Raw genomic sequence first — 105,806 nt, 5'->3', positions numbered from 1 at the left:
CCCACTTAAGGCTGAAAGGAAAACTGTGATGTTCAGAGATGTTCGTGATCATCATAAACTGGATATGGATAAACTGTTGAAGTTTCATAACTGGGACAATGTTTATCAATGCGGAGATGTGAATGGAAAACTTAATCTTTTTTGTACCAAGATTAAGACCATGTTTGATGAGTGTTTTCCGGGTATATCAGTACGTGTGTCTAATAGGGACCCCCCGTTCTTTTCTCCTCTAATCAAACATCTACTGGACCAACGGCGAAAATTGATTCGGCGAAGTAACATGTCAGGAAATTCTGTTTCGATTGAGATCCAAACTCTTCAAGAGAAAATCAACAAGTTGATCAGAGATAATCAAGTTCGAGCAGTTAAAGGGAATTTTGAGAAACATAGTGCAGGATCCAAATCTTGGTGGTCAACAGTCAATTCCCTGACAGGAAGGAAGTCTACCAACTCGCAAGTAAGCTCAATTATCTCCCCGAGCGAGATCAATAATTTTTTTCTGTTCCATTAACACTGATCCCCTTTATAAACCCATTGACACTGTCACTATCCCGGAATCAAGCGAGATGCCTGTTTTAACGGTCTCCAGTGTTACCAGGAGTCTACTGAAATTAAAAAGAACTGCCTCTGGTCCAGATGGAATCCCGTACTGGTTTTGGAAAGAGTTTGCGTACGACCTCGCTCCTGTTGTTACCCATATTTTCAACTGTTCTTTGGAAAATCACATTGTGCCTGATCTTTGGAAATTGGCCGACATAACTCCCTTGCCTAAAGAGCCCAACTTTAAAAATTGCACACAGTTGCGGCCTATTTCGCTGACTAATGTAATAATGAGGGTTTTTGAACGTCTTGTATACAGACAAGAATTATCTCAATATATGAAGAACTTCATTAGCTTCGACCAGTTTGCATACCGCAAAGGCCACAATACGACAATGGCCTTAATTAAGTGTCAATATGCTTGGCTGAAATGGCTTGAGTCGGGTTTTGATTGTGTTAGAATCTTCTCTTTTGATTTCAGCAAAGCTTTTGATTCGGTCCCTCATGATATCCTCTGCTCTAAGTTGAAAACACTTGATATAAATCCATACGTGACCAATTGGATTATTAGTTTTTTACAGAACAGGAAACAAAGAGTTGTTGTTGATGCCATTGTCACGGACTATGTAAATATCAATAGAGGTGTCCCTCAGGGGACAGTTTTAGGCCCTATACTATTTTCTATTATGGTCAATGATATTAAGGCCATTCTACCAAATCAGAATTTACTTGTGAAATATGCTGATGATTTAACATTAAGTATTCCAGTAAAATCGCTGGCTAATAACGGCAATTTAGCAGCTGAGGAGGTCCGATCGATCGTCGCATGGACATCTGCTAATCGTATGCAACTAAACTTCAAGAAAACGTGGGAGATGCTTCTTAGAGGCAAATCCACTAAGGCCTTACCTGCTCCTCTGGTTTCTATAGAGCGTAAACCATGTCTGAAGTTGTTGGGTGTAACTTTTCAATCTGATCCGTGTAACTGGGACTTACATTTTGATAATATTATATCGAAAGCCAGTAGTCGTCTGTACATCTTACGTGTTTGTAAATTCTATGGACTGCCGCTGGATCATCTTCATCTTCTCTTTATCAGTCTTATTCTACCTATATTTACATATGCTGTAGAAGTATGGGGCTGCGCGTATTATCATAAGTATCTGAGTCGCATAGACAGGCTGTTCAAGAGAGCTTTTAAGCTTGGCTACTGTAAAGAGCTTTTTTCGATTGAAAATATTATTATTCTAAAAGATAAGAAGTTGTGGGCCAAGATCACCGACAGCGATCTTCCAACAGCTTTAGATGACCTTTTGCCACCAGAGCGAACAATGGATACGCTACGTAAGAGGCGCCATAATTATATTCTCCCGCTTGTCAGAACTGAACGTTTCAAAAGGACCTTTATTAATAGATGTTTGTTCTCTTATTAGTTATTCAGTTAGTAATTTAGTTAGTTTATTAGTTTTATACTTGCTGATTTCATATCATTGTAACTAAACACGTTTGTTGTTTAGAGTGCTTAATAAAGACTTATTATTATTATTATTATTAAGACTGAACAAATCAACCTTGAAAAAAAACACATCGCAAAAAGCCTTGAAACATAAAATCAATATCATTCTCCTTACTTCATTCATCTTGATGAAAAGGAATCGCTCGAAAAAGTAACCGTTTAAGGCCGCTTTAGTCCGCTATTGTTCTCAAGAACTCTCATTTCGTCACCTTAACCAAACCGAACGAAACCAAATTCAAACTACACGCGTTCGGTGGCCGCCGAAGCGAATTTCCTAAAGAGACTACTGAGCCCACAAGCCAAAATATATAGCCGGATTACCCATTTTGGAAGTGGAAAGGCATGCTGGCTTTTTCGGGGTATGCAGTTTCTTTATCTTAATAGACTTTGGACATTTCTTTGCATGACCGAGCTATAATGCCGTCTTAATCTGACGTAAGTCTTGGATCTGTCAGGCAATCTTACCTTATCGAAGTCGAGCGGGACACGCCCCGTGAAGAAAAAAGTTTCCATTACCTTAATACGAGTCAAAATGGTTGTTTTCAACGCCATAGTGACAAAACTGTTACCCACGTCCGGATTACTCTGTGAAGAACATGATTCTAAACAGGGTGCTTTTTATTATGTCTAGTAAAATATTGTACCTTTCTGTCTCTTTTGGATTTGACCGAGACTCGCTGTTACCGAGAAAAAATGATAAAACACTATTTTCTATTGCTATTACTTAATATTTCGCCTCACCCTCATGCACTCACTAGGGCGAGTCTCTCAAACGATTTAATTGGTCAGGATTTTTCCAGACGGAACGTTTCCACGGAAACGGTCATAAATCGTGTATTTTTGTTTTCTAAAGCCGGCAAATTCAAATTATTCAAGTTTGGTCCGAGTGCCATATGATAAATTACTTAGTCACCTCGCTTGCTCTACTGGGTCTTATTGGGGATGATTAGCCCTCCGTCGTTTTTGCACGGACCCCGCTGCACTCGGTCCCGACTGCCACGAACTTGGGCCAACATTCTCCACTGCGGCCCTTGCGCTCGTTTAGTAAGAAGTAAATTTGGTACAAAAAGATGTATAAAGAAAGGTTGATTAAACTGTAACAGACAGGTTAGCCGGTCACGAGTACCCTCTTCCAGTAGTTTTGTTCGGTTGTATCAGAAGTCCAGTTGTATGTTGTTATGTAACCGAATTTGTACTTTCAGACTGCCGACAATCTACCCGGTATAAACGGCGCTAAATAATCTTTTAGCCGGACTAAATTTTGTGTTCATTAAACAGAACGGAAAATTTCAGGCAGCGTTCGTTGGACGCACTATGGTAGGTTATGTGCCTATGGGCAAAAATATGTTTACGTAATATTTGAGAAATTCACTGGTCCATGACAAACTGACAGTTGGAAAACATCAGTTCAATTTATGAAATCTCCTGAATGGCAATATTGAAGTATATCTAATATGAATGCATCATTTTTTCTGGCCTTTTTATTTACATATCTATCAATATCAGGAAAGTCTGACGCTGATTTCCGTAAAGGTATGTTTTGATCATTAACGAAAGAGAAGGTTTGTGCTTTCTCGCTTTACATGCACTGGACACCCCCTCCCTGAAATGAATAACAGAATGTCTCTGGCTACACTGACACAATAACAATTTCTCTTCTATTAATAATCTGGGGGAAAATGTTTCCATAAGCTTGGTTTCTTCATCTCTATTTATCGTGATTAATGTTCATTCCACTTCAAGCTAACATTGTTGATTTCGATGGACTTATATATAGATTCATTTCTATTGTCCCTCTGGAAAATATTGTTTTGAAATCATGCAAAGTAAGAGTTAAAAGAGTCACTATTGAAGTTCATAAATGGGGAATAACTATAATTTATCATCTCGCTCACTCTGTTTTAGATTGCGTGTGGAAGATAATTTGATATTCTTGTCAGCAGAAATGCGTTAACTATTCATAAATTTGATAAAATCTGTCACCATTTTTGAACAAGCGTAGGAGTTGTAAAGAGAAAGAAGAATGAGACGTAATCAAAGAGAGATCTGTAGTAAATTGACAAATCCTGCAAGTCAGTAGGTTCCACAGTTTTTGCAACCCTTTGTCGTTGTCAGACAGCCTTGATACTTGTTTATCGCAGCTCGGTAACTTTAGATTGCAGGTGTTAAGATTGTTGGTTGTCCCTTAATATGCCAAACCGCAGGGCATAAAGATTTAGCTTAATCAATGAGAAGTCATCATTTTAGGCCGTGAAACGTATGGGTTTATATGCAAATACTAGTTACGGTGAACTTTACATGTTTTTTTTTAAAAAAAGGTCTCGAATAACAAAGATAATTCTTCGATTTTTTTTCCTTGATGTAGACTCTCGTCAATAAAACTATTCCACCCCGCTGATTGTGGCCATGACAAATTGCTTTTATGTGACTGGTTCTTCGTAACCTTTTAGTGCGGGTTGACCGACTTTTGCGGGCCGAAAGAGTTTGATTGAACCCTTCTGATTACACAATTATAGACCATATACATTTCACTCGGGAGGACGAGTTGTCTCGCCTTAACTGGTAAAGTAACCCTGTCAGGCGCGCGGGACAACTTGGCAATCAAGGCAATGAGTATTTCTTTTTGGGTAAAAAGTAGCGCCAGGAAAATATTAACAACCATCGATAATACTTCGGTCAGACGTGGAAGCAAAAACTCAACACTGATTGTTAATCCTTTCCTTCGGTCTGCCATTTTGTACAAAATGTAATCTGCCAATCTGTCACGATAGTGACAGATTGGCAGGTTTCATTTTCACCCCACGGCTGGTGAGGGGACAGCTGTTATAACTCACAACCCTATATCAAAGCTCCGTTAAGTTGTCTCGAGGAGGAGCCTGGTTGCCTCGTGCACCTGAGACCATACAGATAGGGCTTAGCCGTCTTCTTCATTCTAAACTATAAACTAAGTTATGTTGTAACAAGCTTCCTGCATGCTGTAAGGATCAGTAGTGTTAAATGTGTCGTTCAGAAAATAAGATAAGAAAGATGGTTGAGTTTGAGCTCGTTCATGAAATGAACTTTCCTTTCCATTTCATGAGCGCACTCAAAATTTACTGTCTTTCATATCACGCATGTTTAATTCTCAACGTTAGTAGAGGCAATGATTCAATCAATGTCAGAAGGGAAGTGAGGATGGAAAATCACTAATATTTATGAATTTTCACCATTACCGAAGCACTAAATCTAATGAGACTTTTCATTTATTTTTTAAAGAAAACCCAGCAAATTCTTCCTCTCTACCCATGTCTGTTTCGTGGTCGGAACCTATGTGGAACCAATTTAATGCATATCAAAAGACTGGTACCAGAATACCTACTCCACCAACGACTCACAGCACTCCTCAAACTTTACCAGCATTGCAACTCAGAGGACAAGGAGCTCCAGTAGCTGAACCAGTATCACTGCCTCGACGATATTCTCTGTGCCCTATGCCTACATGCAGCTTTCCATCTATTTGCGTTAAAGTAGCAGTTTATGCGACTTGTGTTCCTCCTCCTAATCCATCAGCATCCACCAACAATTCATGTTCCACACCTGGCCCATGCCTAACAACAGTTACCAAGACAGCGACTGACACAAAAACTTTAGTATCAACCAGCACTCAAACAGAGACAAGTACAGCGATTGCTACCATAACTAACACGAAGACAACAACAAATACAGCACTGACCACACAGACTCACACACAGACAGATGTTGTCACCGCAACTTCAACCTTGACCACTACAAATACACAAGTAGCCACCAGCACCCATCACACCACAGAAACAAGCACAGCTGTAACAACAAGTCACCTGCCAGTAACCAGCACGAAGACTCTGACAGCTACAAGTACAAGGATAGTAAACACTACTGACACTCATAGTTTAACTACTACAGATGTGATAAGAACAACAGAGACAAGTACAAACATTGTGACGAGAACTGCAAATAAAACTAACACACACACCTTGACAACAACTAAAACAGACACAGTGACTAGCACAGGAATTGCAACAAGCACTTTACTCACCACAGCCACTGCAACAAACACAGTTAATACCACTCATCTTGCGACAAAAACATTAACTGAAACTCTTACCACAGTAGCAACCCAAACTTCAACTTCAACGTATAATGCAACAAATGTTATTACTGCTACAACAACATCTACAGCCACAGCCACCAGTACTGCTGTTTTGACGGCAACAAGCACTGCTAAGACGACGGAAACACTGACGGCAACCAGTACAGCAGTTTTGACCCAAACTTTGACCAATACTCACAACCAAACTTTAACACAAACTAAAACACTTACGGCAACCTCCACGAGTGTGGTGACCACTTGTAGCGCTAGTTGCTTAACTGTGGGTAAGTGTACGTTTTTCCGAGACGGAGTGGTGGAGAGGTTAATATAAATTGGCCATGGGTTGATATTTTCTCTTAAGAAAAGAATGGCGAGGACACCTACGGATTTCGCTGTAGAGCTTTTAATTTTTGCTCAGATAATTTTAGCTGTATGTAATACAATTTACTCTTTCTGGGTATTTTTGGCCCTTACCATTTTTCCCCTCGAAGAGCTCGCGTCATATCGCTCACAAGCTCCAGCCATGTAATATGAATACAACAGTCAAACGTCTGCGCATGCGAACGTTGTCACTACTAGGTGGCGTGCTTTCAGGCTGCCAGAACCAAATTTATCTCACACGAGTTACAAAAACCACACAAGCTAGAAAGTCACGGTTTTAGAACCGCAAGAACTTTATTGATGTAGTCCAAAACGGAAAGGTGAATCAGCAGGATACCCGTGCTTGAATGAGCTTTGTGTTCAAAAAGTTACAGCAGTCTTGACACAAACGAGTTTCCTTTTCCCTAATTTATTTTCCTTTTAATAAATTTCTATAAAAGTCTTTTTGGCTCACAAGGCGAAACAGCAGTTATTTCTATGAAATAGTACTGTTTTCCTACTGTTTTCCTTTGCAATAATTCGCCGGAAACTGGTGCGTTTCCGGCTGTAAGGATCCCCTTGCGCATGCTCGACGTTGGGCCGCTGTGTTTATAATGCGTCACGATAGGATCAGAATTTGACACTGTAGAGATATTGCTTTCTGAGAACCTCACGTTTGAATTTTTTTTCTCCTGCCTTGAAGCCAAAGAGGCATTTTCTTTCCGGTTCGTCCTTTTTGTTTATAAATGGTACTTGAACAAAAAACTTTTCCTTTTTTCATTTGCAGTACCTACTACCACTCCTTTGCCACCTACACCACCTACACCAAAACCACCAGGTAAGTTCAATGCTTAAGTACGAAGAAAAGGAATGTTAGCTAGTTGGCCAAATTTTTTTTGATTCTGAACGAATTGGTGGGAAACCTCAGACTTGGAAGGTTTATTCACGTTTATTCCTGTTTTATTTGTCTACAGTTTGCGAACAAGCGCTGGATATCGGTGTAATCATTGATGCTTCTGAGAGTGTCAAACTACCTAATTACAAGCTCTGTCTACAGTTTGTAGCTAACTTGACAGAACACTTTAAAGTGTCACAGAAGGGAACTCATTTTGGAAGTATAGTTTACAGCAGTGATGCTGAACTGCAATTCAGCTTTAAAGACATTCAATATCACGACGCCGAAAGTCTAAAGAAAAAGATAAAGAGTTTTCCTTACTTGAGAGAGGGAACAAGAACCGATATAGCACTCGAACTTGCGAACACCCTACTGTTTTCTGTGCAAGGAGGGGATCGGTTTGACAAGCCTGATGTCCTCATTGTTATCACAGATGGGTTAACGGATCCTGAAAGGAGTAAACCATACCCAGTGGTCTTAAAACCTCTTGAGGTAAGTATTGGTACATTTTAAGCATTGTAGTACGACGTATCTGCTACGTGGAAGCACACTGAAGTGTGAGGGCTCAGTTCTTGATCGTAAGAGGAGGGGCCCCCATTTTGTATTCTTGAACCATTAAGGAAAAAACTTGACTTCGAACGCAGAGTTGGCCGATAGGCACTGAGTAAAAGGGAGTTGTTACGTTACCTCTACCCTTTGTTATCAAATATAGTGCTGATTAATGATGTGGAACAAAGTACGAAAGAGAAAGGGGAATACTTCCGTTTATGATTGTATCAGCTGTAATTCAACAGTTGTGTATAATCTAAACAAGGGCAAGGTACCCATTACATGGTCATGCTGGTACTTCTCTTTCGAGCGTCCAAGTCTGTTGACATTAACATATCCATCACATAACGTTTAATTACCCTTTGTACAATTGATATGTTTCTTTCTACTTCTTGTTAACCACTGTCCCCATGCAGTTCATTTTTACCACACGCCTGGCCCTTTTTTTTTAGTGGTGTAAATTCCCTTCTTTCGCTTGCATAAGATCACAATGAAAAAAATTTTTGTAACTATTTGTCACCCAAATAGTGTGTTTACTTAGTGTTCTCCTCAGCTAGGGCAAATGTTTAATCTAGGCCAAATTTGTCAAAATGCTAATGCAAAATTTAAGAAATTCAGCTTATCAAAGCCAAATTGATCAATACGATATTTCTTGTCGCATCTGTGGAATAGGCACCTTTTACTAGTTCGTAGTGTGAGTAACGGACCGAGTTATTTACCCATTTGATGTCAGCGCTGAGCGCGAGCGGAAGGACAAAAAGAGATTCTGAGTTAAAACTGCCTCAGGTATTTGTTGGGACGTGCTGGTAAATCTGATTACCGAAATTATCATGAAGTCGTATTTAAAACTAAGATAAAATAGTTACTCAAAGTTTCAACATACAAATTGACTTATAATCCAAATTGTTCGTATTCTTTTGGTATTTTCGTTCATCAAGAACAAATTGGAAGCCATGTATCTCCAGCCAGAACACCATAAATTTGTTCTTTGGCATTTCTTGAAATTGCTGAACAGTAAACAATCACTCACCAGGGTTGGATACACTGCATGTTTCTTGATATGTAATAATATTCTCTCACTGAAGGGAGAAAACCAGCATTGCGTCGCTTCATAGGATTGGGAGTTACAAAGATTACCCTCTCTTTTTCAATGTTTTATTATTCAATCATAAGGTATCTTAAGGACATGTTCAATTTCTGATCATGTGACAGGATAAGAAGGTTGTGGTGATTGCAGTTGGAGTTGGAAAGGAAGTAAATAAACCCGAGTTGACGTCTATAGCTATGGGTGATGTTAATCACGTTTTTATGGTCGATCAATACACAGATCTGGTCAAAATCATAAATGCTCTTCTCGACAAATCGTGCTCTGGTAAGTTTTTTCGGTTAAAAAGAAAAGAACCCATAGATCTTTTAAGAATTTTAAGATCACATAAGGTTAAAACAACCACACAATGTATGTTTAATTCTTCACGAAACTAGAATCTTGCCGAAATATTTATACTGGGTCGAAACAGCTCTAAAAGCTACTTTGGCTAGATTCCACACATCTTGCATAATTCGAGAGAATCCCGTGGAATCAACGTTGGCATCTAATTTGTGGTTATTTATTTTTTAAAAATCTGTGATGATAGAAAGAACTGGTAAACAAAGACATGCCTTGAAAAAAACTGAGAACTGTTGGTTATATTCTTGCAGTCTTCGCCTTCTATATTATCAAAGATTTTTTGGAAATTGTCATTGGGAAAGACCATATCATTTTCTTCCTCTTCTTTTCAAGTCTACTTCATGTTTAATGAGAGGGTGAAGTAATTTTTATTTGATCCACAGCTGCGACACAACCGAAAATGGTACCGTCAAAGGCTGTTGCACTTGTCAAGAATCAAGAACACTATGATGGTAGGCATGCCGACTGTAGTAAAGGTCTTGTTTCACACCTAATTCTAAATAACCGGGTTCGCATGCTTTTGTTCAAAGCAAAGCAATCATCTGGGGGAAAAACCAAAAGGAACCATAATCTTGTTAGTGTTTGATTTTGCATGTCTCACATCAATGTTTAACTCTTGCTCTGAATAGCCGGTTTTTTCCTCTGCCAGCTGAAGAAGTTCAGAATTGAACGAGATCTGTTGGTTAGCTATCCACCGATCAGTTAAGATTGTACTTTCCGTCTCTTTCCATTTTTAGGTGAGTGTCCTGTGCAATTCATCAAAAAAGGTTGTTTCAACGCAATAAAAAGTCAAAAGCCTTTGCCGAGATTGATGTTCACAGACCTCGACGCCAGAGACTCTAAATTCAGTGGTGTTCCAATAGACTGGGGAAGCTGGAACAGTTATCTGCAGAACGTGGTTTGCCGATGTGCTCAGGTTTCAAAAGCGGAAGGATTCTATTACTTCGGGGTTAAAAATTTTGGTAGGTTTAAGTCCAAAAAGACTCTTTTTAGTATCCTCGGCCTTTGTTTTCATCAAGGAAATCTCTATTCGAGTAACTGCCCTGAACAAGACTCTAAGAAAGAACATTATTATAGACGGGAATGAATTATCAGGGCAGGAAAAATATCGAAGAAACAAAGAACGCTGAGCAGCCGCGAATGAAGAGTAAAAAGGACGAACGATCGTAATATGGAACGGCGCACAGACGTGATATGAAACGAACAAAGGGTGAACGAACAGTGACAGATTTGTTGCAATGTAATATGGGACGGCGCACAGATGTGATATGAAACGAACAAAGGGTGAACAAACAGTGAGAGATTTGTTGCAATGCTAGATACTAGACTGAGAAAAATTGCTCGAGGGCGACCAAAAAACTGTCCATATATGAATGATCTTACAGTCCTTACAGTTAATCCTTTGCACCTTGGAATACAGCATGAAAAAGTGTTTTAATAGCAGTGGCTGGCTATTAGACCTACCTGTATCCTTTTTGCTTAATTTCCTCAACAAAGTCGCTGCGTATACAGCTTTTCCGTGGTAATTAGAAGACTCAGTTCTTTTAGTTTCAAAAAGCCCGGCCTGTCGAAAATAAACTTTAACTCTACAACACTTTATTCAATTTGAAATTTCCTTTTATGTGACTGGCTTCATGTTGAGTCCTTATTAAGGTATTGTATGTTTAGCCTTTCTATTTTGTAACGTAAAGTACGTTTCCCAACCTTAGTCTACCAATGGAAAGTCACTTTTAAAGCTAAACTGGCTAACTGTAAATTCTTAGAATTAATCCTCAACTTAATTTCTACAAATTTTTCATTCTGACTGAAAGTTTACCAGAGAATTCTTTTGATACCCAGGTGAATGTTGGTCTGGAGAAAATTTAGACATAACGTATAGTAAAGACGATTCGTCTGAATTCTGCATCTCGAAGGAATTCGCTGAGTGTGATACGAACGACAGGAATGTTTGCGGCGGAAACGCGACTACCACATATATTTACAGGATGCCTAAAGAAAGTGAGGCCAAGCAAGGTAAATGTGCAACACATCGTATTTTTACGACAAACATTAAAGATATTCTGTTTCTTGAACTGAGTTACCTAAGCAAAGTAAACAATATGTAATGCTTGATTCTGAACCAATTGGAAATTGGAGTGGTAAACAAGAGCTGAACAACGATGTGAGACAAAGGTAACATGGGTGATTTTAGACGCCATCGGGTAGATTTGATTGCGAAGGAGTTGGGCAGCTATTGATACGAACACACTCGACAATGTTTTCTACTAATACCGACAGTTTAGCCTTTCAACTTAGTTTTCGGGTCACATTCACTAAAACTTGAATTTCCTGAGAAAAGTTTCGGAAATGGTATAGGAATGGTGCGAAATGAATGAAATGGTGCGGAATGGTGTAAGGGCGTATGCCAATTTATTTGATGGCTTGAAGCATTAATGTGGGGACATTTCACCCCAATAGTAGACTAAAAACAAAAGCCTGAGTGCAATAGGTTGCTCCAATTGTGCACAGATAAATTTCTTTTAGATTCGAGCAGATCCTATAAATTTTTATAAAATTTCGAAAAGCGAATTCTAAAGAATTAAATCTCATGTTCTCAGGGAAACGTTGCTTCACAAAGTTCAAGAATGTCGGCTGTTTTGCTGACATGCAAACCTCTTCCAGGCCTATACCAGAGCTTATTTTTACTGACTTGGATGAGAGCTCAACCAAATACAGCGGCCATAAAGCGCAACTAGGAGAACTCGACACTTACTTGAGTGACCTACTTTGTCGGTGTGCTGAACTTACTCAGGAGCTTGGGTACGAATACTTTGGCTTGCAAAATCACGGTGAGACAAACAACATTAATGTGCACTCAGTTGCAAGCTTAAGTGTTTATTCAAAATATTTTATAATCAATCAAATGAAACATATAACCGGTGGCTTTTTGACGTATTTATTGTATTGTTTAAATACTTTTTAGGTGAGTGTTACTCGGGACCAAGTGTTCAGCATACCTACAGCAAGGATGGTTCATCAAAAAAATGCATCACAAGAAATTTCAAACAATGCCCAGCAGGAAAAAAGTACGAAAATAAAGACGGCCAGGACTACTGCGTGGGCGCGCAAGGCGCTAATTATGTTTATCGTGTCTAGGTCAGATATCTCGGACTACCTAACTGGCAGCTTTGAAGAAGACACAGTTAAGTTATTTCAGTCGACTGATCCAGAATTTGACGAAGATTACGATCCTCGTGTTGTTCGTTAAAGCACAAAATTGAATTTCTTGATCTCATGGATTTACTATGGTTACTTCTTTTAAATCAGAAACCCTTCATCTCATTCTAAAAAACGAACAGCTGCTCGTTTCAGTTATGATGAAGAGAGTTACTTCTGTAAATTATTATCCGACCTGACTAGAATAATATAAGGATAAATAATGCTACGATGAGTATTATCCATCAGTACATATCTAAGGTTGTTTTATGAATTTCAACAGGAAATCATGCACGCTCATTGTCATGAAAAACATAGGTCAGTGTTGCTGCCTGTGCAGCTAGAGTAACTGAGATCGAAGGTGTTCAGTTCAGTTACCAAGTGAATTAGCCGTAAATAGTAAGGCGCTCGGCATTTGGCGGCTGGTTATCAAACTGTCGCCTTCTTTGACGAAAGAGAAATGCCTCAAGTAAGTCGTCTGAAATTAATGAAATTATTTATTCGCCTCCTACCTTCACCGCACACTTGAGCTAATGCTTCAATCCAATAGTTTTTGCTTCTTACATTTCTGTGTTTGTATGTCGAAATTAGTGATCTTCGTCAAGCTTTTGTTGAGGATTTAATAAATCTTCTGACTCTCACCTATATGACCTAGTCCAGCTGAGAACATAGTGAAAATGATAATCTAAAATCAAGTATTATCAACTGAGTTGATAACGTATATTGGCCACCGTAGAGAGTTTGAAAGTTGACGTGTCGAGCGTTAACCCTTTGCCATTCGCTCTGACAGAGGGCTAACGCTCGACACGTCAGCTTCGGAACTCTTTAAGGTGGCCAGTTTACGTTATCAACTCAGTTGACAATACAAAATAACCCTGTTATACTCTCACACCGCCACAGCACCAAAGTTTCTTTAGAGACTTGCCTCCTTTACTCATTTACTATCATTGCGCTTCATTAGCTTTGACGATCTCGATACGGTTAATAATCACCGTCATGAGCAAACCCAGCTTTTTGCAAAGGCTAATACTAACTGTAGAACAGAGAAAACGAACGTTAGGGAAAACCTTTCGACGGAAATCAGTATCAAAAGCTATGAGTTAAAGATCTTTGTAATATATTTAAAAAGTTTTCATACAAAATCTTGCTGGTACCATGACTCCCACACTCATGAAAGCGTTGAAAAGACCAATGCAAACACCTGCTTTCTGGTAGTATATGGTACGACTCATTGACCATGGCAATATCAAACTTGCATCATTTCAAAACATTATTTTTGACTGACTGAAAATAAACCCATAACAGAGCTCATGCTTTAATTCTTATGTTGCACTCGTCGTCTGGTTGAAGCCGAGTTTCAAAGTATAAACCATCTTTAATGCTTGCTCAGCACTGAAGCAAACAGCTCAGTCTTTCATAACGTTCTGAGACGTTTTAACAACTGAGAAAATGTCACGCTCTTTTAATATCAAGATAGTATGAAAAAAAAAAAAAAAAAAAACGCCTCCACATAATACTGGCGTAAAAGGTTGTGGTATTCAGTTGTCTTTCATTACCTCCCATGGACAGACGATGTTGACGTAATATGACAGTTATTTATCAATAGTCTTTCGACATGAACAAACAGTTTTCCAATTTAAATTCTTTTGTGTACATTCACGTTTTCATTAGACATCACTTTCAAAACGCACCATGAATTTTCACTTTTATCTGCTTTCGATAATCGTATTTACGTCGATATCAAGAAAAAGTGACGGACTCTTCATGGAAGGTGAGTTTAAAGCATTTTAGGCAGACGGATACTTAGCACCAGGTAGGCAAAGTTGGTTACCTGTATTAATGTACATGGTTGGTTTGATTTCAAAATTACTCGCACGTCAAAGACTTTTCTACTTTGCAGCGAACTTGCGAGTTTTCTTTTTCCGTGTTGTATTTTGTAGGTTTGATTTGTTTTCGAAGGTACCTTGACTTGAAAGACTCGTAAGCAATAAAATTTTTGGTAACAGTATCGTAATAACATGTACCTCGCGAATGCATTCAAGAAAATTTTAGAGAATCATTAAGTCATGTTTATGATTATGATTGTTATTGTTTGGTATGTTTGTTATTGTAGTGGTTTTACCATATAGCAATGACATAGCCGTATTCTTGAGGGCAAGCCCTTAAAGTCCTATAAGCAAAGCCCTTGACTTATAACGGTTGTAAAAAATTAATTGTATAACTTGGCAAAAAAAAAAACGATAACCGGTTTTATCTTTGAGAATATCATAAGTTTATCTCTTTGATATTCATCTCACCGAAGTTAGTATTCATTGTAATCAGGTGATTTGGTTTTATCAACTGAATTGATAATGTAAACTGGCCACCTTAGAGAGTTTCTAAATCTGACGTTACGAGGGTTAGCCCTTTGTCAGAGCGAAGGAACGTCATCATTCGGTCACCTCAAACGAAGGGAAAACGCTCGAAAAGTCAGCTTTAGAAAGTCTTGATAGTGGCCAATTCAAATCAAATAATATAGTTATATTCTGCTCTCCCCCCCCCCCCCCCCCGTCACAGCACCACAGTTTCTTGAGAAACTTATCCACATTATTAATCATAATCACCGCCAACATTAAAGCACTCGCTGAAAATTGAGAAAAATAAACTTCCACGTTGATTTCTTTAGGATTCCGTCAATATAACAAGCAAGACACCCGTTCTCGATCTTCAATGAAAATTGTCATCAGTGAGAACTGGGGCGTTATCAGGACAACTTGACAATAGCCCTTGCATAAGTTTGGCTCGCGAGATCCAAACTATCATTAGGACTAATTCAAAGAAAAAGAAAAATTTTTTTGCATTGACCCTTCAAGACATCCTGATCTGAAAAACGGATGCGATGTGTGATTGAAAATGGTCTGATTTAAAGCCTATCTGAATTTATGTCGATAGAAAGTATACAGTTTAGATACTGAAAGGAAAGGTATTTGTATTTCATTATTAATGAAAAATAAACTTACTTACAAACCATAGAATGAAAACAAACCCTATAACCGTGACTCTGCTGCGGCGCGTGCAGTATTTTAGTTTCTCGTTCACCCTACAACAGGAGTGCGCGTTTGCTCCTGTTGATGGTTTTCATCCCAAAATGTAAGTCTTTTAATGACAGAGCTATAAGCAAATGCTTGGGGTCTTGGGAATCTTACATAATAAATCCTATCTATCGTCGCAGAGCCTCGGACTGAAATAGAATATCAGCCAATAGGGGAAGTCGAACGGAAGGAGATTAACGAGTCATCTGCATCAGAAGTATCCAACAACCCACTTCCAGCTGAGCCCGAGCATGCTCAAGTTGTCAGTACAGAGCACGTGACAAATATAGATCCATCTAAGACTTCCATGCCTGCATCAGCCTCTATTCAGCTTCCTGGGGTACCACCAGTGAGTGGTAGGCCCCCGGGTAGCGAAAAGGAACCACTTCCCCCTCCTTCCGTTGAGCCAGGTGAGCCGTTTTTCAACGATTAAAATCAAGAGAATATAAAGAGGGATGCTTCCAGGCTCCACCCAAGTTTTTGATAAAATATATGTACACATGTAGTCTCACGAACAAAAGTCTGTTTTCTAAAGGTTTACTTCAATCTGATACGCGAAGGCAAAATAGTGGGGTATTGTGTAGAGATACGTTTTTCTGATGAAAACAACTTTTGAAGGGATTATTGAACAAGATTTCGCAATGAGACACCTTACATTATAGAAGACTGATGACACTACCTTCCACTTCCGTCTAAAACCAAAATTATCTCAAACGGAGACGACGTCTCCCAACCAACACTCTGTTTACCACCGATCATTTTCCCTTGATTAAGTGACTCGTAAATGTAGATTATGAACAAGAGCAGATCTCAACATCCCAGGCGTCAAAGCTCGCCAGTTTTCCAACACCCCATGTCAAAGCACATGATATAATTTGAGTCTGCGTATGTCACTGCTCATATGATTCATTAAATAAGTTTCACTACTCCTAGTTAAAAATCACGATAAATTTCATCTATAACAGGGTGTTTTGATATTATCAACTCAGATGATACTACTAAATTACCCTGTTGTACTCTTCCACCGACGCAATACCGCAGTTTCTTTAGAAACTTGCCTCCTTTATTTTTTTATTTTTTTATTTTATATATACTTTTTCTAGCACTTTAATATGCGAAACTGCTAACACTCAGCAGCTGAAAGCTAGATAAAGACGTTTTACCCATCAAGTAATCTAACAACCAATTTTTTTGGTCGGCTTTCTTACATTCTCACTTATATGATATATTGGTGACACAAAAACAAAAAAAACCTACCGATTATTATTAACTACTGGTCATACATGAAGAAACAGAAGTAACTGTCATGAATTGTGCTGACAAAAATAATATGAACCTAAGACTAAGAGAAATATTCCCATAGAGCCACCTGTGGTACAACAACCGCAACCTCCAGTCCCTTTGACGGCAGCATCGACATCGACCACTGGTAAGACCCCTATAGTGCTCCATTTGTTTACAATCGTTGAGAGCATTTACACTAATAGAATGAGTCTACCTCATAACCCATTACAGACATTGGGTCTTAATTTGTTAGTGAGCACTACGATCGTCAAAGCATATTGAATGTTGCCCTTATTTGTGTCGTTAGATGATATGAAAATTGTAACGTTGTTACAATGTACTAGACAAGATAACAAGAGACATTAAATTAATTGTACATTATTCAAATCATCATCTTAGACTCTTGCTCTTACCTCTTTACCTCTTTTTCATTGCAGCTGGGTGCCATAAAGTGATGGACTTAGGAATCCTTATGGACTCCTCTCATTACATCTCTCCGTCGCTTTGGGAAGAAGAGAAGTCAATTGTTGTGACTCTTATGGATAAACTTGACATAACTCTTCTTGGAACACATATGAGTGTAATGACACTTAGTTCAGAGGTGGAATTTCCGATCCCATTCAATGGATACAGGGACAAGGTTGATCTAAAGAGGAAAATAGCAGAGTTGCCTTATAATTACCACTCTGGATTGTCTCCGGTAGATCTTGGATTGAGTGCAGTCAAGGAGCGAATGTTTGATCCTCGGGTTGGAGTTAGGGCCAAAGTGCCAAGGGCTCTTTTGATGTTTACCAACGGACTAACAGACGGTGCGAAAACACTCATTATTACATTAATTTATTTGAAGTTTAAGAAGGATTGTGTCTTTGTTTGGTTCAATTCTTTTTTGGTGTCGTGGTCAGACAAAAGTAAATAACATGATGGATCAGGTTCAAATACATGCATAAATAACTGGATGTTCAGTTGAGGGGATCACTCATTCAGAGAGAAATTATCTTGCCTTCATAATTATTTTATTTCAACCCTTTGACATATAGTCCCTACCTCCCCCAGCAGATTTGGGAGTGGAATCACTGATCATTCACTATACTTTTGAACACTCTAATTGGAAACTGACCCTGGATACTTTCAAATCATTCCTTTATCCATTTATTTATTTATTATCTATTCAGTTATAGAGTCATTCACCGTTTTCAAGTTCCTTCAGTTTGCACAGAATTTTCTTTGAAGAATTACATTCGGCGATGAAGTACTGGCATAACATCTACTCATATCCACGCTTGTACAGCATAATTGGTGTTAATCAAAGAGGAAAAAAATCATATTTTATTTTTTCCCACAAAAATATGGTCATCAAGGAGGCCGATGAGGTGGACACTAACGGGGACCTTTCCCTACACAAATTTCTGTCCATTATATCCACCAAACCCGATAATTAATCAAAGGGGGTCTTGAGGTTCCTTTAAACTGTTGTAATTGAAAAGAATAAAAATATGATACATGTAACAACTTAATTACGGCTGAGTTAAAACAGGTACTTTAGGGTAAAATGGCTAGTATCGTCATGAGACACCTTGTGCAACAAAAACGGTCCAAAAGAATTACATCACTAACTACATTTAGAAATGTAATATCGCTAACCTATGCGTATACGTATCTCTCCTTGGGAAAATATTTTTAGAAAAACGATCCCTCGACAGACATGACATGTTAAAGAAATCTTTAAGAAACCCATCCTTAAATCATATCGAAAAGAGTAATACCCGTAAGACATATTAATAAAGCCTTTGCCACAAAGCTTAATGCTTTGCCTAAAAATTTTTCTTTGAGTTTGAAACCAAAGTTAGTATTCTTTATAATCCCAGTAACATAACTTTGTCGGGGACAAAACTCTAACATAACTCCATGGGAACTTGTAACTTACTATTGGAAAAACTCTGACCTCATTTCAGGATCACAAAGTGCAAAGATTCTTCAAGCTGTCGATGATCTCAAAGTTGCTCAAATAAAAGTCATATACGTTAAATTGGGAAATGTAACAAATCAAGATTTCTTAACGACTGCAAGAAAGAATTCTTTGGTGTTCAGCGAGAATGACATTGATGGGCTTTCAGGGGCGTTACTGGATACATGTGTTGAAATCTGCAGCAGTGGTATGTAAGGAGATTGTTTGGTTGCTTTAAGCAGTGGTATGTAAGGAGATTGTTTGGTTGCTTTAAGCTATTTTTCTTTTAGCCCAGAAAGTATGAACGAAACTGCCTGACTGACATAAAGCAGGGTTTGTGTTGAGATGAAAAAAATTGTTCATTGTCCATTACACTCAGTGATTTCCCTCGGTTTCAAGGTTAAACGAATATGAATTTTCAAAACTTGTAGGCTAAAAAAAAGTTATGTTTAAACGAAACAGAGCAGAATCGAAAAAGGTAGATTTTCCGCCATTGGAGGTTATTATGCTTCTGCATGCGAGATAAGCCAAAATTCACCTATTTGCAAATTGATATTTCAAGGTTAAGACGTCACTTCTCAATCTCAATCTAGCTTTATGAATACAACTGGGCTGCAACATAGTCTGCTGATGCGCCAAACGTGTATTAAACTTCCCTTAACCGTTCTCCACGGGTGAAAGATGGACAAAATCGAGAGTATTAAATGGCTCTTCCTATAGAATTTCCTCGACAACTTTTTAATTATGATATAGTGAAATGCTGGTGTTTTAACTTTTCTAAGATGCTCTTTAGCTGCGCAAATAAAACAATTCTCAAATTCGATAAATTAAACTAAATTGTAACCTTTTTTCTGACATATTTTTTAAATGTTTGGTGATATTTTCTTCAAGAAAAGAGTACAAAACCAGTTACATTAGCAGCATCAGTACCACCCCTTGCACCTACACCTTCTCCTTGGCCTGCCACTCAACCTGCACCAGCTCCCTATCCTGCACCCATACAGCAGCCTCCTGTCCAATGTCCAATTCCAGGGTGCAGCTTTCCATTGGTTTGTGTCCAAGCTTCGATTTATGCGACTTGTGTTCCTCCTCCTAATCCATCAGCATCCACCAACAATTCATGTTCCACACCTGGCCCATGCCTAACAACAGTTACCAAGACAGCGAAAACTTTAGTATCAACCAGCACTCAAACAGAGACAAGTACAGCGATTGCTACCATAACTAACACGAAGATAACAACAAACACAGCACTGACCACACAGACTCACACACAGACAGATGTTGTCACCGCAACTTCAACCTTGACCACTACAAATACACAAGTAGCCACCAGCACCCATCACACCACAGAAACAAGCACAGCTGTAACAACAAGTCACCTGCCAGTAACCAGCACGAAGACTCTGACAGCTACAAGTACAAGGATAGTAAACACTACTGACACTCATACTCTAACTACTACAGATGTGATAAGAACAACAGCGACAAGTACAAACATTGTGACGAGAACTGCAAACAAAACTAACACACACACCTTGACAACAACTGAAACAGACACAGTGACTAGCACAGGAATTACAACAAGCACTTTACTTACCACAGCCACTGCAACAAACACAGTTAATACCACTCATCTTGCGACAAAAACATTAACTGAAACTCTTACCACAGTAGCAACCCAAACTTCAACTTCAACGTATAATGCAACAAATGTTATTACTGCTACAACAACATCTACAGCCACAGCCACCAGTACTGCTGTTTTGACGGCAACAAGCACTGCTAAGACAACGGAAACACTGACGGCAACTAGTACAGCAATTTTGACCCAAACTTTGACCAATACTCACAACCAAACTTTAACACAAACTAAAACACTTACGGCAACTTCCACCAGAGTAGTAACCACTTGTAGCGCTAACTGCACCAAAATGGGTAAGTCAGTATTACATTTAACTAAGACATTTTTGATGAAAGAATGCTTATTTCACACATTTAAAGAGGGACGCCAACAAGGTCTCAAAAAACAGTTTGTGCCTGTTGCGTGTTTTTTGTGTGAGTAGATTGTATGTTCTTCAATCATGTCCTATGGACTGAATTCTTTGGACTCTAATTTTGTTGTCTATAACGTTTTTCAGAACCAACACCCAGTCTCCCAGGCAGCACACCTACAGTGTCCTCCTCAGTGACACCAAACCCAGCAACTCCAGGTACTGGTTTAACTACTTACTTACTTTTGGAAGCTAAACGTTTTACTCAAGATATAGAATTCAATGTAATTTTGGGAATAAACATATAATTTAAACAATATTACCTGCGTGTAACCGCTGATCCGTCAATTTAAGTAACGCTTATGGCTTTCCAACAGTTACCCACAGCTGAAATTTTTCTCAGTCGCCTTTTATTTAAGTTATCATGGCTCTTAATGCTTTTGATTGTGTAAAATAATCTGTACTTTTATTTTTTTTTCTCAGGCTGCACAGTAAATTACACCAAGTTAGGTTGTTTCAAAGATGACAGAAAGAAACCCCGCCCATTACCAGAGCTGCTTTTCACTGATCGCGACTCACGTAGCAAGGTCTTCAGCGGAAAGACCATAGATTGGAACAATTGGAACACGTATATGACTGATCTGGTTTGCCGATGCGCTGAGGCAGCTAAAGCAAAGAAGTACAACTATTTCAGCCTTCAGTACTTTGGTAACTAACCAATCGTAAAACTCAAGAAGTTTGACTGACCGTTAGCGACTTATCTGTGTCGTTTGTAAACCCAGAACAGTCAGAGTTCTTCATTATGAATTTGTTTTGTAGTTCCATGCATCAGAACCGTAGGCATTTCGCTCTTGGCAATACGTAACAGGTCTCTCAATTTTTCAGGCTACGTAATCCGCCATACCAACTTAAATGTTTTACTCATCAACGAGTAGTGAACTCAGTTAAATGTGATCGAGTCAGTAAACAAGACACCATTTACCTACTTAATTCATGAGAACTGCAACCTGATGACCCATTCGAACATGTGCGTGCATAAATTCCGACTCGGGATGTGGACTCATTGTCATGGTGGGATGAACAATTTGTCCTGAAAAAAAAAGATACTTTCACCCCAAAGATGGGATTCAACAACAAATTCACCTCACACCTGACCACTGGTTCTAGAAACAAACCCGGGCCCTAATAAAGGAAGCCAACTTTGTCATCCCTATAATAGAAATAATTTGAGTAAAACATAGAAGTTATCCATAAAAATTACTTTCCTCATATGATTTAGAATATCTGTCAACATAATGAAAAACACATCGGCTCGCTGTATTTAAATGAACTGCAAGGAATAAAATACGTGAGGCTTACTACTGTTCATCTCCAATCTATCCAGGCGAGTGTTGGTCTGGACCGGAAGCTGGAGAGACATATAACCGGGCTGGAAGTTCTGATCAGTGTGTCACCAAAGGTTACGAAAAGTGTGATCCCAGCGACAAAGAAGAGTGTGTCGGCGATAAGAACGTCAATTTTGTTTATGGAATCGATGTTACAGGTACTTGAGTAAAATTTACAGCTTGTCATATATCGATACGGTGCCGGCATAATAGAATATATCATGTTCCAAAACACTTCTGCTACTCTGTGCTTTGTCTTCTTCAGAAATCACTTTTAGCCTCAGGAATTTCAAATTTGTTTATGCTCGAGCATATGCATGCTTTTTGTTAAAAGCTCGAGCTTTTCTTTATATTTAGTTATTTGTTAAAAAGATCGATTGTGATCAAGTGGATTAAATTCCCTGTTTTTTACATCAAATAAAAATTTCACTTCGTCGACATTTATGCATCTATAATTGTAATGGAACCGAATAGAATCCATTGCGATCTGCAGTCATACGAGTGATTGCAAAATTGAACGAACGCTTGGCGGGAGCCCGATTTGTCAAGTAAGAGTATGATTACATTCTGAATTTGACAATAACACTAATTAACTATGACCATTTCAAGTTCCGAAAGAAACAAATACAGTTATCTGAGAAAATGTCTCCGATATAGACAATGTCTTCCGATATAGGCAATGTCTAAAGTAAAAAATTATTCCATTTTGGAAATTCCCTGGTTTTGTTGGGTAAGTGGTTGTTGCTATGGTTATTGTAATCAATTCTGTGATTGGCGAGTTTAGCTGAGTGGACTTAATATGGGTGGCTGCTTTAACTGCCGATTACAAAAGTCCGATCAAAGCCAACTGTCCGAGTTCATTGTCTGATTAAAACTCGACAGAATAACTGGTGAAAAATATAGCAGCTAGTGCACTAATCATATTTGAGGAAATTGTAATAGATCTATATTGACACGAAATTTGCCCCTCGACCGACCAAAATTCCAAAGTCATTTTAGCACGGGTCTGCTATGAAATAAAGGCTTGTTAAGGTTGATGGAGAATTGAAGCGTCTAACCTTGTCACCTTGTGTTTTAATAAGTTGTCTTAACACTCCTTTGCATTTTATTGCGGCATATGATTTTCTCCACAGTACCCGTGACCACTCCACCTCGGACTGCCTCTCCCGCCCCACCGGTGACATTAGGTACGTATGAATTACATCCTTCAGGCAGTATCCAAACATTTTCATCAAAAGGAAAACAGGAAAAAATGAGCGATAACCAACTGATGACCGATAATCTTCATCTTTTTATTCTCATCAGCGATAACGCAATAAGCATTTGAATATGATTTCAACAAAAATATAATTACAATCGGTGGCCTCCGTTTTCGATTCCATCTCCTTGAGTGCAAAAATGTATTTTAGTTATGAAGAAGCACAGTAGTAGAAGGAGTGGTCACGACAAAAGGGGCATTTCTACCTAATGTGTATCATATATATGCCATTCTTGTTCCACAGTAACTGTGTCCACACCGACACAGCCTCCTTCTCCAACATCAGAAGTCAAACCCGGTAAGTCAAGAGTCACAATTCTATTACTCTACAGCTAACACCAAGCAAGATAGCTACAGTGAAAGCCTTTTAAAGTACAACTTCTGCCTAGATCATGAATAGTAACTGTATCGAATTACTTACAACCGCAAACAACATCTCAACAACAGTTTGTGCTTGCTGTGGGTTTTTTTTTGTGCGAGTAGAATGTGCTTGGCTTTCCAATCATCTTTCCAATCGACTGGCGTATTTGGAATTTAATTTCGTTATCTGCGACATAATGAAAGTGAAAACTCTTACTTCATTTTTTTCCAGAACCAACACCTAGTCGCCCAGCCACACCTACAGTGTCCTCCTCAGTGACCCCAAACCCAGCAACTCCGGGTACTGGTTTAACTTTTGACTTGTCTGTAGGAGCTAAAAGTTTAATTAGACATTTGAAAATCTACTCAGTTTTGCAATAATGGCTCTTCTTTTGAGGAGCATGATTTAAAAAATATTAAGCCTATGTTTTCCTTCGTGTTTGTATCCTGCAGATGACCACTGATCCATTAATTCTATGGTTTCCTGAAGCTGAAATTTTTGCCCAGTTGCCTTTTATTCTAGTTATCATGGCTCTCAATGCTTTTGATTATCTAAACAAACCTGTCCTTGTTCTTCTCTTTGCAGGCTGCACAGTGAATTACACCAAGTTAGGTTGTTTCAAAGATGACAGAAAGAAACCCCGCCCATTACCAGAGCTACTTTCCACTGATCGCGACTCACGTAGCAAGGTCTTCAGCGGAAAGACCATAGACTGGAACAATTGGGACACATATATGATTGGTTTGGTTTGCCGATGCGCTGAGGCAGCCAAAGCAAAGAAGTACAACTATTTCAGCCTTCAACACTTTGGTAACTCTCCAATTATTAAATTATAGGAGGTGAAGTGTGAATACAGTTAAAACCCACATATAAGAACCTAGTTATTTCAATTTGGCCCCCATAGGTTCTTATAGAAATGGTGTTTACTATGAAATTAGGCTACCTAGGTATGAAATATACGAGGTTTCTTACTGTCCATCTCAATTCTATCCAGGCGAGTGTTGGTCTGGACCGGAAGCTGGAGAGACATATAACCGGGCTGGAAGTTCTGATCAGTGTGTCACCAAAGGTTACAAAGAATGCGATCCCAACGACAAAGAAGAGTGTGTCGGAGATAAGAACGTCAATTTTGTTTATGGAATCGATGTTACAGGTATTCGAGTAAAGTTTCATTAGCCAGTGTAAAGTATTGACACGAAGCCGTTATACTTACAGTATTGACTAGTATAAATTACTTCTTATCCTTTATGACGAAGTTTCTCGAGAATTAAACACTTTTATCCTTAGAACTTTCAAATTTGTAAAGAACAATGGTTCTTACGTTCGAGCTTAAAAGTATCATGATAAAACGCGAGCTTTTTTCATATTGCAATGTTGATTTCAACATTTGATTTAATAATCGTTAATGAACAAATGAACCAAATACTCTGTGCGTTACTCAATAATAACTCAACCCGTCGGCAATGTTGCATTTCACAGGAAATTTACCCTTCAGCCACCCAAAATTAAAGGCTTGTTAATATTGGCTGCACAATTATCGCGTCTAACCTTGTTTCTGAGGAAGTTCGTGTTTTCAACCTGTTTCATTGGCACATCTTCAAAGTGGTACAGGTGAACTCAGACTCCCTCTCCTAACCCAGGTGTAACATCACGTGTGACATCTCGTGTGACATTAGGTGTGACATCACGTGTGACATCACGTGTGACATCACGTGTGACATCTCGTGTGACATTAGGTGTATTGAGTCTCTTCCTTTCAGCAGCATCCAACATTTTCATTAAAAGATAAACGGGAGAAACTGATGCGATAACTAACTGATAACTGATCTCAACAATCTCAACTGTTTTTTTCATCAGCAATAATGTAAAAGCATTTGAAATAGGAATTCAACAATAATTATAATTTATCAATTATCTGTGTTCGATTCCAACTTCTTGAACAGTGTTCTCTAGTTATGAAGCCCTACAATACCAGCAGGAGTGGTGAAAGTTAAAAGAACATTTTCGTTTGATGTACATCATAATTATGTTATTTCTTGTTCTACAGGAACAGTGACCACTCCCACAAAGCCTCCTACGCCGACACCACCAGCAGAACCCTGTAAGTCAGGATCACTATTGATATCCTCTCTCTCTCTCTAACTTCATTGTTCCGTAAAAACAAGTGAGGTAACCTCAGTGAAAACTGCATATTGTATAAATGTTGAACCCGTATCATGAATAGTGACTGCATCAAATGACTGATGACTAGACAACACTATGTCAAAGGCTACCAGCTTAATCAAAACCAAAAAACCTACCTGAGAGGCAGCTTTCATTTTGAAAGGTGATCCTTTTCCAATAAAGCAGCTTGGTTTATGTTGTCGCTGGCTCAGCTTAAAATAGCCATTTACTTGGTTTTCTCTCCATCAGCATGTGATCAAGCCTTGGATATCGGGGTCGTCATTGATTCGTCAGATAGCATAACATTGGAGGATTACAACCTTTGTTTGAAGTTTGTCGCCGATTTAGCCAAGCGTTTTAAAGTATCTGAACAGGAGACTCATTTCGGTGCTATAGTATTCAGTACAACACCTCAGCTTCAATTCAGTTTCGCAGACAAAGAATTTTACAAACTTAAACGCCTGAGGAAGAAGATAAGGAGCTTCCCTTATTTAGCAGAAGGAACTAGAACAGACTTGGCCCTTACGCTTGCTGACCTGGAGCTGTTTTCCGAACAGGGAGGGGACCGGCTCGATAAGCCTGATGTTTTGATTGTTATTACTGATGGAAGAACCCACCCTGTGTTAAGCAAACCGTACCCAGAAGTTTTACAACCGCTTCAGGTAAATAATCCAGTCTTCTGCAACACCTTTAAGAGAGTTTTCCTATGATTTTAACGCCATTAGTGTAACGAAAACGTGTGCCATCATATGTTCCGTGGTGTGTCAGTCAGAAGAATACATAAGGAAATTTTAGCTTCAAGAATGTTTCCTTTTACCCGATAGGCTAAGAATGTTAGAGTCATAGCTGTTGGTGTCGGAAAGGATGCGGATAGTAAAGAGTTAACAGCCATAGCCATGAATGATAAGAATCACGTGTTGAAGGTCGATCAGTACAAGGATCTAGTTAAAATTCTTGACATTATTTTAAAAGAATCGTGCCACAAAGGTAAGTTTGGCCCAAACCGATCATGTTGCGTTATGGTGTTTGATATTCTCTCTTTGGGATGAAGGAGATTCACGGGTATCGTGAAGAATGTTAGCAGGAGTGACGAGGAGAAAGCCTACCTTGTGATATATTAGTGAGTCCAAATCTCGCACTCGACATATTTGGTACCAAGCTCTATGGATTTCGCATATTCCATGTTTGCACCTTTTTCCTACCACAGAAAAAAAGCACTTTCTTAATTCCATTTTGATCTTGGATGTACTTTAAACTTGGCTTAAATAAGAATTGATATAATATGAGGATTTTTGTTATTACCCACAGCCACACCTCCTACCGCCATTACAACACCTCCTCCGTCCCCTGCGATGGCTGCTAACCTTCGTAAGTTGTATTAGACGGATAACCATCTGCTTTGTGAGCAAACTTATGCATTACTATGATCTAGAATTTTTCAAATATAATACAATTGACCAAAAAAGTTCCGTGTTTCCTTTTCTTCCAGGTAAATGTAACATCGAGTACCAAAAGCTTGGCTGCTTCGTCGATAAGCAGCCTAAGACTAGCACACTTGCTCTACCTGAAAAGATGTTGAAGGAAGTCGTCAACTGGGATCAGTGGAATGTTTGGCTTCCAGATTTTGTGTGTAGATGCGCCAATTTAGTTTATGAGAACAACTATAATGTGTTTGGGATTCACCTTTTCGGTATGTTCACCCGTTTCCTCTTTAAAACCATTAAATCTGACCAAAATCTCTAGTAATCTAATGGCTTTAGACATTATCACGGCCACAGAAAAAAGTAATTGAAAAAAAAAAAGAAAAGCCATTTGCCTCTCTTAAACCTGTGGTAACTTTCTAGGAGAGTGCTGGTCCGGTGTCAAGGCTGGTGATACTTATAATATGTATGGTACAGCAGAGGAATGTTTAGACACCAACCAACAGCAGTGTGGCGTTCAATCAGTCAGAGAGTGCTCAGGAGACCAGAATTCCAACTTCGTCTATCGCATCATCATCTCCCAAGGTTGGTTTTGGTAAAAATTCTGAATTGTTTCCGGTGGGCTTCGAGTGATTATTTTTTTTAGCACCGTCGTTTGTTATCGTTATAAGAAGAGATTCCTTCTCGGTGCTTCATGATTACCCGACACAATTCTATTGTTCTATTGTCGTTTTGGCGGTTCACGGTATTTTACTCTTTGCAAGCCGGTCTAACATTGCCAACTTCCAAAAGTAGAATGCAAAGACTAAGCTCATCCTTGTTTTCTCAACAGGGGCACAAGTAGAACCCTCTCCTGTTCCTGAAACAGCAAAAAAGAGACATGGATTGAAGGGTAAGATTTTTTGTCCCTTTTATTGATATCAACTCAAATGTGAAAAAAAGAATCTAAAAAATTTCGTTACGGGGTGTAAACCCATAATAAAACCCATAATAAAGAGCTAAAAGGAGATGCAATATTTTTTTGTTACAGAGAACTGTCTGGTGGACTTCATCAAGAGAGGTTGTGTTAACGACTTGCAAAGTCGGAGGCCTTTGCCGCAATTGATGTTCACAGATCTTGACATCAACAACGCTAAGTTCAGCGGTTTCCCAGTGGACTGGGGAAGCTGGAATAGTTATATGGATGATGTTGTTTGTCGGTGTGCCGAGATTTCGCGATCAAAAGGTTTTGATTATTTTGGACTGGGAAATTTTGGTGAGTCTCTGTAATGTAACGACGTGTCCTTGTAGCTGGCCTGACTGAGGCAGAGTTAAGCGTGGACGAGTAATTGTATTAAGGTTCTATTTCTCATTTATCATGATTGTGAGTGGCACAATGTTAAATATCATCAAGTTATTGTCATTTCAAGTCATTACTTGTTCAGATCTTTACTGCCTCATTTGGAGTCAATTCAATTTTCTTTGTCTTTTAAATTCTATTTACATTAATGTGACAGGTGAATGTTGGTCAGGGAAAGGTGCTCAAAAGACATATGACAAAGAAAACACTTCTCCATTCTGCATTACAAAAGAATTTGCTGAATGTAATGCAGAAGATGAACATGTTTGCAGTGGAAACAAAACTACTGCGTTTATCTACAGTGTGAAAGAGAATCACAACCCCAAGAAAGGTATTCATGGAAACATACACGAGATTGAGTGATGAGTCATTAGTCACATTCTGTTTACTAATTTTCTGCATCCTAAAGTACTGATGAAAGAAATGTTATTTTCACCTGCGGATGATATTCAAGAAATACTCCTCGAGGGTAGGCTGCATTTAAAGAAAATTGCAGAAAGAAACCCGTAACAATTTATACTCGGACGGAATTTGACCGCAACTTGCTCTTGCCTCTTCCTCTGCATTAGGTATTACTTTGTGGCTCATGGCCTTAATATAAAAATTTTGAAATAGAGAATATCCTCCTCGATAACGTAACTAAATTTTTAGCAAATGTTCTCTTGTTAACCTTATCTCTAAAATCCGTCCTCAGTGTTTTGGAATTTTTTTGTTTTTTAGAGAAGGATTGCTTCACCCAATTTCAAAATGTCGGGTGTTACGAAGACAAGCAAATCAGTCCTCGTCCAATACCAGAACTTATTTTTACCGATATGGATATTAATTCACCAAAATACAGCGGCAAAAAAGTGCAGCTGGGGGAATTGGACACCTATATTGACGACGTTCTCTGCCGGTGCGCTGAACGTTCCCAGAAGCTTGGTTACGAGTACTTTGGAGTGCAGAATCACGGTGAAGAATTTTATCTTGGTGTTAAATTTATAATGATGATTTTGGTGACGGTAAACGTCGGTCTTACACAGGTTGTTGATTATTCATCTCACTTTCAGCGAATAATCTTTGCGAACCGATAGCATGTTTAAATCTCTTTTGAGCAACTATATTTTCTTCCCGTTAATTCTGATTTAAACAACAAAAGTAATTTCCTTGTAAACTGATTTGTCTCGGTTTTTGATATTTAAGAGGAATCAGAAAGTGGAAGGATTATTATGGAACGTTATATTTTTTGTAGGTGAGTGTTTTTCCGGAAACAATGTTGAGCAAAGCTACAGCAAGGATGGTTCATCAAAGCAATGTATCACAAGAGACTTCCAGCAGTGCCCAGAAATAAAACCTAGCAGTAAAGAGACTCAACAAGACTGTATCGGAGTGCAAGGCTCTAACTATGTTTACCGCATCAGAAATTTGGCGAAAGAAAGCAAAATGGACGCTGAGAAGTTGCATCTAGGAAAGTGACATGACTTTCGACTACGTAGTAGCGGACTCCAAGAATATTGTGATATCTGCTAGAGTTCCAGTTCAATTATTTATCGAATCGTTTGCCGCCGTTCAGAAGAACTCAAATCGATATTTCTGGTCATTTGTAGTCTGCGCAAATTTCCTATTAGCCTTCTGTATATTCAGTGCTTAACGAAACGAAAGTTTCTCGTTTCAATTAACTAAGAGTCAAAATACCTCACACCGAATGGCACGCTTAAATGAACTTATGTCGGATTTTGACAAATTTTTATCACGCGTCTTTCAACACGCTGTGAACTAGGTATAATGAGGACCATTTTCGACCCATAGTTCACGGAATTTACCTGAACTATCAATATAAAGTTTTTGTCGGCACGGAGTGTCGAGTGCTCGCAACGATCACTATGCACCACATCAAAATTCACACAAAATTGATTTTCTACAACTCTACAATCACCAGACAGGTGCGCAGCTGAGCAGAACTGGTAACATCGAATAACATATTTTCCCCTATTTATTGGTCGGGGAAATTCCATTTAAATGTGAGATTCATAATCGTGATTTGTTACAAATGTTTTAAACCGGAAATTGCAGAATCAAGTTCTTGTGTACGTCATTCTGTTTAGAGTAATTCTTTTTTGGACCTTTACAGATTGAAAAATGAAAAACATTTTTCATTGTCTCCTTGGATAACCAGTCAGGGGGGACTACCAGTTTCTAGGGGTAGAAGTACCATAGCTACTATTACCGTCGGTGTGCCAGGGCTCAAAACTGCAACGCAAATATAGTCTCGTCGGACTTTAAAAGGGAACTATACTCCTTCAAGAGAGGATAGAGAGACTCTTTATAATGTAAAACGTAGAACTTCCGGGTGACCGCCGGAAAAAGGAGAAGGGTGTCTGCAAATGTCATTATCATAAACCATTCTGAATCGATCGAGATGATTGCCATGAAGGGTTCAGATGTACAAAAAATTACAATAAATTTACATAATTAAGCGTATTACTGAGAAACGACTCTTTCACTGACTCTGAGGTAAATAATTGTATACTTACCGTACCAAATGACCAAACGAACCAAAAAGTTTGTGTTTTTGCCAGACACTAAACTGCACGATTTTCATGGGCAGCTTAATCGTTTAACCTCTCTGGGTTTTCCTTCAAATTGTGTTTGAATCGAGTTTTGAAAAAATGCTGCAAACATCAATTGTTTTTTATTTCACCTCTATGGTGCTTTTCAGTAATTTGTAAAATTTGATTTGTCGCCTGTCTTACAATTGTCTTTTCACAGACATAGAAATATCAGCCAATTTCTTTAAGTTCATAGGAACTTGACTTTTTTTAAAAGAGCTGTCAGAAGCCCACTGATGGCTTGACCATTGACCATTAACCCTTTAACTCCCAAGATCTCATTAGTAATTCTCCTTACTGTCTGCCATACAGTTCTTGTGATATTAGTTTGGAGAATTTGGAATTGGATTAACTTATAATCCCCTAACTGACATTTTTCTTTTATTCTCATCACTTGTCTGCTTGGTATTATATTGATATTGTAAGGAGAAATTCTGTCTTGGTCACTCATGGGAGTTAAAGGGTTAAGAGAAAATGAAACAATCCCTTTGTTAGAAAAGAGTCGCGGTTTATAAGTCACCCGCCTAACTTATGAGCATACTTAAATAGGCTCAATTACTGCTAACTAAACCAATAATTCAACTAATAGAAAACTGCAAACAAGATTTTCCTACCTATCACTGTTCAAAGTCCTCTCGGCCCATCTAAAAACTGTTTGGAACAAATAGCATCAGCATGTCTAGACGCAAGTCCATGATGTAATAAACTAAAAGCAAAATCTCATGTTTCAATCATTACATTGGCTCTGATCGACTCAGCAAGCAGGTGAATCAAGGCATGTGGTTAAATCATGGAAATTTGTGTGGGTGGAACTGGTCAAATCCGGTCTACCAGCATTCTTGGCGATTGGCAACAGTTGGCAATAAATGCGAGTGAATGAAAAGAATATTGCAAACAAAGACAAGCAGCGCGTAAGGATCATACCAAACAACATAATAATTTTGTCTTTTTTCTTAATTGGCCTCGTTATGAACGATAGAAACCGAATAGACATGCAAGAATTCTGACGTCATGAGATCAATTGGCGTTAAATGGAAAGACTCTCCCCTGGTGAGCTAATTAATGGTTATTTGTTACCTGCAGGAATCTTTACCAAAATCCTTAAGGGAACACAACTTTTCGATTTATAGCATGGAGAAAATTTTCTACTATATCCATGTTGCTTGCCTTCTTTCATCTCTTCTGTGGAACGTCAAGGGCGCGTATTATTTAAAACCGACAGGTAAGTGTAGGAAAACATTCCCGGTCGAGGCAACAGGACTAAATAACCAGAAAGATAGCAACAAACATGAGTAAACATGACTGGTGACCCGTTAAAATAAGGATGAACCATTCTAGATTGTTGTTTTGTACCCTGCGTTCGATCGAAAGAATCTCTTTAGGGAAATCGAAAGCAAGTTTTACTGCACTGCGGATATTAATTCATCAGCATATATCACGTTTTTCACCTCGCGTGCACTGTTATCCCCGTTTGCTTGTTTACCCGCTTCAGCCAATGAATACGTTGAAAAATCACAGTATTTACATCGAAGGGGAACACACTGATGAGCTTAATAGCTTATTGTTTACTTTTTTTTAGGGAACCTCCTTAAAATGATACATTTATTTATTCAAGATTCTTTTGAACTAAGGCTTTAGTGGAAGAAATGAAAAAAATGACCTGTAATACCACTGGTAACTGTCTCGTCATTTTAAATAACAATATGTTATGGTTTACATCAAGAGATCTTTTGCTCGCACTCATTTTTATAACGTTCGCTTGTAGAGGCAACCAGACAAAGTTGAAATCTGTGAAACCTGGAAGTACAAACACATCGGACACATAACAAGATCAACATAATTCGGGGCCACTGTAGAATAAAATTAAAATCTTTAAAAGGTGTTAACCGTAGGTTTTCAAAGAAAGAGCTAAACGGAACTGTCTCTTGTGCATTCCTGGTCCCGCATTATAAATTCTTCATAAGTCAATTTGCCTTAACAAATGAGTTCAGATCTTTCGAGATGCAGATACCTTGGTATTTCCCTCGGTTTGTAAACTGTCTGAGCGAATCTGATGAACACGATCATATTGCTTTTCCTTTCAGCGTCATAACGTGACAATTTCTTTGATTGAAGGTCGATTTGAGATTACAGAGATACCCTTACCATCGTCAGTTATTGAACAAATAAACGGAACCAACGTGTCAGTCACACCCAACCCAGGCCAAATAAATGCCACTGGTGTTCGTATCGTTACAGTGACAAGAATTTCAAATACATCTCAAGTACCAAAACCAGGTAAATTTGTCACATGAGGCCACAAAGTGCCTCTAAGTATTTCTGCTTTGATTGCTCGTCGTAGAAAAAAAAAATCCGAACCCATGTACTAGTTTCGTTCAATTAAACGAACAGACTTAAATACTGTCATTAACAAGGACACTTCCAACTATTAAGTGTAAATCAACAATAAAGTTCTACTCTTCTGAAAACCTTGCAAATAGATAGATGAAAAATCCTCCCTTCCGTTATTCAGTTCAAGAATGTTAACATAATGGCATACTCATGCATACTGTATTTTTCAGCTGGATCACAGCAACCATGCCCAACTACACCCGTGTGTTCTTGTCCATGTCAAAAACCTCCAATGAGTGGTAAACCACCGAGTCTTCAACCCCTTCCCCCCAAAAATGATAGCATTAACACTTGGTGCACCTCAGTGTGTATTTGCCTTTGTATCGGTGGTTCTCCTGTGCCCATCCAGCCTCCCACTGAATCTACAAGTAAAGCGAACGTGGCTACTCTTAACCTGGTGGTCACCAGTCCCTTGTCAAACCGGATAACTACAGCAGTACCTTCCAGCACTCCAACGATCATAAATAAGTCCAGATCAACCTCCATTACCTGCCCTGAAACTGCAGGTACCTGCATATGCCTGTCTGTTTCTGTTTTTACGATTCTTCCGTCAAATATGTTTTTCTTGAAATGTTTCCCTTTTGCTGAATCAGTTCCTGATCATTTTACTGACAGTTTTTTCTCCTTCGTTCTCAGTTTGTTCCACTTCCGAAACTCACCTAAGCTCGTCCAGAACAAGTAAGAACCTTTAGCTCGATATTTTTCATAGCTTCCCGTATGAAGGCAAACCTGTGTTTCCTTCATGGTCATTCACTGTTAAATAATAGACACATCACGTTAAAGTAAACAAGACTGCTTTGATTAGTTCAAATGTGTGACTCTAGTTATGTACTCGATTGTCTTAAATACTGATGACCCTGAAGACCAATGTACTAGTTTGGCTTGACGAAAATATCTTCAAAACATCTGAAATGTTTGCAAGAAGTGATGAACAACGTATCTTGAAGGAGAAGCTAAGTTTTAAATGATACAACAAATTAAAAACTGCAACTCCGGCATACGTTTTTTCTTATCGAGAAAAGGGATGAAATGTATGGTTCTGTGATAAATAAATTTAACCGGTAACCGCAGGGTTATGTACTCCAGCTCTTCGTGCAAGCTTTATCTCCAACTTTCATACACGTTGATTTTCGAAAAAATCCTCTCTTACAGGTCAAAGTAGACTCAGTGTGACACTCAGTCCAACCCTCACACAACCGATGCTCCCTGTTCAGAAAGGTAAATCTTCCAATTAACAAAATATATGTAGGAGTAAATCTATATATTAACATGTACTGAGAATTTGTCATGGTTCATTCGGTTCGACAAACAAGTTTTTCATTTGCAGGCTTGAATGCCACCTCGGCCCTCCTGAATGAAACTCTAGCGTATGGCTTCACATCCGACTGGGTTTTTTTTATAATCCATATTTGACATAATTATCATGCATTTCCGTGAAATTCTTTTTTCTATTGAGGTCACCTTTTGATTTTCATTGCACGGGGAAAAAATCCTATCAATGGTCAATCCAGGTGATATCTCATGCTATATTTATATTGTCTAACATTTGGACTGTCCTTACAGGCTCCCAAGAAAACTAAAAGTCACCAATGTGCTCCTTAAAAGGTGTGGTATGATTCGACTGATTAACAATAAGGCAGCAGCTTGGTCTTAAAGCGACCCATTGTGAGAGACGTCATTGGGTTGTTGCATAATGGGTAACATTCGATTTTTTTCTTTCAATTGCTAGCAGACATTTAGAACCCTCCAAACAGCCCCTCAGGTGTATTAGCGGTCTTGACTTAAGTTCCCGCATGGAAATTCTCGGCTAAGGTCAAGGCAAAGCTCCGACCAAATTTTATCTAAATCTTGATTGCGCTTGCAATAATCTTGCGCTTATGTTCACTTATTTATTCATCTATCAGTGTTTTTGCCGTCTGAAACATGTCGGCAGTAGCAAGCGTATCGCATGCTGTGGTGCATAGATCCCAACTTGAGGGCAAATAGAAACCACCATGATTCAAGGAATAAAACAAACGGTCAATGACTGGCTGAACACAGGTTTTAAGATTCAGTTGGTACTTGTAACATACACTAATAATTAACACTTTACTTCCAAATGTATAAATCTCTAAGGTCTTTTGTAGTTGATGAAACCAAGGTTATGGAGGCAGATGATAGAGACAAGATGCTTTTTTCAAGCTGTAAAATAATTTAGTTTTCCTATCGATTACCAATTCAAGGATAAATACTTAAAATGAGACACTATAATTGTAAAAAAGGTGCATCACACTAGCAGAAACATACTGTTAAATAATTTTCACTGGTATCCAAAGGCACTCAGTGTAAGTTTTTATCATTGTATGATATGTTAAGGTGTTTAATTAAACGTGCATTTGGGAAGGAAGTACATGTACGCTAAAAAAAGTGAATAAAAAAATAACAGAATTGAGAATCCTAACTTGTATTAAACAACGTAGCATACTTGTATATTTAAGTATCTATGGTAAGTCAAAACAGTGGACATACAGGTAATCGTTCAAGGAAGGTATCATGTGAGTGCATGTTCATTAAATTTCATTGCTCCAACCGAGAGGAATATATCTGCACTTTGGATGAGTTTTCAAGACTTTAATCTATACCGCCTGGAAGCAGATAATAGAGTTTACATTACATAAAGCTTCAAAAAGGTTTTTTGACCGAATTATGAATAAAACAGTGCTGAATGTAAAAAATTCTGTCAACAGAGAAACATTTCTTTCAACACTACCTTTAAGTACGGGCCATACTTTGAAATTTAAACATATCATAGATGTTGACATCTAAATCCTCACGAATATCAGTGTGGCTCATATCTCGAAAACCAGTTTATTCTGTTTCGTTTCCCAGTACTTTAATCGATAAAATTTCAGTACTCTCGAAAGTGAACACCGGAAACAAAAAGTACTTTTTTGGACCAGGAGACGAAAAGCGGGTCCCAGCAGACAATCTTAGTTGCATTCCTTAACATGATCAGAAACACTACTAACGTAGGACATTACCGGCATAAATGTAACGAAACACCTTAGTCTGCATGGGGATATGTTTGCGCATAATATTTGTGCATTATTTTTGAGCATAATGTGATACTTTATTTCATTTACGTTTTGTCGAATTATTCAAATTTGTGTGAAGAAAATTATTTTGATAAGATAAAGCCATTTAAATAATTATTATTATATCTATTTTATCGATATCACTTAGCTATTTGTTATGTATTTGTAGATCTCTCTCGACTTGCTGAGTGAATATCAATAAAGTTACCGTTGTCCCTTACGAACTGTTTAAAACTCAACGCAATAGGCTTGTTTCAACTTTTGACCGTTTTTTTCAGTTTGCACGTATTAAAACGCGCTTTTCAAGTTCGTTTATTCAGTCGCTGGTATCATCTAACGTTCATGGCTTAGACGTGAAATGATAGTCGATTTTCTGGTCGAGTTTTGTCGCATGCTACCGAAAATATGCCTCTACCACGTAGTGGCATTTATCGTATAAGTACCACAATAACTGAGCCAGCAATAACTTCAGTGAGAGATTTCGCCGCTAACCCTCGGTGGAGATCAAGTAACCACACGCTGACTGGAAATTTAAATGTCAAAATATCTCTTCTATCAGCCAAAAATTAATAATAGTATCAATGGGGAAAGAAAAAAAAAAACGTGGTAAAAAAATCAAGGTTTCATTCTGGGGTAATCTAATTTCTTTCGACGTCCTTATTTGTGCCCGAGCACCAAATTGAAAAGCTGGATTTATTACAAAATACCTCCTGTTTCTTTAAATTCTCTTGCGATAGATACATGTATTTTGCTCATTTTACAAAGTAAGTAATGGTCGGGAAAGTTTAAGTGGCTCAAAAGTCGTGTAATTAACAAAACAAACGTCCATAATGATTGTTCCGACAGGCCTTAGGAATTTCCATTACAAAGGTTAAAGATAAATTGTCCACCACTGAACGCCTGTCAACAGCAGACTGGCTAACCGAGTTATTCCTTTATGCTACTTGTAGCGAACTTTTCATTACTACTGATTTCGTAGCGAGTCGAAAATAAACCGATTGTAGAATACATTTATTACTGTATCTATTCAAAAACTTCATTTTTGGCGAGGAGATAACCTACAATAGAGATTTCATACTTTTTTTAAAGTGATTTTTTTTTCTAAACATGACATCATTTTTGAGGAATTAAACAAAGTTCCCACTTTGATAAATGCCAGATGCAGCCAGGGTTTCTGGACGCTGTAACCTCTGATTAGGATGTGTACTGAAATGTTATCTCTTTCATTAAAAGAGCAAATAAAGAAATCAGTGGCTCTTTGATCAGCTTCCGTGATACTAATATGAATCATTTGACTTCTGATCAAACATAGCTAATTAAAAAGATAAATAACAAGAACTAAGATCACTCAACATGTTTAGACTTAAATTCTTCTCGGATATCACAATTCTACATACTTCATTGATTGTCCGTTAATTTCACACCATTTGAAGTCAAATATTCACTCCTAGGAACAGTAAAAGGACTTAAGTATTGCAGATAAAAACAAAATGTGGGCGAAAATCTGTTCAAGCGAGTACGTTTAATTTGACAACTGTTGCGGGTGGTTCATCTGTAAAAAGTCACCATTCGTTGTTTGGAAATCACAAGCGAGGAAAAGGATTAAAGAACACTAAATTATGGATGAACTATGTCATTGTTTATGGACATGGATGAGTCAAGGAGTTAATACTTCGTGTTAAGCACTTCCCCGTTGTTGGAAAGGGAAATATGGCGATGGAGGGTGCTAGTATAACTTGGCTAGTTTTGATCGCATTAAGCCTCACCTCATGTCACTTTTCAAATGTGAACGGTAAGTTACTTAATAGCGATTAAATCAAAGTAAGAATATTTTTTCAGACAATCAGTATAAAGTCAATTTTATCTTACACTTTACCTGAACAATGAGTCGTTATTTAGGAAACGTTTGCTAAATAACCGCCCCACACTTGACATGTGTTAATCATTGTCTAAATTAAGTTGTAGTGTTTGCATAGGCTATGGGGCGTTGGTTTTTTTATTAAGATTTGTGTAGTTCTATTAGTAACGTGAGGTTGTTTAATTACCCAATTTACTGTAGAGAGGAAATGCAAATTTCTTTTAGAGGTTTAGCTGTCGGGAAATTATTCCAACTATTTGCAATAATTGATAGCAATGTGCAGAAACGATCTATTTTATCAAGAAATAGAATTTTTTTTATCAAAATATTGCAAAATCACATTTGAAATATGAAAAATTACTGTTTCCAAAAAATGAGACAGCTTTGTGAGTAAGGCACTCAACCAAAAATAAACGTTTAATGATAGTAGCATAGACCTCCTTTTGCTGTTTTGTGGTGAAAAGCTGAAATACAATAAATTACTTATATAATTTTATGCTGGGTTCATATGATTTTAAGACCAGGGCATTAACGCGTTTTGATGAGATCTCTTTTTTTTCGCCAAGTCTGGATAGCGAAAAAAAAAATTATTGTTGTGTTATTATGAGTTCACAAGGAAATTGCCTGACCATGAAAAAACTTATCGCGCTAAGAATGGCCTACCAGTAAGATATTCGTTTCCGCTTCGGTGACAATTATCCATCTGAAGTAAAGAATAGAGATCTCTGCAACTGAGGGAAACAGTCTTACCCGGGCAAACTGAACCAGCATATACTGCCGTAAATATGCGCTATGAAAAGCGTTACTACTCACAGTTAGATAGGCAGACATATGATCTCAGGCTTTATGGTGAATATAGGCTGTTGTATTCAATGTTTTGTTCAAACTATACGAGGTCCAAAATTAAAGATGCTTATTTTATAAATTTCAGAGCATTTACCTCGTTTTACCAACTTATATAATGCAGAACAAAATCTTTCGACTTCTTTCAGTTACAGGGATAATTTTTAGCGAAATCTGGTTCAAAACTAGCCCCTCCATATTATGATGTTATTTTTGTTGCCGTTTCACCAAACCAATCTCATATTTGAAACATGTAACGCTTTGTCAATTCAAACAATAACAAAAATTCACTTGTGCTGAGCTTTAAAAAAACATTTTTACGCCACCTTAAGATTTCTAGTTCTGTACAAAGTTTTCAATGGCAAGTCATGTTAATTCACAATTACGTTTGTACTCACGCTATTTTATTGACACAGGCTTTGAGTTTCCTCGGATCTTTAAGCGATATGCTGCTGCTCAGGCCCCGGCACCTGCCCCTGCCCCTGCCCCTGCCCCAGCTCCAGCGCCAGCCCCTGCCGCAGCGGGAGCAGCAGGTATGACGTACACTTGCGGATATTTACCACACATACTCTAAAGAAATGTGTCGAAGCACGATGAGCAGATTTGGGGAACTGTAAACAAACATACATAACTGAGCCGTGTATTTCCCACATAAATACGAAAACTACTTGCTAATCTTTTCAAACAAACATGAAAAAATAAAAAAGGCCACCCTCTGACTTTCAAGCAGACTACAAACATCAGCATTAATTTGGGATACTTGAAATGAAAGTTAAATTTAGTTTAATCGTATTATTATTCCTTTATTTCATATCAAGAGAAAAAATGTGAGAAGCCGCTGGACATTATATTCGTCCTTGATAGTTCTGAGAAGATTGGAAAAGAAAATTGGGAAAAAATAATTAATGCTTCCATCACCATCGCGTCCAAGTTCAGCTTGCAGCACACTCGATTTGGTGTGATTCAATACCAGTCATATCCAGAAACAGTCATCCAACTTGGAAATCCACCATTTACCGACGACAAGCAGTTGCAAGCCACCTTTGCCAAAATATTCTATAAGAGTGGTGGTAAGAGGACGGATCTTGCCCTTAACAGCACTTTGGATGTGTTTAAAGCGGCAAAGATACGTAGCGGTAGTAAGGTTGTGATTCTGATCACTGGGGGACCCTCTAGCGAGGTGTTTCTCGCTCCTGGAAAATCCATTTCTGGAGAGGATCTTCTGGGCATGCCAACGGCTCAGTTACACAAAGCGGAAGTTGCTGTGTATGCAGTTGGAGTTCAAGAAGGTCTTGCCGACGCTGATAAGAAAACCCTGACCAAACAGTTGGGAATTATTGCCAGCACACCAACTTCAGAACACGTTTTTGAATTAGCTGACTTTGCTACAGTGCTAAAGGATGCTCCGAAAATAGCCAACAAGTCCTGTATAGGTAAGTTTATCAGCAGTATTTCTATGATGCGTAGATAGGATGAGAGCGGAGATAAATTTTTAGCTCAGTGACGAGAGAGAGTAAGATGGTATTTTTTCCATGTCACGTGCGTGGGACAAATGTAAGATTACGATTCCCCATGCAGAATCGAACCTCAGACATTCGGATTCGAACGTAATAGCACTAGAGCGCGGAATCCGATTCTCCAGGTGGACTTAGGTTTCTTTGTACCACGCTCGAAACGAGGCAAACAAAATATATTTTTCTGATCGGTTTACTTTAGTGAAGTTTCCATCGTGTAAATTGGGTTTCCGTCGAGTAAATTGGTTTGCTGGAAGCCCCTTCTGTGCTGATTTTGTGCGTTACCAACCTCATTTTAAAAATGTGTGGTCATCTGTTTTACCATTCTTCTTGCTATGTTAGTAATCAGTGGGATAATTACATCTTACTTGATGTCAACTTGGTGTTCCCCGGATTGAAAATAAAGAGATGAGAATCCAGTTTTTCTTTTTAACCCTGCACCTTAAGTCTTAACATCAAAGTCTCTGAAAACTGTTGTTACGGTATAATATAACCGACAGAAAGAACACTATACTCCTATAATCTCATCTACCATACCAAACGACGTGAAATATTCATACTTAGAAGCGACTCTAATGGAGATTACAGTAATTATCCTCAATAAACTTACTTATGCCCACTACAGTCTATATATTAGCTCACCATTGACACAAACTCACAGTTTTCTCCAAAGTTCCTTTTAATGAACAATCTTCCACAGTAGCTGTCTCTCGGTATAGTTTTCCAAACAGTCGGTCACTCTTGGCAACAACAACTAATTACTACTACACGACTGAGTCCTCATATACATTTACAAAGTATTCCAGAACATACCAGAGGCTTACAACACAACTTTTGTGATAATATTTTATCATAACTCCGTGACCAAATAAAATGATCTAGAAAGTTCCATGGTATGCATGTCAACAGGACTAAGCATTCTACAAATTTCTAGAAATTTATATTTAAAGTTATTATCCATGATCTGTGAAGTTGTTTTGCAAGTTTTTTTATCTGTGTTAATAAAGTCACTCATTGTAATATACTGAATATTTCAACTCAATAGTTAATGGAGGATGGAGTGCGTGGTCTGCGTGGTCTGAGTGCAGGCATCCCTGTATGGTGAAGATGCGAACAAGAGAATGTAATAATCCGCTCCCTGAGACTGGGGGTCTCAACTGCACCGGCCCAAAAGTCGAACAGTATCCCTGCGCATCAGTAGCTGAATGTCAAAGTAAGCATAAGTGACAATGCCTTATCCAAATCTTATACTTAAAACAGCCTAGCTCCAGGGATGAATAGTCCTTTAAACAGAACTTTAAACTGAGATGACTTAAGGGCGCCGCCTTTCTATCTTTCATTTGATTTCATTAGTTCATTTGTACATTACATTTCATGCGATGAAAATACTGTATTAACAAAGCAAATAAAATGTTTGCAGCATTACCAACAGACTTCAAATTGCTCTCAGTGTACATCATTTTTGTTAGAAGAAATAATTCTTGGAAAAAAACAACCCATGAAATTTTACTCTTGTCGTCCACACCTATCATACGGTAGTTCTGCAATATGAAATATTCTCTCTTTGGAGAATCTAAACTTTGCAAATGATTGCATTCGGTAATGTCTAGTTTGCACAGTAACTATGAAAATCAAGCACTTAATGACTGGGGCCTAAGGGAAACAGTGAGTTTTGTCCCCCCACACCCTCGATTTGTTCCCCTCGACCCCCGAGAGGGTCGAAGGGCAACAAAACTCATTGTTAAGCGCGGGGCCAGTCATTAAGCGTTCTGTTTTACCTACCAACTCAAGAACAATCGCTGCAAGACTATATTTCTTGAGTTAGGCTGGCACACTAATTTGTCCTGATTCAAGGTGTACGACCTGATCGCACGCAGGTTGAAAGTTCAAGTTGATATTTTCCTAATGCGTTTTGTTCAACCTTGGGAGTTAGCAAGTTTTGACCCATGGCATTGGGCATTTTCTCCTCCAATCGGAACCTATTTGAGTTGGGAGGTATAGCAAAACGGTTTAACAGCTACACAGACCTCTAACATAGTTTTCTTTCGTCCTTTTCCCCCTCGTCAACAAACAACAGGTACTCCACAGCCGGGTAAGTTTGCTTTAAACAATGATCTTTTTTCAACAGATCGTGTTGCATTTTGAACTCTCTTTATCTCAATTTTTTCCTAACTGAAATTCGAGTTGAAATTCTTAGGAATAATGAAAATTGAAAAAACTTAAAGTCTTTTGAAGGGCTCCACTTCTGAAGCAATTTTCATATTGGTTCAATCTACATGAGCTCTACCTGTGACTTTTTTTTCGAGTGCTAGCTCTTCAAGACAATATAACAACCTCAATGCTTAAACTACACAATTTAACATGTAGATGATGATATTTAATCCTGACTAATTTGTAACCAACGATGACGAGTTGCTCACTGCGTACTTGATCTTCCGAGAAATTTTCCACCAAAGGAATCCTTGATTTTATGACACGTGTCTCCGAAGAGTGAAGAGGAAATTAAATCCTGGTTTAAAGGTGCCGTGCTATTTGAGGAATTCTCTAACTCTTAATTCTCAATTGAAAATAAAAAATAAAAGAACCGTCGAGGACTCATAGTAACTAGACTTACCAAAAAAAGCGCAGTCACCGTTACCATGGTAATTACGCCATTTAGCAAGAGCAGGAATTTCAAAATTTCCAAAACAAAAGGTAAAATGGCAATCAGAGGAAATTAAATACAAAAAGAAGAAGTGAATTTTCGAGCTAATTTCAGATTTAACCCTATCTTAATTGCTTATTTGCTAAAGATCGACAGGTAGCACATGTGCGAATGGATGTTAAAACCAAACTTGTTACATGACTAACCGCTAACAAACTAACAAACTGTTTTTTCCTTTCTCTTCCTCATGCTCTCTTCTGACGGTAAGTCAATTAAGGCTATCGTTAATTTATCTTTTAATGTTGCCAATAATACTAAGAGATTTTCTTTGATCAAAGGCCTCGAATAAAAAAAAGTGTTATGAATTGAGCACCTAATCATCTGTTAATAGACTTAAATGGAAAATTTATCAAACTTACGTAAAAGGCAAACTAAATTGCATATTTGTGCTATTTGGCCGTTGGGTACTCTACCAGGGCCCTTTTTTGGTTGTGGTAGAAGGAGGCGAGCAACCTATTAATTCTTCTTTGACATAGATATTTTGTAGCTGATGGACTGATTAGTTTTTGATATTTCGCAAGATTCCGTTAAGAAACATACATCAGAGACTAGCTGGATATAATATATGCAAAATTCAACATTTATTGTGCGATTTGGACATAGGTATTTCTATCTGATGTCTCTCTCTTCGTTTGCCCGATGAGACATATTTCACTTTTCCAGTATTCCCACTCGTGAATGTTATGGAAAAACTATACCAGGGCAGACACGGATTCCATTTAAAAGAATAGGCATAACCCTAAATGGTATTCCATAACTTACAACCCAGAGCGCATATTCAAGACCAACTAATCAAAGTGTCCATAATAGCTCATAGAATGGTACGAAAAAAGGAAAGAAAGTGACAAATCTTGAGTATAATACTGCCATGTCCTTCACTCAAGCATTTATTGCTTCGGTAACATAAAGACAGGTTACAGGCTCATACGATCCACAAAGCGAGCTGTATAAGACTTCCGACCTCGTGGACGAGGGCTGTTAAAGCAAGAAAAATGCTCCCTCAATCACTTAAGTTGAAAAGGGGCCCCTATTTTAGGTACCATTTCCTAACCAGTAGTTGTTCAAGTTTGGCACGTTTTCCATTTCGACGGTTAAAAGGGTGTCTCCTGGCTCTTTACACTTACCACAAAGCTCTTGAAAGCATTACCAGACAATTATCAAAGCTTGATAATGGTGTATTCAGACTTTACTGCTGTAGATCCCAATATATGGTGATTTATGAACCTTAGATGATAATTCTTAAAAGAAGCAAACTTTCCGTCATAATCAAGAGAAAGTTGCAAAAACATTGAAATTATTGAAAGTGATCCTTTGTAATCTTCCCAAACTGATAAACCAGCATGAACGAAGATCGTCAGATCTGCTACTAATGAGAATTTTCATTCCCCTAGGACTAAACCCATTAACGACTCTTGCTCCTAAACAAAAACTTTTACAAACATCCGCACCAACGGAAAAACCACAACCTGCACCTCAACCTAAACCACAACCTGCCCCACAACCCAAACCACAACCTCCACCTCAACCTAAACCACAACCTGCCCCACAACCCAAACCACAACCTGCACCTCAACCTAAACCACAACCTGCCCCACAACCCAAACCACAAACTGTGCCCCAACCTAAACCACAACTCTCACCCAAACTCCAACCCCAACCCCAACCACAACCACAACCTGGCCAACCTCAAGCTCCATCACAGCAGAGTGGAATTGTTGTACATGGATCCCCCGACCCAAAAAGTAAGTTCTTTTGTGCAAATAATTCACAACGTTAATCTGGGAGGTTGATAAACTCAATACGAGTACTAATAACGTTCTTAAAGGCTTCTAAAGCTTGTTTACGCTCATGTAAAAATGATATATAAGCGCGTAGTTGAGAGATTTTTGGGTGAGAGATCTGTGTTACATGGAGCCAATTCTAGAGAATTCCCATATTATAGGTTAAGATTAGTTTTGTGACGGTGTAGTAGGTGTGTGGCTTTGGTTGGTCATTCTGATGCCCCACGAGAGAAAAATATAACAAACTGTGTCCAATTCAATTTCCAAGGAATCTAACCCGTATGTGGTAAATATCTTTTGTAAATATGGACAATACGTGTATTTCAAATTCTTTCTTTTACCGTATGTGATTTTTGAGCGCCTTCCGTCTTTTTAGATTGTGCGAACGGATATGAAGTTGTGCCCCTTTCGGATTATCAGCTAGATGCCTCGTCATCTTACGCCGAAGGAATCAATGAAGCAGATAAGACTCAGTCCAGGATTGATCACATGCCCGCCATGGGAAAAGTAAATAATACGAAAGGACGAGGTATTATCATTGGCTTGTACGCTGTCTAACAAAATACAACGAAACATCCAAAGAGTGAGGCAAAAGGACCCGAAATGATTCTGTGACGTAACTATCATCTTAAATCGGGTTCCTTTAAACTTTTATCGTCTTCTTTAAAACCGATGAGATGAGATCTTTTGGTTGAGGAGATTAGATGATTAACACTGCTACGATTATCAGTTATATGATCGTGATCATTATTATAATTATTAACAACTATTCACCGACACATAGGTGAATAACTTTTATTATATACCACACAGTTACCAAAATATAAGTTTCTTTCTTTCAATACACCCAAAAATAGTCGAAAATTAAACTCTTGACGCCCAATTTCGTCTCATCGGCTGCTCGGAGGTGAGTATAACTTGCTACTTACTTCCGATCTGGCCAATCGGCGCGCGTGGAAAGGACTTTTCACCTGTGTCGTATATACTATTTATTATTATTATTATTATTATTATTATTATATGGTCGTCTTACTTTTTGCTTTCTTTATCCCCTTTTCTCTTACCAGGAGCCTGGTGTGTTGATCATGCCAAAGCCCTAGCTAAAGATAGGAACCAATATCTTCAGCTGAATCTTGGAGCACCAACCACCATTGGAATGATAGAAACGCAAGGCCAGTATTATTACCCAAATTTTGTTACCAAGTTCAGCCTCAATTGCAGTGTGGATGGCGTAAATTGGGTCAGCTACGGCAAGGTATGGTTGTTATTTGGTCAGATTTTCTACTTTGAACATTAAAAAAAGGAAAAACAGGTAGGGTATCGGTGGTCTTTGATTAGAAACCGACGGGAAGACAAAGTAAACAATGGGATTATTTACTTGTTGCGAAGCATTCACGTAGCTTTCAGAAATTCCTACATTAAAATATATATCTGTGGACCTACAAACTTGTGTAGTCTTGTCTGGGTCAGTCTGTCACAAATGATGAAGTCAAATGAAATTTTTACCAACAGACCCTGGATGGTAACTACGACTCAAACTCTCGTGTTGATAATAATCTTAGCCCTGCCATAAGCGTAAGCTATCTTCGGATTATCCCTGTGGAGTCTTCAACAGATGATGTGTGCATGAGAGTAGCAGTCTTCAAATGTCGAGGTAAATTCATATCTTGGGGCTCCAATTGAACCCTTGCATAACATTCCGTATCCGCCCATATTGGCTCTTGTCCTGAATAGGTGGCATTAACAAGATAATATTAGGTTAAAATACTTCATATGCAGCTTTAAATGGTGGTATAGTTCTCGTGGAAGGATATAATCTTACTGAATTTACCTCTATTGTGATGGGTGAAAATGGGAAAGAAGCATGGCGAATCTTTCTCTCGCCACTCTAATGACCAATATTCTTTAAAAATATGACTCGAAAAGTAACGAGCAATATCTGTTGTTGGTTAAAGCATGGCCAGTTGTTTTGATAAGATAGTAATAGAAGTTATAGGAGCAGTGACGCAAACTTGAGAGTGGAGAGGTGCGCAAACCATTATCACGAGAGGGTTTTTAGGATAACGAAGGATCCGTTACACAGGATATACCAAATTCAAGGGTTTCAGAAATTTAAAAAGTTTAAGGAAAGTGAGCCTAATCAGAAACAATACCTTGGTTTAAGGTTAGTGTCGGACGGACGAAAATAAAGAATATACATGATATGTAAAACTTGTGATGGTATTTACATGGAAAATAAGAAAAAAAATGTGTGAATGGCTATTGTTAATTTTTATAGCTGCAAATCTTGTTCCACCGGCCAAAGACCTCCCTGAGGATGGTAAATATAGATTACTTCACGGGGAGGGCATTCGTATGGCATTTCCGCACGAGTTGGTGATGTATTAGAAATCGAACGGGTGAGGTTTCTGATACAAAACAACAAGTGCGAAAATTACGTTCGTATACCCTCCCCGTGATGTAATTTGTTTATTTCATACATCTTGACATTGTTTTATGTTTATTTAGTTTTAAATGACTAAGCTTTTAAGTTATTCCAATAAAATTGAAAGCACTTCTTTCACTTGCAGAAAGTAGCTCTAAATGCGTAAAAATTAGCTCAATTAGCTCTAAAGAATTTCAAACCAGGTTTATTCATGATAAAATCGATCACTTGAAGAATAGAAAAAAGCCAGTTAGTGGTAAAGTTTTCAATGGTAGTGGTGTGCTGTCGTCATCATCCAACGGTTCGAGACTTTGTTTGATTCGTTTGTAACTTCGTGCCGCAGAAACAGAACCATCTGTACAAATACCTGGTGACTTCTTCAGTGTTTGTAGTTATGTTGAATTGTCCATCATGGAATACGGCTTCACTGAAAGGCCCTGCCGCACGAAACATCGAGGTTCTTATGAAGGAAGCCTCCGCCATGGACGTCAGATTGTCGTCGCAGTAGTCGCACATAGAGCATTACTGCTTTCGTCGCCCGCGGAATTTTATGCTCAGTATCACTGACGTATTCTTCTGTAGCGCTTTAGAAACAGATTTGTAGCTCTTCACACTTTGCACATTACGGTGAAAGTTGCATGATGTGATTGGGGAGAATTTTGCGGTCATTAAGTTTTAGTATCCTTGTTTTCTTTGCGCTGTGGTTCATGATCAGTCGTTTCCCGTCGAGTCTAGCTTCGTTTGCCATCGTTTTCATTAATTAGTTCAGTTTGTCTACCCCTGTTGCACTTGTCTTAAATCAACATTTACTAGAATCCTTGAGTAGTTGATACTAAGATAGAGGGGTGCCGCGGCAATCAACATGAGTTTGGTCTTTTCTCGCGATAAATTTTGTAAAGAAACACAGGGTTTCACTCATCTGGCCTATCTTGAGTAACGAAAGCTTAAGGCTTCGCTAATCTGATATTTCGAAGTTCCGCTCCAGTTCGTGTTTTGGTTTGTCGTTCAGAATATTCTATGTATTTACTTCCGTCCACAGCTCTGATATGTTGAACATCTTCCCAAGTAATTTTTAGGTGCTTGTCGCAACCTCCCAATTCGAATGAATGAAGTTCATAGACTACAACGTGTTTAAAAAAGCCTCAGCACTCGTGATTCAAAGCAGGTTTTCCATGTTTAGGATGCTGACCTCCCCGTCTGTTTTTGCCTCTGCGGCGTTTGGCTTATTGCTCTTTCTTTCCTTGTTCAGTTGTTTGCTTCGAGCCTCTAAAGCTTTTCGAGTTTGTACAAACTCAAGGTCCTCCATTACGATCATTGGATATTTGCAGGCTTTCAAGGGCCGGTTGAAGCTTGAAAGAAGGCCTCTGAGGCTTAAAGGCTTGAATTCATCTCCGTCTTTTCTCCTGAAAAGTATAATAAATTCAACCAAGAAATCATTTAGCTGCTTGGGCCGAATCTCTTCCAGGTTTCTCTTCTGATTCTCTTCTTTCATAAACGCCATTAAAATGGCAATGTCCTGTAGTGCTTTTTTTTAAACTAATTTACAGGCTTGTCTAACTCAATAAATCGTAAACTCGAGGTTTCGGTCACCTCAAAAAGCTTATTTTAGGAAATAAAGTTCAACCGACCACGAAGCTAGCTTTCAAGTTTAACCGACGAAGAACAAAGAGGAGAAAGAGCAAAAACCCAGTACTTTTGACAGGTTCTTTGTGATTGGACGAATGTTTTTCGTTTCTCTGATTTGATGGCTATAAACGGCTGCAAACTGGGTTTTGAGACAACAGATTTCGTACTGAACACCTCAGCATGCATGGAACTTGAAATACGTAACTATTTCGCTCTATCTAAAAAAGTAAACGTAGTTTCTTGTCTACTCAGATTTTTAGCGAAATTTTTCAGATCGTAAAAGTATGATTTATACACCGTATACGAGTTTGCTAAGGTGTATTTATACTTTCATTCTTGTAGCTTGGGCAGATAAATGGGCAAACGCCACACGCAAGTCGAAGATAGAAAAGGCACAGCGTAAAAATAGACATCACATGCCAGAACGTCTCGGAAAAGGTAAATGTCGCCCCTATGCTGTCATCTGCTCGCTTAGAGAAAAAAAAAAACAGGCAAACAAACAGACTAACAAGAATACGAGACCGCAATAGCTTGATCTCTTTCTAGCGCTAATTTCCGCACTCCGAAACACAGCGCCCATTTAGTTTAAAGAGAGTTGAGGGATCTGAAACACGTCATTAGAAACAATCATGTACACGTGATGTTCTACGGTGCTGAATGTTTCACCGATAACAGCCATGTGTTTAATGCATTTTGCACTTTGATGGTGTTTCTTAATTCGTGTGTTCTTCATTTCAGGGCTCCATGAAAAGCATTAGGCCGAGAAAGTCAGCTTGCGACCATCAAGAATCTCTCCAGTTCAAAGCCAGCATTGGCAACAAAATAACTGAAATGCCTCTGATCTGAATGCCATATACTTTAGCTGATCATTTCCTGTACTTAGCCCTTGTTTTTCTTGGTGGATCACGTGAATTTTAGGTTTGATGGCTGAGGGTCGTCCTTGGAACAAAATAATAATCTGACCGAATGATTGAAGAATACTGAGCCGAATTTGTTGCTGAAACAAAAATGTTTGAGGCAGCAAAGCTGGATCAGATAGCAAAGTTTTTTTTCATGGTGCTAGGTTCTATTATCTTCCTTTGCTGAAAGCGAGCATAGGTCTGCCGTCGGAGTGGATTAACTCTTTGCGTTTAATACGGCGGTTTTTTTTTCCTTTTTCAGTTAAATTCGGTATTAGATTATGAAATTGTTATTAACTTATGTTTCGCCATCTTAAACCAAACTTTACTAAAAGTATCTTTTTTATAGAAGCTGAGGTTGATAAAATTAAATCTGAAATAAAAACCTGTTTATTTTAAGCCTCAACCTAATGGTTTCATCATTTGGTGGTAGGTTTTGTTTTCTGTCACGACATCCTATTTTGAGTTTTCATTTTCTCTCAGTTGAATGCACAAAATTATTTTCTGTTGACTGGGCTTTTAAGTGTCTGTTACAGATTCTTTGCAGAAAAAAATATTTTTATTTCCATTGAATTTTCATCATTTCATGCGCTCATTTTTTCTCTTGTCATATTCAAATTGCGAATTTCAAAAGTATTTCAGCTCTGCCCACCTGTTATTGTGTTATTTTTCTTGCACTTTCAATGAAATTACACGTGGCATAAATCGGAGTAACAGATAGTGAATAACACGACCAAAGAAATTTGTCTCTTACCCTTTGGTTCAGTTTCAAGAGAGACTCCTACGCATCCAGCAGGTGCAGCTTAATCTCCAGCCATCTGAGTTAGACTCAAATATATCTTGAATGTTTTCGTTCTTTGACTTCCCGTTGAAGCTACACTGATAATTAATGTTGATCAAGTAACGTGTTCTGATCAATCATCTTTCGGTATCAGAGTTGAATTTCCGAGACATGTATTATTTACCAGTAACTGACGGTGCCACGGATATGTCTCAGTTGAACCCTTTGGCTTATTCCTCTTTCCTAATTGTTTCATTTTAATCTTTTTAGCAAAATGAAGTATTAAACCTTCTTTGTGGGACTAAACCTCCTTTTTAACGAATCAAAATGCTCACAACGACAAAAATTTTTTTGAAAAAAGGGATATATCGGGACCGCCATTGGTGTACTGCTTCCATGCATCAACAAGTTCAAAGATTTGAATTAGGAGCCCTAAAATGACCACAAATCATTGGCATTCTCCTCAGCTAATCAGTCAAAACAGGCTATCAGCGATTTTGGAAATAATGAGATCAATAAGGGTTTGAAAGTGAGGGAATTCAGAGCACATGGACAAGAGGAAAAGATTTATCGTGTTTGTTGTGAAACAAGTTGCCAGTAGCACTTTGAGATGTAGATATGATTGGCAAATGAAATTAATCAAACGTAGGGCGTGTGCATTGGGTGGGAAGAAAATATCCTTCAAAATTTGTGCCCTCTCGGGACCGCCACTGGTCTGCTGCTCTGCTTCTGAACTTCACATTTGAGACCACGTTTAACTTTTATACTTTGCAGATTGCAAAAAAGAGCAAAAAAATCAGGAAAAGAACGAGTACTAAGATTTTATAGAAATAGAAATGGGAAGTAATGAGTTTGTTACATGCAAAGCGTAATTCTACAAAGATTTTTAATTAGGAACTGATCCAAATTGGCTTATTGTCAAACCCTAAAATTCCGTTTTCACTTATTGCTGAGAGTCTCGAGCTTTCTTCCTCGGCCTATAACAATATTGAATATTCCATTACGGTCTTCCAATAGTGCCTACCTAAGTCAGTCAGCCCGTGCTCCCTTAACATGCAGGTCCTTTGTATTTTATCCTTTGAACCCTTTTGTAAAGGATAGTTGTTTTCCTCCTGATGCTGATCACTTTCGATGTCATGTCAGTATTTTTACATGATTTGCATTCTTCTCAGCTAGTCAGTTAAAACAAGCTTCAGAGATTTTGGAATTAACGAGATCAATAAGGGTTTGAAAGTAAGGGAGTTCAAAGTACATGGACAAGAGAAAAATATTTATCGTGTTTGTTGTGAAACATGTTACCAGTACCATTTTGAGATACAAATATGATTGGCATAATGTCATTGGCACAATTCGTTTTTGGGATTTGATCCAATTAAACTTTTGTCAAACCTTTAAATTTCGTTTTCAATAATTACTGAGAGCCTCAAGCTTTCGCTGTTGGGCGATGACGATAGTGTTATTCGTGGCCGCCGCCCGATAGTTCCCAATTCGGCCATCATACAACACTTACCTTACTCAATCAATCCGAAGGCCCTTAACAAGCAGGCTGAAGATGGTGGTAATCCTCCTCATTTTAACAAGTTTCCTTTCGATGAGCTGTGAGTATATCTGCATCGTTAGAAATTATTATGTGACAATGTTTTATCGCTTTCTGGCACAAAGTCCTTCCCAAGGGTATGCAAAGTGTGCAAATAAATCAAGTGAGAACATTAGTTCTTTCAATAATTCCAATGATTCCAGGATCTATGAACGCATTTGTTTGTTCTGTTTTGTTTTCTTGCGCTTTTTTTGTTTTTTTTCTTTTTGCTTCAATTCGCCGGTGTTGTTTATGGCTAGCCCACAGCCCGGGACTCTCTTAAGCTGGAAAATTTCTCAAAGCGATTGATTTTTCTCGTTCTTTCAAAAGAACTACTTTTTTGATAGTGATTCTTTTCAAGTAAGCTTGGATATTTTACATCATTCGACTCGCTAGTTTTGGTTTCAACCGTCGCAAGAGAGCAGAATATTGTGCCGCAAAGATAAAGTCTATTTGAACATTTACCCATAAAGCCTTTATGTCTCATCGATCTTGGTTGATACTGTGAAGCCGATAACGTTTTAGCAATCGAATGCATCGAATTGATTTTCTCTCAGCTCGTGGTTTCCTTTCTTTCTTATGTTTGTTTGTTTCGTTTGGTTTTATTTTTTCGTTTTATATGTCTCTGTTTTAAACAACGTTTTTGACATCATAAGTTTGTGACATACTTGAATCAATGTTTTAGGTTGGAATGAGATATCTGGCTTACAAATGATCACTCAGCCGAATAAAACAATCGTTTCCTTCATTGGATCTAATCAAACATTTGTCTGGAATTTCGTTCTCACTGAGGAAGAGAAAGCAAAGGAATTGAAAGTTACCTTTGGTCACTGGAGCAAAGAATACAGCATGGTTTTGGGCGACCACTTGGTAACATTTGTTCAAAATTCGACAGCGAACGAAAGAGTGTATAAAGGAAATGCCTCAATTGCAAGGCGTTTAAATTGGGTGGGAGACATAGAACGTGGCTTCGTGGCTTTCCAACTGAATAATGTTCAAGCACACGATTCTTCAGATTATGGGATCAGGTTCCGCGTTGATGGTTTTCCTCCAGAGACGGAAGAAAGTGGATTTACACTCTCTACGCAGGTTTGAAATCATTTGTTTTTTTAAACATATATTTTCATTTCTAAAAGGATACTCCACGGTTCGTCATTCATGAAATAGTCAAATGCGTGTTAAATAGGCTCGACTAGAAAAACTTTTTCAGCTGAAAAAAACGTGAGCCATAAAGAATGACCTTCGTCCGATCTCCTTGGAGCCCCAGATGTTTTTTCGTGCTATGACGTATGTGTCTTTGCTACCTTGCCTCTCGATGATGCTACCTAAATTGACAAAATTTTCCACCTTCTCGAGTGGTTTCCGTCCAGAGTTATTGGTTCTGGGATGCTGGAGTTGATTTTGAGGATCTTGGACTTTTCCTTGAGTATCTTAAAGCCAATATTGGTTGACGTGGCCCTTATTACTGTCGTCCGTTTTGAATCTGCTGCTGGCTGTGAGAAAGTAGCGCTTGGTCATCTAAAAATTCCAGCTCATCCAATCGTGTCCACATTTTCCTCTGGATTCCATTTCTTTTCTGGGCCGTTGTGTTTTTCAATTCAGTCAATGGCAAGCAAATACAGGTACGGGAGAGAAAGCTATTCCCTATAGTCCGAGCAGTTGCTGAGGTCTCCTTCATAGTGTCTGCTGAAATCCATTCATTGTGCTGGTGTTTCCTCTATTCTACCACTTCCTCACATGTTGTTAGAAAAGATTAGTTTTGCTTTTTTTTCCAATAGATCTCATATTCTTCTTTCTCCGTCAGCTCTTGCAGTACTTTGAATTTTTTAGTAAGCTCCGGTGAAAACTTGTCACTCGTTTACAAGTTCTTAAGCTGGTCAACTTCAAATTTCTTCCATCTGTTAGTCTCCTCCATCCAGCCTTTATTCAGTTTCAGTTTCAGTGTTGCAGTCAGAAGGTGGCGGTCTGTTGCTGCATCTGGTCCTCTCTTCACTCGGACGTACTAGAGAGACCTCCAAAACTTTCCAGCGATACAGATGTGGTCAATTTGATTCTCTTTCCTGTCATCTGGTGAAATCCAGTAGCTTTGTGGATCCTCTTGTGTGGAAAGATGCTATCGCCATTGCTGATCATGAGATTCAAAAGAGGACGATGTATTAAGCAAATTAGATCAATTTTAATATTTTATGTAATGCTAAGGCAACTTTTTTTTAGGTTTTGTTCTATCCGAACCTATGTAATTTGCATAGTGAACAGTTACGTGCGAAGCTTAAGAGAGTTTTTAGAAGCAAAAGACAACCAAGTGTAACTCTTGTAAGTAAACCTAAGAACGAAGTGTTTTGCCTTCACAGGATCCACCTCCATCACCAACCACGCCACCAGGTGGGAATTTTCTTGGTCTTTTATTCCTAATTAACATGACTACTTCAAAAATATCCATTCGAAGTTAAATCGGGATGCTGATGTGCTTATGAAAAATGTTTATAAATCTTAGAAAGAAAAGACCAATAAACAGACTGGCCTCAATATAACTCAACTCCATATACCAAATGTTGTTTAGCAAGACTTTGTTTTCTGCACAGTGTTCACGGCTGCAAACATTGGTGATCCAGTAAGTCGGTTAACATGCAGATTAAGGTAGCGATCTTTTTTGTAAGAAGTTAATCTGCCAACAGTGTAAAATTGGTTCTTAGCGACAGAAATGGTGCACCCGAGTCTGAGATCATAACTCTTTTTTATCACTCAGAACCTGAAAATATAACCGTCAAGATTGAGGAGGGTAAAACACTCAACATCACCTGCCGTTTCATAATGGAGCCAGAAAGTTCATCTGTCATATGGCTGAAAGATAATCGGCCCATCAAGAAAGCCTCACGGAGCAGATTCCTCTTCATTCAAAGCATAAAAAGATCGCAAGCAGGAGACTATAAGTGCGTCTCACTGTCCCCTCACAGAAATTACAGCTCACCTTTCACCGCTGTCGATGTTTTATGTAAGTATTTAAAAAATGTGCGTAACTTTTAGAGAGAATTGCGCTATCGATCGTAATTACAAATTTTTCTTTATGCACTTTTCAAACAATCAGAAACATTTTATGCAAAACTGACTAGGTCATGGAAAAAACACTTATACCTGAGAGTCTTGGCCTTGTGTAAAGTTATTTCCCAACCATTTTCTTTCTTTCAGATGCACCGAAAATACTCAAAACTAATAAACAAGTGTCCGTAAAGTTAACGAGGGGAGACTCAATCACGCTCAAGTGTACTGCTGATGCAAATCCTCAGCCAGCGTTTACTTGGCACACGCAGGGTGCAGAGATCAAACAAGGCTCATACACCTCCAACTCAAGTTCCTTAGTAGTCACTCCCATAAATGACGGGGACTTTACAAGTTACGTCTGTATAGCAAACAACGAGATAGGAATTGACTCGGTGACGTTTATGGTGAACGAAAAGGGTAAGTAAATGGCAGTCTGTAAGGAAACTCTATCTTGGGCTGAAGCAATTATTAGGCGATGGAATCCAGGGCAGCTTATAGATCTACTGCATATAGACTAATTAAGTTCAGTTACACTCATCCACAATCATGAGCAACATTGGTTGCATGTGCATGTTAACATTGACTCCAGTTAATGGTGGTTATTGTTTTACTAATTCAGAGCATTATGAATTCCCTCGACAGAACAACACGAAAATCCCGAAACAGGTGCCTCGGAAAATATTAACGCAGGTCAGTTAATTAGAAAAGACTTCATCCTTTTTATCAAGAATACTTTTTTAGACAAACTTTTACTTTAGCCTATGATAAGTTCTACAGTCGGGCGTTTTATTGAAGTCAAACTAATAAAAGTTAACATTGAACACTTGGACCGCGCGAACAGCGCCCGCCTTTATGTGAATATTTTCGCAAACATTTTCCATGACAAGTTTCGTTTTATTCCAGACCAAATTCAGAGTAAGCCTCGTCAGGAAATTATTAAAACTTATTTCCTAAGACTGTCTAGGAATGTTTAGGCGTGAAAAGAAAGCATCAGCGATTAAGAGAAGCAGAAACAGGGGAAGACAACAGGGCACGATTTTTTTTCATTCGATACATTTCAGATTATAGCCATACTTGAACATTACATAACTCCAGTTAAAATATCTATATTATCAGTGTAAAAAAACACTTTATGCTTTTCCTCCATAGGCCTTAATACAGATTAGATTATCCTGTAAAGTAAGAGCGTAAGAGAACATTTCTCTCTCAAACAGGGGACAAAGAGACACTTACCAAATACCTGTCTATAACAGCGGCCTTAGCCGTGATTACCATTTTCGCGTTTCTCATCCAACGACATGTGGCTAAAAGAACCAGAGGAAACAACAATCAACGAGGATGTGAGTAAATATCAGATTCACAGCTGGCTAAATGAATGTAGTTTGACATCACTGATACATGCTGTTTTATGTAGATTCTGTTAGTTAATAATGCTGTAAGTAACGTAAATTAATTTTACTATTTCAGGTGAAGAAGCCGATGAGAACCACATGTATGTATTTACTAACTCTATACTGAATTATACATTCTAAACTGTTTTTGCCTTTAAAATTTGATCAAAAAGTGACCTTGTTAACCACCAGAGAGTCCTCGCAAGCTAATGAACTTGTTCGACATGGAGCTTACAACTTATCGTTCTCCGGTGATCCTGAATGGGAAATACCGCGAGCAAGGTTGAATGTAGAGAAAATTATTGGGCGTGGTGCATTTGGCGTGGTGTCAAGAGGCTTAGCGCTGGATTTGCCAGGAAAACCAGGATGGACTGTTGTAGCGGTGAAGAGTGTCCAAGGTTTTATTTTAATCTTCCTTTTTATGTAAAAAAAAAAAAAAAAAAAAACTTTTTAATCTTAGATGCTTAAATTGTTTGTAGGTAACAAAGAACTTTAAACCAAGAACTCTGAGAAGTTGAGAATTATATGTTTTGTTTAGAATCATATAGCCTTGATCTAAATAGTATCGATATCATAAACATGAGATAATATGGGTCAACGTGAGTAAGTGAAAATTACGATATGCTGACCATCAGATATGATCTAAGTGGAGCTGTAAAGAAGTCAGATGTTCTTGGTATTAATTTGATGTTAGACAGATTAGAGTGACATTTTGTTCTGTCGGTGTTTATAAAGATGATGCTTCAGAAAAAGAGAAGTTAGACCTGTTGTCAGAGATGTCAGTCCTTAAGCACCTTGATCCTCATCCTCACGTCATTCGCCTGTACGGCTGTGTTACTACTGAAGGTGAGCTTAAGGCAGACACATCATTGCTGTCAAACGTACCTTTGTGTTACGAACCCGTCTGCTGTCAGTGTCACTTTCGAATGTGACGTCTGTTTGTACATGTCGTATTGTTAAAAATGCCTCCATCTATATCGCTGTTAACGTCACTTTTAAAGATAAGATAGATATTGATTAAGAGATGCATTGGTTGGTTGTTACGTCATCCTTACATACGTCTATGTATGCCGAGGCGAGGTAATGGCTTACTTTCAAATATCTTGAACTATGGTGTGTTAGTACTTTGTGCAACAGTTATTGAAACCTCTTAGAAATCCGGTAGATCATCAACATGATCAGTTTACCTTACTTTGTAACGAACACAACAAGATTAAGTTGATAACCAGAATATATCAATTGAAGATTCCTCAGCTAAGGTAAAATTTATCTTATATTAGCACGGCCGCTCGTAGTGGTCGAGTATGCGCAGTATGGTGACTTGCTTGGGTACCTGAGGAAGAGCAGAGGAGTCCGAGATAACTACTACAGTGATCCTTCGGTAGAGCCCCGCACCAGCCTTACTTCCAAGCAGCTACTAAGGTTCGCATGGCAGATCAGTGATGGAATGGACTACTTGTCCAAGAGAAAGGTAATAAATTCACTGTTGATTTTTTATGGGACAGCTAAAGAGCATTCCGAAAATAAAGTCATAAAGTTACTTTGTAACGAACGATCACTGTAGAAATGTATAATTTTGTTTTTTTGTCGTTAGATCATTCATCGCGACTTAGCCGCGAGAAATGTTTTGGTTGGTGACGAAGACGTTTGCAAAATCACGGATTTTGGAATGGCCAGAGATGTCTGGGAAGAAGACATATATGTGCGAACCCATGAGGTACTTCTTTACGACATATTTTACTCTACCAGTATCCGAGCAGTTGGATTAAAGAGTGCACTTTTCAAGCTAGTTTTTTTTTCTTGATCCTTGACTACAGGGCCGTCTTCCGATTAAGTGGACGGCAGCTGAGGCTCTGTTTGGAGATGGTGCATATACTACTCAGAGTGATGTGTGAGTTTGTTTTGTCTTTTCTACACTCTATTCATAAACAGTCGAGCAAATATCACCAGGACATATTGATAATTTTTTCGAAGTAAACTCAGCGACAATATTTTGAGTTTGAACATAGGGAGATGCCAGGGTCTAGGGAATCTAAGTTACGAGGAAATACGATAAAATGATCAACCCATTATGTTTTTGTGTAAATTTCGTTTTAACGAATTATTTTTCGTGAAATAGTTTTGGCAAATTTCTTTAAGACCAATTTCAATTATTAAGTTAAATTTTCTCTTAGTTCCCATCAAAACCGCGTTTTCGTTATTTGATTTTCATGTTTTTCATGTATCGAAATTTACAAAAGAACGAAGTCACCAGCAAAATATATTTTAATTAGCTTCGTTCACGGTATGAACATCCAAGTATTCAAATGAGGCAAGAATATTGAATAATTCCGAGTTTTTGTCATTACTCAAACTCAGGTGGAGCTTTGGTGTGGTGATGTACGAGATCTTCACTGTAGGTATGTTGAAATTAAAAATATAGAACTTAATTTTAAAAGGTAAGCTCAAGCCACTGTTCCTTTGGCTGAATGTAGAGATGCTGGTAGCTTAATGGTTAACTAGCATTTTCGCTACATACTTTCGGTTTCAATATAAGCCAAGTTATAAGCAACCAGCCCACAAAAAAAGACAAGAGAAGAAAGAGAGAACAGAAACATATTAGAAGAAAAACAGGTTGTAAGGTCTCAGAGATTCTCTCAAACAAACTTCTTTTTTGACATCATGTATCCCTATACAGCTCCTGTCCACAGCTTGCGACATTTGATTACTTTTGCCTATGTACAGACGAATTACACTTCTTCAGATTTACAAATATGTCTTAAATAATTTCTGGCTAATAAAGATAACGCAATTCTTACTTTCCCTTTGACAATTTCTCACAGGTGGGGACCCGTTCCCTGGGGTGTATATGAGAGATATCCCCGCGCTGTTGAGGAATGGGTTCAGGATGTCACGCCCAAAATTTGTCAGTGCAACGCTGTGAGTAGCTGTCATTGTAAAACAGGTGGTCAGGGTAGTTCAAACAGCAACGCCAGTGATGCTCAACTTTTCTGTCCCCCCCCCCCCCTCCCCCTTCCATTGCATTTCAGTTGAGGGCTGAGGCCGAGATTATTATTTTAGTTACAAACACCGAGCGGGACGCGACCGTTACATTTGTTTTGGCATTCCAAAGCTGTCATAACGGACAAAAAAGTTACGACGAACACCAGCTAAAAGGAAAATACCATTCTTTGCTTCTTAAACGCTTGTATTCAAATTATCTTTTGAGAGATTACGATGATTTTTGTCTATGTTGGACAAAATAAACAGACCTTTTACTGTTTCGCATTGGTTTAAAAGTACGTATCAATGAGAGCAATTTTGAGAACGTTTAGCAAGTGGCACCAATAGCCAAAAGAAATCTCGAGCAAGTGAAAACTTATCGATGATAGTCAGGCTGTTCTGGGTTGTGAGCAGTATGGGGGCTCTTCGCCTCAAGAGAAATTATAATAAGATGTATGCCTTTGTGGTAAAAATGTGTATTGTTGACACATTAATAAATAGATAGACAAGAAAGAAAAGTAGCAAATTTAAATTGTGTAACTGACCAACGTTTTTTTCAAACAGTTACGATATCATGATGGAATGCTGGAAGACCGAACCCTTACAAAGGCCAGACTTTGAGGGTTTACGGTCACTAATACATAGCATGATCCAGGACGAAGAACAGGTCAGAAATGAAATGTTTGTTTAAAGACCTTAGGTTCGTCAATGTGTGAGATATCTCTTTAGGTCTTTATGTTGAAGATAATTCATTTTCAGTTTTGTCAAAGCCATTACGATTATTATCTGACAGCATTATGGCATGCTATCTAGTTAAAGTTTTGGTAAACGTGACTATATTTGTTTTAAATTGTGTCTTTCTATCTTCTTACACTTAGGAATATGTCAACTTGGAGGAGCTGTTTTATGAAAATGTGCTACCAACCAGTCTCTCAGGAGAGTGGTCGGTATAGCATTGAGCTAAATCTAACGAGAACAAGACAGATATAGTTACCAGGCAAATGCATCAACTTAAACTGACAAAGGAAAGATTGTAAGGGAATAAATAAAGAGATTTACCTGAGTAACTTTCGCAATCTCTCACCGAGTTTCAGATTTAGTTATAAGAAGTATACTGGGTGTTACAGCTGCATTTTTATTCTCAAATTTATCTATGTTCATACTGAAAAGGAACGGTATGAAGAAAATGAATATGTTGTTGAATTAATAAAGAAGAAGGTGTAAACTAATACCTCTTTATTTCCTTATAACTACAATTGAATTTAACCCTGTAATGCCACTGTATTTGAGGCAAATGTTTGGGGAAAATCTTGGTCATGGCCATCCATACCAATGGGTGGCGAGTAAAGTTGCCTATTGGGTTCAGCCTGTACCAGGTGGCTGTTCGTACGTGATAAGGAGAAATCAGGATAAAAGAAATTCACAGGTATCCTGTAGTCACCCACATAGTTTAAAGAGGACCCTGAGATATTTTGTTGATTAGCCCCTCGATACCCCTGATTTATCATGATACCCAAGAATACCCTTGTCTTTAACTTTACCTATATAGCTTACTGGTTGAAATTTGCCAATTTCGTTATTTATTAAGTGGTGCGCCGTATAAATTATTGCAAAATATCTAGAAATAGACCTATTTCCAGCAATTTTCGAAGACTATAGGCCGGCCTCATAAATGAGTTGAGCTGGAAACGCCTATCGTAGATTTGTACACGTTGAAATCCAAGGAATTTGCTTTCAGAAATACTGCGAAACTTAAAACAACTCAAGATAGATCCACTGACGCTGGCAAATGAGCTTCTAAGCACTCTTGATATTATCTCAAACGATTCAAATCGAGCTGCTTAATTTCACGTGGGTCGTTACTCCAGAAGTGACGTTTAGAGAGTTTACTTTTACGCTTAATAGAAACTTTTGAGTTTCAAGAGCTAATACTTTTTTGAGACTCACGTTTTTTCTAAACGTTGTTTGTTTCTTTAGTTTCAAATGCTTTTCGGATGTTGTTTACTACGCTACTCGTGCTTTCATTATCATCATCGTTCACGTGGATTTTGAAATCGTGTGAGATGAATCTTGTTGCAAAGTATTTTAGGTAAAATGGCCAAAATATCGAAGATATTCACATTTATTAAAGTGGGTAGTGTACTAGGGACCCCTAAAACACCAGAAGGTGGTTCGAAATGTTGATCAAGCAAATATACGATTGAAAGAACCTCTCAGGTGTTATTGTGTTATTGCCTAAATCAAATAGCGCGTCTAAGCATTCGGAAGTTTGAGTTTCCTTTAACCCACTCCAATGACAAGCACCTTCTTACCCCGACTATTCGAAAAAAAAGAAAAAAAAAGAAAAAGCTGCTCGTAATTAGAAGTGGTTGTGTGGAATTGCCCAAGAGTCGGAAACTGCGTTTAGTCATTATCTCCAAAATTAACAGGCTTAAGAGTAATTCAGACATCCACTGCGTTTTTGAAATCCAAGATTTTTTACTAGGCGGTTGACCTCAAGGGTCTGTTCTCAGAAAAGTAAAGTTACATTTAAAAAAAGATTTCTTGTAATGTGCTAAAAATTTGACGACGGACGCCGCTGTTCTGAATCTTGCTTAGAAACTTGTTGCTTTCCATTCCTCAGAGATCATTCCGAACAATTAGGAGCTACCTACTCATGAAAAACGTGACTCTTCTCTCTATAATGATATTTTGTGATAACTAAAACAACAGCTCTTTGTGAACTGGCTTTTGTGCTTCCCGCCATTATAGTTGAATCATAGGATGTCACACATGCGCAGCAAGGTTGCTGGTTTGTTTGTTTGTTCTTTTTTCCAAGCAGCGGCATCTATTGTCGAATTTTTAGCTCATTTCAAGGTAATTTTTATGCGGTTTAGTTACCTGTGAAAATATGAAAACGAGGTTGAAGTTATATTTTTATATATACTTTTGAATGACAGAAAGAAAAGTTATATGGTTTCCATGTGTATCTTATAGAAATTAGTAATGACACAAACGGTTATCACTAATTTTACGTTGATGGATGAATCGCTACCCCTTACATCAGTCAAGCGCATTATATTGGAGTTTAGGAATTAACCAATCATTGATAAACACTTTCTGATCACATTAATCACTAAAGCTGCTGAAAGATGAAAATATTTTTCATTCGAAACGCATAGATAAACCCAGAGTGAAAAAGAATACAAGATGTCCCTTGAAGGACTTTCACGTATTTGTATCTACATCAGAATTTGAAAATTTTTCTTGGAAGTGGAAATCCTGATTTAGATTCAAGGAAGTGCGACTACCATTAAACTTTGTTTCACTTGGCTGCTTGGTAAATGTAGTTGATAATACTTTAACTTCAATATCCTTCACTGAGAATATCTCATCCTTGTCTCAAACAGGTAACTGTTGGGCCACCGTGTCTCAGGCTCACGACTTAGCCCCTCCTCTTCTATATTAATAATTTACTTCTGCTAGTTGGATTCCAACGATTTATGATTTGGTCCTGAAAATCGTGTGAGAGATGGGGAGGGAGAGAATCTATTTTTTTCCCCTGATCAATGATCTAATTTATTAAATTCAAGGTAGCCGTCAGCGTTTCATGAAAAGTGGTGCACATAGCTGAAATGCTTAAGACTGAAATGAACTGAATTTTCCACCTATTAATGAATAATGAGGTCATGATTGCTCTTCGTGTTGTTTATTACTGACATTAAACTCAGGTCAGAAAATTTCACCGTTCGTCACTGAACAAAATCTTCCGGCTTCTGTGATTTGAATCATAGTATAGAGGCCTGATTTTTTGCAGCCTACCCTTGGACAAACCAAAAAGCTTTCATGGATTTTAAGTCCAACTTCCGCGAAAAACTACATAGAAGAAAAAAATTATTAGGGGACTAGCAATGTGGACGGAAACAATTTAAGATTAGACTTGTGATCGTTTCTTATCTTAATCAGTCTACCGCAGGCAAAATATTCTTTAATGACGAAAGCTCGCTTCGAATTGAGGAAAGCTATAACCTCAGTTTTAAGTAAAAAACTCAAATATCTGCTCGTCTTTAAATGTTACCACGGTAAATTCCCATTTCAAAGATACCACAACGACAAAACTAAATACTTTATGTCATTTCACATAGTTTACTCCAAGCATAACCACCTTTGCAGCCGCTGTTTGGTCTCACCACGCAACGCGCTTTCTCCCCCCGTTGCGTGATTTGATCAAACAAGGACTGTGAAGACTACTTAAAACACTATTTAAGGTATAGAAAATTCACCCAACCTTACAAAGTTGAACAAATAGCCCTTCAACACAAAAACCAGAGGCGTATTTCAAGTAATGAGACTGAGAAGAGTAAGCAGATGGAAAATCGAACGAGAAGGGCAGCGAAACACGTGATCAAGAACTCAGAATCTCACACTGATGGTAATACTTTTATAGCAGTGCTCCAACCATCCTGGTCAAAACAATGACGAAAACAAAGCGGCAGGAAGAAAACAGCAACCAAACTGTCACTGAGGAACAAGCTAGATGTACCTAACGTAAGCACAAAAATGGCCTTGACGAGATTGGTAAGTATTACGGGTATTTTATGTCTCAACCTTGTCTCTTCAGGAGGAAAGTAATTGAAGACAAGTCGATTTGTAGTTGCACAATGAACAATTTATAAATTCATTCATATTTTATTTGTGCTATGTCAAATGTAGAAATACAGTCATTTCTCGGCATTAAAAAAAGCAAAGCCAACTATTCAGCAAATATAGCAAATTATCTAATTCTTAAATCACTCTAAACAAATTTGATCGATTTCACTTACAAAAGATAACAATTGCTTGAGTAGCCTATAGCGGAACCATATTGGAAAGTTACATAATTATAATCTATTATAAAAAATTGTCATTTAAACTCTATATAAACTCTTCTTAAATCACTCTCTAAAAATTTGATGGATTGCACTAACAAAGACAAGAATTGCCTGAGTAGCCTATGGCGGAACCATATTTGAAAGTTACAAAATTATCATCTATTATAAAAATTGTCATTTAAACTCTATATAAAAAATACAAAATACAAAGACTATCATCGTCATAGTCAGTAACTAATCAACCTCTCACGATTGCACCTGCTATATAGTCAAGGGTATTACAAAAATATTAATTAACAATAACTTCTTCGCAAATCTACTAAACATATATGTAAATTTTAAAATTCTTCCTAGCTTGATGAGAGGCGATGTATATATCTCACTACTGACAAAAATAAAGATCATGGCACAACGTGCACCTGCTTTAATAAGAACTAGGCGACTACACGAGTGACTCTTCAGTGGAAACGTCTCTTAATTTAATCTACATCCACTTACATTAACTTCTTCGCAAATCTACTAAATATATATGTAAATTTTAAAATTCTTATTAGCTAAATCAGAGGTGATGTATATATCTCACTTTTGACAAAAATAAAGATTATTATGGCACAACGTGCACCTGCTTTAATGAGAACTAGGCGACTACACGAGCGACTCTTTAGTGGAAACGTCTCTTAAAATTTAATATGTTTAACCTATTGCTATTTTGAAAAAGACGATAAAGTTTACAGTGCGGCACAGACAGATTAAAGTTGAAGTCTTGGACGGTCTTTCCTCTCACACTAAACAGTCACTAACCTCAGGTCTCAAGCTCTGAATAAGTAAATAGAGACGGAAAATTTCAGTAGGAAAAAATAATGTGGACTCTTAACTACAATTGATCAACTCTTCCACTTTATGTTCGAAGTCTAAAGGAAACGAAGACATTCGACAGCAATAGTCTGCTCAAATATATATTAAAACACGTGGCGTTTTTGTTTCGAAAACTTAAAATTGATAGCAATTAAACAATAACGACAATGCCGTTACTGAATACGGCTGAGCCCAAACTTTCCCCTCAGAATTTAACAGCAGCATTGCCCAAACCATATTAAGTGAAAAGTAATAAATGATAAAGAAAAACTACTAAACAAAGACAGCAAAAGATAACAATATCTGTCAGCGAGATATTCTTTTAAGGTTTGTGTGACAGAGTAAGGACCGTCCAATACTGTACTTCAAAGTCAGCCAAGTGTGATAGAATGAGACTGACAAAGTTTACAAGGTTTTGTGGTTTTCGGAAAAACTCACATGCTCTGCATATTAGAATACGTTACGTCCCCTCCAGAAACGTTAGCATATGTAGGATCAGGCTGAGGGACACCAAACTGTGTTATGTCAGCGTATTCAGTTCCTTCGTACGCTGGAGGACGAACAACTGCAGCTGCACTAGCACCAGATGGTCCAGGGGCATGCCCAGCGTCATGTCTTCTAAACTCATCCAACTCAGCATAATCAAGCTCCCCGGGTCTCTGTCGAAAGGAAAAGATAGGCAGTCTGAGACTACATGTGGCGTCTGATATGTCAATTTTCTGTAGCATTGAACAGAAATAGAGGTTGTCATTATGCTCCGATCGCACCTTGTACACCTTTCTGTAGAGAAAAGTTTATTTTGTTTATCAGGCGTCCGCGAGAGGCCTTTGTAAAAGAATGTTTGTCTTCTGTAGTGTCGCGGCAAGCACTAAAAACATAATTTCTTCGGTTCTGTTGGAAACAGTTCGCCAATTTAAACAGTAACATTATCTATTTTCTAAGGTAAATTTGTTTTCAAAGATTCTATGATACGCTGATCACATTTCCTGGTTTTCTTCTACACGGTAAAGTTTCAGTTTGTTTATCGCACGGGCGAGAAACCATGATGAAGTGTTTTTGAATGTAGCGTGACGGCAACTACTCAGAAAATGTTGTGAAAATCTTGGGTGTTGTTAGGCACAAATTAACTTGTTTCAAACGCTTTCTTCTTTCTTTAGTGTATATTTCGCCTAATAATCCCTAGTGCGAATGTCGAACTACAAAAGAGACAATAAGTGACAATGTGTCAAATCGAGTGAAGTTCGGCTTCCATTGTTACTTACCCTCACTCACTCAATCACTGATCCTATAACAAAGTGGTTTCACCTCAAATTATACAGGAAGCAATGGCCACAAAAATGATTCGAATGATACTTTCCATTCACTACAGTTTACTGTACCCCAAATTCGCAACTAGAAAGCCATGTCCAGTGTTGTGATATCCTACGATGTGCTTACTGACCTGATACCAAACGATATCATAGTCACTTACGCTAAACAAATGTCACGGTGTCATTAATTTAGACGAGGTATTAGAAGTTAAAGACAAAGCTTGCAGTTTATGGTTAAGGTGAAGAACAACTTTTTCTACAACGCTGCCGAACAACAACATTGGACCATCAAATACTGGTAAACTTAACGGTTATTTAGGTATCAAAAGTACAGCTATGCTTCTCTGCCTCACAGAACGATGGACACTAAGCAGGCGGATACGTTCCGAGATCATTGGTGCCGTTTGCTTACTCGCTCTATTCCTCTCGCGGGCCACACGATAAGACGCCCAACAATTAATTTTTGTATCTACTGAAAATATCACTGCATTTTGTTGTCACTTTGTGTACCGTAAATACCTTATTTGTACCTTTTTGGTCACTGGCATATAGGCATTCGCCCTAAGTATGGGTATGTGCCGCTGAAGCCTTCTAGGAAGGTTACAGTGTCGTCAAACACGCTGCAGGACGCAGCCAGCTAAATAAGTGCCTACTTTGGTCGATCAATGTACGAGAGTGAATTTAAACTTGTTTGGTCAACCCAAGTAATAATTTAACACGGTCCAGTTTCTAACAACGCTTCAGCATCTTGAATAACGAAAATCATGTTCCTCTCTATACAAAAGCGATACAAAACCTCTCAGGTATTTAATATTGTAACGCTAACGCATTAGATTCTATTACTATTCGTGCCTATTACGATCTTTTCGGATCGTCAAGAGTCTCAAGAGGTCTACGACAGGAAAACATGTCGTTCTCCCATACCTATGTTCCTAGCCTATCTAATGACCTGTACATTTGTGCCTTCGAATGAAACCTTACAGCTTCGGTTTGGTAGCGAAAGATTAAATAATATGCATTTTTCAAGATTAGCTCGAATACAGAGCTATTAACGATCAAAGTCTGACAAGCTCTACAGCGGCATGCGCATTTTTCCTTGTTGTTAAGTGCTCTAACCCCCAAAATGTATGTTGATTAAAGAAATTTCCTTGTTTGACTGATCGTCACAATGAAAGAATCATGGCAACTAAATAAAAACCTCACAATTCTAAAAGCAGTTAAAGCTCAATTTTTTAAGTTCACGACCGCACATCCTGGGACCTGGGTCGGGGAAGGTTGTTACGTTATCCCAGGAACCATGCTAAAAGGCTGCAATGAAAAACTTAAAACCGCGTTGCCAAGACAAGAGAGTACTGTGTACATCTCAAGCGCGTGAAATAAATAACAGTATGACGCTCACCATTCTTCGCTTGCGAAATGTCAGCCGAACAGATTGTGGAACAATCGTGTCCAGTAGGGGAACAGGCTCTTAAAGTAGCCATTTTTTTTAGCTGAATGTATTAGTCATATTCCTCTGATTTGACCAGTGGTATGTGTTCGAAGCCTTCAAAGCTTTCAAAGCCGGGACATACTTTGGAAGGTAACGCATAGAAATACCCGGTGTGAGTGTATTATTCTTGTACCTAACATCGTTTGGCGCTCCGGCCACGCGATACGTTCGTCCTCTCTTCTTGGTTTCTCCTTTCTCCTCCATAATTGCTGGCGTGTCTTCACAATTTTCTACGTCACGGCTACTTAACATCATCGTCTGTGCCGCGCGCTAAATGGAAATTCTTTTTGGCCACCAAATCGTACTTTCAAAGCGCAAAAAAAATGGTCAAAGGGAGCTAGCTAAGCGCTTAGGTCAATTATTTCAAATCTTAAATACAGCTATTAACCAGAAAACGCCAAAAAAATATTTCGTGTCATAGGCACTTTAAATAACCAGTCACCACGAGAACGAAAAAGATTTGTTTTAGATCGCGCATTACGTCTCCAAATAGGGAGGCAAGAGAATAGCACAATAATAAGATTATAATAACTAAGGTTTATATCACTCTTAAACCAAATGGGAAGGAATTTAACATTTCTCTGCAGGGGGTGAGAACCAAAGGAGAATCATCAGAAGCTCTATCGATATCCCCTCTAACCGAGCAGGAAAAAGCAGAACAGGGTGTGGATTAGACTATTAGAGTGGACAAGCGATGTGGTCCGAAGAGAGCCAGAGGAGGAATGTGGTGGGAAATGTGAGATGAAAGCTACACTTAAGGTTACCTTTTTCTTAAGAAAGATTAAGATGAAAAACTTTTCCTCCGCTGAAATAAATTGAGACAACGAAGTGCGTTACATCAAAAAAAGTACAGCAACAACACTTTTCTCGATGTCATCGTTACCTTGGGTCTCTTCTTTGTCTTTTTCGACTTGTCCACTTGGGCATATTCATCAGCTGGTGGTCGTCTATTCTTCTTTTTAGTCATATCCACCTGTGCATAATTAGCCTCAGCCTCAGGAGCCGAGGCTTGAAGACTCTGAGCAGCCTCCTGATATCCATCGTCAGTTTCATAGTGATTAGCACTACCCCTACTATCAAATCAAAAGAAATCTTGAAACAAGTCTTCTGCATTATTCTGATGTTTTGTTCCTAGTAAACTTATAAAAATCCTCGTCGTCCGGAGACGTATATAGAGAGAAAGAGAGAGAAAGGAAGGGAGAGAGGAGGGAGGGAGGGAGGGAGGGGGAGGGAGGAGGGAGGGAGGGAGGGAGGGGGAGGGAGGAAGGGAGGAGGGAGGGAGGGGGAGGGAGGAAGGGAGGAGGGAGGGAGGGGGAGGGAGGAAGGGAGGAGGGAGGGAGGGGGAGGGAGGAAGGAGGGAGGGAGGGGGAGGGAGGAAGGGAGGAGGGAGGGAGGGAGGGAGGGAGGAGGGAGGGAGGGAGGAGGGAGGGAGGAGGGAGGGAAACATATCCACCTGTGCATAATTAGCCTCAGCCTCAGGAGCCGAGGCTTGAAGACTCTGAGCAGCCTCCTGATATCCATCGTCAGTTTCATAGTGATTAGCACTACCCCTACTATCAAATCAAAAGAAATCTTGAAACAAGTCTTCTGCATTATTCTGATGTTTTGTTCCTAGTAAACTTATAAAAATCCTCGTCGTCCGGAGACGTATATAGAGAGAAAGAGAGAGAAAGGAAGGGAGGGAGGAGGGAGGGAGGGAGGTAGGGAGGGAGGAGGGAGGGAGGGAGGGAGGGAGGGAGGTAGGGAGGGAGGAGGGAGGGAAGGAGGGAGGGGAGAAAGGGAGGGAGGGAGGGAGGGATGAGGGGAGGGAGGGAGGTTTTTCAGAACGTATTTTCATTACTGCCAAAGTAGTGTTCATTACTGCGAAGATCGCTTTTATGTTCATTTCGTAAACCGCAGTTCAAACATGATTTACATATATTCACAGTCACGGTAGAGTAGTGTTAAAATCACATGATTATTCCAGTACTTACAGATTATCCATTGGCACTTCATCTAAGATAAAATTAAGAAATAAATAAATAAATAACCTTAAAAAATGGATATATCAACAAATAAAAACAAAGTTAAGTACCAAATCCATGAACGCATATATTTGGTAATAGAAGAGGACTGCAATAACAGAACTGGTATTTAAAACAGAAAATTTCCACTATCCAAAAATACCCTCAATGATAGAGTGGATAAAAACTCAACTTAACGTGCAGCTTGACATGTCTCTCAGACTCGCGGTAAATTCTATTTGCGCAACGGTCTCTAAAAGCTTGGTCTGATAACCTATTGTCTAACAAGGATATATGTACGATTTTCTTACTGGTTAGATTTCTCACGTGCTTTGTGATTAAATATTTATCAAGGTAACTTGCTGCACACTGCTTAAAACACATTTAATCTGTTATATAGGCGTTGAACTATAGAGTTAAAATTGTAATAATTGTGCCGTTCGAAATTGAAATTATTCTACCCAAACAAGGAAACTCGCGACGAGAACTTCTCTGTTTAAATATGCTCTTAAATTTAAGGCTGCAGCAAGTCTTTACTTTCTCAGTGCCTATTAATAAGGGAAGACACTCTTAGAAAGACCTTGTGGTTCTGTTGCCTTGGACTCAGACCAATCTTTCCCTGATAGGCAGCTTTTTGGTCTTGTGAAATCCTTCTGACGAGCGCGAAGTTCAAGGTGTATTTTACTGAACCGAGCTAACATTTCTTTGAGCAAATTTGCAGCCACCAATATTGCCACGATAACACAGTTTCACTGTTATCGTGGCAATGTCGTGGCAATATCACCGTTACGATCCCTCACGAAGGACCACCAACATCTCGATGATATTGGAGTTCCAGCGATCGCAATTACTGAAGAACTATCTCACTGACATTTTCCTGCTGGTGTACGTCTTTCGCGAGTGATTGGTTTGCACCTAATGTTGGAGTAGTATCTCATGTTATTGATGAATCTCCGCCAGTTCAACTTCGCGACGCAATTTCTACACCCCTCTGTTTTTGATTGCTCGCAAGGAATTATTCGGGTTCTAAATTTCAACGAATCATTTTTTTTTTTACATTACATTATAAATAACAAACAACTGACGAACTGACGAACTAAATCTTTTAAACAAGAGAGAGAAATTTCTTTGTATTGAAAACATGATCTAAATTAATTTTTAGCATCTGAGAGTATTGGGTGATCTGTTGCGTAAACAAATGTTCAGCCATAAAAAGCGTACGAATCCCGCCTAAAAAGAAAGCAGTACACATATAGTCAACTCTCTGCTAATGGAAGCTCTCGTAAGCAGACAGCTCTACTTGACAACCCCACTTCTTTCTTCCAAGTAAAACTTTGTATTTACACATTTCCGTAAGCAGACACTCTCTCCACAGTCCCTGACAATTTTAGAGGTGAAAATTGGATTTTCTTTTGTTTACGTTCTCTCGTAAGCGGACACCCCATGCATAATTATGGACTCTTGACAAAGAAATTTGTTTTTAACTTGCAAATCAACAAAAATCTGACCTTTCACAGAGCAACAATACAGTAGGGATTGGTTTTGTCAAATCTCCGTTTGTCCGCGGGAAGCAAGCCGCCCGTTCGTTTGATATTAACAAGAGTCCGGCATAACATTTATAGTGTCACGTTATGGCCACGTTCGTCATGATTTACTTTCCCTCTTGTTTCTCCCGTAAGCAGACATCTACTCCTATTCCTTTTAGGGGTCCGCTTATGGGAGTAATTTTCGTAGGAGGACAGTTCTACTCGCAGACACTTTTTCTAATTCCAGAGGGTGTCCGCTTACAAGAGAGTTAAGTCCAATACAATTAACGACAAAAAGTAACTTTTTTTTTTTTTTTTTAGTTTGAACATCCAAATTCACATTCCTACAAAATTTATGTTTCATCTCTCACTTTCAGTCCGAAATTTGTGTTTTCGTTCGTGTGGCAAGCAAATGGTATTGAAGTGAAGCGTATTTTATGTTCGATTCGAAAAATCCGATTTCTCTGCAATTTCGCTGGTCCACCATTGGAAAATACTGCTTAGTTTTTTTAGTCTTTTTCAAATACAAATATAATTAAATTTGACGAAAAAAATCCTTAAAGAGAAGAACAAATTTTTTGAAGTGAAAAATCTTGTAAATTTTAAACATTGTCGATTATAGTACGTCGTAGTATACATTAGTCCATTGAGTCACAGAAATACATGTACTCAATTCCAATGAGCACAATCAAACAGGGCTAAAACGTCTTTTCCGTAAAATAGTGTGACTCACTAACAAGTATTACAAGTGAGCTTTTAAGACTTCTCTTTGGTCCAATCCAGCCCGGTACGCAGAGGAAACTTTAAATGTAAATGAACTGTTACAAATTGAGGAAATTATTTACCATTTCCGCGACTTGAAACCTTTCTTCGTTTCCACAGAATAATGATTACGACTACACCAATAATAAGCAGAACACCGGCCACAGCTGCTCCAGCGTATATTGCAGTGTCCATTTCATTATCTGCAGTACTCTGGGAACCCTTGGTGGGACTTGGTTCTACATAACACAAAAAAATTAGAAAATTGAACTCTTTACAAGGCGTAAACAGCTTGACACTGTAATTCTTTATTGGGTTTACTTTAGGTTGGAAATTATTCGATTTTTTATTATTGGTTACTTCATTGTAATTTCCAGGCTATAGTTATAAAAAACAATAAACAAGCATCCCAATAACTTCTTGCAAGAGACCTAACATATGATCTATGTCAACTCATTTCCTAAATCCCTTCGAAAAATGAGAACCATTAGCGGAATTGACCGAAGAAAAAATTAAATTGTTTCAAAAGAATATGTTCACAAATTAACTTATTAATTGAAATGTGGTAACAAAAAACATTGCAGAACAACTTCTCGTTCGTCAGCCCAATGGACCTCTAGTTAGCACACAAGTACCCACTGCGACGTAAGCGAAATTTTTCTCATTGATTCAGGTTTTGCAAGCGAAGAATTCACCCGTAAAAACCACGATGTTCATGACACGGAGAGTGCTTGAAAACTAATAAAAGAAAAGGATAAACCTTTGAAAGGAGAAAATAAGATTCATTTGAACATACTTCCTTGTGCCTTGACTTGCTGGATGTTTGCTTTCTCTTGTTTCAGGCTTTCACCAAGCTCATTAGTTGCAGTAATAGCAAACTGATACACCTTTCCTCTCTCCAACAGTATTTTCATTTCTCTCACAGAAACATCTCTGATTTTTTTTATTTCTGTCCACTGTCCCACTTTCCCATCAGTCACTACTCTTTGGTACACTGTATACATGGTGATAACTTTTCCATTACTTTCTGGCTTCTTCCACTTTAGGGTAATTGTATCGTCTGTCGTTTTATCTGGCAGTTGGTCTATTTCGACCACATCTGGAGCTCCTAGATTGTTGTCAAGCACACGAACAGCGTGAAATTGCTAATACTTACGCAACTTATTTTTATCAGTGATTAAATAATCTGTAAATTGGTCCAGGAAAGATTTTTCGAGGACATTGGTAATGAGAAGCCTAAAATGATGGTCGGTTGTAGCCTAAAACAAATACTGCATTACATTTAAATGATACACTGACCTCTACTGGCATTTAATTGCTACTTACATATGATCAAATGAAGGACCAATGCATAGATGACGTCGCAATTCGCCATTCATTTGTGTCACGTAATTACAGAAAGGAACTAACTTTGTGTGCAACTATTTTCTGCTCTTCAAAGTTTGACATCGCGCATGACTCAGTATAGGCACTCGGCAATGACACAGCGGAAAAATGAGTGCACATGCTCCGCTTCCCGAGCCATTTGAGTGTCCAGGGCTACGATTCTTCATTTACAAACGTAAGTTGACACGGGTTTTTCCGGGTTTGCCAACTGAGGAGGCGATGACAAGAAGCACTAAAGCGGTAACAGGTGCGACGAACTTCGTAACCATGTTACGGCTGCTTGCTACCACAATACTTCGTGGCGAATGAGGTTCGAAAGAAACTTTCCTGAAAACGGCTACCTTAATTGTTTTGGTTTGGGCTTACCTTGCGAAATGAAAACAAGCTATAGGAATTCTAAAAATGCGGCCATTTTGCCTCGATAGACAATATATTCTGAGAAAAATAATTTTACTGACGATATTACTCACTGGAATTGGCTCTAAAACTGCTCATTTGCAATTCCGTGACATAGTTTTGAAAGAAAACCAAACCTAGCGTTAACACAAGAAGTGCTACATGTGTAAAACAATGGAATGTTTTGCGCAGTAAGTGTGCAGAAGTGCGCACCAAGTGTCAATAAATTAAGTAGCAAATCCTTCTAGCTATCGGACCTATGGAGGTTTGATTCTTTTTAAGTGCTTTGAATATATCTGGTAGGCCGTATTTAAGAAAACGATATCCATCCACCTTAATTATGTGGTTTAGCTTTTTATATAACTATCTTAAACTTTCTTCATGGGTCGTAATTTTTCCTATTTTATCAGGTAACAGCTTATTGCTTGACTTCTTTAACTCGCACTCCGTTTCTTTCCCTCGTACTTTTCTCATCTTAAAGAAAATAAATGAAGGATTCTTCGAGGCCGTCCACAAACTGTTTGACGAGATTTCCCCTTAATATTGGCATATCAAAAGCGATTTTCATGAAAGGCCCATTACTTCATACTTCAATTCTTTGGTCAACCGATGTGTGAAAATCGTCTCACTGTCAAAAGGGATAATTGATTATTGGGTGTTTTGAATACAGCCAGTAAGAGTTTAGGAAAACTGTATCCAACCAACTTAAACGTCACTATCTAGCGGCTGTTGTTGTTGTTGATTTATACCAAAGGTTATGACACGTGAACATAAAAAAAAATTAAAAAAAACACAAGGCAAACAATACTTGATAAAACAGGTAGCATTTACAGAACGTAACCGCGCAGTTTGTCTCTTGTTCTCACCTACGTTCACCAGTGGTTTATTATTACGCTTCTTTATACGTAGTTACCTCTCAATTAACTATTGGAGAGGGAAAGGAACTTGGCCACTGAGGAGGGGACAAACATTTAAAATAAAAAATTCGTTAATGCGGCGAGCAGATAACATTGTTAAAACTTGGACTATTCAAAACAAATCTAAGTTGGCAGCAAAATGATTGGTGTAAAGTGTTCAGTCATCACTTACGACTCCTCACCTTCAAACTTGGTCTTAATCGTCCTTATGGTAGGATCTCCTTCGAAAACAAAATTTCTGGAAAACAATTTCACTGTGTAGTTGGTATTTCTCTCCAAACCACGAAACGAATAAGTTGTCGTCCCAGGATCGGTGATATTATCCTTTTCAATCTCAGTTTCACCCTTTCGTAAGATCATTCGGTATCCTGTAATCGGACTTCCTCCATCATCTGTTGGTGCAGTCCATTGTATTGTTATAAAAGTTGCTTGAATGACTGATTCTGATGATTTGATAGATGCTGTCCCTGGTTTCTCTACAAATTACCGTAAAAAAGAGACCATTTTGAGCAAAAAAAACTAATAACAATAAAAGGAGGAAAAATTTTGTTGGGTGATCACCTCATGGTGAGTTTTGTCACAATACTTAGGATAAATACAAGCCCTTGTATTACCACATTTTAATGAACAAACACGTAGCTACCGAATAAATTCATCCAAGAGCCTAATAAAAAGAGGAAAAATTAAGAGTCCATGCGAGTATCCATAGTTTCCTATGGATACTCGCATGGGAGGATGTCATCAATCTGCCTGAAGTTCAACGCTCTTTTGTAACTTATTGAATGCTACCAAAGGGCAAAGTGTCGATAGTTTACTTTAAATCTTTTTTATAAATATGTGTGCATTTCCCACTAAAAGATCAGGCCAACTATATCTGGTATAATTCCACTATTACGCCGTTATACGGCGTAATAGGGTGACGAACACGAAAAATATATATGAGCAAAGCTAAAAGAAAATGCTGACCTCATATAGTTTTCATCTTATCAAAATACAGTGTTTTTTTTAAACTTACTTATCTGATTTATCTTTATCAAGTTCTCATCAGATGGAATAAGTCCATTGGCAGCAATGCACTTGTAATGACCAAAATCTTGATCACCCTTGAGTGGCACTTGTACTTTGTTTTCTCTGGCTCTGACTCTGTTTATTTCACTTCCTTCAGGTTTGTACCAAGAGAGTGTTGGTGTAGGAACACCATCAGAAAGACATTTCAAAGTCACTGTCTGGCCAATCCAAGACTTCTTAGATGACGTGGTGACATTTTGAATTGTGGGCGGGTCTAAGAATAAATAAAAATGCAATAAGCAACTGAACAAATGGTGATACTTCGTATCAATCAGAACATCGACGAGCTTTATCATTCCACTACTGTGTCATTTCACCACATAAAGTAATGAGAGCGGCAAAATATACCATGGTACTACACTTTAGTACAAAGCAAAAATGCGTATCAACATCTTAGCCGCACTGAACGATCCAAACATTGATTTTTTTTTTCGTTTTTTAAATTTGATTTTTGAAGAAACGAATTTTTAAGCAGTAAAGAACACAAATAACAATTAAATGGTTTAGTTCTAGTTGTTTTCTTCTTTCGCGTACACCTTTTGCGATGGATGCGATGGATGCGATGCACAGATAAGGCCGTAGGATGTAAATCGCATACTAAAATTCAAATACTAAAAACTGAAAACAATAGTGGAATAATTAATCCCTTGTAAAAAGAATAAGAAAGATAGTAAGTTTTGAGCTCGGTAAAGAAATTGAGAAAGATGTTTTTCGTCTTGTCACGAGCGTAGGACAAAGAAAAAATTCTGAGTTCCCATGAGGAATCGAATCTCAGACCTCCGGATTCCACGCTCCGATGCTCTACCCCTGAGCCAAGGAGACTCTATGGCGAGCAAGGCCCATTAGGAAGTTCATGTACGATACGCGTCCTGCGTACTGCTAGGATCAGCGATATCGATAGCGTCGTGTTTGTAAATAGAATAACAAAGATGGTAAGTTCTAAGCTCAGTAAAGAAATAGAGAAAGATGACAGAGCGTGCATTTTGCGTCCGAGCGGCGATCGCGTGCTGAAACGGATCGAGTACTTGCCTTGTGCTCACAAGCACCACATGGTAAGCGAAAGTTGTTGTTTATAGTTTTCAAATTCAAGAGCAGTTTTCACATTGTCGGTTTGCAATTTGTAAATCCGTTTATGTAAACTACCAGTTACTTTGTGTTTAATTCATCGAGTTACACCCTCGGAATTACGTATGTGATCATCGAGGGTAAATTCGTAGAGACACCACAAATAATTAATGCACAAATTTCCAGCAAATTTTTGTCACATTATCTCTTTAAAATTCATGAACCATGTCCATAACTTGCTTGGATATTTTCTTTGAATTAATTAAGATACACCCTTGCAATTTAAGAACTTCATTTGCGCCACAAGCGAAGCACATTTCTAACTTTCCAGACGATTTTAGAAAACCATGTTTCAGTAGGTGTTGACTCTCGCTAATTTGGCATAATTCGTTTCGTACTGATTAGGCGGTTTCCCCAAAAGCCATCTATGACTCTGAAGGTACTCAGCCCGAAACAGCAAAACGAAACGACGGAAACGAAACAAGCGAAACGAGCAAAACGAAACGACCGTAACGAACAAAACGAAACAAGTAAAAAAAACGGTCAATAAATATATCTTATCAGACGTTTTGGTGTGTAGTGTAGCTGAGTATTTTGGTTGTTTGTATTTTGCACAACTCGTACAAACACACCAAAACGTCCAATAAGTTATTTATTATCCAACTGCTTTTTTTTTCTGCTAAGTCTCTCTCCTCATTTCTCATAAGGCGGGGAAGGCAGAGCGGATAGAGAAGCGTAGCGCGCGCAGCCGACTGGTTAAACAGGTTTCTTTAACAGTACAAAATAACCAACTGTCTAAATAGCCGCACAATATCGCAGGATATTTGAACTCTATTCGCACGTTATTTGTACTCCACTTTGTGCAGTTGGTTAATAATAATAATAATAGTAATAATAATAAAAAAATAATAATAACAATAAAATAAAATGAATGTCCAGGGGTGTCAGCCGACATATTTGTCTAATTGCGATTATGATCGACTCCTGATCTACCACACGCGGAAATTAAGAAATCTCTCGATTGCCATCGGCTTGCCGTAGGGTTTCGAGGAAACCTTAATTAAAAAGAATCAATAGCAAAAATCACGGAAATAGACCTTGTCAATGAATACCGATATCTGTTTCTTCCTCCTCTTTCCGTATACGCTTTGGTATTCAATATGGCTGGCGTTCCGTCATAGAAACTAAATATAAGTGTCAAATAATAGTTTCAACTGCTCGATCGTTGTAGTCGTTTTGTTGTAGTCATGACAGTCGTTACAGTCGTTTCGTTTGTTTTGTTTCGGTAGTTTCGTTTAGCTGTTTCGGGTTTCAGTACATGCCAACTTGAAGGATGTAATGTTATTTGGGTAAAATTTCTTAAACGGCCATCTATTGCACCCACTTTACATTAGGAAACAGTTGCATATATAATTCCTATTAAAGCTGTATTCAGAAGCATAAAAATGTGGGTAATATGCTTCTGCTTTGTTTTATTGTAATGTGTTTCTTTTTATGTAACATTTAACGTTTAATTTCCTCCCTAAACTGCTTGCGAATAATTAAATTTTATGTTTTAATTCATGTGTGAGAAGATAAAACTAAAGTGTCGCAGAATTTACTCTTCAGAAAATTGAAGTCAGGTGAGCAGGTGTCAGTAATGTCGTATGATTCTTCCAAATCTGCAATTCTATTATTTTAGTTTTTTTACAGAGCCTCTTTTATATCTCTGCGTGCCAGCCAATGATTCAAATCTCAGTGAAAAGATAGGTCATATTTTCGCAGTTTTTTCAAAGTCCATCTTCATAACTGGCACGGCTTTTTTATCCTCGTAAAGAGATATTACACATTTCTACATTTAAAACCTCAGTGAAGAGGTCAATTTTATTTCAATAAGTTTGAAACTTTATTCTATATTAGAACACTTGACTGTCTTAATGTTTGACGTACTTAACCCATACATGTCAGTTGTGTACACCTATTATTATAGAGGTTTCTCAAAAAATTGTTTGGTGTAGCTCTTGTTCTCTGTTGATCTTTGCAGCCCAAAAAACCAATGAAAGCACTGAACTTCAAATTTTGTGTACACAAAGCTTCCTCCTAGTTGGAATGTTGTTTACAAGGCAATTTCTCTTACTGCAGTGATATACTCCAGCAATACCTTGTATGTATAAAACTGACTACATAATATCTGCCATGACTGTGCACATTTTATTTGCCCCTAACATTTCTGAGTAATAATATTTAAGACTGTTAGGAAAGAAAACAAACGAATGAATAGAAGACAGTGAAAGAAGAAACTTTAAACTCCACCATTTGATAGAAAAAAGATCACAGAATACTTAGGAAGGGAGACTTGAATTGTGTTTGCTAATTTCATCCAATACCTTTCAAGTTTTTGATAAAATAAAATTCAATCAGATGTTGGGTTTGCCTACAATGTGGTAAATTGCCAATGTGGTCTTCTAGACATCTGAGAATAATCTAAGACTCCTCTCAGATGTCAGCTGGTAAAAGATAGATACTTAAAATAGATGGCCATAAGAAAAAGTACACATCGAAAAAATCTCACTGACGTGGCTATTGATCATAAAAGTTGAAGATATCTGGTTTTGTGATTGAGTTGTGACAATTAGAATGAATCTGTTCATATCATTTGTTTCTATATGGTTTGTTTACATGAGAAGGTAATTATAATTATAACTTCACAAATGTTTTTCAATTAAAACGGAATGTTTCAATAACTTTATTACTTTCTCTTACCCGTAATTTATTTTTTTTAAGCACAGTAAAAGAAAAAGGTTATAACAACTTTTGATTCAGTGAATTATTTGAACATGTGAGTAACATTTGATGTTTTTACAAGTCACAGGATTGTCCAGCTGAGATGGCCCCGAAAAAGCGTGAACTTGAGTGCACATGTAACAATAACGTGACCATTTTGGAAACTTGAGCACTTGGTAAATACACCTTGACTTGTAATTCTGATGATTACAGATTTCTGAGGTAATTGATATGTCAGTCCCCATGCTACAATGAATCTTCCATATGACTTATGAAGTTTATAGTGACTAAGGGGAAATAAATTCAGGACTTTGACAACTGACCACTAAATACAGGGTGACTGCTTAATATGGTGCTGCTCTATATTGGTTTGATTGTATCATCGATTCAGCAGCACTGGCAGCTTTTTTTTATGACATACTGAAATAAAGACTTACATTGCACAGTGACATAAGCTCTTACTGTCTTTTCCTGTCTCACTCCATTGCTTGCCCTGCAAACATATTCTCCTGCATCGTTCCTATTACTGCTGGTGATGTTCAACTGTTTGGTGTGGGACAAATTAATCCCAGATTTTTCCCATCTTATCTGAGGTTCAGGAAAACCCGAGGCATCACAACTCAAAAACAGAGGACTTGACATATTAACTGTTATATTCTGTGGCACTTCTGTAAACTGGACAGGAACTAGATAAGAAGAGAGGAACAACAAAATGTTCACACCATAACATTAGAGTGCGATTTGGTTCAAAATCATCCACTTCATATGCTATAAAGATAAGATTACAAAATGTAGCGCATTTTCTTTTACTTTCATTTTATCAGCTAATCAGAATTTGCATCAGTTTTAAAATATGCTAATGAAAAACATAAGTTTACAATTTTTGGCAGACACAGGATAATTGCCTTGAAATAATAATTTGGTCTTTATTCTACCAAAAAAATTTAATCAGACCTAGGATTAATCTCACCTAGGATTAATCTCAAAATTGTACCTAAATTCCAGGTATTCTGCTACAGAATTAAATGTACAACCTTAAAGGCTCCCAAACAACTACCACAAAATTACAGACTTCTTGTGTCTGAAAACAATCTAGGGTAACAAAACAAATTTGACCATGGGGTACCATTTCCACTGAATCATTATTTTGTTTCTATCATGCACTTGTGAATCATCATTAGGCTTGTTTTGATATTATTAGGCACAAGTTCATCACAGTAAGGCATTGGTTTTTATCACTAGGCACCAGTTCATCATTATTAGGCACCTGTCAAACATTATTAGGCACAAGTCCATCATTACATACCGATTCATTATTAGGAGGCCCAACTTTTGCTATTACACACCCCTTTATTATTAGGCACTGGCTAAATTTTTCAGGACAGGCATCCTTCACCAGCACTTTTCTCAAGAACCTTGGAGAGGAGCATTATGGTGCAAGCTGAGTAATGCTTGCAAGGGAGACACCTCTTTAGCTGGAGAGCAATGCAAAGATGTCTATAAAGCCACCCAAAATCTGCCTCAGCCCATACTTTTTTCTCCTTCCCCTCAACCACCTCCATTACTCCAGGAGAAGCCTATTTTGGGAGGGGGGGGGGGTTAGGGGGTAGGCACAACACATCAACCTCATTACCAGGGTGTGTCTATTCTCCCCTGTTCAGGGTTGTAATGATTCACTGTGTGGGAAGTTTCACTGACACAGTGTAAGCTTGTGAAAAATGTTTTTCACGTTTTGGATTACAATTCCAAACTACTTAAAAATGCTCAAAGATGTGTCTACCCACCATTTATGTTAAGTCTTGCAGTGGCTTCTGCTCCATCTCCAGCATTATTATGTGGGACACATTTGTATTCACCATAGTGCTGAGATCGATTGACTTTAGTGAGAGTATACTCACTGTTACTGTTATTACTTAGGAGATGGCCATTGAAAAAGAACTTGTAAATTGACACAAGTGGCACAGCAGCTTTAACTGTGCAATTGAATGTAACTGAGTCTCCTTCAGTGACAGCATTTTGTGAAGCATTGGTAGTGAGCCTTGCACCTTCTGGTTTGTCTAAAAATATAAATCAAATCAAAACCTCAAATCTCCGTTTATTTCATGGCTCATTCATTTCCATTGGTAATAAATCATAACCCCATGTAAAAGTCTAGAGGGTGCATGATAATGCAACAAGGAAGTGCTCATCTTGTGTGTGGGTTAATCTAGTAATCCATTGAGTGCCTTGGGCAGAAAATATGATGCTTTTGTAATGGAAAATTGCAGCAAGTCATCTGCTAATGGTTAGAATACTGACTAAAAGCAAAATACAGTAACTTAAACATTGCATGCAGAAAAACAATGGCATAACTGCAGCAAGAAAAATAAAACCAACTGTGTCATTACTAGGAGAACTATTTCAGATCCCCTGTTAACAAAATGAGCAATTTGAGAAGGCCAACTTTACTTGTTATCAGACATGAAAAAAAAGTGAAAACCCAATTTGAATCTAGGACATTTCTTATCTTGCTCAATTGGTACCAGGATGTATACAGTTATCTAAGAACTTTCTGTGGAACAGAGCCTCCCTTGATCAATTTAAGAGAAAACTTAAGTCAAGAGCCTCATAGGCTAGGTGGTTCCAAGGAGAGGAGCATCTCCAAAATCATCATGGATTTTTGGCTCAACTTCACTACTAAAAATGCAAACAAGCAATTCATTTTTTGTTAACAATCCAAGCTTTTTCAAGTTTGCCCTGCAAAGTGCTTTGTCAAATAAAATATAACCTGCTCCAGGAGTTGAGCAAGTTAAACAGTTGCAAATTCATGCAAAATAGTATATAGCATGATAGTAGCAGCAGAGCAAAAAACCAAAAACAGGGGAGATTTCAGTCAGGTTGCATTCATACTATTGTGCTTTGTTTTACTTCCTTAGAGTCTAAAACAGGCTAAATAAAATTATAACTGTGATGATAAGTAACTTCACACAGGCAATAGAATGTAAACTGTGAATGAAAAAAAATCAAGTAAACTAAACTCAGAACACTCTCATGGGTGAATAAGGGGGGGGGAGAGAGAGAGAGGAGTTAGGCAAGAATTAATCATTAATTTGTGGATACCTCTATAGTAATTCTGTCCCATAAAAGGAAGGCAATTTCCCTGACACAATTCAGGATATTTTGCCATACTGCATCAATATCATTTGTACAATTTCTTCTGACTGGCATAGTAATTAGATCTTAAAGGTAAATGAAAATATACCAGAATAAGAAGAACGAGAAGTGTTATCAAGTCTTAAAACATATATTTGAATAGGGTGTTTAAAATATGGTTTTAGCTTTCCAAACCATTCTTTCCTTCTGTCAACACATCTCCTCTATCTAATCCAAAACTGTTGAAAATTTGAAATTCTTTTCAAACCAGAAAACTTCTGATTCAAAACTTTACTTGTGGTAGAATAGTATGGTTTTTTCAACAGCCAAACGATTGCTCTTTTCTATAACACTATGTTCTAAACCTTGGACTAATGAATGAAGAACAAGTTTGTAACAAATGAGAAGTTCAGACACGTTACTTGAAATTGTTTGTTTCCAATTGCTAAGATATAAAAAATTCAATACTTCTCATGTTTGTTTGCCCAAAGGAGTTAGGTACCCTACACACTAGGCTGACAAAACTTGTTCTGCTCTGCCAAAAATCTCAGCAAATTTTGTCTGCACCAAATTTGAAAATTGTATTATCGCGTGCACACTTTCAAACAACTAAATATTTGATAACCACAGTGTCAATGACATTGAAATTGAACACCTTTCTTTAGGTTCTGTTTGTGCGAAAGCTTATGTCTACATGCCAACAACAATTCTTTACGGAAAGCACTGGCTCGCCATGATAATTCCTCATACATTATTCTATTTTTTTCATCATTATTGTCTTTGTCATCCCTCATCTTCTCTTAAAGTGCGATCAAAATCAGTTTAGTTGATTGGCAAGAAGAAAGCAGCTTTACAAGAAAAATAGTGCACACTTGCAATTAAAGATTTGCTTAATGCATCTGAGCTTTTAATGAGTTTTGACTGATGGCAAGTGACACTTTCCCCACCAATGGGAAACATTTTGGAGTTAGGAGGTACAGTGTACAACATAACTCAACAAACCACCAAATTATTTTTTTTTTTATTTCTTCTATGTATCAGTAATATCAACAACTAGACTTAGGCCTAACTACTTGTTTGTGAACAAATTTTCTTAAAGCATTTCCTCCTTGCATCAACAGGCCTTATTTCCATTGGCTGAAAACCTAAATGAAAGTGAAATGCCTTTCATTTCATTTTGGAGTTTGCTGACAAAACAAATTTTTTATTTGAAAAAGAACTCACCTGAATAAGAGAAAAAGAGTGGATATTACAGCACCTGAACATGTTGGTAAGCATTTCATTGCAGGTGATCACGGAGGCTGTTAAATGGCTGTCCACTTCGACTGCTGTGAATCTGACAGAGAGGTTGAAAGTGTTGTAAAGACTATTGTGTTGAATTTTTTGCTACTTTGGAGCCAGCGAAGAAACATTACCACACTTTGTCAGCTGACAAGGGGCAAGAATTGACGTACATTGATGACTGATCAGGTTTCTGTGGCCTGAAAAAAGTCAAATGTGGCAACCCCTCAAACCTCCTTCGGATAGCTAAGTATATTGGCTGTGGCCCTATCAATGTGGTTTGTGTAGACCTTGGAAAGCACTGCCTTTGTACTCTCATCATATTCCCCAGTGTATTGATGCCAAGAGGACAGCTTCGAGCCAAGCTGTTATTCTACTGAGCTGTTACTCTGCCTATTAGAGCTTTACTTGGAAGCTCAAAGTTACAATGTCAAAATTTCAACCAACTGCTTATAATATCCCTTGATGGAGAAGCTCAGAGTGCCGAGATGGATTCATAAACCAAAGTTGGCAGACTACATGTACATTTTTCCAATCCCAGTAGATGAATCAGTCATCGCAGAGCAAAAGATTTAGTTATCAGAACTTACCGCTCCATTACTAGTGCACCATTAGATTGAAATAGAGCTGACCTCCCCTGTTTGTAATTGCAGTTACCAAGATAACCTCTGAAAATGGCAAGTATCGAGTTCCAGCCATGCAAGTTGATGCAAGTTGTTAACAGCACTGTGTTGCCAATGGAGATCCATATTTTAACTTAAATTGAGTACCTTTAATTTATTAGTCTAAATTTGTGAAAGATCACAATCGTCAAAGTCCAAAGTTGTTTGCATTTGAACATTAACTTCATTTCTGCTGAAAAAATAACCAAATGAGATTTATATTTTGTGTTCAGTTGAACAGTCCACAAAGTCAAGAAAGCATTGATTTAAATCACACAACAAACATCCTCAAACAAAAACATGATTCTTTCTTATAAACCCTCCCTGAAAACTTCTGAGGAACATGGAGTTTGAAACTTAGACTTGAATTTTTCCCCAAGATAACCGCTTGGTAGAAAAAAAACTGTAGTGAGTTCTGTCAAAGTGAAAAGTATCATCATCATCATCTCATTGGTAACTATTGAGTCATCACTGTACAATGTCTACAATTGCCCTTCCAATTTAGCCACTGGTCTTAATCGTTTTAATCGTTTGGTCTTTGACCAATACTCAAATCAGAGGTCCTGCCACTCCCGTACCAGTACAATGGCAAAAATGTATTTCCAATCCAAAAGAAAAGGTATGGCTTGAATGTTTTCCACCATTGATTTCTAGTTTCATTGCTGGTAATTGAACTTTCACTTTAGATCATTTTTTAACATGAATGCTACATTTTTGACACTAGTTAAACCAGTGCATTTTCCTGTCAGTTGCTCACTGCACACTTGGCAAAAGTGAAGCCTATGTTTCCAGCTTATACAAGACAACCAAAAAGACAAGCACTGCAGATAAATTATTTTATCTCGTGTTCTGCAAGAATAAGCAGAAACATGAAATGCTTCCACCAATGACTGATTGTGTACTTCACCATCTGAAGCAATCAAACTACAAAGTGTTTGTAGTTGTTCTCTTGACGCTACGCAGGATCTTGGATCACTGGAGGGTCATGGACAGACAAAGGATGAGGAGCTTCTTGTACCACTGACAATCACAAAAGCACAGACACCTGTAAGCCTTCTCAAGCTGATGAAATGCAAGTGCAAGATGTCTGGCTGCCGGCAAAACTGCTCTTGCAGCAACACAGGACTTGCTTGCACAGCAGGGTGCTTCTGCATGGCAGAAGATGAAGCACGTGGGAACCCCTTTGGTCCAACCTGTGTCAGTGACTTAGAAGAAAGCAATGAAGAGAGTAGCTTTGGAGAGGAACTGTAAAATAGTTTGCAGATGAAGCATACAGGTTTAAAAGGCTAGCTTTTTGTCAATTAACTTCGGAGATAAGTCACTTTAAAGCTCAATAGATCAAAATACCTTACAATATTGTGTTTTTTTACAATATGTATTACTCTGAGGTAAAATGTGGTGTAAATACCAGATTTGGAAAGATGACACAAGTATGATTTCATTTTAAGGCAGGAGGGTGGATTTGGGTTCCCCAGAGGTCACATGCCTGGTCATGTGACAATTTTCAAAAGTTGAGCATGGCTTGCCTTGTGTCTTTAAGACCTAGTAATATGACTGGAAGTTTTTTTCCGTAAAAACATAAGAAATGGCAGCAAACAGTGGATTACCTGAAGGTGCCTCTTTTTCATGGGGTGAGATGTGGACCCTACTAAACTGGCTTTGTATGGAATTTTTAGCTGTAACAGGTCAGGTTTTATATATGTGGTTTACTCCAAGACATCATGTCTGTGTAATTTTTCTAACAATGAGTGACTTTGAACTCCAAAGATTAGCATACTATTCATGCTTCTTTTTACCAGCTCCTGACAACAGAAGTTGAATGCCTACCCATATGCAAACACTGAAAAAATTAAGTACCCGGTATCTCACATAGCAGGGTGGTGTACATGAAGTGCTTGCAGGTTACACAACCTCCCAAACCAGAAAGTCAAAAAAAAAATTACTGAAGCGCAGCATTTGTCTTTCCTTTCACTGTCTTTAAATGAAAAAAAAGTAAAGGTTGTAATCACTCCACAGTACAGTCCATCGCTTTTGTGTTATTTAACAGTTGAGTATTTAGTATAAGGTGGCAAGACCTTTGAATCAAGAAATATTAAATGGATTATTGCCCTTAAATAGTATCTCTATTCAAACATCACACATGCAAATATGTGTGTAAATCTTAAGCATGCAGTTTTAGTTTCAGCCCATTTTCACATCTATCAGCTGATCTCAGCTATCAGTAAAACAAACATGTAATTTCTCAGCTCACAGTGAGAATTTTGACCAATTCTCAGCTTTCCATTAAGCCCCAACCAGAGCCCTCACAGAGAATCAAAATATGCACTAGCCTTATGTGCTAGTCATATGGAATTAATTTTGGGTTGCCACAATGACTCAGAAATGGCTTCAAGCCATTTTCTGAGTTAGCACACAATCCAACTGAAGCAATGACTTGTTAAAAATTTTTTATGTCCTCTGAAGCAAAATAATGTGAGCAATGATTCCACCAAAATTCAATTGTCCCAACCAATACTTGGGACCAATGCACACAAAGCCAAATTGAATGGATTTTGAATGGATTCATCAGTTTTGCGTAACTGGCCCTGATAACAGGAGTCACACTGTAAATAAAGTAAATTAAGAACTAGGAAGTTACATGTTAGGTTAAAATGTACTTACAGTGAACTACAATTGTTGTATCAATGGCAGTGACTTCGACTGAGTTATTGGCTTGACATGTATATTGTCCTGCATCCATTCTGTTCATATTATTGAACTTTAAAAGTGCAGCTTTATTCCCTGAACTTGCAAGTACTCCATTTCTAATCCATGCTACATCTGGCAGTGGTTCCCCAGAAGCTTCACAGGCTATGGTGACATTGGATCCTTCAATGTAATATTCTCCTCTTGAAGAGAGGTTTATTTTTGGTGCCACTAAAAGGTAAAGAGATTATATCATCTCTCAAATGGCATAACAAATCTTACTTGGACTGAGTCTTAAAATTAACCCAATTACAATAAAATGAACATAACTATCCAGCAATTGGTTCCCAAAAACCAACTTGTACAAGGAGGCTCAAACTTTATTCAGTACAAAATAACCTGCTAGCACTAGCTACTGGAGAACTTGCTCAAAAGCTAAACTGTAAAATGGGACCTCTGCTTAGGGAAAGAAGGGCCCATTCAGGAAGTCACTCATTGGGCTTAGTGCCCTAGGTTCTAAGCTACTACCATTTTGTTTTTGGATAAAATTTTAACTGCTGCACAAACAAAAAAATAGGAACAGCCAATCAAGCCACACCTCACTTGGAACTTAGCCTGACAAAGGATCTACTGAAGGCATCCTCAGCCAGAAAACTGAAATTTTGATGAAAGAGAAACTGTGGATTCTTTGGGATAAAAAGAATACACCAGTGGCATGCTGAATGCTGCTTGCTATTACTTAATCTTAAAAGGAGAACTTACTCATCTCCTTGAATTGATTGTTCTTTTATCAAACATTACATAATTTGATTGTTTATCATGATTGTTCTGCAAAGGGAGTTTGCAGAGGGGAGAGTTTCTGACTTTTCCCTTGCACTTTGAAGAATTATACCCACAAATAAAATATTCTTAAGCCCAAGTCAAATGCAAAGAAAAAGGACTAATTTTCTGTATTAAGAATGGACTGTATGGAGACCACAATTGACAATTCACTCTAAAACTAAAATTATTAAACATTTTGCTACTTCCCGACAGAGGTTATCTCTTAGCAAATTAAACACATCCTCAATCTGTCACAGGTATTATATTCAGGATGTGAAATTAATTTTTTTTCCAATAGCCACTTGGCTCCTAAATTTTTCAAAGGGGTAGCCAATTCAAAAAAAGTTGGTCACCATTTTAAAGACATACACAACCCTTTTTTTATGCTGTCAGCTTTCTAGGTAGACCCTCCAAAGTTAAGTTAGGAAAAAGATCTTCAATGTGCTGCAAATTGGACACTGGGATGGATGATACACAAGTTCACCTGGCGTCTAGTTATCGATCGAGATCTATTTGCTGCATTTTGGAAACAAACTTAACGATGAAGTTTGCTGTGGATTTATCTTTGCAAATCTTTAAATTCACTTTATCTCTTGGGAAGGTCATGATGAAGCATTCTAGTCGCCAATTTGGTGACTAGTTTTCAGGATTTGGTCGCCAGAGTGAAAATTTAGTTGCATTGGTGCCTGTATATTTACAGTGAAGCAGCCTCATTCCATCAGAGGTCTACAAACACATGTTACCCCCCTAAAGAGAGTTGCATTTCAATACAATTGTGAATCAGTGTTTCCAAAACATATGACAGGATACCGGTAATTTGAGTCAGTCCTTTGTGAAATCAGCCATAGCCAATATGAGGTAAACAGAGGCACTTGCTAGCAAATAAATTATGGGGGCCGGCCCCCCCCCCCCCACAAAAAAAAAAAAAAAAAAAAAAAAAAAAAAAAGAAAAAACAATAAAATTTTCATTACAACATGATCCAGTCTTAGTTTTGGTGAAAACACAAAACAGGCAGTTTTCACAATATTGGGTTAGGAATACATGAGAGCAAAAAGGCTGCTTGAATTCATGCTAAGCAGTTCCTAGAAGTAATTGAAACAAGATTTGAGCATGTTTGACATTAGCACAGAAACTGTCTTCTAGACCATCAAGAGATGTTGATGTTAATCAAGAAACTACAGGAGATGGTGGGACAGGAGTTATAGAGGTAGAAAGTGGAGAGGCGACACCAAAAATACTACTTGATTCATCTTTGTACCAGAAGTAATATTCTTGTTGCAAACTAAAGGTTTGAGTAAGAAATGCAAAGCCAGAGTAGCTAGGAGACTACTGGTAAGAGGAGCAAAGTCTAATTTAATGACAGGAGAAAAAAACTTGATTTTCAGTAGTACTTAGACCTATACTATGTGCAAGTGTTAAAGGTCGAGGAAGCTGTATGTAGATTCCTTGAGAATGGAGTAGCTTGCTCAAAAAGTTCTTAGATCTAAAGGAGGTTCAAAATGTTTCCATATTAAAATATTTCCATTTACCCCCAACTATATTAGGCCCTATTAAACTTTGTTCAGATTTTAAGAGCCATCAATTAGGAAAGCTTCCAACTGCAGTTGTAACATAGATATCATTTGTGTAAGCGTCACAAAATCTTACAAGGAGTTATGGAATAAACCAAATTTTGAAGAAATCATTGTGATACCAAGGCTTATTCGGAAGAATAGTGTGGTCAATTGTGTAAAAAGCTGCAGATGAGTCTAACAACACTAGAACAGCTTCACATTTGTTGTCAATGGCTTGATGTATATCATTAATGCTGATTGCATTTTAGCTAATAAGCCATTGGTGGTGAGATATCCTTCAATCTGGAAAGCCACTCTTCTCTTTAATGCCTTAGCAAGAAATGATAGATTGGAGATAGGTTGATAGTTAGAAAAGACATCAGCATCAAGGTTGTCCTTTGTTATCAGAGGGCAAATTGGTGACTTCTTGAAGAAAGAGGGGAAAATGCCCTGATCCAAAGACATGTTCATGACATCACAGTCCTTTAACAAACAAGTAGGTAATGGATTGAGAGCACAACTTTTACTTTTTGATGACTGAATGATAGTCTTAAGACCATTAGGAGAGACATGATCAAACTGACTGAAAGGGGTAGAGTACAATACATTAGTCACACATTTAGGCCAAGAAGGTTTCTGAGAGAGAGAATGTCTGATATCAATGATTTTAGATTTGAAGAAGTTGCCAAAACTCTCAACCAGGTGTTCAAACGAGTCATGTGTTAGTAGAGGTGGAGAAGACTTTCCAGTGAACATACCATCAACAAGCTTGAAAAGCTGCTTCACATTAGATGTTCTAAATTTCTCCTTCGAGTGACCTCAAACAAGTTATTATAATTGCAGCAGGCTTGATAGTAAATTTGCATGTCAATTGATGTCTTAGTGAATTGAAATTTTCCTTCATAGCACCTTTTAACATGTTTTAGTTCTTGAAGATATTCTGAGGACCAAGGCGCATGTGGCCTAAGGGTTTGTTGTGAGGTGTACTTGTCAAGTAGAAGATGCAATGTGTTATCATAAGTAGTTATTACGTCGTCCAAGTTGTCAACTGATTCCTAAAAGAAGACACAGCAGATGTCCTGCCAAGCTTTAAAGTTCTATAATTTTACTCCACTTTCTTCTAGTTTCATTGATATTTTTTCCTTCGGTGTGCGTTAAATCGAGAAATAAGGATTTAAACTCGGCAAATAGCCATTTATTTCATATGAAAATCCCTGCTGAGTGCGCTGGACAAACTTGGTTGAACAAAAACCTATCTCACACTCCGAAGAGACCAGTTGTAGAATGGAGGAAGTGTGGCTCTATTTGCGTCTTTCTTCCACCTAAAGATCTTACAGAATGTATGGATGTTCATGCCAACCCTGGACCTCCAAAGCCTCAGACTGACTCCAGTAACTTGGTCAATTTACAGCTGCAAAGCCCACACAATGAGGACTGCCCCCATTTGTCATCATTTGCAGCTTGCAAGGTTTATAGCCGACAAGAACTATTTGCTCTTTGTTCCCAAAAGTATCATGACCAGGAATTCAGGACTTGTCTCAGGAGACTTAATGCAAACGGGCTTCTAAGAAATGATCTTTTATTGAGGATGCTCCACTCATACAAACATGATTTTTGGGGAGATCCTAGCTAAATGTCAAAAATATAAACAAATAATGAAAATATCTAATATTATATATAAAAGATTGTAAAATAAAACAAAGGTATATGCAAAATAGAGAAATATAATGCTAAGAAAAAATCTTAACAATTGATTTCTTAAAGGCAGCGAGGTTGTCAGTGTTTCTGGTTTCCAAGTCGATGGTGTTCCAGTCCTTCCCACAGTGTGGGACAGTTTTGAAAAAACCCCAGTTTGTCTTTAATAATTCAAATGCAAGGTTTTGTTTGTTTATAGTATTGTAATCACGTCTATTTTTAAATTATTTAAAACCAAAATCAAACTCAATGAGGTTTTTCAGGCATTTGTAAACAAAAATACATCAGTCAATAGTTCTCTTTTTGACTAAAGTTAACCAGTTGAGATCTTTCAAAGCTTGTGTAGCAGAATCTCTTAAGTCTCTGCCAAGGATTATCTTCGCAGCTCTGTTTTGAAGAGTGTCCATGTGAACTGTATTTCTTTTGTCTCCCCACACAATACTATTGTATTCAAAAATGGGCTTGATCATGGTGTTATAGAAAGTTAGTCTTGCAGATAGAGGTAGCATTTATTTAATTCTAGATTAAATTGATATTTGTTTACATATTTTGGAGGCAATGTTTGAGACGTGATCTTCCCAAGACAGACGCTGATTCAGTATGAATCCAAGATATTTGTAATAATCCACACGTTCAAGATCTTCACCACTTATAGATAACAACAGAGAAGAGAAATCTCCAAGATGTGAAGAGTGGCCAAATAACATAAATTTACACTTTGACACTTTGATAAGGTGGTGCTCAGTGTTCCCCAGGAGAGAGGCCTTATGCCAGTCAAAGACCAATTCCATGTAGGATAACTTGTAGTGAACTTGGTAAACAACCCTGAACAAGCAGTATAGCCATCCGCGAATTTGATAAACCAGGGAGAGCGGTGAGTTAGAGCATCTTAAGGAAGGTCAAACATCAGAAATCTTATGATATACCTGTTATCCTGTCAACAAATGCGAGAGCATTAACGAACAAGGTGGATGAGATTCAACAAATTGTGGAGCTCAACTCTGTAAGTGCTATTTGCATTACTGAATTTGGCTGTCGCCTAATGTGCCAGATTCTTATGTTGCTATCCCTGGTTACAATCTATTTTGCAAGGATCGAATTACTACAGGAGGAGGAGTGTGTATTAATTTAGATCACAAAGTGCCATGTAAATTCCTAGAATCTTGTAATCAAGACGAAGTCAAATCAATTTGGATATCAATGAGGCCACATAGTCTACCAAGACAAATTAAATCAATTGTGTTAGGTGTGATATACTACTCTACTAGTAACCGTGAACCTGAGAATGTGATTTTGCAGCAACATATTCAAAGAAATCTTGACATGCTATTATCTGACCAGCCAAATGGCCTGGTTGTAATTACTGGTGACTTTAATCATCGCACAACAGGATTAAAGTTAAAAGATTTATCGGAAGCCAACCATCTTAAGCAGCTTTTTTTTAAGTATTTTTAACAAATGTGATGCATGTTCTGGTGTGGTGTGTATAATTTGTACTTAACATATACAGAAATGTACATAATTGTTCTTACTAAGTTCTCATTGTATTATAACTTGTTAATTCAGTATGTTACTGCACGAAAGTTTAATAAACTGTTATTATTATTATTGTGTTATTATAAATTCACCTCCTCTGCAAGTGGATCTTGGCAAGTGATAAACAGCATAATCTTTAAGTGAATTTATAAGGTTGGCAATGGTAATACTATTTTCAAGGTAAGCCACGATTCAGTCACAGATAGAAGGTCAAGAAGATGAGATAACAAAAGATTACAAAGTGACAATACTTTGGTATTCAGTGAGTGAGCATTCCAAACACTGAAATCTAGTGGTGGATTGCAGCATGTCCAAGCTGATATCAGTGGAATATGAACAAGATTTTTGTCATTTCCCAAGTGAAATGCAAATTGGTGACAATGAGGTGTCATGGTGGTTTGAATATTAAAAACCTTTGTTGCTTCACATGCCTGACTGTTCTTCCACTCTGGCATCCATGATAGTGCCACTTCCATTTGGATCTTGAAGATGAAGAAGTTGGTCCAGGATTTAGTTAAACATCCATATGGACAGTTATGTCAATTGCAACAGGGAGAGAAAAAACAAAGATGTCCCTGCTTCGTCCATAAGGACACTGCCTGCAATACAAACAGCTTTTGCTTCAAGCAAAGGAAACTGCTCTGGTGAACTCTTAAAGTCGCTTCCTACAAGTGAGAAACTTTGTAAAGACAAGAAAAGTTGACTAAAATAGATGCTAACATAAAAAGCACAAGAAATACTACACAAAAATAATGAGCATAAATACACATTGCAGCCATTGTTTGGCACATACATAATTTGTTAATGTAGTAAACAGTGAGTTTGGATTCTTCACAACAAGTGAATAACAGCATCTGCTAAGGACAGCATTCCTACCTGGCCATGTTGATTATCATTGAATTATTTTCTGTTTGCCTGCTGAGCATCTTTTAAAGAGCATAAAGAGCATAAATAGCTTGGATTATAAAATCTTGCTTCATTGCTCAAATCTTCTTAGTCTTGACTTGCCCCTTAGTGTAAGAAATTACTTGAGGAAGTCACCATTCTGTTGACTAAATTTATATCCAAGGCTGTGCTCTAGGAAAATTTTCAAGGCACCCAAAGGGCGCCTAACCATGACAAGTAGGTCGCCCAGCCTTCCAGGTTGGTTGCCCGAATTGATTAATTAATAAATAATTAATTGATTAATTAATTAATAATCCATTTTACAGTTGAATCAGTTAATAATTGACAATAAAAAAATCCTTATTCAGAGATTTTGATTCATGCATGGACTTCAAAGTTTATCTAGCTCTCTTTAGAGAAAGTTACAGTGAATCGGGAAGCCTTCGTCATTGCAACTTACTATTTGCAAGAAAGTTAAAATTTCAGAAAGTAGACGAAACCATTGATAGAATGTTTAATTAAAACTTGATTGCAAGTTTGTGCGACATCCGGCCGAGGAAACCATTGCTGAATGACAATCTTTACTAATCCGTGACATTTTGAAAGAGTATCGTTGTATACTTCTTACAGTTCCAGGGAATCTGCAGAATTGCCAAACAGTTTCATCTTTAATCTCTCTCGTTCAATATTAACTTCACCGGGCACGGGCGGCGAAGTGAGTTACTATATTTAGCAGTCACGTACTCTATTTTGGCGAACTTGTGATATCATGAAATCCTGTTATAAATTAACCACATACATGTTAAAACTGCTAAGAAAATTTCTTTGAAGACTACTAAAATAGGTTTCGAAACAAAAGTGTTCTTATATTAAAGTTTCATTTTCGTCGAATTTTGATCGAATGATCACAATTGAGAGCAAGTTGCCAAATATGGTGCTGATAAACATCTTGCATGCCATGGACAAAGCTAATTAAATAAACACAAATTTGCATAAAGGACGGTTTCGTTTTATTAATCACGCGCTCCACTATTGAAACTGCTTTTCGGGCTAGCGGGAGCCGGGGAGCACGATGGAGTTTCTTTTTGTTTCGTTCCGTTTCTATACGTTTGCTGGTTTGTTTCGGGTTTTCACGCAAGCCGAAATCTATGCGCTCGGACAGGCGACCGCTTTTCTTTTTTAGTCGCCCGAGACCAAATGTTAGTCGCCTGAGGCGACCGGGCGCCGCTAGAGCACAGCCTTGATATCTGCAAACCTTGAACATCAAAATCCTCATATAGCAACGAACAGCGCAATGCTAACTTCCATTCCCTTTGGCAAGTCCCCTTAATTAACAGGCATGAAAAGCTATACCATTTTTCACACCAAATTAATTTCACATGCTGCCTGTGATTGGTCATGCAATATTTACCTTCATTGATTTTTGCATTTTTTCTAATTATGACTGACCATTTGTAATTAACAGCTTTGCCAAGAGAAAATCTAAGTTCTCATATTAATAATAGTTATCTATGCATAACAGAGTAAGCCAAGCAAAGGAAGCAAAGTTTCCAAAAGTCAGGTTAGCTAGCCACTTTTAGTCCTGTATATAAAGGGTTGTGCATATTCATGCTATCGTTTACTTTCTCCAGATCTCAGAAATACGAGAGACATGAGTTGATTGCATTTGATCTATGTTTGAATATTAATGGTTATGTCTGTATTATGTACCTGCCACAATAAGCTTCACTGTACTTTGAAACGTGTCAAGAAAGCTTCCAACGAGTTCACAGTAAAAATTGGTATTGTCTCCAGGGTTGATGTTCTTGATAACCAGGGTAGCTCTTCCTTCAATTGTTAGTCTTCCTTTGTAAGATGGAGGAATGTTTGGACTTTCTTGGACACTACCACTGTTCTTAACTATCATTTTCTTCAATTCACCATCCACCTCAACTTTATAGAGAATTTCCTGAACCTCATTAAGTGGATCAGTGTAGTTCCACACCAGGTTGGCATCACTACCATTGTTAAAGTAGCTTGGATTAGAAGGTTCCTGGGTGAAACGCACATTTACACCCCCTAAAATAGACAACCATAAACATAATATTATCAGCCCTTTAGTTACATGTGTAAGAACAATATTTAGGAAAAAGGGCTTAAATAGAGACCACCACAGAGACACTTTAAGTGTAAGCAGTAACAACAATAAGTGTAAATAGGCACTAGATTGATATTCACTGGTATCAATCAGCTTGAAATATACTTTCATTTTCTAAGAAATAAGGTTCAATAACAGTAATGTAACTGTTTGTGTCTTGTTAAAATCATATTTGACAAGTTCCACTTTCTTTAATTTCTGAAATATGTACCATGGTGAATTTCCAAAATTTAAAAGTGGTACACGTAAAGAATTTTTTTGAAGAAGGACTTGTTGAAGTGGAAAATGGAAAGGGGAAATGTCCACATATATTATACGTTAAACCACCAACTGAGGGATTTATTTTTCCACTCATTTCATTTTCTGGTCTTTTGGCTTCTAGTTTTTGAAATTTGTATGGTCTTATCTCAGCATCCTGCCCATCACTTAAGATGTGCATGACAGAAGAAAACAAAAGAAAAGAAACCATTTAAGCGTTCTTGATGACCAGAACAAAATTCTCGTGGGCGTTAAAGTTCCCTACTGAAACGTTCATGTCAAAAAATTGGAAAAGAAATCAAAGTTCACATGCACCACTTTTGTCTGTATTCTTGCCTGTATTCTTGCTTGTATTCTTTGCAATTTAATTTTTCTTCTGTTGCAATTACCACTTCCTTGCAAATATTCGACAAAATGCTAGGCAGCCATTTGGAAATTTAGTGCTCTTGCTATAATCACCTTGTGCATAAAAAATCCTTTGCTCTTGATTTCTATCGCATCATAGTTATTCAGACTTCATTTCTCACGTGATTGAAATCCACAAATTATATCTTAATTTTTTAAATACAAAAACTGTTGAAAGCCACCTTAGAGTTCGGAAATCGTTTTGACGAACATCACGTTCAGAATAAAGGATCGGCGTTTACGTATGTCTAAGCCGCAAATGAGACATGGTAAGACACACTGTAAAATCCTTTAAACGGGAGAATAAATTTCACACTTACCTGACCCGTGAAACTTTACCAGCAGAAGAAAGAGTAAGTAAATTTCATAATCACGGAGAGACATCATCTTGTCAGATCCTAGCTGACGCGGGTGACGCTACATCGAAGGCGTTCGTCGAGGGTCGAACACACAAGTTTATAGTACAGCGGTTAAAATTTCAATTACTTCATGTAAGTTCAGCACTTGTTCCCCACGAAAAGTTCAGACCTGAGATATACAAGATCGTCCTGAACAAAAAAGCCTTGAGGTCCTGCGGCAGTTTCTTGATTTTGTTTAAATATTTTGAGGCTGTCATCAAATTACTACTAGGATATATTCCTTTTGAACAATTTCCACGGGATTTTTTTAACTGTAAGCTAAATGCGATTACAATTTTTTTTATATAACGGGCACAAAAAGCAGCATTACACCGTTACTATTTTCTTCCTGTATCAATCATTAGGAGAAGAAGAAATATTAATAAATGTGTGATCGCGTAGTTTATAGCGATTCCCGAAATCCTAGATTCATGAAAACAAGCCATCAAACTATACTTCTCTGTTTTTGTTTACTCACATGTGGCTCACAGATAAAGATATACAAAAAACTAATAAAAACGTTTTCAGTATGTTTGAGCTATTTACTAGGTTATCTATGCGCCGAGAAGCCTAATAGTAACGTTTGAATTTTAGACGGTAACGTTGTCTCTTAAGAAGTAAATTATGAGAGAGATTCTCCTTGCGGCGTTGAGTCCGTTGAGAGAAGTTCAATGTTTTTTACTTACGTAATACGAAAAATTTGTCAACACTGAAACGTCAAATGATTCGTGAAATAACGAACGGGAATTTCAGGAATTGTACACACCCTACGTTTATGGGGAATTCTGAAGTAAATGGATGTAAATGACCTTCCCGATTTTGTTTCCTCAATACACGAAAAGTTCGATGGACTCCTCTACTAAAATACCTAAAAAAATTAAAACAGTTTCGCGGGTCATGCAAAAATCGAATACTACTGGTGCGTTTTATTATATTTCAAACTCAGTTTTCAAAAGGGATTCTTACCTTTGTTGGTCCTTGGAGGCAGTGCCGAGTTTCATTGCTCACGATGGTAAACGGTTTGCCGAAAAATTGGATCGGTTCATTACCACCATTGAGGGTCTGAATGGGGGTACTTCGATAACACTAAACACTTATTTTTTTGACTGTATAACATTAAACAGTTAATTTTCAGCCATTTTAACACTAACATTAAAAAATTCGTTGTAACATTATTTTTTCCCATAAAAACAAACCACACCCTAAAAGGGGAAATATCTATGTTGGGCCTATGTTTATTTTTTTTTATTTATTTTATTTTTTTTGTTTATTTTTTTCCAGAAATCGTCAACAGCAATTTATAAGCACAATTGCACGTCGTTTTCTTTAGAAAAAAAAGTTGGTACATGGGATATTTACCACCTCAAAATGGGAATGAGAAGGCTCTGGAATAGAAGAGTATTTTTATAATTGGCAACAAGTAAACAAGATTATTATCAGAGGGGGACATGGGGGTTTAGCATACCGCAACACCGCAAAAAAAAATGGAACTAACACAGAATCACCCAAAAATATTATCAAAGTACCGACATCGCGACAAAGTCTAAGTCTCAGCATTTAAATGTTTTGGATTCACTCATCTTTACCACGGCTTGTCTTTGGCTGGCCGACAGTGCGTGTGGTAGAGGTCCAGGGGTCAAGTAAAATATTACCGAATTCGGTCAGGGGTCAGTCAGCTAATGTTTATTTAAGATTAACGCGGATTCATTGCTTATTTTGTTGGACAATTGAACACGGTTTTATCCAAATCTAGTTTTTAAAAGGGTTAGGGAATAGACTGCAACTCGGAAATGTTTTATTTCACCGAAAACAGTCGGTTTAGGCAACACCGCAATGCGAGTTGTTCTTCGCCGCATTAAAAAAAAAGAGCCAACTTTATATCAGACTGCCTTACGCGAGTCTGCTAGGTTCCAGTCCTTTAATAGAACGCTAGTACGTTAGTACCCAAGTTATTCGTGATACTTCGAGAGGTGATGTTAGTACGTTGGTACAGAAGAGACATGCAGTCTTTCAATCGAACCCTAGTACGTTGGTACGCAAGTCATTCATGCTTGTTCGAGAAGTGTAGTTAGTACGCTAGTACGTTGGTATGCTAGTGACATGCAGTCCTCTGACCGAACGCTTGTACGTTAGTACGCAAGTTATTCGTGATACTTCGAGAGGTGATGTTAGTACGCTAGTACGTTGGTACACAAGAGACATACAGTCCTTTAATCGAACCCTAGTACGTTGGCACGTATTCATGCTTGTTCGAGAAGTGTAGTTGGTACGCTAGTGACATGCAGTCCTCTGATCGAACGCTTGTACACAAGGACGCAGGTCATTCATGGTTGTCGGAGAAGTGGAGTTAGTACGCTAGTACGTTGGTACACAAGAGACATGCAGTCCTTTAATCGAACCCTTGTACGTTGGTACGCAAGTCATTCATGCTTGTTCGAGAAGTGTAGTTAGTACGCTAGTACGTTGGTACGCTAGTGACATGCAGTCCTCTGATCAAACGCTTGTACATAAGAACGCACGTCATTCATGGTTGTCGGAGAAGTGGAGTTAGTACGCTAGTACGTTTGTACACAAGAGACATGCAGTCCTTTAATCGAACGCAAGTACATAACGACGCCGGTCATTCATGGTTATCGGAGAAGTGGAGTTAGTATGCTAGTGACACAGTTTTCATACGTACTGTTAGTACTGTAGTATTGGTGAACACTGTTAGTACTGTAGTACTAATGAATAAGCAAAAACCTAAGAGAAATCTTTCCTAAAACGGGCAGCATATGGTAATGATGACTGATGGAGTTACTAACAACATTTTCTATAGGACCGGGGTTCGTTTCAATGTCACCAAAGAGCAAAACCTTCATATCAGACACAGAATATTGCTTACTTTTAATGTTTTTCCAATAATTCTTGCGTGCATGCCACAACTGAGATTGGAAATAAGCAGTGTAAAAAGAATGCAAGTTCCTATGTGTATAGTCAGTGTACCATAACTTATAATTAGTTAATAAATGAAATAATTTAGATGATGTCAGAGTTCATTTTCTAAGAATCCTTTCAAATTTTTGTCAGTTTTCTTTTTCTCATGGTTTGGATGACTTTTTTGACAGGAATTCTGGATGAATCTCTGTCTCTACAATGCAAGTGTCCATTGATTTTCGACTGTTTACAATGTTTTCCGACAGTCAGTCTCTACACAGTAATTGATCGCTCATTTAAACTATAGTCATGATTCACATCTAACATACCACAGTTACCTAGAATAATTATTTCACAAGAATTTTCGTAATGATTTACCTTAGCTTTCATATCGATAGTTTCTCGATCACAAAGAGATTTCCGTACAGTAGTTTGACAAGCACTTTCTCCTTGTAATTTAGGGTTTTGATTTTCCAAATAGGATTTGTTTATTCCGTAAACGGACTCAATATTCCCACTATAGAAAAGACGATTATGTTTTCTCTTAAAGCTTAAGTGCTCAATATTCCTCCGAAGTGGCTCAATTATCCCACAATGGAGCTCAATATTCCTCCAAAGAGGCTCAATCATCCCACACAACGGGGCATGATATTCCTCCGAAGAGGCTCAGTTATTCCACATCGGGGCTCAATATTCCTCCGAAGAGGCTCAGTTAAGTAAAGATTCAAGTAAGTTTTCCTCATACGAGGCTTATGTACTTCCAAATTATGGAGTATCGGCAGGCAAACGTGCTGTTTATGAAGTATCGGCAGGCGTAAGTATTGGTTATCACGCGTCGTCAAATCACGTTGGAATACCACAAAAATTCGTCGTATCTTTCGACCTGAAAGCTGAATAATACTCACGAAAACTTTCATCTGATCGGTTAGAAACAAAATATGAAAGCTGTGAGAAGCAAATGTTGTAAATAAAATATAAAACCACTCACCTCGATCAATTTCAAACCTCATATCTACTCGCTCCAAAGCTAAGATCGCAGTAACCCCACACTACGACGAGGGGTGAAGCTATATCGAAGGCGTTCGTCGAGGGAAGAGTACACGGTAATTTTGGTCAGCGGGGAAATTATGAAACCTGCGAATATTGCGAAAGCCCGCGAAAGGATGACATCTTAAAACTAAAGGCAATTTTTGATTAAGACAAAAGAATGCGTAATGATGACGGCGACTAATCAATCTTCTTTAAATAAATCAGAGATTGACTTCCTTGAGGAAAATCTTGAAAATTGTTCTCTTCCAAACCGGTACTTCTTAGGTTATTTCGATGGGAAAAGAGACAAGTTCGAGGGTATGCTCGAGCTAGAGGTTTCTTTTTATTAGTTCCACATGCTTTGCAAAGAAGGCCTTGCACTCAAAGGAGTTGAATCACAAGAGGTTTAATTTCGAAAAATGGTAGGCAGTTTCTTTTATTTTTAACTGATTTTTTTGCCTTTATCAATTGGATGTGGGCCTTGTAGAGACTTTGAGTGTTGAAATATTTAAAAGAATTTCATATAAAGGAAAGCCCTTGGAAAACACTCTAAGTGCGTAATCTAGTATACCGAAATACTTTTTCAAATTATGCATTTGCAGCGTCTTCCGTCTTTGAACACGATGGTGAGGTTTAGTGTTAAGTGTTATTTGTCCATATTTTTTAGTGTTTACTGTTAAATTGGCCATTTTTTTAATGTTTACTGTTCTTGAAAAAAAATATTGTTTAGTGTTTGAAAGGAGACCCCAAAGTTTTCTTTAAGGATTTTCAAATTTTATCTGCTCTTTTAAATTCTGCAAGAAAATCACTCGCGAACAGTGAGCCAAAGCTGAAATGCTCTTGTCCTTAGAACCGATAATGCGCCTTACTAGACCCTCAGTACTGGATGTACTTAAGGGGATACGTTTGGTAATCCACACAGTATCGCTTCTGGAAATCCAACCAAAGTAGTGTTTGCAAAAGACCAATTGCACTTTAAATTGGGCCCCAAAGCAAAGTACTGGCGTTAGACTACGATTTCGACTCTCGATAGTCTCGTAGAGCTGCTTTTACACCGACCAGTCGATGTAAATGTTCGGAGGGAAGTATTCAAGGATGCGCGGGACCTATGCTTTACCAATGGCGTAGTCTTCGTTGCAGAGAGAGGCTCATCAGCAATCCGTTTCATTGAATTGAAAGGCGAAGTACTTTTCAAACCCGGACGCCTAAAATCGCGAGCTGATTTGCTCTCGCAGCTTAGTCGTTTCAGATTGTCACTTGAGGGTACAGGTCCAGTTCTACAGAAGCAGTTGACGACACATCTGAGATCTTTAGCTGCACAAGTCGAGAACTGAATAAACAAATTGTCTAGATTAACCCACCTTTAAATGGCTGCAACTAGCGCAGCTGGAGGGTTATATGGTTGTAACCTCGATTCTGTCAATGTTGAGCGACTCTTGCAGAATTCTTCAGATTCTTGTAAGGAAATCAGGAGGCTGTATGGTTATGAAGGCAACATTGTTTTCACCGACAACAAAGATCAAAAGGTTAAGACCTCTAATCCCTTAAGTGCAACAGTCGAGACCTTGTTGGGTACTGGCCATGAAGGAACCGTTGATGGAACTGAAGAAAGCTGCTCATTTACACAATTTCATGCAATCTGTTCCTTATAGAAAATTTTTTTTGTTTCCGATATAGCTGCTGAAACAATCAAACTAGCTTCGGGGCTTACTGGCAAAGTGTCCTTTCTTCGCAACCTCGAATGTCACTATGATAGTTTTGGAATTAGTGCACATACGATCGACGCGGTCCAATTATCTCTTCAAGATGCTGTGTGGAATGTTTCATCTGCAAATGCTTATATTAAAAACATAGTCGCTGAGGTAAGGCAGCACTATAAAATGAAAGAAACGGCAACAATAAATGGCCCTGAAGGAACTGTTTCCAGCAAAACACAGGAGTCATTGGTGCTTCTCGAAAGAGGTATGGAACAGCTACGAGATAACGTTAAGAATGTAAACGAGGACTATCTTGGTGACATTGACCTGCGTATGCTGCTAACAACTCAGGTGGAAAACCTTCATGCAGTCTCCCACTTCAAAAACGAGACTTTCACCGCTCCTCAGTATGCTCAAGACTTTGGAACAATTTCAAAGGAATCTCTAAAGAGAACAACGAAGTGGGGTGCGAAGTACTTCACACTTGAGAAGTCTTATTATCCAGTGCCTAAATCCAGTGTGGAGTTACGGGACGTAGATTTGATGAAACCTCCTTCAGCTGATAACGTTTACCCCAACATTGAGGCAGCCATGAAGGAATTGGTTGACAGGTATCGACCTGTCAAGGACGGTAAGAAGCGAATCAATAAAAGACAAAGCGGGAGCCCTGCCGCCAGCTGTATATTCCATTACGCCATCGTGTACTAGAGTAACATTCCAAGAGGATGTTTAAGATGATGCAGGGACAGACAATGAAGAACGAGTCGACCAGGATACAAATATTCCACGAGCTACAAACGAAGTACCGAGAATCACCTTTGTTGACGAAAGCATGCTCGGAGTTGTCGCAGTTGGTGACGTGACAGACCTCCCCGAGAAACAGGATGAATTCGACACCGACTCGAAGAGCGATGCGGATAATGATCCAGACATAACGTTCAGCATATTTGGTCGCACCACCCGCGTTCATTTCCGCCTTGATCTCTAGAAACAGTTGGGACAATCGCGACTATTCAGGTATGGAATATAATCAAATGTTTTTGGCCAGGATGGAGTGACATGTCTGTCATTTTTGTCGACCATTATACATTGTGAGCACTGTAGCCGATCTTATCGGTAAAAGAATATTCTGTTATTGCATTCATTACTAGTCAAATTTAAACACTCATATATGTTAACTCTTATTTTCCTTGTAATTTTCGTATTTATCTCTTTTTGTTTACAGTGCAGATACACCAACTGGGACCATCTCACAAAGTCAACTAATCATACTGAGGTATTCATACAACGGATGGCAGTCCGTAAATTTGCTTAATTTTATTGTTTATTTCGATGTTCTATCCCATTGGCTGTTTGATTTGAATATCGTAATCTGATTTGTTACTAATATATTCTCTTCAAGTGGTCACGGTTGGTGAATCCTCGCTGTAAAAGCGCTTTAAGAATAGAATTGTTATGAGTTATACAAGCCAAATCTGCGGTAGTCTTCAAATATCGTCGGTCATAAGTCTGTGGACATCTTTGGCAGTCTCAGTGGACATCTTCGGCAGTCTTTGGACATCTTCAGCAGTGTTCGGACATCTTCGGCAGCCTTCAGACATCTTCGACAGCTTTCGGAAATCTTCGGCAGCTTTCGGATATCTTCCTCACTCTTCAGAAGCAATAATCCCGAATTGTTGGAAAATGGCCAAAAAAACTTCTTTGAGATTGATATTGATTTTTGATTTGATTTGATTTGAGATTGATATTTCTGATTCTTTTTGTCCTATATGTCACCATCAAAGTTTTGTTTACCCCGTACCGACATTTTCATGCATCACGTTTTCGTAGATGCATGTGGTTATTTGCATGTGTTTTTCGTTTTATCTAGATAAATCATTTTATCTCGTTTTGACCACTTTGTCCAATTTGTCCAATATCGCCAATTTAGCAAGTTTGTGCGTTTTGCCAACTTTAACCATATGATCTAGTTTGACCAATCAAACTATTTGAACTAATTGAGCTTGTTTGTGCATTTGTTT

The 105,806-nt window shown here is 38.1% G+C and overlaps 7 protein-coding genes across 11 annotated transcripts; 6 read left to right on the top strand and 1 right to left on the bottom strand.

Moving 5' to 3' along the window:
* The first annotated feature begins 3,465 nt into the window (after positions 1-3,465).
* LOC131777761 (uncharacterized) lies at positions 3,466-13,168 on the top strand. The gene is made up of 10 exons (XM_059094096.2): positions 3,466-3,589; positions 5,312-6,448; positions 7,312-7,362; positions 7,499-7,911; positions 9,181-9,340; positions 9,799-9,867; positions 10,153-10,377; positions 11,255-11,428; positions 12,013-12,243; positions 12,378-13,168. The coding sequence occupies exons 1-10, from the start codon at positions 3,511-3,513 to the stop codon at positions 12,548-12,550; spliced, it is 2,712 nt and encodes a 903-aa protein (XP_058950079.2). The 5' UTR covers positions 3,466-3,510; the 3' UTR covers positions 12,551-13,168.
* A 1,099-nt stretch (positions 13,169-14,267) lies between these two features.
* Positions 14,268-31,217, top strand: LOC131777739 (uncharacterized). Its single transcript, XM_059094066.2, has 25 exons — positions 14,268-14,381; positions 15,822-16,091; positions 17,045-17,110; positions 17,403-17,774; positions 18,918-19,118; positions 19,802-20,848; positions 21,052-21,123; positions 21,388-21,612; positions 22,289-22,447; positions 23,423-23,476; positions 23,792-23,845; positions 24,140-24,208; positions 24,494-24,718; positions 24,903-25,061; positions 25,956-26,009; positions 26,321-26,733; positions 26,896-27,058; positions 27,380-27,439; positions 27,561-27,761; positions 27,916-28,077; positions 28,325-28,384; positions 28,523-28,747; positions 28,989-29,162; positions 29,552-29,782; positions 30,063-31,217. Exons 1-25 carry the CDS (start codon positions 14,303-14,305, stop codon positions 30,284-30,286), a joined length of 5,019 nt encoding a protein of 1,672 aa, XP_058950049.2. The 5' UTR covers positions 14,268-14,302; the 3' UTR covers positions 30,287-31,217.
* Positions 31,218-32,507: 1,290 nt separating this feature from the next.
* On the top strand, positions 32,508-36,962 carry LOC131777760 (putative uncharacterized protein DDB_G0290521). Of its 4 annotated transcripts, none has more exons than XM_059094094.2 (7): positions 32,508-32,641; positions 33,535-33,696; positions 33,981-34,316; positions 34,447-34,488; positions 34,963-35,028; positions 35,374-35,415; positions 35,937-36,962. In XM_059094094.2, the coding sequence occupies exons 1-6, from the start codon at positions 32,551-32,553 to the stop codon at positions 35,388-35,390; spliced, it is 714 nt and encodes a 237-aa protein (XP_058950077.2). In that variant the 5' UTR covers positions 32,508-32,550; the 3' UTR covers positions 35,391-35,415; positions 35,937-36,962. The 4 variants fall into 4 exon arrangements, with proteins under 4 accessions (XP_058950077.2, XP_066024766.1, XP_066024765.1 ...); XM_066168669.1 differs by having other exon boundaries at positions 35,715-36,962; XM_066168668.1 differs by having other exon boundaries at positions 35,374-36,962.
* Positions 36,963-38,544: 1,582 nt separating this feature from the next.
* LOC131777759 (coadhesin-like) lies at positions 38,545-50,940 on the top strand. Of its 2 annotated transcripts, none has more exons than XM_059094093.2 (12): positions 38,545-38,676; positions 40,002-40,118; positions 40,404-41,018; positions 42,145-42,312; positions 43,177-43,191; positions 45,495-45,545; positions 45,961-46,113; positions 46,652-46,839; positions 47,097-47,238; positions 47,863-47,904; positions 49,978-50,073; positions 50,374-50,940. In XM_059094093.2, exons 1-12 carry the CDS (start codon positions 38,595-38,597, stop codon positions 50,391-50,393), a joined length of 1,689 nt encoding a protein of 562 aa, XP_058950076.1. In that variant the 5' UTR covers positions 38,545-38,594; the 3' UTR covers positions 50,394-50,940. The 2 variants fall into 2 exon arrangements, with proteins under 2 accessions (XP_058950076.1, XP_058950074.2); XM_059094091.2 differs by having other exon boundaries at positions 45,195-45,545.
* A 1,810-nt stretch (positions 50,941-52,750) lies between these two features.
* On the top strand, positions 52,751-61,511 carry LOC131777753 (fibroblast growth factor receptor 3-like). Its single transcript, XM_059094084.2, has 17 exons — positions 52,751-52,913; positions 53,577-53,980; positions 55,243-55,273; positions 55,638-55,883; positions 56,078-56,347; positions 56,573-56,620; positions 57,145-57,270; positions 57,398-57,422; positions 57,514-57,719; positions 58,057-58,167; positions 58,602-58,792; positions 58,916-59,038; positions 59,139-59,212; positions 59,680-59,720; positions 60,144-60,240; positions 60,868-60,970; positions 61,182-61,511. The coding sequence occupies exons 1-17, from the start codon at positions 52,868-52,870 to the stop codon at positions 61,254-61,256; spliced, it is 2,217 nt and encodes a 738-aa protein (XP_058950067.2). The 5' UTR covers positions 52,751-52,867; the 3' UTR covers positions 61,257-61,511.
* Positions 61,512-64,929: 3,418 nt separating this feature from the next.
* LOC131787144 (neural cell adhesion molecule 2) lies at positions 64,930-98,186 on the bottom strand. Its single transcript, XM_066168620.1, has 12 exons — positions 98,066-98,186; positions 96,656-97,003; positions 88,430-88,684; positions 82,478-82,750; positions 81,131-81,379; positions 76,813-77,079; positions 75,980-76,273; positions 73,895-74,206; positions 73,182-73,337; positions 70,781-70,802; positions 69,691-69,877; positions 64,930-66,667 (listed from the first exon to the last, which is right to left on the bottom strand). The coding sequence occupies exons 1-12, from the start codon at positions 98,130-98,132 to the stop codon at positions 66,443-66,445; spliced, it is 2,655 nt and encodes an 884-aa protein (XP_066024717.1). The 5' UTR covers positions 98,133-98,186; the 3' UTR covers positions 64,930-66,442.
* A 5,782-nt stretch (positions 98,187-103,968) lies between these two features.
* Positions 103,969-104,493, top strand: LOC131793506 (uncharacterized). Its single transcript, XM_059110922.2, has one exon. It carries the CDS (start codon positions 103,969-103,971, stop codon positions 104,491-104,493), a length of 525 nt encoding a protein of 174 aa, XP_058966905.2.
* Positions 104,494-105,806: the final 1,313 nt, after the last annotated feature.

The sequence above is a fragment of the Pocillopora verrucosa genome, chromosome 6, assembly GCF_036669915.1.
Source record: "Pocillopora verrucosa isolate sample1 chromosome 6, ASM3666991v2, whole genome shotgun sequence".
Lineage (NCBI taxonomy): Eukaryota > Metazoa > Cnidaria > Anthozoa > Scleractinia > Pocilloporidae > Pocillopora > Pocillopora verrucosa.
This window is presented reverse-complemented; position numbering and strand designations above follow the sequence as displayed.

Bases quoted from the DNA above. Each gene is read 5' to 3' on its own strand.
- LOC131777761 (XM_059094096.2), top strand. From the start codon at position 3,511: ATGAATGCATCATTTTTTCTGGCCTTTTTATTTACATATCTATCAATA. The intron at 6,449-7,311 runs GTAAGTGTACGT...TTTCATTTGCAG, and splicing joins CGCTAGTTGCTTAACTGTGG to TACCTACTACCACTCCTTTG. The intron at 7,912-9,180 runs GTAAGTATTGGT...ATCATGTGACAG, and splicing joins TGGTCTTAAAACCTCTTGAG to GATAAGAAGGTTGTGGTGAT.
- LOC131777739 (XM_059094066.2), top strand. From the start codon at position 14,303: ATGAATTTTCACTTTTATCTGCTTTCGATAATCGTATTTACGTCGATA. The intron at 19,119-19,801 runs GTATGTAAGGAG...ATTTTCTTCAAG, and splicing joins TGTTGAAATCTGCAGCAGTG to AAAAGAGTACAAAACCAGTT. The intron at 23,477-23,791 runs GTACGTATGAAT...CTTGTTCCACAG, and splicing joins CGCCCCACCGGTGACATTAG to TAACTGTGTCCACACCGACA.
- LOC131777760 (XM_059094094.2), top strand. From the start codon at position 32,551: ATGGAGAAAATTTTCTACTATATCCATGTTGCTTGCCTTCTTTCATCT. The intron at 33,697-33,980 runs GTAAATTTGTCA...TGTATTTTTCAG, and splicing joins ATCTCAAGTACCAAAACCAG to CTGGATCACAGCAACCATGC. The intron at 34,489-34,962 runs GTAAGAACCTTT...CCTCTCTTACAG, and splicing joins CCTAAGCTCGTCCAGAACAA to GTCAAAGTAGACTCAGTGTG.
- LOC131777759 (XM_059094091.2), top strand. From the start codon at position 38,595: ATGGCGATGGAGGGTGCTAGTATAACTTGGCTAGTTTTGATCGCATTA. The intron at 38,677-40,001 runs GTAAGTTACTTA...TTATTGACACAG, and splicing joins TCACTTTTCAAATGTGAACG to GCTTTGAGTTTCCTCGGATC. The intron at 45,546-45,960 runs GTAAGTTCTTTT...CCGTCTTTTTAG, and splicing joins TGGATCCCCCGACCCAAAAA to ATTGTGCGAACGGATATGAA.
- LOC131777753 (XM_059094084.2), top strand. From the start codon at position 52,868: ATGGTGGTAATCCTCCTCATTTTAACAAGTTTCCTTTCGATGAGCT. The intron at 57,271-57,397 runs GTGAGTAAATAT...TTACTATTTCAG, and splicing joins AAACAACAATCAACGAGGAT to GTGAAGAAGCCGATGAGAAC. The intron at 60,971-61,181 runs GTCAGAAATGAA...TCTTACACTTAG, and splicing joins TGATCCAGGACGAAGAACAG to GAATATGTCAACTTGGAGGA.
- LOC131787144 (XM_066168620.1), bottom strand. From the start codon at position 98,132: ATGATGTCTCTCCGTGATTATGAAATTTACTTACTCTTTCTTCTGCTG. The intron at 76,274-76,812 runs GTAAGTTTAAAA...GGTAATTTGTAG, and splicing joins GATAAAGATAAATCAGATAA to AGAAACCAGGGACAGCATCT. The intron at 73,338-73,894 runs GTATGTTCAAAT...TGTGTTATGTAG, and splicing joins GCAAGTCAAGGCACAAGGAA to AACCAAGTCCCACCAAGGGT.
- LOC131793506 (XM_059110922.2), top strand. From the start codon at position 103,969: ATGAAAGAAACGGCAACAATAAATGGCCCTGAAGGAACTGTTTCCAGC.